This window comes from Rhinoderma darwinii, chromosome 1 (assembly GCF_050947455.1).
Source record: "Rhinoderma darwinii isolate aRhiDar2 chromosome 1, aRhiDar2.hap1, whole genome shotgun sequence".
Lineage (NCBI taxonomy): Eukaryota > Metazoa > Chordata > Amphibia > Anura > Rhinodermatidae > Rhinoderma > Rhinoderma darwinii.
Genome location: NC_134687.1, coordinates 160548485 through 160692663, shown reverse-complemented (window position 1 = coordinate 160692663; position 144179 = coordinate 160548485). Strand labels below are relative to the sequence as shown.

At 39.6% G+C, this 144179-nt stretch overlaps 1 protein-coding gene across 5 annotated transcripts; it reads left to right on the top strand.

Moving 5' to 3' along the window:
* Window positions 1–22760: 22760 nt before the first annotated feature.
* On the top strand, window positions 22761–138197 carry LEF1 (lymphoid enhancer binding factor 1). 5 transcript variants are annotated; one of them, XM_075860513.1, is made up of 11 exons: window positions 22761–23504; window positions 37356–37413; window positions 46947–47080; window positions 75146–75287; window positions 77785–77875; window positions 87411–87539; window positions 88927–89089; window positions 108194–108301; window positions 115710–115758; window positions 119307–119350; window positions 136268–136356. In XM_075860513.1, the coding sequence occupies exons 1-10, from the start codon at window positions 23286–23288 to the stop codon at window positions 119342–119344; spliced, it is 1131 nt and encodes a 376-aa protein (XP_075716628.1). In that variant the 5' UTR covers window positions 22761–23285; the 3' UTR covers window positions 119345–119350; window positions 136268–136356. The 5 variants fall into 5 exon arrangements, with proteins under 5 accessions (XP_075716628.1, XP_075716627.1, XP_075716626.1 ...); XM_075860512.1 differs by lacking the exon at window positions 119307–119350 and having other exon boundaries at window positions 75155–75287; window positions 136268–136448; XM_075860511.1 differs by lacking the exon at window positions 119307–119350 and having other exon boundaries at window positions 136268–136448.
* The last annotated feature ends 5982 nt before the right edge of the window (window positions 138198–144179 follow it).

The window sequence follows — 144179 nt, the reverse complement described above, 5'->3', positions numbered from 1 at the left end:
ATTTTTCGTGCTACACATTCCGTTTAATGATTGTGAGGTGTGTCCCAATACTTTTGTCCATAAAGTGTGCATAGTAAAAGTGAAGCTCCACCTATATTATAGAATTGTATTATCTTTATATCTGGTCTGCAAAGATACTGTCTGGGTGATTGTTCATGCAGCTTTATGTGTCTTCCCCAATTTTGTACAAAAGATGGCTGCACATAACTGTATATCCAAATACTGTAACCTCTTGTATAGGTACGTCTAATGCGCCAAGGGGTTAAAATATACTCTTGTTTTAAAGGGCTCTATTGCATCTTATAGGTATATTTCTGTGCATAAACACTCATTGTACAATCATATGTCAGTAGACAAAGCAAATGCTAAATGTCCCACTAACCACAGGCACCACATCAAGCTCACAGAACAAGAGGCGACACTCATTACCGAGTTCTGACTAGAACTGTTTATCCAGACCATCATGGGGTGGTTTACAACGTGCGGCACACAAGTCTGAGATCACCATGTTCAATGCCAGTTGTCAGTTGGAGTAGTGTAAAGCACACCACCACTAGAAACATATTCTCTGGAATGAGGAATAATTCAGCTTTGTCTGCTAGTCTAACAAATAGACTGTGGTAGAATACGTTCTGTCTATGTGTATCATAAATAGTTAAATGTATTGGAATTTTGTTAGGAGCAAAATTGGTCTTAGGCCCCATGCACACAAACGTGCTTTTGCGGCCACAATTCCCCCGAAAATCCACGGGAGAATTGCGGCCCCTTTCATTCCTATGGGGCCATGCACACGACCGTTGTTTCCACGGTCCGCGCATAGCCCAGGAGCCCGGACCGCAGAAAGAAAGGACATGTCTTATTACGACCATGTTCTGCGGTCCAGGCTCATAGAAAATAATGGACGCGGCCATGTGCACGGCCATCAATTTGCAGGCGGCTCGCAAGTGACACTCCGTGGCCGGCCGACCTGAAAATCATGGCCGTGTACATGTCTACGGTCATGAGTATGAGGCCTTAGGGTGGTTTCACACACAGTGTTTTCCTACATTTTTAGTGGCGTTTTTTGCAGCGTTTATTCGTGCAGTTTTTAGTGCGGCCAGATGTTACATTAAAGTCTATAGTAAAATATCAAATTCACTACACACAACTGCACTTAGGTTTGTGATGTTTTTGATGCAATTTTGTGATCAGTGGCGTTTTATTCTAAACGCAGCATGATTTGGGTATGGCGTATTTTTCAGGTGTTTTTCCCATAGGCTTCTCTATAGGACTTCAAAAATTACAGAAAAAAAGCATTTACAAAATAACACCAAACTAAAAACGGCACCAAAAACACCATTAAAAACGCCTTTTTAGATGCATTTTTTTATTTCTGGTGCAGTTTAATTTCCAGAAAAAATCTGGGTGTGAAGGAGGTCTTAAGGTGTTTTTTTTATTATTTGGTCTGGACACTTAGTTCTGTGAAGTATGCAAGGGCATATGGAATTGTGTGCTTCCAATTTTGTGGGAACAATTTTAGGAAGTCGCTTCAACAGGCTCTTCTTTCAGTAGGACATTGCTCCCCGGCATGTAGCAATGTTCATGTACTTGTAGATGAATGGATGCAAATCTTACAGCCATCTTCCAAATCGAATGCAATGGCTTCCCATAAGGGCATGCCCCCACGTGGCGGTTTTCCTCCGCAACTGTCCGCATCAATGCCGCACAGAATCTGCCTTGCAGATTCTGTTGCTGATCTGCCCAAAATGTGCAGTAAATTGATGCGGACTAGCCGTTGCGTATTGCGGTGAAAGTACTTCCCTTCTCTCTATCAGTGCAGGATAGAGAGAAGGGACAGCACTTTCCCTAGTGAAAGTAAAAGAATTTCATACTTACCGGTCGTTGTCTTGGTGACGCGTCCCTCTTTCGTCATCCAGCCCGACCTCTCTGGATGACGCGGCAGTCCATGTGACCGCTGCAGCCTGTGATTGGCTGCAGCCGTCACTTAGACTGAAACTTCATCCTGGGAAGCCGGACTGGAGAAAGAAGCAGGGAGTTCTCGGTAAGTATGAACTTCTATTTTTTTTACAGGTTGCTGTATATTGGGATCGGTAGTCACTGTCCAGGGTGCTGAAACAGTTACTGCCGATCGCTTAACTCTTTCAGCACCCTGGACAGTGACTATTTATTGACGTCGCCTAGCAACGCTCCCGTAATTACGGGTGCACACACAGTCACCCGTAATTACGGGAACCCCATTGACTTCCTCAGTCTGGCTGTAGAGCTGGAAATACATAGGTCCAGCCAGAATGAAGAAATGTCATGTTAAAAAAGCAATACGCATCCGCAGCACACATAACATGTGCATGACATCTGCGGACTTCATTGCGGAATTTAGAATCTCCATTGAAGTCAATGGAGAACTTCCGCAATGAGTCCGCAACCAGTCCGCCACTGGTCCGCAACATCGATTGTATGCTGCGGACACCAAATTCCGCACCGCAGCCTATGCTCCGCAGCGGAATTTTCAGCCTCGTCTAAACGAAGCCTACTAAAAAGAAGTGGGAGGCAATGGAGAAACGGGTCCGCTGCGGATTAACGCTGCGGAGTGTCCGCAGCGGAAATTCAGAGCAATTCCGCCACGTGGGGCTTTGCCCTAAGAGTGAAGGCGGCACAACTTCATAGTAATATACATTGTTTTAGAATGAGATTAACAAGCACATACGGATCTAATTTTCAGGTATCCACATCATTTTAAACATGATAACATCACATATGGGAATGTCACAGAAAATGCATAGACAGACAATTTTAAACGATTTTAAAGATTTTAAAAGGAAACATTTTTATTACATTGTTGCAGATGTCTTGCAATATATGTCCCTTTAACAATTATTGTTCAATAACAAAAATATTGGAACGCTGGTTGGATTAGGGACAAAGTGACCTTGGTAGTTCCAGGTTTACAAATAGGACATATGCCCCACAGTGTCCAACGCCCTTGTTTCTTTTGTTTTTCTTGTTCTTTTTTATAAAGTCTCTATATAAACAACGGGGCCATACTTGTTATATCTAGTATTTCCAGACATATACTCATAGAAGTCCAGAGAGCCAAGGTATAGCTGGACTTATAAGGCCTTATTCACACTGATTTTCACGCGCGTCTCACGGACCTATGTAAGTGAATGAGGCCGTTCAGACTGTCAGTGATTTTCATGCAGCGTATGTGCGCTGCGTATAACTCACGACATGTCCTATACTTGCCGTGTTTCGCGCAGCACACACCCATTGAAGTCAATGGGTGCGTGCAAATTGCGCTCGGAACACGGAAGCACGTCCGGGTGCCGCGCGTGATTCGCGCAACAGTAGTAAAAAGAATGAATGAAACCAGAAAAGCACCTCGTGTTTTTCTGTTTGTAAACATAAAAACAGAGTGTCATAATGATGCCGGCTGCGCGAAAATCACGCAGCCACGCACCATATGCTGATGTCACACTGAGCTTTTGCGCGCGCAAAACGCAGCTTTTTTTGCGCACACAAAATGGACACGCTTGTGTGAATAAGGCCTAAGTCTTTTTATAACATTGCTATCTAGTATTCCCAGGAAAGCATGAATTAAATGTGTTTCTTTACATACTACAATGACATGCAATGACTTTTGATACATACAGTATTGTCTAGTGTCAGGCTTTTCATATAAAACATTATTATTGTATTGTTTTATATGTTCATTGTGGTCAAGGACGGTCATTTATGAAGAGAGTTTTCAGTAAAATAATGACTTCAACGGTGCCACTCACTAAAATTCCAGAAACATATTGTACCTATCATAAAAGAAAAATCACAATTATTTCTTAGGCTGACATAGACATATATTAGACATAGCACTTAGTGTTTGCTTATTATTTTTTTTCATCCATTTGCATGGCTTCTGTAATTGTATTAGTTTGTCCTGCATGCTTTCTAAATGGGCCCGCTCTTTCTGCTGTAATGCTTGCCCTTACCTTGGCATTGCTGCCTGCTACCCATACATCCCAATGTTCTGTGCAAAGCATTCTGAGCCAATCGGATGTCTTCTCATTTACGGAGAACATTTACAGAGAATCTTCAGGCTGCTGGACGTTGAGAAAATGTTTTCTTGTATTCACCAACAACAGATTTATGCAAAAAAATTGTAAAAATAAAAATGGAAATTGAAGGAGTTGCGCAGGATACTATTTTTCTTAGTTCATTCTTTCATTCATATGACATCGGGATGTCATAATAGGGCATATGGACAGGTCTTAATGAGAAAAACAGAGCTTTTAAATTGACTGTCCCTTCTTCCCCTCCACTGGAGCCTGAGAGTCCATACATGCAGCGGTGCTCAGCTCTGTGAACGCAGTAGAGAGGGAGAGAATTTTTTTATTTTTAAAAAGCCTTCTTATTCTTAAAGAGGTTGCCTCATAAAGACAATCTATATCCATATGTCCATATGCCCAATTATGGTATATGGACGTAACTGAGGGCATCCCCCACTCGGGACCCCTCCGCTCTGAGCCAGAGTGGAGAGTGCTCTGTAAGCGGCCACTGCAGAGGAAATATCTGGCTGGCCATGATATCTTCTGGCAAAATCAGCTGAACAACTCGGCAACTTCAACCTTAATATTTCATTTTGATTTCCGTATTCTTGAAATACCTATTATGGAATATAATGTTATGACCGATTCTATGAGAAAAATTTCACCATGTCTAAACATTGTAACTTGTGTGAAGACCTTTAATGGGTTGTCCAGGATTACAAAAAAAAAGGGTCTTTTTTTTTCATCTACCAAAAACTGTTTTTTCTAATCCTGTAGAGCAAATCGAACCAGTTTCCAGTATTTAAAGATCAGTCTAAGTATGCTTAAATATGTCTACAATAAATAATCCTTTCCATTTATAATCCATATGGCTTGGTTAAGGCCCTATTACACTGGCCAATAATCGGGCAAACAAGCGTTCATATAAATGCTTGCTCCCGATCATTGCCCTGTGTGATCAGGACAACGATCATTCGACGTACGAGCAAACGCTAGTTTTTTGGCTGATCTGCTCTTTTATACAGAATTAAAAATTATCATTGTCGGCAGCACATCTCCCTGTGTAATCATGACGATCGCTCGTCCCTATACATAAGCAATCATTGCGTGTGAAATGAGCAAACGAGCGTCGATCAACGAGCTGTCTCGTTGATCGACGCTCGTTTACACGGCCCACATCGGGCCATGTAATAAGACCCTTCTGTGTATCGAAAAAATAAGACTTAGTCCCAAAAAGATACAGTTTAATGGGTTAGGGCTGCGTTCACATCTGTGTCAGGGCTCCGTTCATTCCGTCTGAGCTTTCTGTAGTCGACTATGGTATCGATTCCGTCAAAACGACGGAACCCTTAAACAATGGTGACAAACTGAAACCATTTGCACCGGATCCATCACCATTGAAATCAATGGTGAAGCAAATGGAAACCTATGGTTTCCGTTTGGCTGGGTTCACACGTGGCGGAATTTCACTTAAATTCCGCTGCGGACACTCCGCAGCGTTAATCCGCAGCAGAGCCGTTTGTCCATTGACTTACACTTTAATTTAGCAGTGTTCGTTTAGACGAGGCGTAAAATTCCGCTGCGGAGCATAGGCTGCGGAGCGGAATTTGGTGTCCGCAGCATGCTCTGTCTGTTGCGGAGCAGTGGCGGACTCATGGCGGAATTTCTCCATTGACTTCAATGGAGATTCTAATTTCCGCAATGAAGTCCGCAGCTGTCATGCACATGTTATGTGTGCTGCGGATGCGTCTTGCTTTTTTAACTTGACATTTCTTCATTCTGGCTGGACCTATGTATTTCTAGGTCTACAGCCAGACTGAGGAAGTCAATGGGGCTCCCGTAATGACGGGAGCGTTGCTAGGAGACGTCAGTAAATAGTCACTGTCCAGGGTGCTGAAAGAGTTAAGCGATCGGCAGTAACTGTTTCTGCACCCGGGACAGTGACTACCGATCCCAATATACATCTATCTGTAAAAAAAAATGAAGTTCATACTTACCGAGAACTCCCTGCTTCTGTCTCCAGTCCGGCCTCCCAGGATGACGTTTCAGTCTAAGTGACGGCTGCAGCCAATCACAGGCTAATAACAGGCTGCAGCGGTCACATGGACTGCCGCGTCATCCAGGGAGGTCGGGCTGGATGCCGAAGGAGGGACGCGTCACCAAGACAACGGGCGGTAAGTATGAATTTCTTTGACTTTCACAAGGGAAAGTGCTGTCCCTTCTCTCTATCCTGCACTGATAGGGAGAAGGGAAGTACTTTTACCGCAGTCCGCAGCAGCTAGTCCGCATCAATGTACTGCACATTTTGTGCAGATCCGCAGCAGAATCTGCAACGCAGATTCTGTGCGGCATTGATGCGGACAGTTGCGGAGGAAATCCGCCACGTGTGGTCATGCTCTTTGTTTCAGTCAGGGCTCCGTTCCTGGGTTCCCCTGACGGAAAGCTCAGATGGAACCCATGAACGGAGCCCTGACACAGATGTGAAGGAAGCCTTAGGGGTGAGGGTTAGTTACAATAAATTATAAACTTGGCCTCGGCTTCGCCCGGACACATGAAACTGTATGCCACAGAGTTGCGTACCCTACAATTCGCATTTTGTAAAAAAAAAAAAAAAATACATATTTCACAGGGTACACATTTTTTGCAAGATTTGCTGGTATTGAAAAGCAAAGTCGATACATCTGGTCCGTAGAAGTCTATGGATATGTTTAGCGTAGAAGTTGGTAGCATTTCTCAGCCAACTTGCACTGTGAACCTAACAGAAAGCTGGAAATTCATGCAGTAATTTTGAAGGCTTCCTGATATCACAGAATGAATGAGCTAAAAAAAAAAAAAAAAAAGTTTTCATATTCAGCAAAAAAAAACATGCTGGAAACATCAGTAAGATGATGATGATGATCACCAACAGCTTCTATTAGGCCATGTGTAAGCTGTATAATTACATGTTCTATAAGGCACAGTAAGGATGCGCCTATGTGAAGCTCTGCTTGAAGGGTGTTGGTACAGGTGGCCACAGATTGCGCCTGCTGGGCAAAGATGGCACACAGTGCTTGTTCTGCTTACTGCTGTCATAAGATAGTGGGTTATGCTTTGATTACTATTAAGGGGACACTAAATGACTGCTCTTGGGGGAACTGATAGACTACTACAAGTCTAAGGGGGAATACTGCTGTGATTGTTAGGGCCTGTTCACATCTGCGTTGGAAGCCCTGTAATGAGCCTCCGTCACAGATCTGGCAGAAAATACCGGAAACAATAGCACGGACACCATGATGGAAACCAGACAGCACCCATTAAAGTCAATGGGTTCTATTGGGAGTCGATGGTGTCTGTCATGAAACTGAAGCAGCACTTCCGGTATATTCATTGTTCTGCTCCTCCGACTGAGCAGAGCAATGGAGACACTGACGCAGGTGTGATCAGGCCCTTAGAGGGAAGAGGAGGCAACACTGCATGAATTGTCTCCCACTGCAAGTTTGTTTTGTTTTTTTAAGGCGCCAAGAATTCTGTGTCTATAGCCTCTTAATATGTAAACCCGGTACTGATTTCAACTGTAAAAAGCTGCCTGTCTTTAATGATCCAGTAAATCAGTCTATATGGTGGAATGGCTAGATCTCATCCATTCTGACATATATGTGATTTCAAATCAGATCTTTACTTTATTGCCTAACCCTAGAATTATGCAACAGAATCTGATCATCTAGAACAGCGTTCTCAAACTCGGCTGGTTAAATGGGCCGCACATAGAAAAAATGTGAAGTTGACGGGCCGCATTACTTTCAAACTTGATACAGTACAAAATGATTGTTAATTAATTAGCTATTTGAACTACTATAACAATACTACATGCTATAATAATACTACATTACTGTAATTATTCTACTATACTATAATATTACATTACTATAACAATACTACATTACTATAATAATACTACAACACTATAACAATACTACATTACTATAATACTACATTACTATAATAATACTGCATTACTATAATAATACTACATTACTATAACAATACTACATTACTATAATAATACTACAACACTATAACAATACTACATTACTATAATACTACATTACTATAATACTACATTACTATAATACTACATTACTATAATAACACTACATTACTATAATAATAATATATTACTATAACAATACCACATTACTATAATAATACTGCATTACTATAATACTACATTACTATAATAATACTACATTACTATAATAATACTGCATTACTATAATACTACATTACTATAATAATACTGCATTACTATAATACTACATTACTATAATAATACTACATTACTATAATAATACTGCATTACTATAATACTACATTACTATAATAATACTGCATTACTATAATACTACATTACTATAATAATACTGCATTACTATAATACTACATTACTATAATAATACTACATTACTATAACAATACTACATTACTATAATAATACTGCATTACTATAACAATATTACATTACAATAATAATACTGCATTACTATAATACTACATTACTATAATAATACTGCATTACTATAATACTACATTACTATAATAATACTACATTACTATAACAATACTACATTACTATAACAATACTACATTACTATAATAATACTGCATTACTATAATACTACATTACTATAATAATACTGCATTACTATAATACTACATTACTATAATAATACTACATTACTATAACAATATTACATTACTATAACAATACTACATTACTATAATAATACTGGATTACTATAATACTACATTACTATAATAATACTGCATTACTATAATACTACATTACTATAATAATACTACATTACTATAACAATACTACATTACTATAATAATACTGCATTACTATAATACTACATTACTATACTATAATACTACATTACTATAACAATACTACATTACTATAACAATACTACATTACTATAATAATACTACATTACTATAACAATACTACATTACTATACTATAATACTACATTACTATAACAATACTACATTACTATAACAATACTACATTACTATAATAATACTACATTACTATAACAATACTACATTACTATAATAATACTACATTACTATAACAATACTACATTACTATACTATAATACTACATTACTATAACAATACTACATTACTATAACAATACTACATTACTATAATAATACTACATTACTATAACAATACTACATTACTATAATAATACTACATTACTATAACAATACTGCATTACTATAATAATACTACATTACTATAACAATACCACATTACTATAATAATACTACATTACTATACTATAATACTACATTACTATACTATAATACTACATTACTATGATAATACTACGTTACTATAACAATACTGCATTACTATTTAACAATACTATATTGCTATAACAATACCACATTACTATAATAATACTACATTACTATAACAATACTGCATTACTATAATAATACTACATTACTATAACAATACCACATTACTATAATAATACTACATTACTATACTATAATACTACATTACTATAATACTACGTTACTATAATAATACTACATTACTATAACAATACTGCATTACTATAATACTACATTACTATAATAATACTACATTACTATAATAATACTGCTAGGTTTAAACTTACCGAAAATTTGCGAGTTTACTCCACGTGCTTATTTTAGCAATCCAGTTTTCAGTTTATGTGTCGCTAAATGCAGTCTGGCGGCTCAGTTGGCAGCGTATGGCAGACACAAGAATGTCAAGATTGAGCAGCCCCTTTTTAGATAGTGCCACAGTGCCCTCTGTGGATAATGCCACAGTGCCCTCTGTAGATAATTCCACAGTCCCCTCTGTAAATAGCGCCACAGTGCCCTTTGTGGATAGTGCTGCACCCCCCCCCCCCTATATAATGCCACAGTTCCCTCTGTTGATAATGCCACAGTGCCCTCTGTAGATAATGCCACAATGCCCTCTGTAGATAGTGCCACACACACGCACATGTAGATAGTGCCCCATACCCCTTTGTAGATAGTACCACACACCCCTTTGTAGATGCTCTGGCCTGGGGATTGCTCTGCTGGAGGAGCTCCTGAAATCACTGTCCATATATGGACAGTGACATCAGGGGATGCTCCTGGTCCAGGTTCCCCGGCCAGAGCATTGCCGATGCTCTGGCTGGGGATTCCTCTGCTGGAGGAGTCCCTGACGTCACTGTCCATATGTGGACAGTGACTTCAGGGGCTCCTCTAGAAGAGGAATCCCCAGGCAGAGTGTTGGCAACGCTATGGCTGGGGATTCCACTCCTAAAATGAGCTCCAATGGAGCTATCTACAGGGAGGGGGTGTAGCGCTGTCAACAGGGTAGGGTGTGTGGGGCGCTATCTAAAGGGGGGTAGTACTGTCTACAGGGGGCTATGTGGCCATTGCTCACGTACCGCTAACGATCCACCAGCGCGAGAAAGGGACTGAGCTCCTTCATGACGTGAGGAACTGCGCTCCTTCAGTGAGTCACACAGTAAGTTGCCCTCTTTTTCTGCAGGTCTGTGGATTATTTTTAATTCTATTGTCACTCAGCTTTTATTAGTCATTTTAAAAGAGATTTTTTTCAATTTTCTATATTTTTGTTTTTGGTAGCATCAATTATTTGTAGGTTGGCTGTAATATACTGTATAAGGCCTCATGCAAATGACAATAATTTTTATCCGCAATTACGAATCTGTAATTGCGGATAAAATACTGACCCATTAATTTCTATCTGCCACGGACACCTTTCCGTATATTTACGGGAGTGTGTCCGGGCTGTAGAAGTGACCCGCAAAAAATAGGACATGTCCTATTTTTTGCATTTACAGTCCGTGCTCCTATACTTATTACTGTGACCACGGTCCGCGAATGCGGATGACACTCCGTGGCCTATCCGTTCAGTATTTACTGACCATAAATACTGCACGGTCATGTGCATGAGGCCTTAGAGAATGGAAATAGCTAAAAAAGTATGTACACTTTAATTGCATCTATTTTATTTTTAGAATATCATCAGGAAATTTTCAAACACTTTCTGGACATTTATTGTCAGCTTTAGTACTCTACCAAATGAATAGTTACTAGATCAAAAAGAGGAGTTGGTGTTTTGATGGGATTCTATAATCCCTTTGAGTTTTGTTTTTATGGTGTTAACACTGTCTACGCCAATAGTTTACAAGATTCATTATAGACTTATTGTAGAGTTAAAAATCTACCAGTCATGTGAATGCATCACCTGCATATACCAGACAGGCTGACACCATGGCTGTGAATTTTTGGGTCAATTCCACCTCAGAATGATTAAAACGTGTGACCTGCCTGACTTTGTTTGGTGTGCAGGTACTAATGCCAATGAAATTGCAGCCTTTCTAGGCTTTTCGTGCACAACAGTTGTACGAGTACCATCAAAAGGGTGTAATAAACTAAACATTATCAAGGAATTGTAGTCCTGTGGGCAAAATTAGCATCTTTAGAAGAGAGCCACAGGAGATCGTCGGGTATCATGCAGACTGTCCAGCAGATCAAAATCCAGTTAATACCATCTGGATATATCAATAATTTCCCAAATGTCATCACAATGCATAGTGTGTTGGTCCTTAGCATGGCTGAACAGTAGCAGCAGGCCACCATATCTTCTTTCAGGAGCCTGACTCCAAAGGACATAACCAAAAACAGGACAGTGGAAATCTGAAAAGCAGAATCCTGGTTCCTCCTACATCACATTGTTGGAAAGATTAGAAGTTTTTCAGAATTTGGCTTAAAGGGAAGGTGTCATGATTTATTTTATTTTTTTTATTATATTGCTTTTAATAAAATATAAACAAAAATTTTATTTATTAGTGTTGTCACTTAATACTTTTTACTGTATTCAAACTTTTACTTCTCTATGGGGGCTGCCATTTTTTTTTCATCTCTGTATGTGTCGATTAACGACACATACAGAGATGCTATACGGCACATACAACCCCATAGAGAATGCGAACGGGATCCATTCCATTCCCAAAAGCGTACGCCATCTGTGTGGGAACAGCACATGCGAAGCTCGTTCGTCCGGCGCCATTTTCGTGTGGACCGGAAGCCACTGCCGGACAGTAAGATGACGATTTCTGGCTGCGGCTTCTGGCCATATGTTCAACGACGCAAAGGCGCAAGGAATAGGAGCGTAGACCAGCAGAGGCGGCGGTGGCGGCAGGAGCAGGTAATTTATGTTCGTGTATGATGTGTGTATTATGTTCGTGTGATACTGTCTGTTGAGCCCTGTATCTAATCCTCCTAGCACAGTGCAGTCGCTCAGAAAATGGCGGCACACAGTGTAGGAGGTTTTAAGACATTCAAACCCCTCCTTCTCCTGGCTCTAGCCAGAAGAAGGGAGGGGGGATTGTGTGAGGACACTAGAGGAGAGTGTGTCCACCCCAAATTTGCAGCATAAATCAATGAGGTTGCTTTACCACAGTGACCATGCTGCAATTTTGGGAACTGCTCCCTCTAGTGGCCAGCACATGGAAATGTTTTAATTAGAATCTAATTTATAATATTTCCTGACTTGTGAATAAAAAAAATGAAAACAATGTGTAATCACTCAAATACTAATTGTTTAACTGTAAAAAAAAAAAAATAATTCTAGCGACACATTCCCTTTAAGAAGTATGACCCATAGAAGCATCCTTAGTAGTGTGTTGTCATTTAAAGATGTGGTGGCAGCTGTGTAATGGTTGGAGGATTATTCTTCTGCCACTTATTTACTAAACTATCTAAGAATCTTGTCACATATCTAGGGGAAATTCCCAGGTTGCTACCCCAGGTGTAGCAACGGCTGACGTAACCAAAGAAACGTCACCAGGATACGAAAGCAAGCGGAACCCCGGGCAGAGAAGTGCAAGGCTGGATAAGCGGAGTGCCGGCGGCTGTAAATGATAAATCTAATGTCAGAGTCTGACAAATACCAAAATTCGGAGTTATACCGGTTAGTTACAATATCAGTTTTTAGCAGAACAATGTTAGCAGGGTGTTGTCATTATAATTCACTGTATTTAAACGATATATATTGTGCTCCCACAAATATGAAAAGTTGTAAATTCACTGAAGTGATAAATAAGTAAAATGTATAATTTTTATTTCATAGCTATCTAAAAACAGGGGTACAATCACCACTGTGAAATGCCCAACCGTGTATTTAAAAACGTATTAAACAAGATACTCCAGGTCCTAATTCGTTTGCGAACCCTCTATGACTGGGTATATATACAAAGATATCAAAATATGGAATCAGCGTTTAAACATTGGTGTAACAGTGGTTATGGCCCTAATGCACACCGGAGCCTGCGTTAACCGCACCCAGATCTCACGATGTATGGATACACAACAATGCCACTGCCCCCTACGAAAGATTCCCTCACTACACCCGACCCTACGCGTTTCAATACTTATCATCAGGGGATGCCAGCGATATTTCTTCAGCAGCAGATATTCTACTGCACAACACGGAAGCATGCTCGCCGCTGACATCTATGCGTGCATGCTTCCGTGTTGTGCAGTAGAATATCTGCTGCTGAAGAAATATCGCTGGCATCCTGGCCAGACTGACAGACCCCTGATGATAAGTATTGAAACGCGTAGGGTCGGGTGTAGTGAGGGAATCTTGCGTAGGGGGCAGTGGCATTGTTGTGTATCCATACATCGTGAGATCTGGGTGCGGTTAACGCAGGCTCCGGTGTGCATTAGGGCCATAACCACTGTTACACCAATGTTTAAACGCTGATTCCATATTTTGATATCTTTGTATATATACCCAGTCATAGAGGGTTCGCAAACGAATTAGGACTTGGAGTATCTTGTTTAATACGTTTTTAAATACACGGTTGGGCTTTTCACAGTGGTGATTGTACCCCTGTTTTTAGATAGCTATGAAATAAAAATTATACATTTTACTCATTTATCACTTCAGTGAATTTACAGGGTGTTGTCATTATCTAGTTATTTTAGGGACATAATAGAGTCTCATAATAGAGTCTTTACTTGTTTTAACCTTATTGGGTATCAATGTAATAGCAGCTCTTCACTTAATCTGAATGTAAATGTACAATACCACTGTGGCAGCATTTCATCTTATGCCCATTACACTGGTGCCTCCACCATCCCCCTATTACATCTCACTAGTTTTATGCTGCCCTAAACTACATTTTTTTTAAGAACACATTGAACACAATACAACCTTAACATCTGAACACAGCCTAAGGGACATATTAGTGGTTTACTATAACTTTTAATATTTTGCTGTCGGTATCCCTGGCTTTGCGCACACAATGGTTCTTCATCTCCCTCTTATAGCTTTCAGCTGTCGTGGTTCTAAACATCCCAGTGTGTCTTTCTTTGACTTGCTGGGACACACACATTTACGCGAAATAATGTGGCATATAACCGTTTATTCCTATTATCCAGCACTCTACTCCTGCTCCTCCTCAAGCGCTGAATTCTGGGAATGACACGTGGAAGGATGAACCAATCAAAGAGAAGTGGCGGAAGACGAAAACATCTTCAGTAGTGGCGGTTGCATATGGCGATCGGAAATATAATTCTGAATGCCATTCATAAGGTTTGGGCACATTTTGATTGCATTCTGGTGCCCTGATAATGTGTTGTGGTAGCTGCTGGCATGGTCCACTATTCAATTACATTTGTGAAACAATAAAAACAGAAGGCGGCTCTCAGCATTATTATTTTTTTGTCCAGTGTTTCTACTAGCCCTAATCTTGTCCTGCTATTGGGGGCATACAGATTGCACCCAATCCCTGCATTAAGACTGAGTTTGCTTGCCCTCATCCCCCTTAGAGGATCAGATACCATGGGAGTGCTGCTATATATTCTACAAGCATTTCTACAACATAGTGATTTGGGCATCTGTATGACGACAAGTGCCTGAAGTTGGTTAATGTACGATCACAACTGCTTTTCCCAATTGTATACAAAAGCGCGAAAAAGTCTGCTCTCATGTTTATATGCTTCTCCACTTGAAGATCCAATAACTGTGCCCAAGTTAAGCTAGGCTGGTATCCCATAGCAAAATCCAAGAGAAAACTGGTACCGGCATGTGTAAAATCCAGTTTTGCTGTAGCCACAAAAAACACTATTCACACAGGGTAAAATCAATGATTTTGTTACAATCTAGCGAGATAAGTGATTTTACTCTGTGTGAACAGTGTTTTACGTGGATACAATAAAACTTCACGTTCAAGCTTCTGTTAGTCTTTTACACTTGGCGGCCTTTAAATCGTCACATTCGTTCATACAACAAACTTACTACAGCCGGACAATTTGTTAAACGCAATAATCTACTGGCGGTTGTAATCTGAAGCTGTTACAAATGGCAGATTTTCATCTAGTTCAATGTCCTATAAGAGCAACCACAGGAGTATTTCATTTGTTCATACAACCATCGTTGTCTGTACAAGGTCATATATATGTTTGCACTATCGGAAGACATACTGGTGGTCCATCAGACAACCGGTTTCCATGCCATGTCTATGGACAGCATAGCTCCTGGGTGGAAGTAGAGCACAACCACTTCACCAGAAATACTTCAGGATCTGGTAGGCCTGGAAAAGTGTCAATTTTGTTATTGGTGCAACTGTAGTCATAGTGACCCCTGTTTTAATGACTGTTCTGCTTGGTATGAAATGACATAAGAATGATATCCTGTGTCTTAAATATTACTAGATATAGATGACACTGTAACTATAAATTATTTCTTACAAAAAGTCCTAACTAACTTTATTAACAAAATTAGGATTTTTTTCTTAATTTTTTATTTTGCTTTCTCCAATCTACGCATAAATAATTCTAAAGGAAACATAAAGTTCCATTTATATACAAGTACTTGTATTAGTATTGCTATTTGTAATCATGCTTGCTGTTTCTGACAAACTTTATTGTAAAAAGTAAGTGGAATCACTCTAAGGGCATGTTCAGACGTGGCGGAAGTTTTCCGCTGCAAATGTTGGTGCAGATTTGGGGCAATTACGCAACGAATCTGCACCAACATTTGCATATTTGACAGGTAATTCAGATGTTGCAGAAAACACAGTGGACTTGCCACAGATTTCAGTTTTTGCATTGCGCTTCTTCTCCGCAACGTCATGAACATGCTGCGGAGGGAAAATTCTGCACCGCAGCCTGATTTCCGCACAGTTATTTTCTGCAACGTCTGACCTAACTTTCCTAAAAATGTATAGAAAGAAATGTAAAAAACGGCTGCTGCAGAATTCCACTGCGGACTGTCCGCAGTGGAATTCAACAGCAATTCCGCCTCGTCTGAATGTGCCCTAAAGATGTTATAACAAAATGAAGGGTTCACACATAAGAGCCCGGCAATAACAGTGTGAGGATATTTAAAATGGGGTTTCTGCTGTATTTATGGGAACCATTACTATTTAAGGGCATGACCACACATGGCGGAATTCCTCCGCAACTGTCCGCATCGATGCCGCACAGAATCTGCGTTGCAGATTCTGCAGCGGATCTGCACAAAATGTGCAGTACATTGATGCGGACTAGCTGCTGCAGACTGCGGGAAAAGTGCTTCCCTTCTCCCTATCAGTGCAGGATAGAGAGAAGGGACAGCACTTTCCCTAGTGAAAGTAAACGATTTTCATACTTACCGGCCGTTGTCTTGGTGACGCGTCCCTCTTTCGGCATCCAGCCCGACCTCCCTGGATGACGCGCCAGTCCATGTGACCGCTGCAGCCTGTGCTTGGCCTGTGATTGGCTGCAGCCGTCACTTACACTGAAACGTCATCCTGGGAGGCCGGACTGGAGACAGACGAAGGGAGTTCTCGGTAAGTATGAACTTATATGTTTTTTTACAGATACATGTATATTGGGATCGGTAGTCACTGTCCCGGGTGCAGAAACAGTTACTGCCGATCGCTTAACTCTTTCAGCACCCTGGACAGTGACTATTTACAGACGTCTCCTAGCAACGCTCCCGTCATTACGGGAGCCCCATTGACTTCCTCAGTCTGGCTGTAGACCTAGAAATACCTAGGTCCAGCCAGAATGAAGAAATGTCAAGTTAAAAAAGCAAGACGCATCCGCAGCACACATGACATGTGCATGACAGCTGCGGACTTCATTGCGGAACTTAGAATCTCCATTGAAGTCAATGGAGAAATTCCGCCATGAGTCCGCCACTGCTCCGCAACAGACAGAGCATGCTGCGGACACCAAATTCCGCTCCGCAGCCTATGCTCCGCAGCGGAATTGTACGCATCGTGTAAACGAACACTGCTAAATTAAAGTGAAAGTCAATGGAGAAACGGCTCCGCTGCGGATTAACGCTGCGGAGTGTCCGCAGCGGAATTTAAGTGGAATTCCGCCATGTGTGAACCCGCCCTAAAGGAGCAGTTCACAAAAATTTTCTTAGAATTGTTTTCAGAGAAAACGGCATCTCCATTGCTGCATGTAAATATTTTTCTGTAGTCAGTGAGAGAAATGCTTGTCTTGGACAAGGATCGAATTGTTGCTGACTGACATTTTACAATGTGTAGCTATATATTAATGCCAATACAGTGTCACATTGCAGTTTAATGCAAAATGTTTTGTATTTTTCTTAGGAAATTATCCCTGGTTTACTTGCTTTTTAATTTAGATTAAAAAAATATTTTTGTTGCAATGGCATAATCAATACAGATACTGATTATTCGTGATGAAAAATATTATTAACATTATTGTTTCTGTATATGTATTAATAAGTGAAAAAATATTAAAAATGTTTTTACCAGGTGGACATTTCCTGCTATCCTTAATCAGATTAGGCCTTGTTAAAACATTCAATCACAGATTAGTTGTTTATTGATGTCCCATTAACATAAAAAGCAAAAAAAAAACAACATAAAATCTCTATTTTTTATTATATGACATTATTATATCTCTTTGATCATGATGGTCACTGTTATATATAATAATCATTAAAATAAATAACAAATAAAATCAATTCTTCACATTGATTATCTGTAGATTTTACTGGGCCTACAACATAATCGTTAGCATTTAATTCAGCCTTATATACAAGATCAAAAGATCTGATTTGTTCTTAAGGGAATGATGTGATATTGCTACTGTTCTCAATAATTTATCTTTTATTGTAATCCTCCAAAGAAATGAATAATAATCAGTATATTGGGGCAACTAGTGCCCATAATAAATTGTTCAATATAATAGAATCTCCCCTTTTATGAAACAGTACATCAATACTAAATGTTGCAATGCATACTGTTTCAACACACAATAAAAAAATAAAAATACAAAACAATCTAGAAATAAAATATTGAAATGTGTGTTGTGATAGATGTAGATGTGTATATAAATGTCAACGATTTTAGCATAACTGGTAGTGTTACAATTATATTATTTTTATTTCTCCTCTCATTTATTACCCACACATTCAATTTCTTACAGATCTGGCTCAAGCGCAGATGTGATTTAAAAGGAAACGGGTTTAAAAAAAAGTATTTTGATGTCTGTTTCCCTCCAGCTTTTTCCTTTCCTGCTCTCATAATAATCAGCATCCTTTCCTACTCCCCCTTATCACTGTAATCTTCTCCTCCCCCAAATATTCCTGCAGGTTTGTGTTGTCTACAGTTAAAGCTCATGTACCGGACATAAATCATTATATTCTTTTTGTATGTTAGAAAATAAAAAATTATAGATGAGGGAAAAAATGGGAGTGGGATAACATTGCTGCCCACATGAAAGACTTAGGAGATAGGGGAGGTTACAGCACATAGCATCTCTTGTAATGAGTCCTCTGCTCAGTATAGAATAAACACCCTGAAGTCTTAAAATCTACAACTTCCTCTGTACAGCAAAAAACACAAACCTGAAATCCATTAGTCCATAGAGATCATTTGGCCATAGACGTAATGATTTTTCACACAATTTGACCAAAAATAATATGGAAAATGCATTATTACAGTTTATTCATGAGTATATACAGCAACATCATCTTCTATAGCACAATGTGATATAAAAGAGGTAAAATTGTCAATGCAAAAACCTGTTTAAAACATAAAAGTAACAAGATAGAATAGGAGAGAGCCCTGCTCATATGAGCTTACAATCTAAGGGAGATAGGTTGAGAGGACATCTTTATTTGTTGTCTCTTTATTTGTTGCCTCCTTCACACAGGGTTTTTGTCTGCCATTTTAAACTGCATGAAAAAACGTACATAAAAACGGCAAAAAAATTTAAATGTGACATGCTTTTTTACATTGGTTTTTGGTGGCGTATTTAATTTGAGTCATTTTGTACATCAATTTTTAAGTCTATAATAAAAAAAAACTGAAAAAATGCCATACTCAAAGCACTGAATGCAGAAAGCGCTACTCAAATACCACCAACCAAAACAACATGTATGTAACTTTTCAATATTACACTATAGAGACTTTAAAGTAACATCTGGCCGCAGTGTTTCGACCTTAAAAGTCTTAGGAACAACAACAACGAATACACAATGAAAAACGCAGCAAAAGTCTCTGTGAATCCAGTAAAGTCTGAAGCGCCATTAATGATACTTCACTCTGAGTCACATACTGGTCATGGACCTTCTGTACATGGTGAAGTGCGTACAAATCTATTGACTTTGTTACGTTTATTTGATTTGTTTATGGGGCACACAGTTGTTTTGAAATTATCCTCGGAAACGATTAGATCATTCTTAATATAATGGTTATGGCAGTGTAGAGGAAGAATTGCCAGATGAGATCTCCCCTAACCAAATCTCCATTTCCTGAAATTTAGGATTAAATGTTTACAACCACTTCAAAATAATCTCAGCCTTTATTCATAATGTTTTTGTTTTTTTAAATGAGTAATATAAACAATTTATTATATGAAAATAAATATTATAACTGAGGCTTCAACATGTATTTCTTCGATCAGGTTACACATTAATGCATGGACAGTATGCATGGAAGTTCTGCATTATTTAAATCATATTAGGATTATGCATTACATCAAATACAAATAAAAAGGTTGCTGCCGCAACCATTCTATTTATCTATCTATCTATCTATCTATCTATCTATCTATCTATCTATCTATCTATCTATCTATCTATCTATCTATCTATCTATCTCATATCTATCTATCTATCTATCTATCTATCTATCTATCTATCTATCTATCTATCTATCTATCTATCTATCTATCTATCTATCTATCTATCTATCTATCATCTATCTATCTCATATCTATCTATCTCTATCATCTATCTATCTATCTATCTAATATATATATATATATATATATACACATACATATTGATTATCTATTTATCATCTATCTATTATCTATCTATCTAAAATATATTCTGTTATCTATCTATATAAAATAAATATAATAGTTATATATCCTATCTATCTATCTATCTATCTATCTATCTATCTATCTATCTCATATCTATCTATCTATCTATCTATCTATCTATCTATCTATCTATCTATCTATCTCATATCTATCTATCTCATATCTATCTATCTATCTATCTATCTATCTATCTATCTATCTATCTATCTATCTATCTATCTATCTATCTATCTATCTCATATCTATCTATCTATCTATCTATCTATCTATCTATCTATCTATCTATCTATCTATCTATCTATCTATCTATCATCTATCTATCTATCTATCTATCTATCTATCTATCTATCTATCTATCTATCTATCTATCTATCTATCTATCATCTATCTATCTATCTATCTATCTATCTATCTATCTATCTCATATCCATCTATCTATCTATCTATCTCATATCTATCTATCTATCTATCTATCTATCTATCTATCTATCTATCTATCTATCTATCTATCTCTCTCTCTCTCTCTCTATCTATCTATCTATCTATCTATCTATCTATCTATCTATCTATCTCATATCTATCTATCTATCTATCTATCTATCTATCTATCTATCTATCTATCTATCTATCTATCTATCTATCTATCCATCATATATTATGTTATCTATCTATGGAAAATAAATCTAGTAGTTATATATCCTATTAACTCTCTCTCTCTCTCTCTCTCTCTCTCTATCATCTATCTATCTATCTATCTATCTATCTATCTATCTATCTATCTATCTATCTATCTATCTATCTATCTATCTATCTATCTATCTATCTGTCTGTCTGTCTGTCTGTCTGTCTATCCTATTATCTACCTGTATATTAACTATCTATCTAATATATATCCATCTTTATAGCCCCACACACTTATTGGTAATAATGTGAAGAAGTACATATGTTTGATATCCATTGTAAAGTGCCGATGATTGTTGTATTTTTGAGGATAATGAAGGTTTAGCATAGTCAGCTTTCTCCCTGTCTAACCATTGTACTGTGCCTCTCTTGCCCTATCTCCCCGCCTGCAGTGGAGTCTAGGCAGGGAAAAGGTGATCTGAACATTAGTATGCAAATCCAAGCAATTAGCATGAGGGGTGGAAATAGGATTTACGCAGGCAAAATGTGTGATTCTGTGTTAATGTGTCACCAACTTCCAAATAAGTGGCTGCCCCCTATCTTGTCACTTACCCTGCATGATAATACCACGGAGGATTAGGTTGGCAAAATCGTGAACACACGATGTGATCGACCCAGGATTGTTGCAACTAAACAGAGCTGCATGAGATTGAAATTGGATCAGATTGGGGACAACAACGATTTGTAGTTGGCGTGAAGTGCACTTTTCTATGTTGTAGCTGAAAGGGTGCCAGTGAGGGCCTGAGAGGGTGCCAGTGAGGGCCTGAGAGGGTGCCAGTGAGGGCATGAGAGGGTGCCATTGAGGGCGTGAGAGGGTGCCAGTGAGGGCATGAGAGGGTGCCAGTGAGGGCATGAGAGGGTGCCAGTGAGGGCCTGAGAGGGTGCCAGTGAGGGCATGGGTGAAGTGCAGTGGCTGCCAGCATGAATTTGCAAGGAATGTGCTCACCTCTAGATCTGAGATGGCCTTCGCCTTATAGGAGTCCACAGATTTAGCAGCAAGCTTCTCTCTGCCTCTCTTCTATATCCTTCATCATTCAAATGGGATCTGTATTTTGTTATTTCTGTTTGATCTCAGCCTCCGAGTATTAGAGAGCTCCCCTGCCGCATGCCCCCGAGATGTTCCAATACTAGACAGACATATAATGATGTATACTTATACAATGTTACAAATCTTTATATATTGTCGATGAATATAGTATATATACTAAATAGAAACAAGTAGGCTGCACATATCATTTCTGATGATGATGATGATGATACCAGTTGGTAGTAGCTGAGGGTCCTGCATGGTCCCAGCTCTTGTACACCTGCCCCACTTATAAGATCTTTCTCCTGTGTTTCCCTTAATTGCAGTTATTAGGAGTATTTCATTTTGGACTGTGTTGTTCTCTTGTCCCCCTCCCTCCTGTGATCTTGTCCCCTCCTGCCCCTTCATTTGCTGAGCTGGTGTGTGTCTGTTTCCCTCCTCTATCAGCGAGCTGTCAATCACTGCGGCGGCTTCTCTTTCATCTCTATCCACCGCCTCCTCCTCCCCTACAGCAGACAGAGAGGGAGCGGGTGAGGGGGGAGGGGGGCACGGGAGGAGGGGGATGTTAAAGTTACATTACACAAACACACAAGGAGAACACAATCCCACCCAGTGCTAGAGCAGGACGTGTACCAGGGACTCCTGGAGAAGAGCAGGACAACGTGATGGAGTAACCTGGGGATTGTAGGGTGACAGCTATTGGAAGTCTATTCTGTCAGGGTCCATGCACTGCTGTCTGACCTCCAGAGCGAGAGATCGCTCCTGCAAGTTACTTCTCAGACATCCTCCTGGTCTACTCAGCCCTGACTCACTGCGATCTTACTCACAGTCACAACAAACTTTTGTCTGCTCTCAGCCGCCTTCCATGTGACGTTCACAAAGGCAGAAGAAAGTTTGGATAGTGACACCAGAAGCCTTGTTCTCAGGATTGCAGAGCACAGGTGAAGCCTGGAGAACCAGGGAGTAAGGAGAAACTTCTCAGGAGTTCACGTCTTGTCTACAGCAGGTCCTCTCTGCAGCTGGGATACAGGATCTGCTGGGTCTCTAGGTTTGGGGAGATTTGGCATTTTCTTGTGTAATTTCTGGTCCTCTGTGCAGAATAGTGGTGTCTTCTGTCACAGCCATGCCTCAGCTCTCTGGAGCAGGGGGAGGCAATGGAGGTGGTGGAGACCCTGAGCTATGTGCCACTGATGAGATGATCCCATTCAAGGATGAAGGGGATCCCCAGAAGGAGAAGAGCTATGCTGAGATCAGCCACTCGGAGGAGGAAGGGGACTTGGCAGATATCAAGTCTTCTCTGGTGAATGAGACTGAGATCACCCCTAGCAGCAACAGCCATGAGGTAACTACAAGTCATAGACCTAGAAGACACCTGAGTGTAAGAGGGGGCACATGGGGAGGGGTGCTCATGTTTACATGGAGTAGGGTTAGCGCATATTTTCCTGGAAAATTCAAAGTCCACAAGTGTGTCAAACTACATGAGCCTGGTAATAATAGTAAAATGGTCAAGCTACAGACCAGGACAATAAGACCTACACTGTGCGTATGGACTTTATATATTACGTTATGTCAGTTTCATATACTGTCGTATAGTTGGTCGATAAATGTGCATGCATTGTATGTATAGTGACTGGATACACTATTTATTTTTAGGAAACATTATGGTCATACAATGGTTTGGTAATGGTTAAGATAAGCATACACTTTACAACGTTATGTCCAGAATCAAGTAGATGAGAATTGTCTTCATAAACATTCTTCAGTAGTAACAATATAATTGTGGTAGGACAATGAAGGCTATCCAGGGCTTTACTCCACCAACTACCCAGAAATAGGGTTTATTGACATAGATGTCAGTGCAGAAATCGGAGCATTTCCCATACATGTACATTTTTCCTTATCTTTGAGGACTGTTATTTCTCATCTATACCTAGATTTCTGTCATGACTTTTGTGGGGCAAAGGAATGGAATACTCCCCATCGAGATGACAATGACAGAGATTTTTTTAAATCTGCATGTGTATGGCCAGCTTTCCCTTAAAGCCAAGCTGTCTTCATAAGGAGTGTAGTCACTAGTCCAAAATCCATTCGGAGTAGAGCAGGGCTTGCAGTAAATCCTTAGAAGTTTCTCATTCATTGATCATCCACAATCCAGGGCATAAGTAACTCTGGAAACCTCATTTACAGGTCTCAGTTTTTTGTTTTTTTCCATTTCAATGACCTTCTCTGAACTAGATGCTTCTTTGGCCTTAGCGTGTGCCACTTCCATTGCCCATATGATGGTACGAGGAAGTTTCATTTTATAATGGCCTTTAAAAATGAATTAACCATCTATATAATATCCCTATATGCAAATTTAGATCTGACTAGATAGCTCATGAGAAATAATTATTGTTGGATGTTAAACTATAGCAGTTTGTTTTCTATAGAACGTATAACATTGTCAATATTGCAGTTTGCCCTGCAAAGTGTTGTGACATGATTGTTACATTTTTGTGATTATTGTTGCCTATCGATGTATACTTTTACATACATACATACATACATACATACATACATACATACATACATGTAATTTCAAAAGATTGCAGAGTGCCGCCAGTGGAATCTAATAGTAAAAAATATGTAGCAGCAGATTTTTGTTTAATAGGTAAAAAGAAAACAGGCAGCGACAGCTTACCACATCTGTCCAAATGACTAGTAGCTGACCACAGGTAACTGTCTCCAATGTGGTTGGCAGACAGGGGAAGGGGTTAATTGGATCTTGAGTAGGACTGTTGGAAATCTAAATATTCCTAAAATACTATAATACTTTTAATCATCATTATCAATTAGATAATTTTACATATAACTATGGTATTCATGCAGTTCTTGAGTCATATTATTTAATCTGTCCATTTTGTATCAAAAAGCGTAAAAATTTGTCTTTTAGCTTTTTTGACATTTTTATTTTAGTAATATTATTAGACTGATAAAAAAAACAAGCCAAGTAGCAGCCTACTTATAGCTTACCCAACCTTCCATCTCATCTTCAGCTGACTGGCCAAAAGGAGGCCATACTTACATATCTGTTTCTTTGTTTTTTATCTATCTGACCAGAGAGTTCCTTTTCAGAACCTTGTATATTTAATGCATTCAGGATCAACTTGATTTTTCATAAAAAACATCATCATCAATATTGTAGATTGAAATAGTGCATGTCCTTCCAACAGTTAAGACTATTTCATTAAAGAAAGTGATATGTAATTCTCAGTAGTTCGATAATAATCAGTAATAAACATGTGTGAGCCATACCACCACCACTACCACCAACACCACCACTACCACCACCACTACCACCACTACCACCACCACCACCATCACCACCACCACCACGTATAGTCATCGTATTGTACATTCGATATATCATGAGGAAACATGAATCTGTGTGCTGGTCCCTATATATAGACAATGGCATTGGACAATGCTATACTGGACAAGATTGTCCATACAGTTTACCAACTCTCCAGACCTAATACTTGTTCAGAGCAAGTCCTGCTTGTAGCCATGTTTTTTTCCAATGCTGTTATAGGATTTTCCAATGAGAATTAGGAAATGAAAGCGGCGGTAGGGTGACACAGCCTTGTGATCGCTGCATTGCATATTCAGGACACTTGTTATTTAAACGAAATGTTTCCCAGCAACTGAAATGGCAACACACAGATGACTGGAGTCTCTCTTATCTTTTCATGTTCTGTGTCTGCTTTCCTTAGTCTGTATGTAAACTTTTCCTAACCTATCTAATCTAAGATTAACCACTGCAATTCTATAGCCCTGCCCCAGCCCTTTGAAATTTGTTTAATTTGACCCATTCCTGGGAACTCCCCTAGAAGATCAGTCAGTATATATATATATATATATATATATATATATATATATGTATATATATATTTATATATATATATACATATACATATGTATATATATATATATATATATATATATATATATATAACATGCTAATTAGAGCAAGCGGTGATTGAATAAACAGCTTTCACTTTTTAAGCGTGACAGAATAGCCCCTCCCTCTTAATGGAACCTTGATAGCACAAAAAGACAACACCAGTCAAGCACCATAAGGGAATGTCCAGACAGGAAAAAGTTCACAGGAGTCTCGTGGCCTCCTGTGAAGTTTCAATGAGCCAAACATATGTCATGAACTCTATTTTTAATTAGTCTTTCATTGTGTTGCTGGCACCATATCTTCTCTAACATAGATTAATTGGCCTATCATTAACTAATTCAATCCCTACAGAAAAATTCACTTTACATGCAAATAAACAACGACCTATTTAAATTTGTTTTGTTCTAGATACCAAGGACCTTTTTATAACGGGTGCACTAGATAGTAAAATACGCAGCTATACTGATAGTGTCATGGAAATCACATGCAAGTGGCTTATCATGCTTTTAATAAAGAACAAATCCAGCTATTTACGATCATATATATTGTTTTATTATTTTTATATAATGTATCTGTGCAAGTGCTATTCAACCGACAGTGGGAAAGTCTCTGTTTTTCCAAAAGACTTTAAAATAGGGACTGAATTGAAGGGTTGGATGACATTGTAAACAGATTAAGACTAGTGATGGACCCCTTTAATAGACTATGTAGGGTCTAGTGATAAAGTCTACAGGTCTTAAAAAATTGTCATTGAAATCATAATACATCCTGTAAATGTATTGTTTCATAAATACGCTTGTAATGGCTGATCTTGTAGTTATATTGGTAGATCCTTTATACCACTTTTATATAGGTATGAATTCTTGAATTTACATATTTTAGCGTATATGCAGCGACTTGTTTTAATGGCTTTTTCTCATGTGAATTTTAACCACTTTGGTGCTAGATACATAATGTAGGTCTCCTGGTGGAGTTGAATGTTGTTGCTGAAAGAAGGCTCTTATGCTCACAATTGGGCTGTCACCACACAAGTTTCCCCACAACCAGCTGTGTCCAACACAACCATAGCAGACTGCAGGTGAAGCTGCATTCAGTGAAGGGTATATTGACATATATTGCACTCAGAAATAAGTGCGCCCTCTCAGAGATGTTGCCACTTTTTTCTTTCACCTAGTGTCTAATATTACACAATTTACTATGCATCCAATGACTTTATAGTAAGAAGATAATCTATAATAGAGGAAAAACTACTTAAACCATTCACACATTATTCTCATGAGATTATTTGTTCAAATATTAAAACTGATTGATTGTAAGCAACTATCATATAGATATAGAGCCCGTAGAAAACCAGTATCCAATTATTAAACATTTATTGCATCAGTATATGCAATCAATGCAATATTTCTTTTATTTATTATTATTTTATTATTAGAATTGAGATTTTCACATTGCAGAAATGATAGAACATAAGTCTTATGACAGACATGCAGGAAACTTGTGATGATGATACCTGCCAAGGGATCCAACATGATCACAGAACATACGTGCTGTAAAATATCAGAAGTCTGATGTTCCTTAAGAATAAGAATAACAAAAAATAATAATAATAATACCACTATTCTAGAAAAATCATCTGATTGCTTCTTGTACATACTGTACGTTCATGTAATGCAGCCAATCCAGACTAGGGGCTCATTTCAAATGGGCTGCTTTCAGAAACCTTAATGTAAGCTTTGTATTTTATTGTTATTTCCTCAGTGCCGTAATTGTAATTATATATTTGTGCTTGTTTTTTGGTTTTATTTAGACCTTGAATAATAAATATAATAAGTATAAAATCTAAAAATAATATTTAATACAACACATATTCTCTCCAACTAATACATTGTTTCAGTGTCTTTATTTGATATATATATACATACACGTGTGTGTGTGTGTGTGTGTGTGTGTGTGTGTGTGTGTGTGTGTGTGTGTGTGTGTGTGTATGTATTGGGTGGATACAACAGTAGCATGTAATAGATATGAGTAGAACAATTATACCCAAAGAAACATATTCCCATTGGTTAGAAACAAGTTGTTTTCTTACCATAAATGCAAAGGGTAATAAAAACACATCGTATTGGCTGAGTTATCTGTGCATCCATGCCGTCTTTTATGAAAACTCCCTTATTTATAGCGATCTGCGAAGATTCTTTTTTGTAATTATGTCTTCAGAAAAGCTATCCCTTGTTTGTTGTAATGCTGGCATTAAATTGGCTGACCTTGTCATTCGTCCCAATGGAAAGTATTAGGATCCGTTTTCTTGTGGTTTTAGACATGGATGTCTAGTATAAATTTTGTCATTTATGTTAAATTACTTGATGATCTCTTAGGCCTCATTCACACGACAGTGAAAAACGGCCATGTGATGGCCGTCCTTTTAACGGCTTTCACATGGCCGTTTTCAGAATAATGATATTCTATGGGTGCATTCACACGGCCGTTTTTTTAACGGCCAGTGAATAATGGCCGTCAAAAAATAGGACATGTCCTATTTTTGGCCGTTTTAACGGCCTGACGGCCCCCATAGAAGTCAATGGATCAGTTTTTAACGGCTGTCAATACATGTAACAACCGTTAAAAACGGATCTGTTACATGGGGACTGGCAAGGGAACTACTAGTTCCCTTGCTGGCTATCGTTGGCATACTCACGTTTGCGGCGCTTCTTCACGTGTGGTCACTCGTCTTCATGGGTTTGAAGGCGCCTCGATGACGTCATCGCCCCGTCGCGCTGCCTTGCCAGATCCCGTGCAGACGAGTGACCACAAGTGAAGAAGAGGAGAGACGGCGCTGCTCTCGTGAGTATGTGGCACAATCTACAGGGAGGCTGGTGTGGCATCGACAGAGAGGCTGGTGTGGCATCTACAGGCAGGCTGGTGTGGCATCTACAGGGAGGCTGGTGTGGCATCTGCAGGGAGGCTGGTGTGGCATCTACAGGGAGGCTGGTGTGGCATCTACAGGGAGGCTGGTGTGGCATCTACAGGGAGGCTGGTGTGGCATCTACAGGGAGGCTGGTGTGGCATCATGTACAGGCAGGCTGGTGTGGCATCATGTACAGGGAGGCTGGTGTGGCATCATGTACAGGGAGGCTGGTGTGGCATCATGTACAGGGAGGCTGGTGTGGCATCATCTACAGGGAGGCAGGTGTGGCATCATCTACAGGGAGGCAGGTGTGGCATGATCTGCAGGGAGGCTGGTGTGGCATGATCTGCAGCGAGGCTGGTGTGGCATCATCTACAGGGAGGCAGGTGTGGCATCATATACAGGGAGGCGTGTGGCATCATCTACAGGGAGGCGTGTGGCATATACAAGAAGGCTGTGTGGCATCATATACAGGGAGGTGTGTGGCATCATATACAGGGAGGTGTGTGGCATCATATACAGGGAGGTGTGTGGCATCATATACAGGGAGGCTGTAAATAGTGTCTAGGTGAACATGTGACCTTCCTTTGGGTGTTTTCAGGGGGCTGGGACAAAAAAAGCCTGACCAATGAAATTCATCAGTTTTTTTAACGGCCATGAAAAACTGATGCAAAATGGATGTCAAACGGCCATTAAAAACGGACAGATGGACTTGAAACTCATGAAAATTTGGAGACACACTGATGCAAAATGGCCATGAAAAACTGACAGTTGATCAGTTTTAAATGGACATTTTTTTTCACTGTCGTGTGAATAAGGCCTTAGGCTTTTTTTTCATACAGGCCAACAGAGGTTAAAAAGACCCTGTCACCATATTATAAATGCCCTATCTCCTACATAATCTGATCGGCGCTGTAATGTAGATAACAACAGTGGTTTTTATTTAGAAAAACTATCATTTTTGAGCAAGTTATGAGTAATTTTAGGTTTATGCTAATTAGTTTCTTAATGACCAACTGGGCGTGTTTTTACTTTTTACCAACTGGGTGTTGTGAAGAGGAGTGTATGAGGCTGACCAATCAGTGACCAATCAACGTCATACACTATGTTCCAGCCCATTGTTACAGCGTGATTGTGCAGTGGAAGAAGCTGGGCTCGAACAATGAGAAGTGTACGACCCTGATTGGTCACTGATCGGTCAGCGTCATCCACTTCTCTTTACAACGCCGAATTGGTAAAAAGTAGAAACACGCCCAGATTGATGCAGCTTGAATCATCTGAAGATCAGGCATTGGGTTAAAATGTGTAACGGGAAAAAGAAACCTAGTGTGAATCGTGCCTTACTGCAGTAAGGCCATAACCAAACACAGAGTCACCTGCAATCTCAATTATCTGGAAAATTCCCAATGTAATGTGATCTCTGTTTTGGACCTTGCATTGTCAGGGGAATGTTTAAGTAGTTTATGAGATATTGCAGTATATTTTGGAAGCTTTAGATTAGTTAATTCACAATGATTTGTGGTCTTATCTTTGTACTCTACTTATTATTCAATTAGCTCATTGCTTTCTTTACCTACTATGTAGTGAATGTTTATTCGCTTTAAACACATTGCAATTATTGTGGGTAAACTGTTTTCTAGTAGCCTGAAATGTGGTTGGGATAAATGCTCACTGTGACGTTTAATCTTTCCTGTCCCCACAGACCCTGGTTGATCGAAAGATATAAATTAGTTGCTCCTAAAATGATAGTGACCTGTCATTGGAAAGCTTTGGTTGTGTGTGACAGCTTTAATTTCCTTGGCAGAATAACATTTTGACATTAGTAAATATATCATAAGTCAACTCTTTGGATTCTGTTGGTTACTACATATGCTAAAGGGGTCTTCCTGATATAACGCTCTATGACCCATTGATAAGATAGGTCATAAAATGTTGATCCTGGGAATAGGCTGGTTTTAGTCCCATTGACATGAGAGCAGGCCGCGCTTGCGTGTTCTCTCTTTGCTGAAATAAATTGGGATTACAAAAACCATCGAGTAAAGGACCAAAAAACATTATGGTGGGGAAACCCCTTTAATATTTGGCCAACTGAAACAACTGGGTGTTCAGGCTGGATCCACATATTCCCCTGTATCAATAAACACAATATATAAATGGGCAAATTATTGTAAAATGGAAATTATTTGACTTGTTACATTTTTTTTTTATCTGGTCATCCAAAATTGTAGCTAGGCTTTCCTTCACTAGGTGCGAGGAATAGAATCAAAGCGAAACTGTCAGCTCTCCTGACAATTACAGAGCATCTTTTCATAGAACCCTGTTCTGTACTGCTCCTCTGTTATTCCTCCTACAACTGTATGAATAAATTGACAGCTGGGTATTGAGGGGGTGACCCTACACAGTTTGACACTGTCCAGTGCTCACAGTTTTAGCCTGTGTAGGGACACGCCCCCTTGACAAGGGGAATGGTAACACCCAGTTATTAATTTATTCATACATTTCTAAGAGGAATAGAAAAGGAACCGCACAACGCATAGTTCTAAAAAAAAAAAATGCTCCAAATTTGGGTTTTTATGGGCAATACAAGTATTCACTAAAACAGACATGTCAAGAGGATTGACAGGTGTTTAAGTTTACCTGCGTCTATCTGGACAATTGGGGCTCCATAGAAGGGAATTGAGAGAGCCTGGAGGCGGTGGCCAGGTTGTAGGACCCCTGTTCTTCAGAAAGGTACAGCTATCAGACATTTATAACATGCCACAAATGTCTGAGATGGCAAAACCCCTTAAAATACACTGCACCAGGCAGTGTGATTTGTTGGTGCCCCCATAGCACCCAGCACCTCGGACACATGCTTGCATCTATTCAATTTGATGGAATAGCACAGTTTCATTTTGCAACAATTGGAAAATGTTTTCTTTCAAATTGTTCACTTTTGTTTCTTTGTTGCAAGGACCATCTTGTCTTGTCCGACTTCCCTTTTAACCAGAGAATGGACATAGTATTTCTATATATAGGAAATAGTAGAAGCATTGGCCAGACACCTTTAGCTCCGATTGGGACTGGTAAAAATCCACTCAGTCCGATCCCTGTTTTTCCCAACCGGAAACATTGGCACATGTGGGGAATCCCCCCCATAAACCGATGATATTGTGGGATCCACTGACAAAAATGTCATGACTGTAGTTATATTAAAATGGTTTTCCAGCCATTAAAAATTGATGGCCTATCCTCAGGATAGACGATCAATAGCTGATGGGTCAGGTCCGACTCCCGAGACCCCCGCTGATTAGCTGTTTTGAATGGGGTGCAGCGCTCGTACTTCTCCCCTTCATTTCTACTTGCATCGTCAACACACATGTAGCGGCGATTCACAGGTATTGCAGCCTTTTTTTCCGATTCACTTCAATGGGAGAAGAAGGCTGCAATACCTGTGAATTGCCGCTACATGTGTCGACGATTCACAGTGAACAAGTAGAAATAAAGGCAAAGCAGCCGACCCATCAGCTATTGAAAGGACATCAATTTTTACTGGCTGGAAAACCCCTTTAAAGTTGACTTTATACTATAAATGTTTGTGGGCCTGCGTATTTCATCAGGATAAACCAAAAATTTAATGTGTATGAGGGCATCCTGATTGTCCCTTGACATCAGACGTCGGGGAAAATGAGTTTGAGGTATGTTGCATTCTCGGCCAAGTTGAATGTGCATATTTATAGCGAGGTCATTGGAGATATTAACTGTTGGCTGTATGAATGTTAAGCCGAAAGATATCTAATGTGAATGTCCAGCTTAAAGCATACCTGAGATTTCAGGTGAATTTTCAGTATAAACTGTCATGTGTGTACATAAGGAATAACACTATTTGACTTGTATTCTGCATTTTTAGCAGTTTTTATCTCTGCAGGCTATATCTCTAATTCTCCGTTGTCTCTGAGCTAGTGGAGGGAGCCAAACTGCTATCATGTCTCCCATTCACAGCAAACAAAGGGAAGAGAACATCCTGCTCTCCTCTATCTATCTATCTATCTATCTATCTATCTATCTATCTATCTATCATCTATCTATCTATCACATATATAGAAGCAGCAGCAACATGGAGGACATTACACAGCAGTAATGAGCAGTGTAGCTGTGAATCCAGCACTGTGGCGAGACATAATACTTACTAGCAGCAGCATCTGTGTGTCTCTTTGTCTCTCTTTCTCTATTACTCAGCTTCTGCTCCCTCCTCCCCCCTCCATAGTCATCTATTGGCAGTTGTAACCTGATCCCTCAGTGAGCTGATAGTACACCTTGCATTGATGAGACAAGATGAGAGTGAGTGAACAGTTAAAAGAGGGGCGAAAAGGAGCCTGATAAATGGAGAAATAGTTTTTTTTCTAATAAGATATATTAAAAAGTTTCTTCTATTCGCTTGTACTGTTGATTTTTTTAAAAGTTTATTGAAACGACAGTGACTATTTAACACTTTTTGAGATAAACCTGTGTCTCCATTTTTCACTTAAAAGGGATGTCCATTTTTGCCAAATCTTAATCTATCATGATTTATCATCTAATCATAGGTTCCCCCTGCCTTGAGCCCCCATAGTCAGCTGTTTTCAAACGGCAAAACTTACTGTGTATGAGTATTTTTCTAACACATTGTCACGTCACTATATCCTTTGCTTACAGAAGCTGGTCTTTCAGTATTGCAGTTTGGGGAACCAATCAGGAGATCATGTCCTACCTGTTCATCTGACAGAAATATACAACCCTTTGATAAGGTCACATAGATACATTGATTACTAGACAAGGTGTTAAGTATGGTCATATGGGAATAGCCACTTGGTTTAGAATCAGGTTCTTGCAGATAATTATGTATGAAATGACCCAGTTCCTTTCAATACAGATATTCTTCCCATTCTAAAATACCACACATATATGATATCCAGTCATGCTTTTGCTTGACTATAACAATACACACTAGGTATCTGGTGGCGAATCCCATTGATCAAAATGCGACCTGCCAACATAGTTATCTGTATGGTGTCCAGGGTTGCCCACCTAATATTTTCTAGACAACTTATTTAACCCCTTAATGACCAGCCTATTTTAGACCTTAATGACCAAGCCATTTTTTAAGTTTTTCCATCGTCGTATTCCAAGAGCTATAACCTTTTTATTTTTGCATCGACATAGCTGTATAAGGTCTTGTTTTTTGCGGGACAAGTTGTATTTTTTAATAGCACCATTTTGGGGGACATATTATTTATTGATTAACTTTTATTAACTTTTATTTGGGGGGAAATAGAAAAAAACCTGAAATTTCGCCACCCTTTTTCGCGTCTTAAATCTATGCCGTTTACCGTGTGATATAAATAACACAATAACTTTATTCAGCGGGTTGTTACGATTGCAACGATACCAAATTTGTATAGTTTTTGTATGTTTTACTACTTTTACACAGTAAAAACGCTTTTTTTTCAAAATTATTTGTCTCCATATTTGAAGAGCCGTAACATTTGTATTTTTTCGCCGGTTGTATGAGGGCTTTTTTTTGCGGGAAGACTTGTAGTTTTTATTGGTACCATTTTGGAGTAGATACGACTTTTTGATCACTTTTTATCAAATTTTTTTACGGCGTTCACCGTGAGGGTTAAATAATGTAATAGATTTATAGTCGGGGTCGTTACGGATGCGGCGATACCAAATATGTGTAACGTTTTAACTTTATTTTGTTTTTTTTAATAGTAAAGCATTTTGTAAGGGGAAAAGCTGGGTTTTTAATTTTTTTCACATTTTTTTTAATTAACTTTATTCAACTTTTTTTTCACTTTTTTACTAGTCCCACTAGGGGACTATAATATGCGATTCTGCGATCGCTATTATAATACACTGCAATACTTTTGTATTGCAGTGTATTACTGCCTGTCCGTTTAAAACGGACAGGCATCTGCTAGGTCATGCCTGCGGCATGATCTAGCAGGCATTCACTCCAGGCAGACCTGGGGGCCTTTATTAGGCCCCCGGCTGCCATTGGAGACACAGACACTCGGCGATCTTATCGCCGGGTGTCGGTGGGATGAGAGGGAGCTCCCTCCCTCTCTCCAAAACCACTCAGATGCGGTGCACGCTATTGTACACCGCATCTGAGGGGTTAAACGGGTGAGATCGATACTAATATCGATCTCACCCGGCAGAGCAGGGACGCCTCTGGCAGCTGAGAGCAGGGAGATTTGACAGCTCCCTGCTCTGTTTACTTATTCCGAAGCCGCGACGTAAAAAGTCTATGGCATCGGAATAAGGCCCGTTAGTGACCGACGTAAAAAGACTATGGGCCGGTCACTAACGGACTAAAGATCACAGGCAGCCAACATTGTTTACGGATAAACTGGAAAATTATAATGAATGATAAAGATGATAAGTAATAAATGTCTATAGGTCAGTTACTAATATGAACATATAAACTGGTGGTATTGTGAAATGTAAAATATTAGTAACTACAATCATACTAAAGACTCTTTTACTCAGGCCAATGATCGAGTGAGTGATTGTCAATACCAACGCTCGTTCCCTATCAATCATTGCCCAGTGTAAACAGGGTAAAGACCAGCCGATAAACAAGCAAACGCTTGTTCATCGGCTGATCGTATTTTTTATGTGGCCAGAAAAATGGTCGCTATTCGGCAGCACATCTCCCTGTGTGAACAATGAGATGTGCTTCTGACATGTTGCAAATGCATGAGGACAAACAATCGTTGTAACGATCATTCGTCCCCATACTAAACAATCGTTGCTGTTTGTGAATAAAGCAAACGAGCACCGATCAACGAGCTAATCGGCGCTCATTAAAGGTGGTTAAACACGGGCGATAGCTACCTGTGTAAAATCACCTTGACCTGTACAATACCTCAAAACAATCACAGGGTTCATAAAAAAAAATTTTACAGACAATTTTTTCTGACTGTCCAGGAATTTACGGACGATTAGCAACCCTTGTGGTGTCCACACATTGTATGAATTCAAATCTTTTATCTGTTTTCAACTGGAATCTCAGAACGTTTTAACATATCTCCAAACAATCAGTCTGCAACTGTAATTTTAGGGCTCATTCAGACGAGAGTCCATGTGATCATCAAACGGACTCATGTATTTCACTGGGGCCGTTAACACGATCGTTGTTTCAATGGAGTGTGTAAAAGGTCAGTGAAAAAATAGGACATGTCCTATTTTCTTGCGTTTTCACGCATCCCTCCATAGACTCTAGTGACAACACGTCCCGCATGGGTGCACCTCGGACACGTAAAACGGCAGTTTTTCACGTCCGAGGTTGGCATGTTTGTGTGAATGTAGCCTTACAAGTGTAGGTTAGGAAATTAAGAAGTGACCAGATTAAATTGGGCACCCGATTGCTATGGGTACACCACAGGACCTTCAGCATGTAAACTAGTTTAGGCAAAAAGTGAAGGACATGCCTGTAGTAACCATTCAGATCACTACTTTAATTTCTAAACTGACAAAAATGATGGCTGAAATCTGATTGGCTGCTACGAGATTTGTCATCACAAGTGTTCATTCATTAAACCCGATATCACTTTTTCAAAATTTTCCCTAATGGGCATTTCTCAGTCAGTACCTAGTGTACCTTTAAGTCATTGAGCACACGCAGCCTTTTTTTCCGATAGTACATTTTTACGTTTCTCTTCATTTAGCCGTTACTCACTGCAAAAAGCACATTCTGTAATAATATTTAGTTAAAGGCCGCAGTTAAAAAACAAAAACACATCCGTACAAAGAATATATATTTTTTTTAAATTGGGACTTCCAACACTCAGGAAGTAGATTAATGAACAGATGCAAACTGGGTAATTGCTGTCAGATGGTAGTCCCTTTAGTTTTGTAAACACATTATCTGTTACCTTGTTCCAACATAGGAAGGAAGTGCAGTGTTAATAGGACAGTTTCATACCGGCAATTATCGGCAACTAGCATTATATTAACGCTCGTCTGCCCGATAATCGTCCTCTGTAAAACCCCCCTTAACCCATGTCATTTTAAATGCGGTTATATTCACTAATCTGTTCATTTCTTCTAAGCCTGAAGTATGACAAAAAAAATCATCTTTTTTGGACCCTTCTTTGGACTAAGTAGATAGCGTGCATGTAAAGTCAAATGCTACTGAAGTTAAAAAAATATTATACATAACAAAACGAATGTTATATGCCTATGTAAATATAAAAATGGGAATATTCAAATATATAATAATGGTGTATTGACCCCAAAAAAGGGTGCATTTTTACTGTATGAATATAGGCTTACAGTCAATTTCTTCTAGATAATAACTTGGTGTATACATTTTTCAGCTTTCGAGAAGAAGACTGGACCCTTACCATGATAAGTCCAGAGATCACCTAGATGATGGTAAGTTCAAAAAATTCATCTTTATGTTACTAGAAGCAACCTAATATACTGAACATTTTAAGGGCTTACTAGGGGTCTTTTCACACTGGCAGATAATCTGCCAGTAAAGCCCGGTGATCGTTGATATAGCTAGTTAATCAGCACTCATTTAGCTCCGTTTACATGGCGCAATCAGTGGTATTATATGTGCCCGAAAAATCATTTGTGCGATCATTCAGGGACATACAGTTCCATTATTGTTGGCAGCACTTCCTTACTTTACACGGGGTGATGTGCTGCTGACAACCGATGGTTTAATGCCCGCATGATAGATTCAATCAGCCGACAAACAAGAATCAGGAACGAGCGTTCGATAGGGCGCTTATTTGCCCAAGCATTGGGTCTTAAGCCTAAAGTCTAATTTACATTTGCTGTGTAAATCAATCTATTGTTCCCTGTGAGCAGCCATTTTAGACTGGAAGTAGCTAGTAGTACTGCTCTTCAATGAGATTATTAACAGGAAGTCTGAAAAAATTTCTTGCCCCATGATTAGTAGGCTATCTCACATACAATGAAGGAAATAAGTATTTGATCCCTTGCTGATTTTGTAAGTTTGCCCACTGTCAAAGACATGAACAGTCTAGAATTTTTAGGCTAGGTTAATTTTACCAGTGAGAGATAGATTATATTAAAAAAAACACAGAAAATCACATTGTCAAAATTATATATATTTATTTGCATTGTGCACAGAGAAATAAGTATTTGATCCCCTACCAACCATTAAGAGTTCAGCCTCCTCCAGACCAGTTACACGCTCCAAATCAACTTGGTGCCTGCATTAAAGACAGCTGTCTTACATGGTCACCTGTATAAGAGACTCCTGTCCACAGACTCAATTAATCAGTCTGACTCTAACCTCTACAACATGGGCAAGACCAAAGAGCTTTCTAAGGATGTCAGGGACAAGATCATAGACCTGCACAAGGCTGGAATGGGCTACAAAACCATAAGTAAGACGCTGGGTGAGAAGGAGACAACTGTTGGTGCAATATTAAGAAAATGGAAGACATACAAAATGACTGTCAATCAACATCGATCTGGGGCTCCATGCAAAATCTCACCTCGTGGGGTATCCTTGATCCTGAGGAAGGTGAGAGCTCAGCCGAAAACTACACGGGGGGAACTTGTTAATGATCTCAAGGCAGCTCAAACCACAGTCACCAAGAAAACCATTGGTAACACATTACGCCGTAATGGATTAAAATCCTGCAGTGCCCGCAAGGTCCCCCTGCTCAAGAAGGCACATGTACAGGCCCGTCTGAAGTTTGCAAATGAACATCTGGATGATTCTGAGAGTGATTGGGAGAAGGTGCTGTGGTCAGATGAGACTAAAATTGAGCTCTTTGGCATTAACTCAACTCGCCGTGTTTGGAGGAAGAGAAATGCTGCCTATGACCCAAAGAACACCGTCCCCACTGTCAAGCATGGAGGTGGAAACATGTTTTGGGGGTGTTTCTCTGCTAAGGGCACAGGACTACTTCACCGCATCAATGGGAGAATGGATGGAGCCATGTACCGTCAAATCCTGAGTGACAACCTCCTTCCCTCCACCAGGACATTAAAAATGGCTCGTGGCTGGGTCTTCCAGCACGACAATGACCCGAAACATACAGCCAAGGCAATAAAAGAGTGGCTCAAAAAGAAGCACATTAAGGTCATGGAGTGGCCTAGCCAGTCTCCAGACCTTAATCCCATCGAAAACTTATGGAGGGAGCTGAAGATCCGAGTTGCCAAGCGACAGCCTCGAAATCTTAATGATTTACAGATGATCTGCAAAAGAGGAGTGGGCCAAAATTCCATCTAACATGTGTGCAAACCTCATCATCAACTACAAAAAACGTCTGACTGCTGTGCTTGCCAACAAGGGTTTTGCCACCAAGTATTAAGTCTTGTTTGCGAAAGGGATCAAATACTTATTTCTCTGTGCACAATGCAAATATATATATATATATATATATAATTTTGACTATGTGATTTTCTGTTTTTTTTTTTTTATATAATCTATCTCTCACTGGTAAAATTAACCTAGCCTAAAAATTCTAGACTGTTCATGTCTTTGACAGTGTGCAAACTTACAAAATCAGCAAGGGATCAAATACTTATTTCCTTCACTGTATCTCTAGTTCTGAAAACTACCAGAAACAGCAACATGTGAATGATACTAGGAACTGTTAGAGAGAGAAATATGAAGGCCTTATAATGCATCCTCCTGTGTTCATTGCCTTGGTCCGCTGAGTAATGCACTTTGCATGAACTGCAAGAAACAGTGGGTGAATAGAACTTACTATTGCTCTAAGCCTATTTATCCCAAATGTAACTGCTACGTTTGAAGTTTTTTAAACCATGTAAATGTCATAGATGAGGGTCCTATACTTGGAAAGAACAGCTCCCAGTGTCAACATGGCATGTATTATATGGTAATCCATTCGATTGGACAGGCGCCATGTAATACGGCATGGAGATTACCCAGGGGAGAACAGCTGATTGCTGGGGTTATAGGAGCTGGACTCCGTTGTGATCATTTGATCGGATGGCTTCAGTCAGGGTTAGTTCTTTAAGGGCCAAGCTAGACATCCTACAAGATATTGCCATTTCTGACAGTGTGAAAAAGCATTGACTTGGCCGTGCCAAGCCTGTGGCCACGTTCCTCAGAGAATAGATGGGGGTCCTAGTTCATTGACACCACCAATGTTATCTTCTAACATGCCCTATTTCTTTAGATCAATTAAGGTTGAACTCCCCTTTATGTAGGTCCTGTGACATTTTTGAGGATACCTAGATGGGCCTACATCCATTTTGAAGTAAATAATTTAGACAGCTGTGCTTCAGAATAAAATATCAACTGAAAAAATGCCTAAACCTCTTCCAGTAAAAACTATAACTTTTAGTATAAAAAGCATTACTTGAGGTAAAACCGGAGGACCCTGATTGAACACGCTTATATATTTTTTACCACATTTTTCCTCATCAGACAGTCTGTTATAGTTTGTATACAAAGGCAAGTGGCCAGACAGAATAAAGTATGAAGCAGTGTTTTACTGAAAAGGATACTTTACTAACTCTGGGAAGCGCTCTATGGCTTTCTAGCTCCTCTTAAACTACAAGTGTCAGGACACTATTAACACAAACTACTAAACAACTCACATTACATTCCAAATCAATAGATTTAAATAAAAAAAGTCCTTCACATCTAAATGGCTGAATGATTACATCAGTGAGAGTTATGTATCTGAGAATATACTTCTAAGTTTCATAAAATCCCCATCCCACTTCCTCAAGGCTTTATTTAGTGTATTTATTTATTTATTTCTTAATTTTATGTCCTCTGGCGTCTGTATATTGTGCCAACATATTCCACAGCGCTCACTCACTCACATCAGTCCCTGTCCCCGATAAGACTCACCATCTAAATTCCCTATCTATAACACACATACACAATGGCCAATTAACATAGTATATTGGGCCTAATTTATCAAAACTGACTAGCATAAAATTTGGCCTTGTTGCTCATACCAACCAATCAGAGATGAGCTTTCATTTCTTAAACGTAAGAAAAAAAACTGCACTGTAATTGGTTGCTGTGGGCAATAAGGCCACGTTTTATATAAGTCATTTTTCATAAATGAGGCCCAATGTTTTTAAAAATCCTCTTCACACATTTCTTAGTTCACACGTCAAGTGACAACCAATATGACTGCCATTATACTTTTTATAAAGGGTTGTCACCAGTGTTCAGAATAGCAAATCTGCCGACTTATGCAGTGATATAAAAGTGATGGATGTATCATTGCATAACTAGGGAGATTTATTTTCTAGAATTACAGGAAAGTTGGGTGATAACCCTTCTAGGAGCTTTAACTAGACAGAGATAACTAAGAAATGGCTGGGAAAAAAACCAACTGATAACCAATTTCAGTAATAACAGTAAATACTATTAGATATTAAACTGGAGCAAAACACATCAAAGCTGTTAGGTATATATATATATATATATATATATATATATACATGTATATATATGCGTGTGCGTGTGTGTGTGTGCGTGTGTGTGCGTGCGTGCGTGCGTGCGTGCGTGTGTGTAAAATATGCTGACAATTTTTTATTTTAACAGCAATTCATGCGTGAGGTAAAATGTTTATTAGTATGGCTCTGGACCTAAACAAATAATGAATCCTCAAGACATTGCCTATTTTCTCTTCAGAACTAGCAAACTCTGTGTCGTGATTTATTTCATTATACAATGGAGCCCTGCTGTGGGTTAAACTATGTTGGGGGGAACCTTATGTTACATTTGTATCACCGTCTGAGTTTAATTGCTGTCAATTGGCCTGAATAGAAGCAATTGTTCATGTGACAAGTATTCATAAGGAAAGCCAGGGTAACATAAGATAATAGTGAGATGCCAGCCTGTCCCGTGTAGTGGTCACATTACACAACACTTAGCACAAAGGCCACTGTTTTCATAAATAAATAGTTGCCTACAATGAACAACTGTCATAATAATACTCTATGAATGGAAAGACGATTGTGGTTTTACTAACAGCTGACACATTCAAAATACAGCAGGCGTACACGGTCAAATATCGCCTCTCACCAAAGAAAAATAAGCAAAGTAATATCATAAACTTTTCCAAGTGCTCACATGACTCTGGAAATTCTTAAAGACGCAACCCAAAATTTTAAAATAATAAGCCTTACATTTTCTCTCTTGTCAATAGGACAAATGATAAATTCTTTCTCTATTGCTGGACTATTTTCTTGTAATATATAGATTTAATTTAATGTATTTGTCATTTTTAAAAACACAGGTTTTTTTTGTATTGGCATTTGAACAGTGTTTTTTTTTTTTTTACCTTAAAGAGGCTCTGTCACCACATTATAAGTGGCCTATATTGTACATGATGTGATCGGCGCTGTAATGTAGATTACAGCAGTGTTTTTTTATTTAGAAAAACAATCATTTTTGACAGAGTTATGACCTATATTAACTTTATGCTAATGAGTTTCTCAATGGACAGCTGGGCGTGTTTTACTTTTTGACCAAGTGGGCGTTGTGGAGAGAAGTGTATGACGCTGACCAATCAGTGACCAATCAGCGTCATACACTTCTCTCCATTCATTTATACAGCACATAGCGATATAGTTATGTGCAGACACATACACAAACACTAACATTACTGCAGTGTCCTGATAATGAATATACAGTACCTCCAGCCAGGACGTGATGTGTATTCAGAATCCTGACCACTTCTCTGCACTTCTCTGTGATTTACAGCATAGCGGGCGTAGTCTCGCGAGATTACGCTGTAAACTGTCATTTACAGCGAGATCTCGCTGTGCTGTGCTGTAAATCACAGAGAAGTGGTCAGGATTCTGAATACACATCACGTCCAGGCTGGTAGTGATGTATATTCATTATCAGGACACTGCAGTAATGTTAGTGTTTGTGTATGTGGCTGCACATAGCGATATAGCTATATCATTATGTGCTGTATAAATGAATGGAGAGAAGTGTATGACGCTGATTGGTCACTGATTGGTCAGCGTCATACACTTCTCTCCACAACGCCCACTTGGTCAAAAAGTAAAACACGGCCAGTTGTCCATTGAGAAACTCATTAGCATAAAGTTAATATAGGTCATAACTCCGTCAAAAATGATTGTTTTTCTAAATAAAAAACACTGCTGTAATGTACATTACAGCGCCGATCACATCATGTACAATATAGGCCACTTATAATGTGGTGACAGAGCCTCTTTAACTTCTCTATACTTTACTTTCCTAATAGTAAAGTGAACGATTCATCATAAGGACTCAGATAGGGACAGGTGTTTATTTTTGCGATAACAGATTATCAACACCTTGCAAACCGTGCAATATGAAATGGGTTGTCTTTATGGGTTGTCCTAACCGGAGGCATAACTTGAAGCCCCTGGGCCCCAAAGAAAAATCTGTTTAAGGGTCCCCACCTACATGTGCTATTTATAATTCTGGTATCTTCTTATGTGACAAAGGGGCCTTCCCCTCAGGTACCAGGGTCTGATTGCGACTGCTACTTCTTCACCCCCTATAAATATGCCCTTGCCCATTTTGCAGGCTGTATGTTGATAGCATACACAACCCCATAAAGGTTGACTCATATATTCTTATAATGGTGAAGAGAAATATAATAATAATAATAATTATAATAATAATAATAAGAAGAACTTAAAGAGGCTCTGTCACCAGATTATAAGTGCCCTATCTCCTACATAATCTGATCGGCGCTGTAATATAGATAACATCAGTGGTTTTTATTTTGAAAAACAATCATTTTTGTGGAAGTTATGAGCAATTTTATATTTATGCTAATTAGTTTCTTAAAGACCAACTGGGCGTGTTAAAGAAGTGTATGACGCTGACCAATCAGTGACCAATCAGCTTCATACACTTCTCATTGTTTCAGCCCAGCTTCTTTCACTGCACAATCACACTGTGCTGTGGATCATGCTGGGCTGGAACAATGAGAAGTGTATGAAGCTGATTGGTCACTGATTGGTCAGGGTCATACACTTCTTTACAATGCCCACTTGGTCAAAAGTAAAAACACGCCCAGTTGGTCTTTAAGAAACTATTTAGCATAAATCTAAAATTGCTCATAACTTCCACAAAAATGATCGTTTTTCAAAATAAAAACCACTGCTGTTATCTACATTACAGCGCCGATCCGACTATGTAGGAGATAGGGCACTTATAATCTGGTGACAGAGCCTCTTTAATAACTAAAGACTTACAGGCTGGCAGCAGAGCAGGGCTAGCGAGATGCAGATTGTGGAGGTTTCTGGTCACCGGACCAGCAGCAGGTTAGCTTTTAGTTCCGGACTCAGCGACGGCGGGCTACAGCTGGGGCAGCTGATCGGGAGGCGGTAGTGCGGCACGTAGTGTCTGGACTACTCTTTAGCCTTTACCCTCACCTTGACTCAGGACTCATGTACAGAGAATGCTGAGGCTAGAGGAGGAGGAAGACTATGTATTCAGTAGGCTTATTGTAGACAGAGAGACATGTGGTGCAGGGGGGCCTCAATTCGGGGTCCGGTTGACCGATGCAATCCCTATAGCTATGCTATTTCTTTCCCCACTGTTCTCTGTGGGTTATCTTGTTTTACACTCAATTCAATGCAGTATATCTATGGCAGCCTAGGAATGAAAAGCTATAAAAATCAGCATTTGTTTTTTTTTTCTTAACAACAAAAGCATAATGTTTCAATACAGTGTTCTGAGAGAAATCTCCACATGAAATTTTATAGCAATGACAATAGATCTGCTGTAATAACATTAAATCATGCATCCAGTTAAATGGACGTAGTTTATAAAATACTGATGAAGCCTAATATTTTCCATCTTCTTCTGTTTCTGAGTATGTTCATCCCATCCCCACAACAACAAAATAGTAGTGAAAAAAAAGGAAAAAGTTAACTGTAAATTTAAAGGGTATTCCCATCTTGGGGATTTCTGATATATCCACAGGATATGCCATAAATGTCCGATAGATGCGGGTCCTAGCTCTGGAACCTGCATCTCTAGAACAGGGCCCCTGACCCCTGTCCTACCTTCGTTCACTGTGCTACACTGTTACCGTAACTCCCATTCACTATTATAGGAGTTACAGGTAGCTCGACTGTTTCAGCATGCTGGACTGTTTCCGTACTCCCGGCCACCTCGTAACTTTCTGGACGGGGACCAGTGATAGCGGGAGTAGGTAGGACGCGGTCAGGGTGCCCTGTTCTAGAGATAGATGCATCCATCGGGTATTTATTGCATATCCTGTGGCTATACCATAAATGTCCGTGATGGGAACACCCCTTTAAGTCTTTGTGTGCCGCACAGAAGGAGATGTGTAACTTAGCACATCTATAAAAGTGGTCACACAAATTAGATAGCCAAACTGACCAACTCTCCCATAAAAATGCACACTTGGATCAGCAAAGCATGCATTTTTATTTCAATATCGTGTTCGGGAATTAGCTTCTTCTCAATGCTTTTGGCAGCGCTTATCTCCCAGGGAAAGAAAGGGTTGGACATGTTGAAATCCAACATTGACTGTCCTTTCCCCTGATGGCCAACATCAGTGGACTTCCACAAACAAAATAGAGACGAGGCAGCACTTCCAAAATACAAAGGGATTTATTCACCCACCAGTGCAACGTTTGAGTCCAGTCGGACCTTTCTCAAGCAATGTCCGACTGGACTGAAGCGACGTACTAGTGGGTGAATAAATCCCTTTGTATTTTGGAAGTGCTGCCTCGTCTCTATTTTGTTTGTGGATATTTGCTGTGGGACTTTGGATTGGGTCCCTCTGAGGCTTGCACCCAGCATTTTTACATCTTTCTCCGGTGCTGTGACAACCACATTTTTGTCAACATCCGTCCGTCTAACCCCATAGACATTAGAATATTAGCTTATCCTGACAAAGTTGGCGGGTTCCCAATGCCAACATTAATAAAATGTGTATAGCCAGCTTTAAAGGTTGAAGGTCACTATGGATAAATTATAGCACTACTAACAAGTGCCACACTGTAACTTTGGCAGTATTAATCCTCACTTTTATGTCAAGCAATTCAGCGTAGGTAAATTAAGTATAGCCATGGAAAAAGCATTGGTATAGAGTTCCCCTTTCTTTTGGACAAGAGCTATTTGATTAAAAAAATTCTTAAAGAGGCTCTGGCACCAGATATAAGTGACCTATCTCCTACATAATCCTATCGGCACTGTAATGTATATAACAACAGTGGTTTTTATTTTAAAAAACGATCATTTTTGACCAAGTTATAAACAATTTTCGATTTATGCTAATTCGTTTCTTAATAGACAACTGGGCGTGTTTTTACTTTTGACCAACTGGATATTGTGAAGAGAAGTGTATGACGCTGACCAATCAGTGACCAATCAGCGTCATACACTTCTCATTGTTCCAGCCCAGTGTGATTGTTACAGTGTGATTGTGCAGTGAAAGAAGCTGGGCTGGAACAATGAGAAGTGTATGACACTGATTGGTCACTGATTGGTCAGCGTCATACACTTCTCTTCACAACGAACAGCTGGTAAAAAGTAAAAACGCTCAGCGGTCTATTAAGAAACAAATTAGCATAAATCTAAAATTGTTTATAACTTGGTAAAAAATTATCGTTTTTCAAAATAAAAACCACTGTTGTTTTCTACATTACAGCGCCGATCAGATTATGTAGGAGATAGGGCACTTATAATGTGGTGACAGAGCCTCTTTAAGACCTTTCAGGATGTCATGTTTTATAGGGCACAGCATTAGGATCCCACCATCTTAATAGTAAACAATACAGAGGATATTTCACCATTCCCTATGTCACTGTTGTGTATTACTATAACAATATTTTACAGTCGCTGTAAATAACTTTTTTCTTGGTGTATTCCCTGGTGTCAAATTTTAAATAGCTTTTTCATAAGACAATTTTTCTTGTTTTTTTGTGGTGGTGAATAGTTGGAAAACATCCGGATAGTTTATACAGCAAAGGCCCTTCGTATCCTGGATACCCAAGCTACATCATGATGCCAAATATGAATAATGACCCATACATGTCAAATGGATCTTTGTCTCCACCCATTCCTAGAACAGTAAGTGCTCTGTGTGTTACTCGAGTTTGTTTCTTCTCAGACTCCGTCCAGGTCAGATTTCTGTGTAATGTTTATGGGCCTTCAAATTCTACTTGGCAGCACAAAGCATAAAATGTGTTCTTTCTGTGTGAACTGTGCTGTTATTGTCTCCAGTAGTTTCTGATGGATTGGAGTATCTTCTCACATCATTTGTTGATACAACTTCCAGTTACCAATGTCTATGCGCTAAGTAGTTTACTGTAAAATGTCTGTTTACTTGGGATCTGGTTTTGTTTTTGTACCCCAGTATGGAACAGAAACGTTTATACTTTAATGGAGAGTCAGTCGAGTGGAAAGTGTTATATGAAATGATAGTTGTTCTTATAGAGAGTAGCAATAGCTACAAAACTCATCTATGTATGATTCCAATAATTACAATTTAAGGGGCACAAATGCAACTTTTTTTTATCATTATTTAAACTTCTAGGCAATTTTTAAAACATACATACAATACCAATACATTGGTAACTCAAAAAGATAGGCTTTTGACCCATTATCTTTTGCACAACTGTCTGTGGTTACAGTTCCACCTAAGCTAAGTAAGGCTTCGTTCACATCTGCGTCGGGCTTCCGTTCATGGGTTCCATTAGTCCTTTCCGTCAGGGGAACCCCATGAACTGAAACCAAACGGAAACCATAGCTTTCTGTTTGCATTATTATTGATTTCAATGGTAATGCTTCCGTTGCAAATGGTTTCTGTTTGTCTCTGTTCTGTAAGGTTTAGTGTTTTCTTTGCAGAATCAATAGCATAGTCGACTGCTCTATTGTTTCCGCCAAAAAAAAACGCAATCCTTACGGAATGGAGACAAACGGAAACCATTTGCAACGCAAGCATTACCATTGAAATCAATAATAATGCAAACGGAAGCTATGGCTTCTGTTCATGGGTCCGCTAATCCAAAGGTCTAAAGGAACCCATGAACGGAAGCCCGACGCAGTTGTGAACGAAGCCTAAGGAGTCAAGAAACTGTAAATGTAGTAGTGTGAATACAATTATACAACTTAGGTTATGAAAGCTATTTTATATTTTATAACAAGCATCCATGATGATAATTGTTGAGTCTGTGATTATAAAAGGGTCATTCCTATGCTATGGAAATCTCTTTCATTGGACATGGCTAATGGTGGCCATAAACATAGGATAATATTTGGACAATTATTAGTCCTTGTAGATTTGGACAAACATGAATAGTATTTCAATGAAGTGGAGGAAGGTAAGCAACTGCCAAAAACAACTGGAGCCCCTTATCTGTAGCAGATATTATATTGTCAGCAGTTCCTATATCCCATCCTGAAATTGCCAACAGGATCCACTGACAAATAATAAGAGCATTTCTAATACAAGGCAATGCAAGTTTTGTGTAGTTATATCTTTATGTAATGTTATGTGGCAATAGATTCAATTCAGCTGGACATAGAACTGTCAATGGGATAAATCACCCTTACAAGTCTGTTGGATGAACAAACATGGTTGACATAGTAGTCTGTTTTGGTGTGGGGAGATTCTGCATGTATTTAATATTTAACTTGGACAATCTGTTTGAAATTTTCAACTGGTGTTTGGCTATAGTCTATCATTTATGGTACAATTCGCTGATCATTAACTGGTTGTCAAAAAAATGGTATTTATTTATTTCTTCTGTATATGACAATAATTTACTGTGCGTTAGGGATGTTACGATACCAGAATTTAGACTTCGATACCAATACTTTGTGTAGTATCGCGATTTCGATACAAAAACAATACTTTGCCAACAGTAATAACAAAAATAAAGTTCTTCCATTTTCTGATGTGTGGCGCGAGGTGTGATGAATTTTGAATGTGCCTCACATTAATAGCGATTAACCCCATCATGTTTCTCAGTCATAATGGGTTAATGTGTAAGGTACATGATGGGGTTAATTACTATTAATGTGAGGCTCATGGAGGTTAAATTCATCACACCTCGTGCCTCAATAAGGGAAAGAAAGCAGTTTTTATTTTATTTTTTTACAGTGTACACATCATAAATGCCGCAAAAAAAATTGTTGTGCCGTTTATTACGGCCGCGCCAATACTGAATATGTGTATTTTATGTATTGAGACTTATTTTAATGTTTATTGTAAAAAAGGTGTATGTGTATTTTTTTTAATTTAACATTACTTACTTTATTTTTAAACTTTAATGTACTGGCAGATATCTATATGCCAGTACATTAGCCTGTGTAATGATAGTACACAGGCAGTTGTTAGGACATACCTAAGTATGCCCTAACAACAGGAAATATGGTCAGACAGCCCTGGGGTCCTTCAATGGACCCTGGGCTGTCTGGCCATATATGGTATGTCCCTCAATCGCATCACAGGGATTCCCTGAGATGCGATCCAAGGGGCATCCCCCCTTCTCATTTTCCCCTGAATGCTGCAGTCAGCTTTGATCGCAGCATTCAGGATAATAACGGCGGAGATAAGAGGTTTCTCTGATCTCCGCTGCGGGGCTGCGGCTGTGTAATACAGCCATGGCCCCATTCCTGACATTAAGTGCGCGCGTAGTCAGCATGAGGTGATGCGGCCGACGCTGCACTAATGAGCAGCGGTTCAGGCACTGAGGACAGAACATGGGGGTGTTTTGTAGTGCGCCCGTCATGTTCGCTTTTCAGTTCCGCTGCTCATTAATGCAGCGCTGGCCACATAACATCATCCTAACGGCGCGCACTTGTCAGGACTCAGGAGCGGGGCAATTGCTGTATCACACAGCCCCAGCCCCGCTCTATTACATTCATGTGTTACTATACTGAGCTGTGCGGCCGCACAGCTTAGTATTCGAAATACATGAAATAACGGTATCGAACCGTTTGGGAATGCACAGTATCGAAACCGTATCGAAGCTTAGAAGCATCGTGCATCCCTACTGTGCGTGGTAGTACATTTTTGTGGTGGTATCAGCCAAAAGAACAGTTGAACAACTGATCAGTCATCCATCTGTGGACTTGTTAAAATCTCACGTCTATGGCCCGCTTTAGAGGTTTGCCGCTGTATTGGCTACTAGATATATGTTAAGCCCAGTATTAAAAACAAAAACATAAAAGAGGACAAACTATGCAGATCAGAGCATTATTATGTGAAAGAAGGTGACCTTTTTAACACCAACACATAAGGCGTTTGTGTTAACACCTCCAAATGCCAATGCTTTGACCAATTGTTTGTCATGCAACAAAAGTGTCATATCATCTAAGTGGTATGTTTAAATACAAAAGCTCCCGACCTCTTCAGACGTGCTAAGGCAGAGCCTTTGTTCTCTGCTTTTCGGCCCTTTAAATGTTCCAGCTGTTTTATGGAAAGTGAACAGTCCACGTGTTCCCGGCTGATTCAGGGCATAAATGGGTCCCTGCTACTTTCATCAGTGTGAAAGTGAAGGCGGCTTCATGGGCAGCCTCTGCTAACAAAACATGTTACTGTCCACAGATGCGGATCTGGAGACTTTTAAGTCTATATTATGTTACACGACACATAAACTGAGCTCTGACTGAAGAAATTAATACCAGCTCCACATAACACATTGCCTTCATATGAGGAGTAAAATCTGGTTCAAATAAGAAGACATCATGTTAGAATTCTTTGTTTCTCAAAAAAGCTTAGGCCTACATAGATTTAATTTAAAGCATTCACACATTTTGCCACATAGAGCCTGTGTAATTTGGCTGGCTCATGTTGAAAGATACTTAATAGAATATTTTTTCTCTAGATGTAGTAAACAGAATTTGTGGCTTGGCAGATGGCAAGAACCAGATTCCTTTACAACGTATATTTATGGCCTTTTTAAAAAAAAAAAAAAAAAAAAGCCTAAAGCGCTGTTCAAAACGTCTTCTTAAGGTGTAAAGTGTTCATTTCCTGTTCACAAACATTTTTCTGTGCCTCCTACATAATGGGGTTAACGCAATAAGCACCTGTATGGCTGTCACTTGGTAATATAAATGCTGTCAAAATTCAGTCTTGGGGCTGAAGGGGGAATATTGTATATATGACTGCACTGTGTATAAAGGTATAAGCTACAAGCATAGCGGTTATTCTATGTAGCTTGTCACAGTTACATACATGGACCTGAATAAACATTGATCCTATATCAACGAAATTGGAAATGAGTTCTGCCTCATAGCACTCAACAAAAAAAGGAACAACATTATTATTGTTCTATTCGGTACATAAGGTTTGGTGATGTCCAAAGCTGGTATTACACGGCCCAACTTGGGCCTTGTAAATGAGAGCTGATCAACCAGACAGATCGTTGATCGGCGCTCGTTTGTTGCTTTCACAAGGAGCTATGTATGGGGACGAGCGCTCCTTATTCCGATCCCTCAGCTCCATACATTATTATCATGTCGGCAGCGCGTCTCTCTGTTTACACAGGGAGATGTGCTGCCGACAATGATAATATTTTGGATACTTAAAACGATACGATCAGCTGATAAACGAGCGTTGGCTCGTTCATCTGCGGATCGCTTCTCTGTTTACACAAGGCAATGATCGGCAACGAGCGTTCTTTGAACACTCGTTTGCCCGATAATTGGCCAGTATAAAAGGGCCTTAACAACTGTCCCCATTTGTTAATGAATTCCATTTATAAAGGCAGCTGCACTGATGCCTCCAATAACCAGGACCATCAAAGATCCAGCCAGCTGATGATGAAATTGGATATTGTTCCGGTTACTTGACTTTGGGACTGACGCACAAGCCATATTGGCAAGCAATGCAACACTAACATGCCTGCTGCATTCTTGTTTATGCAAAAACTTCAACAAGCGGCTTTGATAAATGTTTATTTTCTTAAAGTATCTTGTTCTACCCCATATGTATTACAGAGTATGTGTAGGTCTTCTTTGCTGTTGCTACTAAATTTTAAAGAGGATCTCCACCCAAATATACGGTATATTTCATAAAATCTGATTAGCACTGTAGGCTGGGAATAGAGAATGGGCCTAGCAACCTGTACTCTCTATACACTTAGATCCCCACCTTAAAGGGGTCATCCATGTTCTGAATTTTTTTTGGTAATTACTGCAAGTTAGATAAATAAGCAAAAGAAGCAGTACTTACCTATCCTTTCCCCTGGCAATTGAGCACTCCTGGTAAAAGTTTACATGCACGTAGCATGTGACCGATGCTGCCAATCAGAGGACTCAGCAGTCATGTGTTGTATTTCTGTCATTATGCTAGAAATACTATTTGTCAGAGCTCCTCTGATTGGCTGCAGAGGTTACATGCTAGGTGTATATAAAAATCACAGGAGCGTCAGCCCTGGATCGCCAAGGGAAAGGATAGGTAAGTACTGCTTCTTTTGCTTATTTATCTAATTTTCAGCCATTATTAAAAAATGTGCCAAACCCACATAGCCCCTTAAAGAGGTTGTTTCCTTTAGACCAGGGGTCTCAAACTCGGCCGGGTAAATGGGCCGCACATAGAAAAAATGTGAAGTTGACGGGCCGCATTACTTTCAAATTTGATAAAATACAAAATTATTGTTAATCAATTTGTTATTTGAACTACTATATCACTATATTACTATAATAATACTACATTACTATAGCAATACTATATTACTATACTACTATAACAATACTACATTACTATAATAATACTACAAAACTATAACAATACTACATTACTATAATAATACTACATTACTATAACAATACTACATTACTATAATACTAAATTACTATAATACTACATTACTATACTATAATAATACTACATTACTATAATACTACATTACTATAACAATACTACATTACTATAATACTAAATTACTATAATACTACATTACTATACTATAATAATACTACATTACTATAATACTACATTACTATAACAATACTACATTACTATAATAATACTGCATTACTATAACAATACTACATTACTATAATACTAAATTACTATAATACTACATTACTATAACAATACTACATTACTATAATACTAAATTACTATAATACTACATTACTAAAACAATACTACATTACTATAACAATATTACATTACTATAACAATACAACATTACTATAATACTACATTACTATAATAATACTACATTACTATAACAATACAACATTACTATAATAATACTACATTACTATAACAATACTACATTACTATAATAATACTACATTATTATAACAATACTGCGTTACTATAATAATACTACATTACTATAACAATACTGCATTACTATAACAATACTACATTACTATAACACTACATAACTATAATAATACTACATTACTATAATACTACATTACTATAATAATACTACACTACTATAACACTACATTACTATAATACTACATTACTAAAACAATACTACATTACTATAATAATACTACATTACTATAACAATACTACATTACTATAATACTAAATTACTATAATACTACACTATAATACTACATTACTAAAACAATACTACATTACTAGAACAATACTACATTACTATAATACTACATTACTATAATAATACTACATTACTATAACAATACAACATTACTATAATAATATTACATTACTTTAACAATACTGCATTACTATAATACTACATTACTATAACAATACTGCATTACTTTAATGCGAGCCATGTAATGCTTCATTTCTGCCGCTGCGTCACTGCAGGGAAAATAAGGATTCGCTGGTGGCTTTCCACGGTGATGACAGCCGGTCATGGGGTGCCCAGCTCGTTGACAGAGAACCTGTATTGCTCTAAAGGGTTGTCCAAATAGAACAACGACTTTAAGGCCGAATTGGTGCTGAACTGAAGTTACAAAATGTAACAAGGAGGTGTACCCAAACCGCACTTTTATCTATCTATCTCTAGTATATCTTTCATATTTCATCATTTTGTACAATACATATTTAGGTTAAAAAAAAACTCTTTAATAGGCCACATTTTTTGTAGGTTCCACTTCAGTTTCCATAGACCATGAGTCTAGCCTGATTGTCATAGTTAAATATTTGTATATTTTAAGAGCCTAGTACCGGAAAAGCAAGTCCTGAATCACTGCAATAGTACTGAGTAGCCATTCTTTTCTTGACATATTTGTTGGTATGTTGGTAGTCAAGCTCTGTCTCAAGTGGTAAAATGTCAAAGCAGAAAAAAAACTTTTTTTTTTTTTTTTGGTTGACCCATACTTGACAGTTGACACCGTGTATCATTGTGACAGTTTAACCACAGTTGTAGTAGACCTCTTTTGCAACATAGTATCTGCTGTACTTCCTGTATCTAAAGGTGCTAGTATCATAAATCACTTGGGGATATATTGCGCATGTGTATGTACTTTACAGAATACTCCACAGAGCGTTTATGTACTTCTATATTCTATACAACATCCTATTGAACAAGAATATAAAGATATAACCCTATTGCCTGAGGTTGCAATTATTTTTATTTCAGATCAAGATTTCTTACAGAATAGTTCATCTTTTTAGCATTATAACTAATATGGGTGGCATGATGGCTATAGCCAGTAGAACTGGTGTCATGGGTTCAAATCTGACCAGGACAATATCTTCATGGAGTTTGTGTTGTTTCCTCTTTACTCTTGTGTCTACCCACACTCCAAGACATAATCATAGCATTATGGGCTTCTACTGAAATTCCTATATGTGCGTGCTTGAGTAAGGGAAATTAGATTATGAAAACAATGACTGATAAAATTCCATAACAAATACTTTATGCAAGCACCCAAATGAATTTGGGTAGCTACTTAGCAGAGGGCACTAGGCACTGCCACGTGACCATTCTGGTCTGTAAGACAAAAGTCACCCTCCTCCAGCACTTCTATATTTTGCAGAAAAAGATGGTTGACAGTCCCCTACTCCGGAGGAGGGAGTAATCATTTTTTTTGTTACAGGGCGGTGTAGAAAATGGTAAAGTGGGCAACCAGCCGAAGGGACAATTTCCCTGACGTTTTTCTCAAAAAAGCTTCTCTTAAATATTAATGTATGTTTGCTGAAAGGAAGCTACTGCCAAGAACTATATTGCATTCCCATGGCCTTGAGCAATCATTAAAACACTGTTACTTTATTCTTTAATTGGTTCTTTGGGACTAGGTAAATAAGGTTTATTTAACAGAGCCCAGAACCTGCAGCAAGTCCATGGATAAGGAGAGCATACGTATTTGTCATCTATAGACACTCTGTATTTAAGCAAACATTGCTCGCACCCAATAGCCATTGTGCCCTGTCTTTAAGATGAGTAGAGATCACTGTTAAAGTAGAAAACTTCTATTTAAAACACATGACTTAAATTACATTTAAAAGAAAATAAAGCAAAAACAAGTAATACATGTCTATTAAAGGGAATGTGTCGCTAGAAATTATTTTATTTTTTTCAGTTGAACAGTTAGTATATAAATGATTACACATTGTTTTAATTTTTTCACAAGTCAGGAAATATTATAAATTAGTTTCTAATTTATAACATTTCCATGTGCTGGTCACTAGAGCGAGCAATTCCCCAAATTGCAGCATTGGCAATGTAGTAAAGCAACCTCATTGCTTTATGCTGCAAATTTGGAGTAGACACACTCGCTCTAGTGTCCTCACACAATCCCCCCTCCTTTATCCTGTCTATTGGCCGGAGAAAGGAGAGCGTTGAATGTTCAAACCTTCTACACTGTGTGCCGCCATTTTCTGAGCGAATGCACAGTGTAGGAGGATTAGATACAGTGGTAATCAGACAGTATAACACTAATATACACACACATTACATACACAAACATAACTTACCTGCTCCTGCCGCCTCCGCTCCTAGTCCTTGCGCTTTATATAGACGCTTACTTGGGTTTGGTTGCTCTTTTTGTCCTTTTGGGTTTGCTCCGTGGTTCTGGGTCCTCTGCGGCTGCGGGGGCTTCCGTGGGTCCTTTGCTGGTTTCTGCGGTACCTTTTGTATTCTGCATCATTGATAAGACAGTTAGTCTAAAGTTCATATTGGATTTTCAATTTATATTTATGCAATGTCATTCATTATGTAACTTTTACAGTAACTGCAAATTTGTGCTTTTAATTAGGTATTTTTACATCAATTTGTTAGCGTCTATTATCCTAGCATTCAATTTCTAGTATTTAATATAATTTGTATCTCATATTGTGTTGTTTGCATCCAATTGTATGCCTAATACTCCCCCTTAGTTTGTGTTCAAAGCCTCCGCTAGGGACTCATTCGGATGCTTGAATTGCCGCATTCAAATAACATAACATCCAAATGGATGCTATAGATATTATTAATTTTCCTTTTTCCTTTTTCTTCTTTATATGATCATTCAAATGGATGGTTACTATTATTATAGACATCATAATGGATGTCCTCTGACACCTAGCTGAGCTTCTCCTGTTTTTTGGATGAACGGCAGCTTAGCATCTAAATGGATGTTATATTTATTATTTTTATTTCTTTCCATTGTGTTTACCATCCAATTGGATGTTTAGTATTGTAAACATCGTAATGGTTGTGTAGAAATATGTTTGCACATCCAGATGAATGTTTGGGTTTGGACTCGCGTCTACTCGCCGGTCAACATACAAGTGAAGGTGTTTGAAGGTTTTTAAATGTTACGATTTGATATTTTATGACTTTTCTTTTCCTTTTTTAAGTAATGATGCTAGTTATTATGTACATATGTGTGTTTCTGTGTATTCTTATGTATAATTTCCTCTAGTGATTACGTCATTGGTGCACTCTGACCCTGATCACATTGGCGGTTTTTTTTTCCGCGTGGTGCATTTAAAGCACTGCTGTTTAGACTGCAATTCATATGGCCTGAGGAAGATGCCGGTGCGGCATTGAAACGCGTAGCCTTGATTAATAAACATCATCATTTACAGCAACTGTATCATTATTGAGTAGCAGCGCCGTACCTATTCCCGTTTTTCACGAATTGTACATTACCTCATTACGGTGGCCAACAGGCCTGACCGGCTGGGATTTCGGCAGCAGCACTCACCTATTCACCTGTTCCACGTGTTTGATCTATCTTTCTGTGGTAAGCGTCCACTTGTCATTTACTGACTGCTATTTCTGGGCTTACTCACACTATGTGGCGCCGTGTTTTTTCCTTGCATTTTTTTTTCCTTGCATTTCTTTTTCTTTTTTTTCTTGAACATATGGCCGGAAGCCGCGACCGGAAGACGTAATCTTACTGTCCAGCCGCGGCTTCCGGTCCACGTGAAAATGGCGCCGAATGTCGCTCTACCAAAGATCTTCCTTTTGCGCCGTTCCCACACAGACGGCATACGCTATAGTGAATGGAACGGCTCCCGTTCGCATTCTCTATGGGAATGTATGTGCCGTATTCCATCTCTGTATGTGTCATTAATCGAATTGAATTACTGAAATAAATTAAGTTTTTTATGATATTCTAATTCATTGAGAAGGATTAGTACACACACACACAAACCCAGTAGTGACACACACACACACACACACACACACACACACACGTGTTAAAAAAAAATAGTAGTCCAACATCATTAACTCGATAAATCAATATTTTTGGTAGAATTGATATTTCTACATCGCAAATAATTTTCTTGTAAGTGTAGTAGAAAAAAAACAGACCTAATAATTAGTACATGCATTCTGAGTAATTGAATCATTAATTGAAAGGGACTTGTACAAAATAATAGCAGTGAGGAGTTAGGGCTTGTCCACACGTAAAAATTTCTGCAGCAATTCCGTTGAAAGTAGCAGACTTTCTGCTGCGGCAAAAACGCATTTTGCACTGCAGAAAATGGTGCGTATTTTGCTGTGTTTTTCACACTGGTAGACGCAGCAATTCAGTCCACTTTCTGCAGCAGGAATTGACATGCTGCTGTCTGCAAAATACGCACCGCAGGTCAATTTCTGCTCCGAATTTTTACGCAGCCTATGGATGAGATTTGTTAAATCTCACCCACTTTGCTGCTACTGTATTCTGCTGCGTATTTTCCGCCCGCAATTCCGGACGGAAAACACGCAGCGATTCTGCTACGTGTGGACAAGCACTAAAATTACTGAAGTCATTCATTCTGTGGGAAAAAACTAGTGTCAATTTATTTAACCCCTTCAGGACCAACCTAATTTTGGCCTTCAGGACCAGACCCATTTTATCAAATCTGACATGTGTCACTTTATGTGGTAATAACTTCGGAATGCTTTTACCTATCCAAGCGATTCTGAGATTGTTTTCTCGTGACACATTGTACTTTATGTTAGTGAAAAAATATGGTCGATAAATTCATTGCTTATTTGTGAAAAACACCAAAATTTAGAGAATATTTGAAGAAATTATGATTTTTCGAATTTTAAATGTATCTGCTTGTAAAACAGATAGTAATACCACATTGAAAATTGACATTTTCCACAGATATGCTATTTAAGTGCCCAATGTGTTGTGCTCAGATTGTGCCACTTTAGACACACACCCCATAAATTGTTAAGCGAGTTCTCCAGAGTAGAGTAATACCCCAAATGTGGTCATAAACTGCTGTTTGGGCACACTGCCAGGTCCAGATGGAGCACCATTTGGCTTTTGGAGCGCAGATTTTGCTTGGTAGTAGTTTTGTTTAGTGTTTTACTGGTGTTTCAGTTTATAATGTGGGGGCATATGGAATCTGTGCGGTGTACATCAGGGTATATGTAAGCTGGGCGGAGTACATCAGGGTATATGTAAGCTGGGCGGAGTACATCAGGGTATATGTAAGCTGGGCGGAGTACATCAGGGTATATGTAAGCTGGGCGGAGTACATCAGGGTATATGTAAGCTGGGCGGAGTACATCAGGGTATATGTAAGCTGGGCGGAGTACATCAGGGTATATGTAAGCTGTGCAGAGTACATCAGGGTATATGTAAGCTGGGCGGAGTACATCAGGGTATATGGAATCTGTGCGGTGTACATGAGGGTATATGTAAGCTGTGAGGAGTACATCAGGGTATATGTGAGCTGTGAGGAGTATATCAGGGTATATGTAAGCTGGGCGGAGTACATCAGGGCATATGTAATATGTGCAGAGTACATCAGGGTATATGTAAGCTGTGAGGAGTACATCAGGGTATATGTAAGCTGGGCGGAGTACATCAGGGTATATGTAAGCTGGGCGGAGTACATCAGGGTATATGTAAGCTGGGCGGAGTACATCAGGGTATATGTAAGCTGGGCGGAGTACATCAGGGTATATGGAATCTGTGTGGTGTACATGAGGGTATATGTAAGCTGTGAGGAGTACATCAGGGTATATGTAAGCTGTGAGGAGTATATCAGGGTATATGTAAGCTGGGCGGAGTACATCAGGGCATATGTAATATGTGCAGAGTACAACAGGGTATATGTAAGCTGTGAGGAGTACATCAGGGTATATGTAAGCTGGGCGGAGTACATCAGGGTATATGTAAGCTGGGCGGAGTACATCAGGGTATATGTAAGCTGGGCGGAGTACATCAGGGTATATGTAAGCTGTGAGGAGTATATCAGGGTATATGTAAGCTGGGCAGAGTACATCAGGGTATATGTAAGCTGGGCGGAGTACATCAGGGTATATGTAAACTGTGAGGAGTATATCAGGGTATATATAATCTGGGCGGAGTACATCGGTATATGTTAGTTGAGCGGAGTACATCAGGGTATATGTAAGCTGGGCAGAGTACATCAGGGTATATGTAAACTGTGCGGAGTACATCGGTATATGTTAGTTGAGCGGAGTACATCAGGGTATATGTAAGCTGGGCAGAGTACATCAGGGTATATGTATGCTGGGCGGAGTACATCAGGGTATATGTAAGCTGGGTGGAGTACATCAGGGTATATGTAAAATGGGCGGAGTGCATCAGGGTATATGTAAGCTGGGCGGAGTACATCAGGGTACATGTAATCTGTGAGGAGTATATCAGGGTATATGTATGCCGGGCGGAGTACATTGGGGTATATGTAAGCTGGACGGAGTACATCAGGGTATATGTAAGCTTGGCGGAGTGCATCAGGGTATATGTAAGCTGGGCGGAGTGCATCAGGGTATATGTAAGCTGGGCGGAGTGCATCAGGGTATATGTAAGCTGGGCGGAGAACATCAAGTCATAATAGGATGATGTAATAATGGGGTAAATGAATAATAAAATGATTCATGGATAGTGACGTACACTTTGAACTCCAGTATTACCTAATCTTGACTTTTCACTAGCCCCATATGTAACACAGATCCCAAAATTTCATAGTTTCTGCTGCATTTACAGGGTCTACCAGTAGGGGCTAGCAAATGCTGACGTGGGGTTTTAGATGAAGAACTGCTGCACATATAAATTAGTCTGGAACGTCATTTTGCATTATTGCGTTCCGAGAGTCATAGCTTTTTATTTTTCCATTGACGAGCTATGTGAGTGCTTGATTTTCATGGAACGAGCTGTAAAATATTAGTATCATTTTGGGGTACATGCGTTTTTTTCAAATCAATTTATATTCAATATTATTGGGGAGGTGAGCATACCAAAAAAAAAATTCTCTAACTTTTTTTTAATGGATTTTTAACGGCTTTCTCTGTGCAGTATAAACAACATGTTTACTTTATTCTGCGGTTCGATACGATTATGGCAATACCAAATTTATATAGTTTTTATATGTTTTACTACTTTTACACAGTGAAAACACCCTTTTTTCTAAATAAAATAATGTTTTAGTGTCACCATATCCTGAGAGCCATAACTTTTTTTATTTTTTTGTCGACGGAGCCGTGTGAGGGCTTGTTTTTTGCGTGACAAACTGTAGTTTTTATTGGTACCATTTAGGGGTACTTGCGACTTTTTGATCACTTTTTATTCAATTTTACTGGAAACAACGTGACCAAAAAAGGAAATTCTGCCATTGTTTTTTTTTTTGTTTTTTTTTTACGGTGTTCACCGTGCGGGATAAATAATATGAAATTTTTATAGGTCAGGCCAATACGAACGCAGCGATACCTATTATGTATGTTTTTTTTATTTTTTCATTATTTTGTAATTATAAAAGATTTGATCAGGGAAACGGCGATTATTGTTTTTATTACGTAAAACTTTTATTTATTTAAAACTTTTTTACACTTACTAGGGGACTTGAAGATCTGATCTTCCGATCCCCAGAACAATACACTGCACTACTGATGTAGTGCAGTGTATTGTAACTGTCATTTTACAACTGACAGTTAAACCTATTACGTCCTGCCTTGGGCAGGACCTAATAGGCTTCCGTACATGGCAACCAGGAAGCCATTGCAAGGGTTCCTGATTGCCATAGCAACCATCGGCACCCCGCAAGTTTTCGCAGGGGGCCAACGGGGTACAGAGGGAGCCCCCTCCCTCTGTATCAATCACTTAAATGCCGCTGTCGCTATTGACAGCGGCATTTAAGGGGTTAAACGGCGGCGATCGGTGATAACTGTGATCGCCGCCGTTTCAGTTGGATGTCGGCTGTACATTACAGCCGACACCCGCTGAAGATGAAGCGTGCACAGCTCCTTCATCCTCATGGCATTACTGTACGCCCATTTGCGGGAACGCACCACTAAAAAGGACGTACAGTAACGCCCATTTGTGGGAAAGGGTTAAATGTTGCTGTTTAGGCTATGTACTAAGTTTTCTACAAATAAGCATTGTACTATTAATCTATCGGTATTATATTGCTGAATACAATGTTGCATTACTTGTACTAGTTTAGCATCTAGAATTTAACATATTTCATTAGTGAACCTTGTGTTTGTAAAGTTTCTATTAGCACTTCAATACAAAATATTTATCTCTGATAATCACATCGATGAAGACTTTTCTGGGTCCGTATTTGCTTTGCCAGCCAACCAGTTGTTCTACTGCTCAGAGTAGACTTATTTTATCTTTGACCCGATAGCGTATTTTTTTTTATAAAGTTCTGAATAAGGCCAGAAAAATACTGTCTGGTAAATACTATAGGAGGTTATGTTGGCATCAATAAATTGAATTTGTCTGATGATGGAAAAGCCCTTTTAATATGGACTTAGTCAATAATAGCAGTGAGAGGAGAACAGTCAGGATGTTATAGTAGCTGTTCACATGCTGGGACAGAGCTTGTTCTCTGTTATCACTCCCCTAGCATCATACAGCGGCACATGGAGACTATGCTATTAATGTTAAAAATCGGTGATCCCCAACCACAGGCCCGCGGACCAATACCGGGCTGTAGATCATTTGGTACCGGGCCGCAATATCTGGTATCCTCCCCAGTGGCTGCAGGGAATTCCTGGCGAAAAATCGCACCAAATTGTGGTGCAGTTTTTCGCAAGGAATGTCTGTCGAGCATTCAGCCGGCCTGCTAGCAGGCTGGCCTCCTGGGATGACGTTTTATCCCAGTGGACCTCTGACATCATCCAAGCCGGCCTCCTGGGATGACGTTTTATCCCAGTGGACCTCTGACATCATCCAAGCCGGCCTCCTGGGATGACGTTTTATCCCAGTGGACCTCTGACATCATCCAAGCCGGCCTCCTGGGATGATGTTGTATCCTATGAGACCGCAGCTACAGCCTGTGATTGGCCGCAGCGGTAACATGGGATGAATCGGCATCCCAGGAGGCCAGCCTGGAGGAAGACACAGACTTCTCAGTAAGTATAAGATTTTTTTTCTTCCGAGTTGTGTTTTTTGAGGCAGAATCGCTGTGATTCCGCTGCAATAAATGCAACAACTGCTATTTGTTGTGGGTTTTATATCCCCATTGAATTCAATGGGGAAAACCCGTAACAAATAAGCAGCGTTTACGCAAATACAATTGACATGCTGCAGAATAAAACTCTGCACCGCAGGTCAATTTCTGAGCGTTTTTCCGCTCACTATGTATGCAGAGTGTAATGAGATTTGTTTTATCTCATCCACTTTGCCGCTACTGTATTATGATGCAAATTTTCCGCAACTAATTCAGTTGCGGAGATTCCGCAGTATTTACGCAATGTGTGAACTGACCCTTAAACACCAGGTCAATCAACCAGCATTGACAGGTCATAGGAGCCACTGTAGATCTTTCCCTCACTGGATGTGTGCTGATAGATAATCAATGAATATTGCTTGTCTATGTATGCAGCATGAATATTCTCTTTAGAGTTTTATACCATTGAAAATATAATTGAGCTCCAATGACAGGTACCCGCGCTTGAGATGCAAAAAGATTGGAGACCTCTAGTTTACATTATGAAACTTGACAGAATGGAATTATATATCCACAAAACAACTGAACAAAATTGTGATTATTTATTTCTTGTTGTAACTGAATAAGAGTACATTTTCAATGTCTGGGATGAGCTGACCTAAAAAGAAATGGTCACTGGGACTGTTTACATACTTCCCAACCATCCTGTTTTTTTGCTGGATTGTCCCATGAATAGGTTGCAAATTCACATAAAAGCGGGCGTTCCCGTGTGCTGTTTTGTTTGCTTTCCCGGGGCAGAACGTGGTCAGGGCTAGAAAGTGTCCTGTGCATAGGGATGCAAACGTTAGAAGGTATGTATTTCTAAAAAGATTAGTGCATATAAAGAGGGATAGATAGCTAGATAGATCGATCGATCGATAGATAGATGGATGGATGGATGGATGGATGGATGGATGGATGGATGGATGGATGGATGGATGGATGGATAGATAGATAGATAGATAGATAGATAGATAGATAGATAGATAGATAGATAGATAGATAGATAGATAGGAGATAGATAGATAGATAGATAGATAGATAGATAGATAGATAGATAGATAGATAGATAGATAGATAGATAGATAGATAGATAGATAGATAGATAGATAGATAGATAGATGATAGAGATAGATAGATAGAGATAGATAGATAGATAGATAGATAGATAGATAGATAGATAGATAGATAGATAGATAGATAGATAGATAGATAGATAGATAGATGATAGAGATAGATAGATAGAGATAGATAGATAGTGTAAAGAGCCGAAACATTGCACAGGGGCTAATAAAAAGCCGTTTTTCTATCACAAATTGGAGTGCTGTCTCTTATTGGACGAATAGATAGATAGATAGATAGATAGATAGATAGATAAATAGAGGTGAGTACAATTGCCTTAAAGCACTTGGGTCCAGTATTACCAAGGGCAATCTGCATGTGCCCACCCCCCCCCCCCCCCCATTGTTTTCGTGGGATTCCTCCAGGTACTCTGGTTTCCTCTCACATTGTAGAAATATACTGACTGGTTCATTGGCCCTAGTGTGTATGTGTGTTTGCGATAATAAATTTGTGGGCTCTACTGGGGTCAGAGACTTATGATAGTAATGACAATATCAAGAAAGTTCTCCAGAATATGTTGGCGCGATGTAAGCAACAAGAAAAGAAAGAAAGAAAGAAAAAGAGAAATAAAGAAAGCTATGTCAATGCAGTGTACTACATTTCTTATATGATAATATGTGAAAATAATGACAGAAAAAGAGTTAGCGTTTTCCACATTGGCACATATTTAAGGACCATTAACACTGGTCAGCTGAGAGGCTTGTAACGCTTTTCCAAAGCACTGATCGATTGTCGTGGTTTCAAAACTGGTTGCGTGTAAATAGACCTTCACAAAGATCGTGTGGGAGATTAAGCAAAAGTGGAGCAGTTACCCATAGCAACTAGTCATATTGCAGCTTTTATTAAAAAAAGGCTTCTGAAAAATTTGAGTTGGAATCTCATTGGTCACCATGAGCAACAGCAGGACCTTTGCACCGGTTTTAATACATCTCCCCAAACGTATCTAAGAAACGGTACACAGTGGGGCTTCCTGTGTAGCGTGCACATGCCCGAGAGATGTGTACGTCTATAGGGGAATATAGTCCCACTATTCAACAACACCATTCAGAAGTAACAGGGAGCTGAGGTCACACTATGTATACCTCCAATGGCATACAGTAGTATATACGTTGCCAAAGGACTCCCATGATAAAAAAATAAAAAAAATGACGATCTTACGGTTTACGATATTTTTAATTCACTGGATGCCTCTGTATTGCATAGCATAGTCGAGTATGCTATCCAATACAATATGCTGACCCATACCTCTCCGCAGAGTATTGCCAACACCTACAGTGAACGTACAGGAAAAACATTATGTGAACAGAGCCTTATTGTTTCCCTACCATGTATTCTGTTTAGTTTGTGTCTATTGCCTGTGGATACTGAATATCTGGAGGATGTTTTTTGTATTTTTACTGTTTTTCTCAAAACATCCTCTTCGTCACATTGACATTCTTTCTTACTTTCTTGAGAAAAGGGTGCCATAGCGATCACATTACTGCATCATATTACCATTTGTATGTGGAACCAGACAGTTTGCATACAGATTGTTTTGTTGGCCCGGGGGCATGCAGAGAGGGGTATTTTGGTGTGGCCGGACTCTTTTCATGCAGTAGAGTCAAATAGCTGGGTATGTGTATCCAAAACATGTGAACAGCTTTAGAATGGAAAGCATTTGTGACTTAGAATCTCAATGTTAGAATGAAAGAGCCGAGAAAAGCATTATCTTCAGCTTTTTTTTTTTGTCAATTTCGAGAAAACAGCTATGGGTGATGTCAGATCCAGCACCGAAAACATTGAGAGTCCTGGCAGAATGTAATACAGCTGCAGTCCAACATGATGCTGAAATGGGGTTGTGAGAGCATAAAGGCTTTCCGTATTCCCAGGGCGCACAACTGCTTGCGGCCTTGGCTTTGATCTCTTCAAAGGCTGCTGCCTCCTCCTAGATGGGGGAGACTTGGCTGCCGTTCACTTGCATTGAAAAAAGGCAGAGGTCTCTATTCAGGCAGAAATCAATCACTGTGCAGGAACAATTAAGTGTAATTCAACCATCATGGAACCAGGATGAGATTATGGGTTTGTTACCTGAGTGACTGCGTGGAGATGGGGAGCAGGGGCCTGCTGACACGCCACATTCTGATGACAATAATAGGCACATGAGTGATGTGGCGGGCGGGGGGAGACACAATGACAAATCATGGTCATGCTGTCCAGCCGAGCAGAAAATGAGGTCACAATTGAGAGATAATACTTGCATATGTAACCGTATTTTAGCAAGCTGAGCAACTTAAGGAAATGAATACAATGGAAGCCCAATTCAGTAACATGTAAAAGTGACTGCTATATGAGATAAACATGAGTGTGCTTTTATATATATATATATATATATATATATATATATATATATATATATATATAGACATATATATATATAGCAAAAGAGAAAGCAGCAGCACTCACACAGAAATTATTGACCAGGTGCCCAGCAAAACGTCCGATCCTCGGACGGAATGTAAGGTATAGAAAAAGAAAATTTGCAGCACTCCAATATGAAAAAAATGGTGGTTTATTCACTCCAAATACAGCAGCAACGTTTCAATCCTACAATAGGATCTTTATCAAGCTTGATAAAGATCCTATTGTAGGATTGAAACGTTGCTGCTGTATTTGGAGTGAATAAACCACCATTTTTTCATATTGGAGTGCTGCAAATTTTCTTTTTATATATATATAGTTGTTTAGAATATTAATCTATTAAATAGCTTGGAATGCTGTAAATGATTGTCATCAATGATAATATATCATTAATAATATTATTAATAAATTATTGGTACCTGTAACGTGGCAGCCATTTTTTGGGTACATTGAATATTCGTCAATGTAAAGCTTATAAATTTGATTTGTGCATCATGTCACTTTGGATCTTAGAAGTATCTATCTATCTATCTATCTCTATCTATCTATCTATCTATCTATCTATCTATCTATCTATCTATCTATCTATCTATCTATCTATCTCATATCTATCATCTATCTATCTATCTATCTATCTATCTATCTATCTATCTATCTATCTATCTATCTATCTATCTATCTATCTATCTATCTATCTATCTATCTATCTATCTATCTCATATCTATCTATCTATCTATCTATCTATCTATCTATCTATCTATCTATCTATCTATCTATCTATCTATCTATCTATCTATCTCATATCTATCTATCTCATATCTATCTATCTATCTATCATCTATCACATATCTATCTATCTATCTATCTATCTATCTATCTATCTATCTATCTATCTATCTATCTATCTATCTATCTATCTATCTATCTATCTATCTAGCTCCTTGCAAGTGACAAATAAAATGTTCTTTTTTCGAAGGATTATTTTTTATTGCAATCAAAATTTATTAGGAGAAATGCTACAAAATGTTTCCTCCTGTTTCTCAAAGGTAGAGATATTTAAAATTTCATGTGCTCTCTGACTGAGATGTGATTTCCTTTGCATATAATAAAAATCCACTCATTTTTAGTACTTTTTGGCGCTTCACATTCATTGTCTAAGAATAAGAAAAAACCCTATCCCCTTGATGTATGTTATATTAATGACACATGTCCTGTCACTGAAATCCCGGTCATGCCTGTCATAAGATAATATGCAGCGACTGCGTATCTTGTTCTCGGAACCATAAAAATTACAAGTAGGAAATCCTTGCTAACCAATTGTAGCAAAAAGTGCCAATTTACCCCTTTATCCCTCTAGGGAATGGCCAATTAGGAAAACAGGCTTTAGAAGCTTATTAGGTTGGCAGTGTCTAGTAATACTCGGAACAGCTTTGTTGTGGCATGTTTGTCTCCAATAAGTAGGTGTGCAGGCCAAAGCACAAACAAGTTTAATAAAGGTGGTCATTAAGCTGGAGCCATGAATAATGTTACGCACCATCGTCACATAGAGCAATGACATATGACAGCTATACGTAGGACTTGGTTCTGCGGGATTTTACAGCTGGCCTTACTTAATGAGAAAAATAATTGACTTTCCACCAGTTTTTTGGGTTTCTTTAGTATTTGTCTTTGAAATTGTCTAGAAGTTCTATCCTAGTATGGTCAAAATGTATTACTGTGTGTCTGTGGAATACATAAAAGGAGATGTTTGATGAAGACTGAAGAAAAAATATCATTTTATTCTAGCAGTCCCCTTGGCCATGTCTTGCGGAATCAAGACTTCTACAGAGAGGTCAAAGAGCAATAAATAAATAAAAATAAAATGGCAACAGCTATAGTATGAAGATGCATCGATGAGGAGTTTCGAACACAGGGCTGCGTTTACCTTTTAAGATGTTCAGGCAGAGACATCAGAGGCGTGAGAGCTGCTTTGAGTTACAGATCTTCAAACAATATAAGTCAAAACAAAAAATCAATTCCTCCGGTCCCTGGGAGCAGTTATCTAGAGATAAAAGAGAAAAATAAAGTTATGCTAAAGCAGAGAGGGGAAAGGAACCGATATGCCAAGGGTACACGGAGCATGAGCATTGCTGTAGTGGACCTCATATGAGCCAACATCAATGAATTTTTATCTCATCAAAAAGTTCAGGCTTGCCAACTCGCTTCAGTAAGGCTACAATCTGCTCCGGGGCTGCCCGAAGCTTTGGCTTCAGTAAACTTCTCTTTTCTTCCCCCTATCCCTTTTTCACACTTCTCAAATATAATCACATAGGAGTTGTATTATATACTACTGAAGGCATAAAACGTTACTGCAGTCAGATTTTTTTAAGACAGAATCACAACTGGCCATTAATGTATTTTAATACACTGGATTTTGTTCTATGTGTACTGAAATTATGTTTTTTCGATATCCTTAGTAAAATTTTATTGATCTGCACAAATTGGACTCAAATTTCTATCAATGTGCATGGATTTCCATAGCAAGATGGCATTCTCTTCCGAGGACCGTTTGCAAGATCCAGAGTCTTTAGGACAATAAAGGGCAAGGGCATACAAGCCATAGAGACAGACAATGTAGCTGCTGTGGGGTTCATTAAGGAAGGGGCCTAAACCCATGCAAATATTGTTTATTTATCTAGATAAGGGGCGGACATACCATGTGCGCCACCTGGGCAGCTGGACAGGGGTCCAGTACTTAAAGGGACCCACCAGCTTCTGCTGTCTATTAGATTGCATGTAAGAAACAAACCTGGTATATTTTAATATTTTGACAGTCTTTAACAAAAATTATTATTGCATAGTTTGTTGCTGGATATTCAGCGCTAGCCTTACACTAGTTTGTTGCATTTTACCGTATACAATCATTTTCACACTGTTGCTGCTCACGCAACTTTTAAGACCTAAGTGTCCAGTGGCAGCTGTAAGATGCTTTTTGTGCGATTGGAGATTTTTTTTTTTTCATGTAACAAAAGTATCTCTACAGCAGAAATGCCTGACCTTTCCCAGGCCTTTGATCATACTGGCAAGCTGCGAGATAATGAACAATGTGTGAAAAAAAAAAAGAAGGAAATTTGGAAAAGCTTCATGTCTTCACACTAAGCGACTGATTTCCACATTCAAATGTGTCACATTAAACAATAACTCAGCCATCGTTTGTAGCATAATCTGTGATATGTCAATGTACTTTCTTATGAGGTTACTGATTAGACCAGGACAAGAGTATTAGGGTTGGTGCACACGTAGCGGAAATATCTGCTGTAAATACATAGTGGATACGCAGCAAATTCTGCATGTGTAATATGCAGATTTTGCTGCAGAATTTTCTACAGATTTCACACCTCTCATTGAAAGGGGTAAAATTTGAGGTGAAAAAGCAGAACAAAAAATGTACTTGCTACAGATGTAGAAAACCCAAACCGCAGGTCAATTTTCGTGCAGAAAAATTCTACAGCACTTAGATGAGATTTGTTCACATCTCATCTGTATGGCTTGTACCTTATTCTGCTTCAGATTTTCTGTCCGCAAATCTGGACGGAAAATCTGCAGCATTTCCGGTACGTGTGTACTGACCCTTAGACCATAAAATTCTATGGGGAAAACATAAACCAAAAGAAATAATACATGTGACAGATTTATGTCTGGATATCGATTTTTGATGGTACTGAATAATGTAGCTGGCAACACTATTTGGTACCACAGAAAGGTATATTCATATATATGGTACTTTTTGGTACAGTCAATAAGTAGATGGATATAAATGTATGCAATATATTTGCTTGATATACATTGGGACCTTTATTTCTTCATAAAGGTATATATATACAGTTGCATAGCTCATGGACTACAATGCAAAATCTGTAACAGGTCCCCCAAACATCACACATCTTTAATGCTAGTATCAGCATTGTGAGAAAATAGACATGGACCGCACATCCACAATATATACTTTGATCTGAGCCGCTAGGCATAATTTATAAACATGAATATGAGGTCTTTTGTTAACATTTTGATCAAAATCAGCTGGGTCAAATGTGTGGAGTGCTGGTGCCAAGTAAAACAAAAAAATTGAGGAGGATAGACTATATAATAGGCTTTTGGGTCTTTGGGTTGCTCCCTCTGCAGGAGCGGTGCTGCGGTGGCGGTGGTCGTCATGCGGTGCTGCAACCAATAGAGTAGGGACCAACTTTGAAAGAGGTCGCTGTGAAGTGGCAAGTGGGCTTATACAGTTTGATCAAAATGTTAACCAAGGACCTCATGTTCATGTTTATAAATTATGCCTAGCGGCTCAGATCAATGTATATATTGTGGATTGTGCGGTCCATGTCTAGTTTCTCACAATGCTGATATTATATAGTCTATCCTCCTCAATTTTTTTTGGGCACCAGCACTCCACACATTTGACCAAGCTGATTTTAATTCAGGAATGTCCTCATAAGTGTTTCTGCTCTTGCTTGTGCTCTTAGTTGGCCACTGGGAGCGCATGGTAAGGTGAGCACATTCCATCTGTTCACATGTTGTGGTGCTGTGGGGTGGCCTCTGTTGCTGTAGTGCTGCACTTGTGGGGGGACGTGGCCCAGAGCCAAGGAGGCTTGGCACAGCCTGATAACATGGGTGCTTTTGGGCCTCTGGCTTGCGCCCTCTGCGGGAGCGGTGCTGCGGTGGCGGAGGCCACGATGCGGTGCTGCAACCAATAGAGTAGGGACCCACTTTGAAAGAGGTCGCCGTGAAGTGGCAAGTGGGCTTATACAGTTTGATCAAAATGTTAACAAAGAACCTCATGTTCATGTTGATAAATTATGCCTAGCGGCTCAGATCAACGTATATATTGTGGATGTGCGGTCCATGTCTAGTTTCTCACAATGCTGATTTAATAATTCTAGTCTCTTTATATGGGGCTGAGGAACCTTTGGGTCCCCTCAGATTCTAGGGTCTGGGTGCAACCCCACCCCCATAGTTGGTGGTTTTTAGATTTTTGACATTTTGGTACTGGATTTAAGAGGCACTAATGGAGATCTGTAGACAGCTTGTGAATAACTCAAAGTATTTCTAAAGTGTGGAAAAAACATTGCAATGGTCTTCATGCACCATAACACGTGTTTTATATACCAATATGTAAAGTAAAACTTTTATATATAACTTATATATAAACTAACCCTACAATTCCCTACAAGTGCTTTCCATAAAAAACATTGTCATGGATATAAATCAACTGGCAGTTTCAGTATGAAAGCAACTAAAGAAGTGAGGATTATAGAGGAGAAAGAATGTCCTTGTCTCCCAGCTAAAAGTGGGTATTTTACATTGTGTGTCAAAGGTGAGGAGTCCAGGGCGCTCCCATGGATAAAGAACAATGTCCAGTATTTGTAGCTGTGGTCAGTAACCACGGCTTCTTTTCCCATAAGCATGTCACTGCTGAATTGGCTCCTTTTGTCTGTCCTTCAAGTGAAGAGTAGGTTTGACCTCTTTCTCCAGTAGTTGGACATGCTAAATATAGAGCCATTCATTCCTTTGATGAAATGGAAGCCTCTACATCCTGTGAGGTCATCTATAAAAATAAATAGGACCCTCTGTTACCGTGCTTCAAACAGTACAAACATCTACCACCGCTCTTTATTATATTTTTTGTACAGTAGGATTATATGACGTACTCATCACCTCTGTATGGTCAAGGTAGGCACTTTTTCAAAGAAACTAGGAAGACAATGACAGCACTAAGTTATAACAATACCTAAAGTGGTGATAACCAGCATAGTAAGTAGTTGAATCCCTTGTGTTTCTCTTTTGCCGTGTCCAAGTGAAGCAGAGAGTCCACTATCCTTAAATAGTTGGAGAGTGGCATTTAAAGTTATAGAACACAATGTTCTATTAACTTTGATTTAATTTGATTTATATTGTATATTTCTTTCATTTTTGTTTTTTTTGAGTGTCTCACTTCCACCTTGGGATTTCTTGGAGTTACAAATTCCCATCCAATAACTGTTTGCAAACTGACTCCCTCAGTCAGAAGTATTAACTGTAAGAAGAAGTCCACTGAGGAAAAACCGGATTAATTATGGAGTATGTGGAAGAAGAACAAACATTTTGTTTTGAAGATGCTTATTTCCTTTGTCTTCTTTTTAACCAAAGAGACTTTGCAAATCATGTTGTAAGGCCTCTGCTATGTGCGTTATGCACAAGGGATTGCATATCCAGAGTATTGCCTTGAAAACGGAAGAGACACTTAGGGGAAAACAGATGTGTTAGAAAATCATAAACGGCTTCTACTTAGCTTTGTGCAACACATCAGAGTGTAAAGATGGGAGCTTGCCGCTATTTTGCCAAAGGACAATGAGCTAGTTCCAGTAATTACTTTTGTTTATACATCAGAAACTTGTGTAGCTGACAGTAGGTCATAGGGCAGGTCTTTCTGGATCATGTCACCTAAAGGGCTTTAAGGATTATTTCTTTTCGAGAAGCTCCCAACATTGATCATCAACACCAATATTGTGTGTCCATCACAATGACTTGGATGTTCATCTTTCTAGATTCAGTTCTTTTAAAGACAATTGCAATGAATGATCTAGCCTAATGTGTCAATCATACTTTGCTAAGTATTTTCTTAATATTATTGTTTTTAACCACATTGGCCTCAATATGCATTGTAGGAGACCAGAGATATTTCTGCCTGACAAGTAGGATTATTATGGACGAGGTGTCATTGTATGTGTCATCTTGGTTGATCGGTGACCAAATTTTGATTTTAGAATTATTGTATTATTCTCGAGTATGTCATTTTGAGATGTCAGTTCAGGAATGGGAAAAGCTCTCTTGGTGCCCAAGGCAGTATTGGTAGAATGTGCCCCACCATACTCAGACCACATGACAGCTATCAAATGGACAATCATTCATATAATTGTACTAAAGACCCTTGAAGAGCATCCATAAACTGGGGCCGCCTACCCCTTATCCCGGTTATGTGTCAGTGTCATATGTTTAGTGGAATAAAGCCAACTGTATTGAGTTTGGACATGGTATGACAAATTCTGAAAGTATTGGGTTTTCAATAGTATTTGGTTATACCGAAATGTAGTGGTACCAAGTGAGCCTCTCTAGAAAATAGCTTGATTGTTAAAGCAGGCAAAGTTCAGGAGCTGGCAGTGAAGGTTCAGCGTCAAGTACAAGGTTAGATCATGATCCACAAAGGGGGACAGTGGTGAACAGTACATAAAAAGCTGTTAGCATTATATGTACGTTAACCCAAAGTCTGGTTGAGTACACAGTTATATTAACATTGCCGTTCACATAATTATGAGGAATAAAAAAAATAAAGTGCTGAGTTTATTAAATGTGGACTAAATAATACAATGTAATGCATCAGTGTCGAATTTGACAAGACACAATATAATTAATGTATTATTAGCAAGTAAAAACTCTCTTTGGTGTTCTATATGAAAGTGGAAAAGCATGCACACATCCAACAAACAATATGATTTTTATTTCTTAAACTTAAAGCCTCTTCTATATGACAAAGTATAAAAAGGACAGGTTAGGGTCAGGCAGGATATTCCCCCGATGGAACGCAACTCATGAATAATAGTGAGATATTAAAATTCTTTTGTTATTTAGTGACAAAAAGAGATGTAATTCTTGACACACCTACCGGCACTGTGTTCACTATGCAACCGGCAAGAAATATAAGACAAGGCCAAAGCTTAAATTAAAATCCTTAGGTTCTTATCTTCTTCCCACAGGAAAGCAAATCTGTGTTGAAAACCGTAAAATTAAGAGGAGAGCTAGGATGGCATAATTTAGTGACAATTCATGGTGCTGGATTTTTTGAGCTTTATGACTGGAGGGATAGGCCAGACATTAATAAGATACAGAAATACAACTTCTTGTGGTTTATAAGAAAAAAGCACTGGGAATGAAAACAAAATGAAAGGATATGATTTTAGTTTTTTGCTTTTTACATGTCTATATTTAGATATATGAATATCATTCCTATTATCGTTTGTTCTCTTCCCTGTCACTAGCAACTTATTATTTCTTAAGAAGTTAAAGGTGTAATCTCAGCACAGACATTTATGGCATATTGCTAAAATATTCCGTCAATGTCCGATTATTGGGGTCCAACTTCTGTAACCTTCATCAATGGCAAAATAGCATTGGTGCTAGGAAAGCTCCGTGCCACTTTGTCTCCTGTCCGCCATGTTTAGCTTTTTCCACTGGCCACATAGTCAGCCTGTAATAGTCAATTGCCAACCATGCAGCTTCTTAAAAAAAGTTGTACTGAAACAGCCCCATTAAAGGGATTGTGCTAGGTTAAAAAAAATGATCTGCTTATTTCCAGAATCAGCACCGCTGTTATAAATGGGTTATGTCTCGTACTGCACCTCAGCCCTAACCTCTGCAGGAATTGTATGATACCGGACCACTAATTTTCTGGACTATTGGTTGTTGAATAGGTCGATCTGCTATATTATAGTAGTAATGGTAAAAGAATACTAAGGCTGGTCCACCAGGCGCTGAGCTATTGGATTATTGCTGTAACCATCTTTAATTTTGTGTAATTGCTACTTCTTTGTAAATGGTCGGACCATATATCTGACCAAATTGCTGAATGATCTTACTGACAATAAATACCAGCAATCCCTAAATAACATGCACGTAGGGAGTGACAGCCCCTTCTGTTTCTCTTAGGGGATAGAATTTCTATGCATAATAAAATAGATAAATCTGTTTGGGTATTAAACTTTTTGCTTATTTGGAATGTATATTTACATATTTTTTTTTATTTTTTTTATTGATGTTACAGTCAAACAAGGTCCCAGTTGTGCAGCCATCGCATGCAGTGCATCCCCTCACCCCTCTCATTACATACAGTGATGAACACTTCGCACCAGGAGCTCACCCTTCACATATTCCCTCAGATGTCGGCTCAAAGCAAGGTATGGATTATTGCTCCGGATTGCTAAAAAAAAATAATTCTTTGTTCATGGCTAAATGAAGAGGACGGCTGTAGTACAGAACCTACTTATCACCAAACAGATGAACAGGACCTATACTTCTTATATTGCTTTTTTATTAAGTGAAAGAGGATAGAATAGGTTTCTATAAAATAATGGCTCATTTATTCTTTGGACCCTAATTCTTATTGACTTGTACTTGCAACATGTGACGTGTATAGACCTAAGGGTGGAAGGAATAAGAAAAGTAGAGAAATTAGAATATTAGACAGTATATATGTAAGAACTGCAGATAGCCTGACCCCCCACCCCAAGTCCACTTCAAGACACACACATACAACCACTTCGTAGGGCCTAGTGACTTACACTTGTAAACCGCTCCATAATACACCAGTTTGGAATAGTGTAGGGGGCCATGTGAACAACGTTTTTCCTGACGTAATTTCTGTGACTTTTCTGAAGAGACCCACTGTTTCACATTATAGAAATGTATCTCAGAAGTTATAAAGAAATTTATTTTTAGGGTAAAAAAAGGGTAACATATAGAGATGGTCACGCATGTTTTAGCTTTCCCAACACCACCAAATTTGTAAAAACATTTTTAGGTTTTCATGTACAATTAAAAAAATAGAAAAAAGTTGACGACCATTGATTTTAAAATAAATGTAGACCTTCTAGTCAAATAATATTGCTTTGATGAAATACGTAACAAAAATACACAACCTACTCGTAGTTTTCTATAAACTGTGAATGTTCTGTGTGAACATAGCCTAAGCCTTAAAGCAATACTAAATCAAGAACTGAACAAGAGAAAATAGAACACTTATTTGTCATTCTGCAGATCCTGGCACAAGCATCTCTTCCTAGTTCCCTCCATCTTTGGCCAGGTATGCCTGGCCTCAATTTCAGATGACAAATTGGGGAATATTTCTGCTGCTGCAAGCTGCTACTCTTTTTCCAAATTTTTTTTCCTATGCTCTAGCAATGGAAAGGGACACATCGATGGACACATATAAAAGTTTATTTTTAACCTGTGAATAGCAATATGAACAGGAACAAATAATCATAATACGTGTTGATTTTTTCCAACTGGAAAGCAGTGAGCAGACCCCAGGTTTGCTCTACATGTACTGTATACATAGAAGAGTGATAAAGTATCCAACAAAGCTGTCTTATAGAATTTTTTTTTATAATCTCTGGCCATTGGTCCATTTTTACTTTATATGGAGCCTTTACCAATGATATGTTCTAGAAATGTAGAACACAACCTAAGATTTATTGTACATGATTGTACTTCTCAAGTGACGTTCAGAAACATATGTATATATGCAATGTATAGATTCATTACATTTCCCAACATGGGTTTAGACACATTTGCTAAAGATTTGGAATGAATTCAATAAACAGTAAACCAAAAATCGCATATTATAAAACAATAAAAGGAAGACTATATTCCAAGAGAGCAGTCATCAAATATGTAAATCATAATAGGGGTTAATCATGTTGATAGTACCAATACCCTTCTTATGTGTGCATTGCACTCGAGAACCATGGTGCTGGAAAGCTGGCATCCAATTGGGAATGGGATTAGATGTTTGTGGCAAGGTGTTAGGTCTACTTGTTGTAGGGTTTTCATTCCCAGCACATTGAAAGAAGATATGCAATTTCTTTTGGGATTTTTCTTCATATCATTTTTGTTCAACAAAAAGTACTACCAATGCAAAACAGCTTGACCTTGCCGCCCAAAGGCGTCAGCTTGATGAAGAGCTTAGTAGAAGCTGGAGTGACAATCGGGAGCCAAGTGAATCATATCAAGAGTGAGCATTAGAAGCCTTAAAATGATTCATAATTAGTCACTGATCCTCTGTGGTTGAAACGGAGAGGAAAAAAATGCAATGCAACCTTTAGGGAATGTAAGTTAATGGACAAGCCCTAATGTAATGCACCTAATCTATACCGTATTTAAGCCTATTTAGGGCAGCAGATTTTTGTGAATTTCTTAATTTAAAACTTTCCATTGAAACAACAATAACAGAGAATATCCAAGAGTACAATAAAACTGTTTATTTTCTCTCATATTATGTTTAAACCACTTGGTGCTGGGCCAAAGTATCTTACCGTGTGACTTAAGGGTTAAAATCGAAATCAGAAATTGCCTAAGCACCTTATAAATGTAAATTTCATGGTTATTGCATTATGCATGCTGTTCATGTATATTTTTCCTCATCCATCAAAAAATAGAACAGAACTGGAGGACAGTGACTAATCCATTGAGGGCTGAGAAGGAATTAATGTCCTCCGGGGTAAAATAGCAGCACTTACCACTTCTTTGCACTGGAACCTAAAATTATTCGTCGTACATTACAGTTACAGAAAGAAAAAGAAGCATTGATGTGACTGTCCTGTGACCCTGTCTACCAATATTTACACATACTTATAGTCTTTGGAAAAATTATCTAATATTTTTCTACTTTAACAGGCATGCACAGGCATCCTCAAGCACCGGACCTACCTAACTTCTACCCAATGTCTCCTGGAGGTGTGGGCCAGATGACTCCTCCTCTCGGCTGGTAAGTTTTAGGAATGCACGATGTGTTGAGATGTTCTACTTTTGTTACTATATTAAAATCACTGAACAGGCCATACTTACTCATGAGGGTGGCACGCACACCACCTCCCAACAGGACTCAGAGGGAGATTATATATTGTTACATTTTATATATCTGATATAATAGATATATCGTGAAATTCCTTTAATCCGTCATCTGATAATTCAAAAAGTTTGAAAATCTGACACTTCTTTCAAGGACAGAAATGCAATATGTGCAAAAATGTGGAATTTCACAAGAAGCAGAAGTTGAGAATGGCAAACCTGCACTAATACAGTAGTGGGGGTGTATGCATCACTGCATATCCTGCTATTGTTAACACTACCTTTTTTGTGCAAGCATTAACAAATGGTTGTTACGATTCCCCTTGTCAAAGGGCTGTGTCCCTACATACTGACAATATCACACTGTGCAGGGACACATCCTCCTGAAAAGGGGAATGGTAACACACATTTGTCTATCAGTCCTGGACTGCACAAAGACTTTTTGTGAAATACAAGTTTTCCTATAATAAACATGTCAAGAGAGGTTACAGATTCTCTATAAACCCTGTGACTCACAGGTGACGACTTCTCAGATTCTAGTAGTTTTTTTTGCTCTTTTCTTCTCCATCCCATCCAGACTTCATGACGAATTCTCCCGGGCATGACCCATTTCTGCAGAATTTGCCACTCAGATGTCTTCGGCTCCTCACTTTTCCAACATTTCCACACCTATAAACGAAGATAAAATTACCGTGGTGCCACACACTGTGTCCCTGAATAATTGTGTCAAACACTGTGAAGTAAAGCACCATTGTAATGACAGGGATAGGGAAACAGACAAGTGAGCCCTAATCTACCCGCCACTCAGTCCCTGCCTACTTGCAACGACCCGCCCTAGGCGACAGGGTACAACTGGGTGACGGTCCCTACACTCAGTAAGTGCACGACAGACAACAGATAAGGAAGCACAGAACAAAGGGAAACGGGGCGGTTGCCCACGGAAACACCGTGAGCAACAAGAGTAATAAACGAGCCGAGTCAAACCAGGAGAGTACGAGGTGCCAAACGCAGAGCAGGAGAGTAGTGAACGAGCCGAGTCAAACCAGGAGTGTACGAGGTACCAAACGCAGAGCAGGAGAGTAGTCAGTAAGCCAGGGTCAATACGAAGCAGGGACAAGTAGTTCAAGATGCTGCAGCAGCGCCAGGAAACCAACAGAGAAGAATCACAAGCAAGGAGGAACAGGAAAGGCAGGTATAAATAGACAGAGTGCAGGAGCTAGCTCCGTCTGGCCAGGCTGTGATAGGCTCTCCCACTCCTAAGCCTGCCATCCTGAGTGGTGGAAGATGGAGTCAGTCTCACAGACATAGAAGCAGGTGCAGACTGATTACCTATGGGCGTGGATACAGAAGCTGTGCCTGGCAGATCCTTAAAGAGGCTCTGTCACCAGATTTTGCAACCCCTATCTCGTATTGCAGCAGATCGGCGCTGCAATGTAGATAAGAGTAACGTTTTTTTTTGTTTTTTTTTAAACGAGCATTTTTGGCCAAGTTATGACCATTTTTATATTTATGCAAATGAGGCTTTCTAAAGTACAACTGGGCGTGTTTAAAGTTAAAGTACAACTGGGCGTGTATTGTGTCTGTACAGCTGGGCGTTTTTACTTCTTTTACTAGCTGGGCGTTGTGAATAGAAGTTTATGATGCTGACGAATCAGCATCATCCACTTCTCTTCGTTACCACCCAGCTTCTGGCAGTGCAGACACACAGCGTGTTCTCGAGAGATCACGCTGTGACGTCACTCACTTCCTGCCCCAGGTCCTGCATGGTGTCGGACGAGCGAGGACACATCGGCACCAGAGGCTACATTTGATTCTGCAGCAGCATCAGCGTTTGCAGGTAAGTCGATGTAGCTATTTACCTGCAAACGCTGATGCTGCTGCAGAATCAACTGTAGCCTCTGGTGCCGATGTGTCCTCGCTCATCCGACACGATGCAGGACCTGGGGCAGGAAGTGAGTGACGTCACAGCGTGATCTCTCGAGAACACGCTGTGTCTGTGCACTGCCAGAAGCTGGGTGTTAACGAAGAGAAGTGGATGATGCTGATTCGTCAGCATCATAAACTTCTATTCACAACGCCCAGCTAGTAAAAGAAGTAAAAACGCCCAGATGTACACACACAATACACGCCCAGTTGTACTTTAGAAAGTCTCATTTGCATAAATATAAAAATGGTCATAACTTGGCCAAAAATGCTCGTTTAAAAAAAAAAACGTTACTCTTATCTACATTGCAGCGCCGATCTGCTGCAATAGGAGATAGGGGTTGCAAAATCTGGTGACAGAGCCTCTTTAACAACCACATACACAGTGCCTCCTGTACATAGTGCCACACGTAGCCCGTGTAGATAGCATCACTCACAGTCCCCCTGTAGATAGCATCAGACACAGCCCCTATATATAGTGCCACACAGCCCCCCTTATATATAGTGGCACACAGCCCCCCCTTGCATATAGTGCCACATAGCCCCCCTTGTATATAGTGCCACACAGCCCCCCCTTGTATATAGTACCACACAGCCCCCTCCCTTGCACATTGTGCCACAAAGCTGACCCATTGTATATAGTGCCACACTACTCTCCCCTTGTATATAGTGCCACACAGCCCCCCTCCCTTGTATATAGTGCCACACAGCTCCCCATAATGCTATACAGCCCCCCTCCCTTTTATATAGTACCATACAGCTCCCCCCCTTGTATATAGTGCTACACAGCAATCCCCCCCTGTATATTGCCACATAGCCCCTGAAAAAATAAAATATTGTACTTACCTTTCCCCGTTCCTGAGGACGCAGATACAAGTGAATGTGGCTGTCGCTAGCAAAGCCACCTGGCATGAGGGGGCCCATGCCGCCCAGTGGCACTATCGGGCCGCCCTTATGAGGATCCGCCACTGAATGGGAGATATAATGGTGGTCATTTTAGGTTGGAAATACTGTTTCAATGTAACGTTTGTCCATTCACACAGATTCTTCAATCTAGTTTTTGTAATGGAATGTAGCAAGGACATAGTATGTAATGGCTAAACATACCTGAAGTTATATAAAATAAAAAGATATCTGGTTATTTTTCACAGTTATGTATCAACCATTTTCTCATTAAAACTGCAATTGATGTGCTCTTTCCTCCTTAAAGTGTCATCCCACGGCTTATGACTTGTTGCTAAGTGTCTGATTATTTGGGTGCAGCTTATACCGCATAGTGCCTAGCTTGTGCCAGCCAAGTTAAGGTTCACACGCTGTTGTGCATGGCTGTGTCAGTCTGTACAAAGCATAGACGACTGCTAGTGAATCATTCAGGTCTGGCATTTAAGCCTCTATGCACCATTACTCCGTCTGCTCCTAGATCCTGACTCATGTAAGAAAAGATTTATCACAACTACGTAAGAATAATCCTGGATGTGATAAGAATGGGAGAAGGTAGAGAGCATGGCAGTCATTTTTATTTAAGGAAGGATGTATATAGTTTATTACGACTATTAAGTATCTGTGTGGTCCTACAAGGTCTCTAGCTACACTTGCACTGATGTTGTATATGAGTATATCAGGTATGATTCTCTCAGAGGTGGGGTTGTTCCATTACCAATTGATTAGATGTTGTTTGACCAACATCTATTTCCTCCAACCACATAATAAACATGCAGTAGAGGACAGGGGTACAAGCCAGATACTTTAGAAGAACAGTTATCTTGTGGCAGAACTCGAGCATGTCAAAATCCAATATTCTCAGTCCTTATTTCCTCCAACATCTCCTGTCGGGAGACAGTCAGGAGAAGAATTAGATTGTTGGCAAATCTCGACCAAGTGTATGGGAAGATAACATATATTGACATGCTGTCATGTAGAACCATAATATGAGGTTTTTTTTTACTTCATGATATTCAACGAGTACATAGTATAAAACTTCCTGTTATGTTGCCAAGAGGTTGTCATGTGTTATGTTGTCAGAGTTTGCCCAGTAGGAAACAGACTATTATTGGCTTATTACTAAGGAAATTAACATAATTAAAGGGGTTATCTAGGTTATTAAAATTGATAGCCTATCCTTAGGATAGGCCACCAATATTAGATTGATGGGGTCCGACTGTCGACACCGCCGCCGATTAGCTTTTTGAGGGGACCGCGGTGCTCATACGAGTGTCACAGCCATTGTTCACATGGTTCTACTCCTTTTTCATACTTGCATACTCCTCGTTCATACTTGCATGCGTCGTTAAATTTGAAGGGGCTGTCTGGTTTAGAACATGCATCTTCAAATAACCTTAGGGTATTTTGAGCACGTAATGGGGAGTCTCTCATTGTTAAATTACATCAATTAGCCAGAATTAGCCAGAGTGGACACAGCTACATAAAGCAATTCTCTCTGGAGGACCTTGAATATTTGTATGTTACATGTATAGTCCATTAATTTCAACAGGCATTGTGTAATGCTCTCTTTCCCCTGTGGTGGTGCTGCAGGGGAATTAAACTCTTGCTCCAAGGTCCCCTTTCAGATTACAGCTGACCACTGTAGACGCCAGCAGCAGGGGCACCCTGTGATCGGCATATTTTCTAGAGGGGGGGGATTCCTAACAAAAAGCAATGGCCAAAAGTGGACAACCCCTTTAAATTAAACTATTACCAAATTGGTTTATTCTGCTTCATTACTGAAAAATTGAACTCCCAATCCTGGAGCCATGGTGTATAGTAAGAGTAGAGAAAAGCATCCAAACTTGAAATATATCTTGAAGACCTTCCAGTCTGTATTAAATTTCTACAGAAAGAAAACCAGGTGATTTCCAAGTATTGCAGTCATTTACATTTTACAGGAAAATCATATCACTGCATTGTTGTTGGCTGGTCTTCATTTACAGGACAGACTCAAGTTACAAGATTTTGTCTGGATTTTATTAACTCTTAGGGTGTGTTCACACAACAACGCCAAATACGTCTGAAATTACGGAGCTGTTTTTAGGAGAAAAGAGCTCCTGAGTTTCAGACTTTTTACAAGTGCACGCGTTTTTTGCGGCGTCTTTTACGGACGTAATTGGAGCTGGTTTTCATTGGAGTCAATGAAAAAAGGCTCCAGTTACGTCCCAAGAAGTGTCCTGCACTTCTTTGACGCGGCCGTAATTTTACGTGCCGTCTCTTGACAGCGACGCGTAAAATGACAGCTCGTCTGCACAGAACATCGTAAGGGTATGTGCACACGACCTATTTTCAGTCGTAATGGAGGCGTTTTACGCCTCGAATTACGCCTGAAAATACGGCTCCAATATGTCGGCAAACATCTGCCCATTGCTTACAATGGGTCTTACGATGTTGTGTGCAGCTCCGTAATTTCAGACGTATTTGGCGTTGTCGTGTGAACATACCCTAAGACCCATTGCAAGCAATGGGCAGATGTTTGCCAACGTATTGGAGCCGTCTTTTCAGGCGTAATTCGAGGCGTAAAACGCCTCCATTACGTCTGAAAAAAGGTCGTGTGCACATACCCTTATATTCTTACTTGTTTACATAGAACATCCATGTTTAATATTTTCAGTTAAATAATTGTTTGTATAATAAATGACAAAACAGATAGAGCCTCATGTATAAAAACTAGTGCTGATAAATAGTGCAGCAGTCCTCTACAACAACCAGATTCTGAGTTTTATCTAATCAGTAAAGCTCAAGAATAAGAGACGTGGACTTATTGCTTGCTTTGGCAACTCCTTCACTTTTTGTCTGCACTGAATGGGGTTGAGCTGTAATAACAGGCATAGCCCATGGACAAGTGTGGCGCTGTTTCTGGAAAAAAAAATACTCTGTTTTCTAATCTTATACATCCTGTTTCATTTTAATCTAAAAGTCCAGAGATTCCTGAATTCCTGCTATTTTTTTTACAACCCAGATGTTATTTCTTAGCAAGATGATTTCTATAAATGTATTAAACAAGAAGATCTGTATTGCATGTACCCTATATTCACTTTTATTATAGATGATGACTAATAAGGAACCCCAAAAGGTGATGTATTGAGGATTTTCTTTAAGGGTCTGTATCACCAGAGACAACCCCTTTCAAACAGGAGCCACCACAGCTGATTTTTTCAGGGAAAGTCGCAGCCAGCCAGACATTTTACCTACATAGACCCTTCACGTCCTCCAGAGTGGATCTGACAGGGTTCCTTGAGGACAGGTTTGGGAAATACTGGCTTAAAATATCTATCTTTAAGGCTATATCTAGGATTGTTTATTTAGCATTATATATGATGGGTATATTGGCAACTGTTCATGTGTCTACCCTTGTAGCAATGTAAATTTTTCCAAAATCTTGGCAAAAAAAGGTGCTATTTTTACTTAAAATCAATTTAATATTGATGTAGTAGATGTTGGCACAGATCAAGGTTTCTGGGTGAACTAGTTGGTTCAATACACCATCTTGTCTACATCTAATATATAATATATAAAAGAAGAGTAAGATGCCCTAGGAAAAAGGTGGAATGTTTCTGAAGTGCTCGAATTAATTTGGAGAAGGGCTAACGTTTTCCCGTTAATGTTTGTCATTCCTGTCATTCTCTGCCTTGCAATAAAACTGTGAGTTGCAGTATTTTGTAATATTTTCTTAATGCATCATATCTGAGACTACTTGTTCACTGCCCTCTAAAAGTTGCCAAGTAGTCTTGTGTACACGGATCTACGCAAGGTTTAAATAATGGATTTACTGTAATTGCAGATTTCATTGGTTAGTCATGGCGAATTTGTTACTATGAATTTTAATTTGGATTTGTAACAAAGAAAGTTGTCAAAGTTGAAGTTTCCAAATATTTTTTAGCTACCATAGTAAATTAAAAAATAAAAAGGTGCCAATGTTGTACTTTTAGACGAATTCAAAGTAATTCGATTTCAATTTTATTTTAAATGCAAAGGTATACGTCTTCCTTTATCCATTAACTATAACATGTATTGCTTCCTTATCATAATTTGTGTACTTATGACCACCATGAACAAAAACTGAGTACCTTCCTAGATATTATCTTATCATATAAAATAACCACAGAAAAAGGGTATTTTCTAAATTTTGAGAATCTGTGCCTAATAGATTAAAGGGATTTTCTGATTAGAAAACCAAAAATATCATATTAAACTATGAGTTAACAGAGGAGGGTCTCTCGTTCGAGACCTCCATCAATTACCTGGAGCAGAGAGCAGCTACAAAGAGTGTCTCTTCTCTGGTGGACCCAGCATGTCTTGGCATTACATGGTCAACCTATTGATTTCAAGGGGCACCATGTATTGCTTTATTTCCCCTCCAGTGGAGTTGCAGGATAATTGAACTTTTGCTGCCGGGTTTCTCTGCTGATTACATTTCATCCCTAGGAGTTCCTAGCAGTAGAACAACCTGTGATGAGCATTTTTTTAAGGGGCCTTTCTAACAAAAAGGGATTGTAAAAAAATCATAATGGAATCCTGCATTTTGCACTTAGATCTCTCTGCAGGAGCGTAACTAAGGAGTACAGCGGTTTACAGTTGCACCTGGGCCCTAAAGCCTGAGGACCTGATCTCCTCCTACTGTGCTATAGGAGGAGATCAGTACTACAAATGATGATCATTACGGAAAAATATGGTCCAGGAGCTTCAAGTTACGCCTCTGGCTTTGTAATGGTCCTCACACACGTGCAGATACATTTGGAAATACGAGTGTCGATCGTCAATATAGCGAGTTGTTAACGTTCGAATAACATCCATTTACACGTAACGTAATTGTATGTATTCTCCTAATTTCGATCACTTGTAATATCGCTAGTCTTTCCTACTTTGAGCATTCACTTTTCTTTTAATCAATTTTCACACCTTCTGTCTCATCTGCTAGTGACTAGCAGATCCGGTTTATTATAAGGAGATATAACGCAGATACATGATCATTTTTAGGACATCATAAAAGATTGGATGAACAACAAAAAAGCAAATTCTCACTGAACGTGCAATCGCTGCTCATGTTTACACTAACCAATGATTGCGAACGTTTGCTTCATATTATGATTTCTTCACACAATGTCCGTCCCATGTAAAAGGACCTTAAAGGGGTTTTCCAGTCCTAAGAAACTGATGGCCTATTCTCAGGAATGGGAGAAGACTGTAATACTGTGAACCGCTGCTACAGGTTTGTCGGCGATTCACAGTGCGAGCAGTAAAGGGAATGAAGGGGAAGCAGCTCTCGTACAATTCTGTAGCTTCTTTAAAACAGTGGATCCAGAGTCAGACCGATCAGATATTGATGAACTATCCTGAGGATGGGCCATCAATTTCTTAGGACTGGAAAACCCCTTTAACACCCTTGTACTTCATGGGAATAACTAAGCATAGTTTAGTATTCCAACCCTTGAAGTTAAGTAGTGATTTATTTCATTGGTACTTTGCTAGTTCTCTCGTTATATGCCACAATACAATACTATGCTTCCTATAATACTATAGTACACTTACAGAATTCCTGGGTTTTTAGGTGACCTGTCATTATTTTATTGTACTCAGTGTAGTGTTTGAAAAGCCAAAAAAACTGATAAACCTGTAGGACAAAAGGCAGGTCTAGTGTTGGTATCTTTACTAAATGTGTAGATGCAATGTATTTGGGAGCTGAGCTATGTAGTCCTACATGTTTAGTGCTTCTTTAAGACAATACCCCTAAATTAACATTTTCTTCTATAGATTATCAGTTTTTTAGCTGTATTTATCTTATGTGTTTACAAAAATAAGATGTATCTAATACACATACAATGCTATTATCATAATAATTATTTTTTTTATTTCAATTTCATTCATAATACACAATTGGCCAACATAAATATATAGTTACCCCTTCACTCCATGCTTTGTATCACAATGGACTGCAGTTTATCCCAACAGTATAATAGCTGACAATCAAGAGGTCTAATCTCCTATACTAGAATAATCCCAATCCTCCATTTCATGCCTGCGGCCTATTCTCCCCAATAAAGACAATTTACTAAGTGCTGTGATTGTCAGCCGAGCAGCATTATAGACGCCTGCAGCTTCCAAAGCCATTTTTACATGAAATCTGTCAATCAATAACCCTGTTTGAACTGAATTGATTGAGCCAAGTCAGGTAGGAATGAATCAATTATTCTGTCTGAACTATTCTTTTTAAATATGTTAATCCAGTTGAAAGTGGAATGTAGTTCCAATCGAAAAGAAACACAATGTAATCTAAGCAGTTCAAAGCACACACAAAACAATAATACTTACACTTGATTTCAGAATTCTGCACGATAATTCGTGTCTATATCTGTCCTAATCCTAATCATCGTAAATGTGGGCTTGTTTTACGGATTTATTGACTCTTTAGAGTGATCAATAAAAAATTACATGTTGTTTATTGTTGCTCCTTAATTTACCTATATTTATAAAGAGTGATCAATAAAAAAATTCCATGTTCTTTATTGTTGCTCCTTAATTTACCTATATTTATTTTCTCTTAGGTATTCACATCACATGGTTCCCGGTCCTCCAGGTCCACACGCAACTGGAATCCCACACCCGGCTATTGTCAATCCTCAGGTTAAACAAGAACACCACCACCACCATCATGACAATGACTTAATGCATGTGTAAGTATTGCTTTTATTGTAAGACTATGCAAGGATTACAATACACTAGTGGTTATAATATAATATCGGTAAATGTGGGCCCCAATATAACATCTGTAACAGGGCCCTACTATCACGTGTGAATTATAGTTGTGGTTTCCCTGGCCAGAGGGACCTTTCATGGCCCAGGGTGTGACTGTATCCTCTGCGCCCCCTATAGTTACACCTCTGGTACTAATCACAATTACTACAGAGCCAGTGATAAACCCAGTAGCAAAATAACAGCTACTGCCATGTGTGTGCTTTCTTCCTGGCCGTCAAGAAAGACCCCCATTAAGATTATGCGTGACCTATTCACCAACATATTGGTATCCAACTGATATTCATAAAAACAGTGGAAAATTGCCACTTAAGGCCTTGTTCACGCAGTGTATTTTGCAGGCGGAAAAATCTGCCTCAAAATTCCTTCAGGAATTTTGAGGCAGAGTGGGACCTGCCTGCACTCTCTTTGCAGCGTTTTTTTGCGGTGTATTTTTGTCGTGGTCATTGAGCGCCGCAGAGAAGAAACGCTGCGAAAAATGCTTTCTCGGCCTCCCATTGATGTCAATGGGAAGTCAGAGACGGAAACGCCTCAAGAATGGACATGACGATTCTTTTTCCCCCGTATTTTTCTGCTCATGGAAAAAAAACGCCTCTGCCTTCCATTGAAATCAATGAAAGTCGTTTTCTGACTTTTTTTGGCACGGTTTCCAACGCGTTTTCCGTGTCAAAAACAGCGCCAAAAAACTCTGCGTGAACAGGGCCTAAAGGGGTTTACCCATGAGGGACATTTATGACATATCCACAGGATATGTCATAAATGTCAGATTGATGCGGGTCCCACCTCTGGGACCCGCACCTATCTCTAGAACGTGGCCCCCTAAACCCCGTTCTAGCTTTTTGTGCTCACGCTGACTCTACGCTGTTTTCGTAACTACTATTTAGTTCTATGGGAGTTACGGAAACTCAGCAAGTTACGACCATGTAATCAGTAAGTGGCCGGGAGGCAGCGTGAGCACAAAAAGCTAGAACGAGGTTTAGGGGCCCCGTTCTAGAGATATCCTGTGGATATGTCATAAATGTCTCTGATAGGAAAAACCCTTTAAACTATGTTTATAGAAGTAACATCAGCGGCATCACATTTCAATATGCCATTTAATTTGGAACTACAACACTAAAAAAATGATGTGCACACAAACTCTGAAATGACTGAAGGCCCTACAAAGATAGTTTGGAGGCTGATGAGAATGGCGGAGAAAAGACTATTTAATGTAATTAGCTGCAAATGTATATCAAGCCATTAATTATATTTGTTCGTTTGCTCTTTTGTGTGGTTTTCACCTCAGTGTGTCCTTTTTTTCCCATTTAGGAAACCTCATCATGAACAGAGAAAAGAACAGGAGCCAAAAAGACCTCATATAAAGAAACCGCTGAACGCTTTTATGTTGTATATGAAAGAGATGAGAGCGAACGTTGTAGCTGAGTGTACGCTTAAAGAAAGTGCTGCCATCAATCAGATCCTCGGCAGAAGGGTGAGGATTTTTTTCCCTTTCTGCTAATCTGTACTCTGCCTTACAAAACACTGATTTCTGCGATTTGTGAAATTCTGACACTTACTAATGATTGTGCTGTTGCTTGGCAAGCTGTAAATACACAGTATATGAGGAAGTGAACGGTCAGCGCTTGATTCGCCTCTGCCCTGTTACATGTCCCAGAGGAATAATTTATAGTGTACCAAAAACAAAATTGCTATAGTACTTTGTAGTCTTTCCAACGAGATATCCTGAGTGCTTCCTGTGTTGGTAAAATGTTTGGGGCTTCCATCCACACCAAGCTTGGAGAAATTATGAATTTAACCCGAAAGATTAAGCTCTACTCCAGAAGGAAGAAAACTGTCCCTAGATGGCATTTATATGGTAGCCTGTAACTCATTGTCTCACTCCAGAAGGAAATCATGGAACGTAACTTGGATATTAGCAGAACAGAGATACTGAAAATCATGGAGCTCTGTGTGCGATCTGTTTCGGTTTTCTGACATCTTCATACCTTCTACCTTGATCTCCTAAATGCCTGGTGTTCCTTGGAACCTGGTCATGGTCAAAGCAGCAGGAAGAGACGTTACTTTCACAGTAGGGATAGACTACTTTCATCCTGCTCAAAGTTCCTTAACAAACCAGTCAACAAATCCATGCCAGAGTAGAAGTGTAAAATTACACATAGAGTTTTGATGCAGTTTTTTGGTGCCATTTTTTGAACCAAAGCCAGAAGTGGATCTAAAGAGAAGAAATGGTATATAGAAAAGACTGATGCATCTCCATTCTTTGGTGTCCATTCCGGTGTTTGGCTCAAAAAACTGAGCCAAAAACTGCATCAAAACTGCAACAAAACTCTGTGTGTGGTCCTGGCTTAACGCTGGGCAAGAATTATACAATTCTATACCCCTTCTGCACTAAGCTTCTTTGAGGTAGGAATGGAAGAATTTTTTCCGCAGGAATGCCAACATATAAATACATAAATAAAAAATGGCAGAATTGCTGTTTTTAATCACCTCGCCTCCCCATGAAAAAGTAATAAAAAGTGACTAAAGAGGCATATGTATCCTAAAACTACAGCTTGCGCTGCAAAAAAACTAGCCCTCACACAGCTCTATTGACAGAAAAATAAAAAAAAGTTATGGGTCTCAGAATATGGCAACAAATTGTTTTATTTTATAAAAGTAGTAAATCATTTAAAAAAAAACGATACATAAATTTTGCATTGCCGTAATCCTATTGTCCATAACAAAGTTAACGTGTCATCTTTTAAAGAGGCTCTGTCACCACATTATAAGTGCCCTATCTCCTACATAAGGAGATCGGCGCTATAATGTAGGTGACAGTAATGCTTTTTATTTAATAAAACGATCTATTTTTACCACTTTATTAGCGATTTTAGATTTATGCTAATGAGTTTCTTAATGCCCAAGTGGGCGTATTTTTACTTTAGACCAAGTGGGCGTTATACAGAGGAGTGTATGACGCTGACCAATCAGCCTCATGCACTCCTCTCCATTCATTTACTCAGCGCATAGGGATCCTGCTAGATCCTTTTGTGCTGTCTTTTACTAACACATTAACAATACTGAAGTGTTTAGACAGTGAATAGACATTCCACTGGATGTCTATTCACAATCTCTGCACATCGTTACTGTTTCTATGGTAGTTACAGCAGAGGAAGCGTGATTTCGTTGTAACCTGTCATTTACAGCGAGATCTCGCGAGATCACACTTCCTCTGCTGTAACTACCACAGACAGCCTAACGAAGTGCAGAGATTGTGAATAGACATTCCGTAGAATGTCTATTCACTGTCTAAACACTTTAGTATTGTTAATGTGTAAGTATAAGGCAGCACATAAGGATCTAGCAGGATCCCTATGCGCTGAGTAGATGAAAGGAGAGGAGTGCAGGACGCTGATTTGTCAGTGTCATACACTCCTCTGTACAACGCCCACTTGGTCAATAGTAAAACACGACCAATTGTCCATTGAGAAACTCATTAGCATAAAGCTAAAATCTAATAAAGTGGTGAAAATAGATCGTTTTATTAAATAAAAAGCATTACTGTCACCTACATTATAGCGCCGATCTCCTAATGTAGGAGATAGGGCACTTATAATGTGGTGACAGAGCCTCTTTAACACACGACGAACACCGTAAAATCCCAAAAATTCCACCCTGCAAAAATTTTTTCAACTGTTTTTCATGAACATTATATGGTACATTAAAAAATACAACTCATCCTGCAAAAAGCAGCCACTTATATGGATATATTAAAAGAAAAATATTAACTTTTTGGCTCTTGAAAGGCGGGTGGAAAAAACGAAAATGAAAATAAGTAAAACTGGCCCGGCGCCAAGGGGTTAAGCTTACGGACTGCTACGCATGTAATCTTCCAATATATCTGTATGAGTGGCAGAAGATGTTTTTGTGGGAAGGGGACTAATATTGTGAATAGATCATTCATTTTACACAAACTTCACATTGCTCAACAAACTTATTGTATGGTGTCTAAAATTACGGGGTTTTTACAAATATATGAAGAAACAAAAAAACGGCGTACTTTCATTTTCTTTACGGAATTTAGCACACAACACTTATTCACTTCCCAGAAACAAATGAATCATTTTTGCTGTCAATTTCCTGTGACTCACACACTTCCAGGAAAGCTATGACCCTGTCTACTTGTCATTTTAGAAGCCAATTTCAACATGTTTATCCTCGGATTCATCACTGCTACAAACTATTTGCAACATTTATTGGGATCATTAAAATATATGTCTAGGTTTATTCAATTCATAAGCTGTTTATAAAATAGCATCAAGCAGGACTTATGTTAAATACAGGATACGGCACACGTTGTATGCGCAAGGTCAGTTAAACTTCCAAAATTGAAGCCATTCACATCTCAAGATATTTAGGATATACAATAATATGCCAAGATACTATTATCACAATGAAGGTAGTGTTTAGGTTATTTAAAGTACAACTTGCAGAACACTGGTTTTGCCTAGCCACTAAATCTGTCTACTGGGCACTGCAATTTGAGGCAATTCCTACAAACAAAAGTACTCAATAATGATGATTGGCCAAAAAATACTATATTTTATGTTTAGGGGGCCACTGTGTCGTAATGGCCACATCTCACTCATTTTAGTAATTATCCAGGATTGGTACGTGTGCAGTAGTATATGCTTAAAGAGGCTCTGTCACCAGATTTTGCAACCCCTATCTGCTATTGCAGCAGATCGGCGCTGCAATGGAGATAAGAGTAAAGTTTTTTTTTTTAAAAATGAGCATTTTTGGCCAAGTTATGACCAATTTTATATTTATGTAAATGAAGCTTTCTAAAGTACAACTGGGCGTGTTTACAGTAAAAGTCCAACTGGGCATGTAATGTGTTCGTTACATCGGGGCGTTTTTACTTCTTTTACTAGCTGGGCGTTGTGTATAGAAGTATCATCCACTTCTCTTCACAACGCCCAGCTTCTGGCAGTGCAGATCTGTGACGTCACTCACAGGTCCTGCATCGTGTCGGACACATCGGCACCAGAGGCTTCAGTTGATTCTGCAGCAGCATCAGCGTTTGCAGGTAAGTAGCTACATCGATTTACCTGCAAACGCCGATGCTGCTGCAGAATCATCTGCAGACACAGCGTGTTCTCGAGAGATCACGCAGTGACGTCACTCACTTCCTGCCCCAGGTCCTGCATCGTGTCGGACGAGCGAGGACACATCGGCACCAGAGGCTACAGTTGATTCTGCAGCAGCATCGGCGTTTGCAGGTAAGTCGATGTAGCTACTTACCTGCAAACGCTGATGCTGCTGCAGAATCAACTGTAGCCTCTGGTGCCGATGTGTCCGACACGATGCAGGACCTGGGGCAGGAAGTGAGTGACGTCACAGCGTGATCTCTCGAGAACACGCTGTGTGTCTGCACTGCCAGAAGCTGGGCGTTGTTTAGAGAAGTGGATGATACTTCTATACACAACGCCCAGCTAGTAAAAGAAGTAAAAACGCCCCGATGTACGCACATAATACATGCCCAGTTGTACTTTTACTTTAAACACGCCCAGTTGTACTTTAGAAAGCCTCATTTACATAAATAGAAAAATGGTCATAACTTGGGTTGCAAAATCTGGTGACAGAGCCTCTTTAAGTGGAAGAAAAACCTTCTTATTTCACCCTATAAATATTATTATGTTCTTGACAAAAGCCGACAGAATAGGTGTTGGTAACATCCTGAAAGCCGGTGGCTGACAAGCACATAGTCAATACCTGTTGGGACCAATAAAGCTTATGTTACTTTACCACCTGGATTGTTTAGGTGAAGTTCTCTAATCAGAATTGTTCTCTATGAGCAATTTATTTCAGAGTTGTTTGAAAGTTCCTACTAGAGCTTTGTTTCAGTTACGTGCCTCGTATCTCTAGAAGTCACTAAGGCATCTCAAAATGAACAGAATATAGCATCTCCAATTTTAAGGCCTCATGCACGCGACCGTAGTGGTGAGCGTGGGCCAACCGCAAATCACGGGCCGTGCACATGGTTGTGTACATTCATTTCAATGAGCCTGGACCGCAAAATGCAGCCGTAATAAGACATGTCCTATCTTTTTGCGGTCCTGGCTCCCGGGCAATGCACGGACCGTGGAATCCGCGGTCGTGTGCATGTGCCCATAGAAATGAATGGGACCGCAATTCACCAGCAGATTTGCAGGTGAATTGCGGCCGAAAAAAACACGTTTGTGTGAATGAGGCCTAAGTTTCCACTGATCTAACTGTGACCTCTGACCTACAGTGCTTAGAGTTAGTAAACATTGGTCCGAAAGTTGATTATGTATCATTCACTGGGTCAACTCTTTTTTGTTATTTACCACTACGATATCTATTCTATCATCTATTCAAATATAATGCACATTGCTGCACACATACAGTGGATTTAAGGGCTACAGTGGTTTCAACTATAGACCGTGATCATAGTATGTAGATATCTAACAACTATTTAAAGTGAAGTTTCCACAGAGCTTCTCTGTGTTTTGATAAGACAAGTTGACTTACTAGAGCTCTATCCCCAGAGCTATAGTGCAGGTGTACTGATCCCCTGCAAACATGGGAACCCAAACTGTCTCAGCATACTAGTGATGTGCACTGCATGACCCAGCATATCCTGTACTACTCAGCATTGTGGGTATGCACAGGGTATGGGGAATTAGGGATTGGGCATTTATTATTCACCTGTTTTTCGCAGGGGATGGGTGAACTTTTCAGAAAGCTCCGCAGGGATATCTGATGGCATCCAAGGAGTATAACCACAGTTTTCTTTTGATAGCAGGGCAAAAGGGTCTTATACTAATGAAAATATTACAGAAAATGCAATTTGTTTTTTATGTTTCAAATAAGAGAAATGACTAAAAGTTGTTCACAAACCGTGTCAATTATCAGACTAAACTGCTAGTGATGTCACTCTCGTGAAATATAATTAATACCACATCCATGTAAGAGATGACATCATTTCATAACAGCTACAAGGATGAACTCCGCACAACCCTTCTACGGATATGCAGGTCACATGTCATGTGTAAAACACCATCATGCTCAGAAACATATATCAGAGACGACAGGAACAAGACGGTTACATTAATTGAATAATAAAGAGAGACATATTGTAGAATTGTAGACATGCACTGCAGTTTAACGTTTTATCGGATCCACAGTTGATATTTTCTGCTACTGAAGACTGTGAAGAGTCATTTTTTATCGTTTCTGTTTGTATGTGGTTGGGCTGCACGTTCCTTTCCCTCTTGGAGGATTCAAGAAGGATTCTAGTATCATATATACATTCATACATTGTTACTACTGAGGAAGATGCCACAGACATATGTAGTTTGCTACTACATACCTGTTTATACGAATAACTGCTACGCAGGCGCAGAGATGAGAGGCATCTCAGGGTAGATACGGCGTAGATGCGGAAACACTAGAGGATTGCAAGCAACCACTCCGCAGACGCAGGAGTATCACATAGAGTTATCGGTGTTCTGTCCTGCACAGTCACACCGATGGTGCGCGACAGGTACATCAGGAGGATCTTATTGGATTTTGGCTGTATGGATTTAAAACTTATAAAAGCACAAATTTGGTGACCAAGAGCACGACAGTTTTAAAGTGCGAAAGCTTATGATTGTCTGTCGTATTACCAACCTGTGCTTAATCCAATAGGTGGAGAATTATCTTTTCTAGCATCTCCACTTAGCTCTTTTCAACGACTTTGTCAATAACACCTGGATTGCTACTGCAATTTTATGTGCATAATTTGTATATTTGAATTTTAGGTTTATTTAACTTTGTTTTATGTTCTTTGATATATGTAAGGATGACTGATTTTAGCTTTCATTAAACACATATGGTAAATATAGCATATCTGCTATTCAAATAAAGTATATGTTGTAATTCTTTCCCACCACCGTGGTGTCTTGAGTGCCAGTGTGTATCAATTTATGGATTTTAGTCTCATGAAATTTGTGGCTATTTAGGTTCCTATGACCAAGCCTCCTCCTTCCATATTTTCCTTATATTGGCCCTTTCCCCTTGATCACTGGTTTGGTCTCCTATTCTTCCCTTTGTTTTCCCCTAGCCATTTACCCTGGTATTGGCTTATTGGAATCCTGGTTTTCTCATGGTCAGGGGCGTAGCTAAAGGCTCATGGGCCCTGGTAGAAAATTTCTTCTTGGGCCCCAACGTCTCTTCACGGCTGATGGCTCTGGCTCGCAGCCCACCCATAACTTTCAGCTGCATCTGAGTCTCTTAAAGCGTACCTTACTTTTTTGGTGACTTTCCAGAATAAGCTGTCATATGTGTGTACATGAGGAATAATATTATTCCTCCTGCTTCCCCCTCCCCATAGACTTGTATAGGCAGGCAGTGAAGAGCCATACACCCACATTCTGCAGCCTGTCAATTCTGCTCTGTAACCAGAAAAGAACATTGCTTGATAACAGGGAGTGGACAGCAGATTACAGAATTGAGACACCTAGTGGAGTGGTAGTAACTTCACACAGAATTTGCATGGATAAAACAAATTTGAACAGGAAATCAATTACAAAGTTGATGTATATCAGGTATACTATTAGATTTGCATAAGTTGTTTGAAAATTAAGTGTCCATTTAAGTAACCCATCGACGTAGCCAGGGGCATTTTTAGGGTCTTAAAAGATCAGAGGCACAAGATCCAAGACATATGTATTGTCCTTCCCAAAATAAACATATATATATATATATATATATATATATATATATACATATACATATACATATATATACATACACATATATACATACACATATACATATATATATATATATACAGGGTTGGCCATTTATATGGATACACCTAAATAAAATGGGAATGGTTGGTGATATTAACTTCCTGTTTGTGGCACATTAGTATATGGGAGGGGGGAAACTTTTCAAGCTGGGTGTTGACCATGGCGGCCATTTTGAAGTCGGCCATTTTGTATCCAACTTTAGTTTTTTCAATGGGAAGAGGGTCATGTGACACATCAAACTTATCGAGAATTTCACAAGAAAAACAATTGTGGTGCTTTGTTTTAACGTTACTTTATTCTTTCATGAGTTATTTACAAGTTATGGGTGACATTATGGGTTTCAGGTCCGAGCATTCCTAGATGAACAGTTTCCTGGAAAGTGGATTGGTCGTCGTTGGCCAGTTGAATGGCCCCCTAGGTCTCCCGATCTGACCCCCTTAGACTTTTATCTTTGGCGTCATTTGAAGGCAATTGTCTATGCTGTGAAGATACGAGATGTGCAGCAACTGAAACTACAGATACTAGAAGCCTATGCTAGCATTTCTTCTGCGGTGTTGCTATCAGTGTGTGAAGAGTGGGAGAAGAGGGTTGCATTGACAATCCAACACAATGGGCAGCACTTTGAACACATTTTATAAGTGGTCAGAAACTTGTAAATATCTCATGAAAGAATAAAGTAACGTTAAAACCAAGCACACCATTGTTTTTCTTGTGAAAAAACTAAAGTTGGATACAAAATGGTCAACACCCAGCTTGAAAAGTTTCCCCCCTCCCATATACTAATGTGCCACAAACAGGAAGTTAATATCACCAACCATTCCCATTTTATTTAGGTGTATCCATATAAATGGCCCACCCTGTATATATATATATATATATATATATATATATATATATATATATATATATATCTATATCGGAGACAGCAAATCTATAAGACTACGACCCCAATAGCTATGCCACTAGATAGGATCAGATACATTGGCTCAGCAGACAGTATCACTCATGATAGGCTTAGATACAGGGCCCCAGCAAACAGTATCACAGATTAGATAGACTTAGATACATGGCCCCAGCAGACTATATCACACGTGATAGGCTGAGATACAGGGCCCCAGCAAACAGTATCACTCATGATAGGCTTTATTACAGGGCCCCAGCAGTCAGTATTACACATAGTAGGCTTAGATCCAGAGTCCTAGCAGTCAGAATGACACATGATAGACTTAGATACAGGGCCCCTGCAGTCAATATCATACATGGCCCCAGCAGATAGTATCACACATGAGAGTCTTACAAACAGGGCCCTCGCAGTCAGTATTTATATACTCACATAGTTGCCAACAGTCCCGAATTTGCCGGGACTGTCCCGAATTTACAGAGACAGTCCCGGCAAATTACTGTTTCGAGACTTGTCCCAGCGACTGCTACATTCAATTGTATCTGCTTCCTCAGGACGCAGATACAATTGAATACTATGGCAGAGCAGGAATCTATCCACTTCCTGCTCTGCCAGTCACTCCTCCTGGAGCGGAATATATCTTGACAGTCAGGAGTCAGGCTCCTGATGGAGTGCCGGATCCCTGGCCGAAGCGTTGCCGACGCCCTAGCTGGGGATTTCGCTCATAGAGGGAGCCCCTGACTTCACTGTCCATATAAGAGCAGTGATGTCAGGGACACCTAAAGGAGAGGAATACCAAGCCAGAGCTTTGCCGACGCTCTGGCCGGGGATTCCGCTCATAGAGAGAGCCACTGACGACATCACTGTCCATATATGGACAGTGAAGTTAGGGGCTCCTCCTCGAGTGCCGGAATCCCCGGCCAGAGCATTGCAGACTCTCTGGCCGGGGATTCCGCTTATAGAGGGAGTCCCTGACTTATCCATATAAGGGCAGTGACGTCAGGGGCTCCTCCGGGAGAGGAGTCCCCGACGAGAGCGTCGGCAATGCTCTGGCTGGTAATTCCCCTCCTAGGGGGAACCACAATGACTTTATATACAGGGAGGAGGTGGGAGTGGCGCTATATACAAGGGGGAGGGTGGCACTATCTACACGGTGGAGTGTGTGGCACTATCTACAGGGGGAGTATTTGGCACTGTCTACAGGGAGGTGTGCGTGGCACTATCCATAAGGGGGTGTGTGGCATTATCTACAGGGGGGCTGTGTGGCATCATCTACAGGGGGGGCTGTGTGGCATCATCTACAGGGGGACTGTGTGGCATCATCTACAGGGGGCTGTGTTTCTCTACAGGGGGCTGTGTTGCACTATCTACAGAGATCACTGTGGTATTATCTACAGAGGGCACTGTGGTATTATCTACAGAGGACACTGGTATTATCTAAAAAGCGGCTGTGTGGCACTATCTACAGAGTGTAGACAAAGGAAAGTGAGGCAGCACTACCAAATGAGTGAAAAAAAGGGTGATCCTATTTAATCCCACATGCGACGTTTCAGCTCAATGTGAGCCTTTCTCAAGCATAACAATGCTGCTGATCTATACCTTACTATCTACAGAGTGTGTTGTGGCACAATCTACAGGGGGCCGTGTGGCACTATCTACAGGTGGCACGGTGGCGTTATGTACAGGAAGCAGTGCATGTCAATATCTACAGGGAGCAGTGCGTGGCAATATCTACAGGGAGCAGTGTGTGGCAATATCTACTGGGGGCAGTGTTGAGCACCATCTACAGGGGGGCTGTGGCAATATCTAAAGGGAGCAGTGCGTGGCAATAGCTACAAGGAGCAGTGTGTGGCAATAGCTACAGGGAGCAGTATGGAGCACCATCTACAAGGGGAACTGAGTGTGGCAATATCTACAGGGAGCAGTGTTTAGCATTATCTACAGGGAGCAGTGTGGAGCACCATCTACCAGGGGAACTGAGTGTGGCACTATTTACGCTGGTTTTTACGCTACTAGTAGTGGTCAGCACATATCGCCTAGCCCTAGTGATAAACTGAGACATCACCTGCCTGTAAACAACCAGATAACCAGAGAGATACCATCCACAATAGTAGTTGTCAGCCAAACTAGTGCAGACATTTTTGTTTGTTTATTTGTATGCAGAAATTCTGAAAAGGAAGCCATGCCCCACTAGCCACACCCACAAGATAAGCCACTCCCCCATAAGACACACACACACCAAAGACGCTACACCCTAAGTGTCCCTGGAAAAAATATTAAAATGTTGGCAAGTATGTACTCACCTTCCTCGTACCTGTCAGGTCCTTTTGGGGTGCAGCGCTGGATCCTGATGCTATTCAAAATCATTGACCTTATGTGCGCTGCGCATACAACTTTCTGACGCTGAACGGCATCAGTAACCAGCGCCCAAAACCAAAGGGGACCCTACTCAAGAGCGAGGAGGGTAAGTATATGGAGATATTACTGTAGTAACAGGGGCCTGTGTAGTTTACCATATTGGACCAAGTTATTACAATAACTGTGGACAGACGTGGTGCGGGGGGCCGTGGCCATCCCTGGCTTCAGGGCCAGATCATAACTGCGACCACTACGACTCCTATAGCTACGCCACTGCCCTAACACAAACTGAATTAGGGTTATGTGAAAGGATTGATGGAGTATGATGAGATGAGAAAGGAGCTTTAGATGATGTGAAGATTGTAGTCAGTCCAGCCTTACGTACCGCAACCAGGGCCAGACTAGTAGCCAAGTAATAAATACACAGTGGAGCAGAACAGCAGGGCTCATCTATCCTGCAGCTGATAAAATCCCTACAGGGATCCCTTACAACATACAGTTTCATGTGCAAAACATCTCTCTCCTCCCTTCAGCCCCCTCCAGCAAACAGTAAACCGTAAAAAGTTAATAAATACATAACTACCCCCTTCATCTTCCTCCAACATATAATCCCATGTGCAAAACCTCACTCTCATCCCTTCAGCCCCCTCAAAATACAGTCCTATGTAAAAACATCACTTCCCTCCCTTCAGTAGCCTCCAACATACAGTCCCATGTGCAAAACATCAATTCCCTCCATTCAGCCCCCACCGAGGTACAGACCCATGTAAAAAAAAAAAACACTTCTCTCCCTTCATCCCCTTTCAACATACAGTCCTATGTGCAAAACATCCTTACCCTCCATTAAGCCCCCTCCAATATACAGTCCCATGTAAAAACATCATTCCCCTCCCTTTAGCCCCCTCCAACATACAGTCCCATGTGCAGAACGTCACTCCTCTCAGTTCACTTGTACACACGTGTAGACAAGCACACAGCTCTTGCTTTCTGTTATAAAGGGTGCAGCTAGGGGGGGCAGGCGGGGCATGTTTCCCTGGTCGCAACTATGATGTAGGGAAGGGGAGGCACCGCAGAGCAGCCATTTCAAAACAGCTAATCGCTGCTGACAGTAATGGTCCACTCCAGGGCCAGCAGCGACCGCAGTCAGAACGCTGCTGCAAGACCTCCTGGCTCCTCCTAATGGTGAGTCACGTCAAGCAGAGCGGAGAGTGGTAGCGGTAGGCTACCGCCACCGTTCTCTGCTCTGGTGGCAGTATAGCACTAAGTACAAGGGGGAGGGGGGTTGTGTGGCACTAAGTACAAGGGGTGAAGTGTGGCACTAAGTACAAGCAGAGTGTGTGGCACTAAGTACAAGGGGGGCTGTGTTGCACTAAGTACAAGGGGGCTGTGTGGCACCAAGTACAAGGGAGGGCAGTGTGGCACTAAGTGCAAGGGGGCAGTGTGGCACTAAGTACAAGGGGGGCAGTGTGGCACTATGTACAAGGGGGGTGTGGCACTAAGTACAAGAGTTGTGTGGCACAATATGTACAAGGTGGGCTGTGCGCAATATCTACAATGGGGGCTGTGTGTGGCACTATCTACAAGGGGGGGCTGTGTGTGTGTGGCACTATCTACAAGAGATGCTGTGAGTGGCGCTATCTACAACATGGGGGCTGTGTGGCGTTAACGACAAGAGAGGGGCTGTGTGCGGCACTATCTACAAGGGGGGGCAGTGTGTGGCACTATCTACAAGGGGGGCTGTTTGTTGAGCTATCTACAGGGGGCTGTGTATGGCACTATCTACAAGGGGGGCTGTGTGTGGTGCTATCTATAGGGGGCTGTGTGTAGAGCTATCTACAAGGGGGGCTGTGTGTGGAGCTATCTATAGGGGGCTGTATGGCATTATATACAAGAGAGGGGCTGTGTGTGGCGCTACAAGAGGTCTGTGTTTGGCGCTATCTACAAGGGAATGTGTGGCGCTATCTACAAGGGGGTGTGTGTGGCGCTATCTACAAGGGTGTGTGTGTGTGGCGCTATCTACAAGGGGGCTGTGTGTGGTGCTATCTACAAAGGGGCTGTGTGTGGCCTCTTTAATTTATTTTATTTGAACTTATTGTTATGGTAAACTACCTTATAGAACTATATAGCTTGTAAAATTTAGAAATGATTTTATGCTCGAGTTACATGAATAAATTGTGAAAAAAAATGAGACCTCATTGATTGGTAGAGAAAGCAAACATGGCGAGGGGGAAGGAAATGTCGGGAAAGAAGTTGGAGGAGAGCACAAATCTGAATCTTTGCCCCCAGTGCAGGAGAACCTAGCTATGCCTCTGCATTATAAAAAGTACTGTAATCTAGGAGGCCTCACCTTTTCTCCCAAGAGGTCCCAACCCTCACTATGATATCAAATTTAGCAGGAACACAACCGAGACTGCAGGGGTTGGGTGACAGACTGACTGACCCATGCAGAGACAAGTCAGAGATGAAGTGAAGGAGCTACAGAAGCCATCTGGGGATGAGGAGACTGACCCACTGCAGACAATGGCCAATCTGGCATTTGTCAGATAGTCAGTCTGGCCCTGACTGCAACCCTAAATGAGATGAGCTGAAATTTTCTCTAATGTTTCTCAATTTTCAGATCTTCAGGCAGTAGAATAGTCAGATCCTATTAAAAAAAAAATTAAATAAGCAAAAAACATAGATTTAAAAAAAGACAAAAACACATAATAACACAAATTCATAAATACTCAATAGGGACCAGAATGTGACCCGCACTCAAGGAAGAGTCTTAACCCAACCATGAAAATGTTACATTTATTAACATAGAACTTACCAGATCTTTTTCCTGTTCTCTATACAGAGGCTTCATCTATAGAGGAGTCTTCATGAGAACTTAAAGAGGCTCTGTCACCAGATTTTGCAAGCCCTATCTGCTATTGCAGCAGATAGGCGCTGCAATGTAGATTACAGTAACGTTTTTATTTTTAAAAAATGAGCATTTTTGGCCAAGTTATGACCATTTTTGTATTTATGCAAATGAGGCTTGCAAAAGTACAACTGGGCGTGTTTACAGTAAAAGTCCAACTGGGCGTGTATTATGTGTGTTACATCGGGGCGTTTTTACTACTTTTACTAGCTGGGCGTTCTGACGAGAAGTATCATCCACTTCTCTTCAGAACGCCCAGCTTCTGGCAGTGCAGACACACAGCGTGTTCTCGAGAGATCACGCTGTGCCGTCACTCACTTCCTGCCCCAGGTCCTGCATCGTGTCGGACGAGCGAGGACACATCGGCACCAGAGGCTACAGTTGATTCTGCAGCAGTATCGGCGTTTGCAGGTAAGTCGATGTAGCTACTTACCTGCAAACGCTGATGCTGCTGCAGAATCAACTGTAGCCTCTGGTGCCGATGTGGCCGACACGATGCAGGACCTGGGGCAGGAAGTGAGTGACGTCACAGCGTGATCTCTCGAGAACACGCTGTGTGTCTGCACTGCCAGAAGCTGGGTGTTAACGAACAGAAGTGGATGATGCTGATTCGTTAGCATCATACACTCCCATTCCTAAAGCCCAGCTAGTAAAAGAAGTAAAAACGCCCCGATGTAACACACATAATACACGCCCAGTTGTACTTTTACTGTAAACACGCCCAGTTGTACTTTTGCAAGCCTCATTTGCATAAATACAAAAATGGTCATAACTTAGCCAAAAATGCTCGTTTTTAAAAAATAAAAACGTTACTGTAATCTACATTGCAGCGCCTATCTGCTGCAATAGCAGATAGGGGTTGCAAAATCTGGTGACAGAGCCTCTTTAAGATGCTATGGAAATTCTATTATAGATGTTATTAGAAATGTTATTATAGATGATTATATAAATGATGTTATTATAGATGGTATTAAAGATTATATTATAATAGATGCTATTAATGTTGTTAATAGACATACTTATAGGCCTGATGATGTCATAATATGTTAGAACTATATCATGATATCACAGGAAGCATGTGTAAATTAATCACACCCAGATTCTAGATGATGTAAATACAGGAAGTGTGTACAGATGCTTCATGCCCAGATTGTAGATTATGACATCACAAGAAGTATGTTCTGATTCCATTCCAGACAGTGGTGGAGAGATGGATCCACCATATTTATAGCAGTTTTTTTTATCCCTTTTGTTTATGTTCAGGCACTCTATAATACAATATAATAAACACATCCAGCATATGAAGTATAATGATATTCATTTTACTCAGCACTAAACGTGTTCTACAGCTGTAATATTTCATTTATTATAGTATTTTTTTTATAAATAAAATATATTATTTTGGTTCCTTAAAGGAGAGCAAGATAAGTTGTCCACCCTGATCCTTACGAGAAGACATCAATATTTGATTGGCAGGGATCTGAATCAGGACCCCCGCAAATAAGCAGAATGAAGACGCCACGTACCATTTATTGCGTACATAGACAGAGCGGCTCATCTGTGTGGGTGTCGTTGCCTGGTACTGCAGCTCGGACCCCCACAAATCAATTATTGATAACCTATCCTGAGGATAAGCAACCAAATATAAATCCTGGGAAATCCCTTTAATCCAAACGTGATCATTTTTGATCGGTGGGGGTCTGGATATTAAGACCTTCACTGATCGCTTAAACTATAAGGCAGAAATGCTTAGCCCCAGAGGCATAACTTGAAGTTTGTGTGCCTTGATGCAAAATCTATAACAGGACCACCCAACTAACATTTGCCAATTATAATACTCATGTGACAGATGGGATTTTGGGCCCCCACAGGCACCAGGGCCCAGGTGCAACTGCTACCTCTGAATCCACTATAGCTATGCCTCTGCTCATAGTCTTTATTGATATGAATCTCCTATTATTTTTTTTTTTTAATTTCATTGGGTCCCAGAGACATACTTGGATTTCTTTTTTCTTTATTTGGTCTTAGGCAGAGGCCCCATTACCTTGTGCAAGTTATGTGTATTGTGTATGTATTCTAATTAGATGTGCCCTTGAGGGCTGTCATTGTGTGGGCTTTGCATTGTAAACTTGGTGATATCTAGTTACAATAGAATTAAAAAAAGGTTGATGATATGTCACGCAATAAAACAGTGACATGATTATAAACTGCATTATTTATTATAACCAGGCATATAGCATCAAACATTACAACCTCCTAAGGATCTCTTCAAGGGGGTTCTCTGAAAATATTTAAAATGTGTTCTTATGTCCCAACTCGTTCATGTGCACGTTTGAAACATTTACATATCTGTGAATGATATTAGAAGTAGTCTTGTTTTATATTTTTATCTTTAAAGGGAATCTGTCACCAGCATTTCACATAATAAACCAGCTACACCTGGTGGAAGTGTATGAAAAAATAATTTCTATTTAACCTATAAGTGTTTTCTAAGTAGGCTCTGTACCTTTAGTATTCAATTTTTTAGTGTTCCTGTGCTAAGGAGTATAAAACAGTCATATCTTCATTCCTCAAGCCTTTCCGAGTTAACCCCTCCTCCTTACTTGTGATTGACCGCTCCTCACCTCCCCCCTGCACACACGAAATCCTGCGAATGCGCATCAAAGTCCTGTTCTGGTGCGCGTGCACAACGTGACATCATAGCGACGCATGCGCAGTGACTAGATTTGAGGCCCGAACGAAGCAGGGAAGGGTGTCAGACCATACATGACTGGCACATACGCGCTATCTCAGATGAGATTTTGGCATTCGGGGAGGACCAGTTTTCGGCGGTGGGCAGGCATAAATAGAGGAACGAACATGACTGCCGGATTATTACCATAAAAGGCACAAAATGTTTGCAGACCATTATTTACGGTCGGAGGAGTTTAGGAGAGGGGATAATGGCACTGAACTTTTGACATCAGCGGCCAGCAAGGGGTGAGGAGAGTTCAATAGGTGAAATGCTGGTGACAGGTTCCCTTTAAAAACTTTATACTATAGACTCTTTTACTTTTACTAAAAGGAACACTAAAACTTAAATATAAATCTTAAAATGATTAAGGTGATTCACCCTTCCCTAGTCTTCCAATACTAGTCCTTCAATAATCCCATAGATGAACACTGCAGTGAGTCTCTATCCCAGACTAAAATAGCTGATAACATGGAATAAAAGATTATATTCAATTGTATAGTAAAGAGCAAAGCAAAAGCCATGGCAGAAAATCAGCAAGAAAATAGCTGCTGTTGTCAGAGATAAGGAATATTTTGTTTTTTGTATAGAGTAATAATCAGATTTTTGCTATGACTTTTTAGTTGCTTGTCCGGGCCAGAAAGTCTTTGTATGTATGTATGTATGTATGTATGTATGTATGTATGTATGTATGTATGTATGTATGTATGTATATATAAAAAGCATTGTAAGACCCAGATCACTAGAGAATGAAACAATAATATCAGTATTCTCCCATTTATGCACTTTAATAGTTAAAAAAAACATTGACTAATTCTAGTCATTTCTCATGAAGTACGTTGTTATAGCAGATCAATAGTGAGTTAGATCCGCTCCAGATGTTGAGGAAGTGCTAATACAGGTATTAAACGTCGGTCTATAATTAAAAGTGGTGGAAGCATTGCAAGACCTAATTAGGTGTCTTTTACAAAGTGGGAATAAGACATTAATGACTAGGCGCCACTCGAGATCTTCTAGACCTGGGGCCCTTTTACGTGTTATTCTGTTGTCTACAAACGCGAATAAGCATTTATGGCAAAGGACTCATAGAGCACATTTTACCTTGACCTAATTCTAAACACATTTCATGTCAATTCTTCTCCCCAGTTATTGATTCCCGGCTCCCGATACTTATATTTTTACATATTCAAAATGCATATTGTCTGGCATAAGCAACTATCTAATCTCCATGCCTAAGGCTATCAGGCCCTTCTCTTTTAAAACATGTACAGCCGACATTGCATTTTCCTGGCAACATAACGCCTATTCACATCCAAGGCACATATGTCACTGTGGCAGCTGGAAAGCCGACCATAAAAGTGGATTAGAGTGACACCATTGGAAGGATTTAAATTGATTTAGTGACAAGTAAGACTATGTTAATTCAAAAACAGGTATCTACAACTCTACACATTTTGGTGTCAGCTTCATATTTTACAATTGCTGAAAAAGGTAACCACAGTGTTTTTTACTGCACGTTGTATTTTAATGGACTGTGGGAGCAGAGGCAACATAAAATGTAACATTTCACACTAGCTTAGGCCATATTCTGAATATCCGTCTACAATGCTTAGGTACCTGCCAAGTTGATGTCCTATAAGTTTGAGCTCTGAAATCTAAATATATTTTTAAAGGGGTATTCCCAAATCACACATTTATGGTATATCCACGGGATATGCCATAAATGTGTGATAGGTGCAAGTCCCACCTATGGCACTGGCCACTATGTGGAGAATAGGTGTTGAATGAATGAAGAGGTGGCCGCGCATGTGTGTGGCTCTCTCCATACAGTTCTATGGAAGTTACAGAAATAACCGAGCAAGCGAGCTATGAATGTGTGAGTTGGGAATACACATTTACTACTGCTTCTATCTTTATGGAATCAGTAATTCTATGTTTAATTCTATTTTGACTATATTATACTATTAATATTTTGGATTTCTGGTCAATTAAATATGGGAAATTGTTGAGTTTAAAGGCTATGTACACCTTTGAAAACATGTTTTTTATATAAAAATGTGTATCAGTGTGTTTGGTGCAACTATCTATTTACTTTTTATTAAAAATATTTACTTTTTGAGATACAGCTGCTTTGTATCCTGTATACAGAGCAGCTGTATCTTGCGCTGAGACCTGAATCCGTCAGGTCAGTGGCACTGAACTTAGATGTGATCGGTAACAGCTCGATCCTGGGTGTCAGAGACCTGACGGATACAGGTTTCAGCGCTAGATACAGCTGCTCTGTATACAGAATGCAAAGCAGCTGTATCTTAAAAAGTATAATTAATTTTTAATAAAGAGTATTTAGAAAGTTGCTACAAACACACTGATACAAACTTTTATTAAAAAGTTTTAAAAGGTGTACATTGCCTTTAATGATAGAAGGCTTCAAGAGGTAAGGAGAAGTTTAAATTCATTGACATGCCTCAGACCTTCACAACTATGCTGGCCACCCAATTGTCAGTAGTCGAAGCTCACTGCCATCGATTGTACATAAGTCACGCGGCATACAACTATAAAGCCATGTCCCCTTTGCTGACACTTCACAAGTGTTGGGGAAAAAATGTGGAGCTTAGTAAATACGGCATCTAATCTGAACTTCATGCTTTTTACTGCAATTATGGCAGAAAACTGAAAAATAGGCTCCATTGAGTCAGTGTAATTGGTTTTGAAGAAAAATATTGAATTACATTTATACATGGATGTTTGTTGTGTATAAATATATTTTGTATTTTGGGGTTTAACTTTTGTGAATATTTATTTTCAGAAACGTTCTATGAGTCAACAGTAAAAGACATTTTGCCGCAATTATTAAAGCTATATTCTTTTTTCTTTTGCAGTGGCATGCGTTGTCACGTGAAGAACAGGCCAAATATTATGAGTTAGCCCGAAAAGAAAGGCAGCTACACATGCAGCTTTATCCAGGCTGGTCTGCAAGAGACAACTATGTGAGTAATTTCATTGTGTTTTATTAAAAATGAGTGCCTGAACAACTAATCTACTGCAGCAAAGGCAAGCAATTCACAAAAATGTTAACCATTTCACTGCCGCAACAATTTTCACACTTTTGACATACACAAGTAAAACCTGAATTATATACAAAAAAAGTCATATTATACCCCACTCCCATATATTTTCTGAAAGTAGACACCTGGCAAATTGCAAAAATGCCACCCAGCACTTTACACACACACGGACGCTTTCATACAATTTTGCATCAAATATATACATTGTGCAAAAATACATAAAAAGACTTGTTTGTGGTTAAAAGTGTGACCTAAGCAGAGCCTCGCAGAAATAAAAATTCAAGATGTGCAGCGTTCATACATGCTACTTATCCCTATATCGTCACATAATCATCAGAACCGAACAATAAAAAAATCACTGTGGTCCCGAGGCTGGTAAACATCCGAGTCACGGATTCGGGAAATTAGGCGCAGGAGATCATGTGTAACTGCTCACCTTCTCACCCCTGTCATAAGGGGAAATAAGACCCCCCTCAATATGACAATCAGAGCTCACATATCCTCTCTCATTGGTAAGGGGGTGATAACATGAAGAATAGTTCACGTATCACCCGCTGGGGTCACTAGAGGCTGTACAGGGGGAGAGATAATAGTAACAGGCTGTGGTCTTTCTTCCTGCTGTTACTTGCAGCTTCCCTCCTCCCATCCCCTCACGTACAGAGACACAAAACAGGGAAATTAAACTTTTCATCCTGCTGCCCAACCGTATGTTGGTAACATTAAAAAGCTAAGAATCTGGGCTTTAATATGATACCAGGATCTAAGCTCTAGCCATTATATTCTAGTCGCGGCAAGCGCTTAGAATTAAGATGTATTACATACACCCTTTGCAGTCAAGCGATTTAAAGGGGGTTTCCTGTTTTATAGAAATAAAGTTTAATCAGTGTATAAATGAAAAGTTCTACAACTTTATAATATACTTTGTGTTTCAATTCCTAGCTAGTTACAAGATACTAGCTTGTTTTCAGTGAAGGAAAAGCCTTTATTACATTCACAGGCTGCAAACCTGTCCTGCTCTCAGCTAAGTAGTGGATACAATTGTATCCAGTGTAGACACTCCAGACTGATACATTGTAGCAAACTATCAGTGAGATTTGAACAGCTGCTGCTGATGTATTTAGCTCACAGAGCATTGCCTAGCATTCTCAGCTTAAAACAGGACTAGGTATCTACAGGTTTGAAGCCTGTGAAAGTAAACAAGAATGTTCTCATTCACTTACAGCAAATAACTATCTTAAATATATTAAGTAGAGTACAGCTAACCAATTCAGCATGAATTGAATTCGGTCAAATTTCCCAAAAGTTTTGCATTTGAGGAAAACCCGAAACTTTTGGGCTTCGCAGCAAACAAGTCTACAAAATTGCGTCCACCAGCAAGTGCAGGACGCCATTTTACAGTTTAGAGAAATAAAAGACGGGAGAAGAGGAGATTAAAAAATACCATACTCAAACTCCCCTGGTGTTACAAAGCCACGCGTCTTTGCCGGCCTACGGAGATGACATTGTTTTGTCCCATGTGACTGCTGCAGTCTGTGATTAGTTGCAGCGTTCACATTGATAAAAACTACATCATCTCAGGAGGCTGCCAGGGACACGTCACTACAGTTGACCATGGGAGGGTTAGTATGTTTTTTTTAGGGGTGAAATCGTAAGTGCCCCGATTGTCCTTGTTTGACTGTCTTCTAGGACTGTATCCAACTTGGATACAGTCCTAGAAGAGATCAGAGAGTCAGACAAGGCAATCGCGGCACTTGCAATTCGCAGCAAATTTATTCTGACCAAATCGAATTTCATTGCCGATTGTAATTCGGTAATCCTCAATAGTAAGAAATTGAAACACAAGCTATATTAGTGATTAAGCATTATTAACCTAAAACTGGAAAACCCCTTTAAATCTTGTGTATTTCATCTGTAGTCTGAGCCGGAATGGTGTAACCACAGCCAAAAATGAAGACTTAAAGAGGCTCTGTGGTGACCAGATTATAAGTGCCCTATCTCCTACATAATGTGATCGGAGCTGTAATGTAGATAACAGCAGTGGTTTTTATTTAGAAAAACGATCATTTTTGAGCAAGTTATGAGCAATTTTAGATTTATGCTAATTAATTTCTTAATAGACAACTGGGCGTGTTTTACCTTTTACCAACTGGGCGGTGTAAAGAGAGGTGTATGACGCTGACCAATCAGTGACCAATCAGCGTCATACACTTCTCATTGTTCCAGCCCAGCTTCTTTCCCTGCACAATCACACTGTGGAACAATCAGAAGTGTATGACGCTGATTGGTCACTGATTAGTCACTGATTGGTCAGCGTCATACACTCCTCTGTACAACGCCCAGTTGGTAAAAAGTAAAAACACGCCCAGTTGTCTTTTAAGAAAGTAATTAGCATAAATCTAAAATTGTTCAAAAATGATCGTTTTTCAAAATAAAAACCACTGCTGTTATCTACATTACAGCGCCCATCAGATTATGTAGGAGATATACACTTATAATCTGGTGACAAAGCCTCTTTAACCGTGCTCCTTAAAGGGAATGTATCGCTAGAATTTTTTTTATTTTTTTTTCAGTTAAACAATTAGTTAAACAATTAGTATTTAAGTGATTACACATTGTTTTAATTTTTTTCATAGATTCTAATTTATAACATTTCCACGTGTTGGCCACTAGAGGGAGCAGTTCCCAAAATTGCAGCATGGTCACTGTGGTAAAGCAACCTCATTGATTTATGCTGCAAATTTGTGGTGGACATACTCTCCTCTAGTGTCCTCACACAATCCACCCTTCCTTCTTCTGGCTAGTGCCAGGAGAAGGAAGTGTTTGAATGTCTTCAAACCTCCTACACTGTGTGCCGCCATTTTCTGAGCGACTGCACAGTGCTAGGAGGATTAGATACAGGGCTCAACAGACAGTATCACACGAACATAATACACGCATCACATACACAAACATAACTTACCTGCTCCTGCCGCCGCCTCCGCTTGTCTATGCTCTTCCTTGCGCTTTAGCTTCGTTGAACATATGGCCGGAAGCCACGGCCGGAAGTCGTCATCTTACTGTCCGGCAGCGGCTTCCGGTCCACATTAAAATGGCGCCGGATTTTGCTCTACCAACGAGTTTAGTTTTGGTCTGTGTGGGAGATTAAAAAAAAAAAATGGCAGCCCCCATAGAGAAGTAGAAGTAAGAATACATTAAAAAGTAAAACATGAGAACACAATTAAATAAAATTTTTGAAAATATTATATTAAAAGCAATGTGATAAAAAAATAAATAAAATCATGACACCTTCCCTTTAATCTCTATCTTGTGAAGTATTTCTCTTGTAAACTCAACTGTATGTGCCCCAGGCTTCTCTTTCCTTGAGTTTCTGGGGCAGGAAGTAGCTATCTGATAACTAATATTGTCTGCCATCTTAGCTTTCTTGACGCTGCCTGGCCACCGAGTCACCCAAAGAATCCTCCTACCGCCCTCAGGTATCCCTTGTAGTTATTCACAATCACGGAGCATTTCAGATTTAATCCTCTGACAGTACAGAGACATGCTTGATTGAATTTATCTGTGAAGACTGTAGAACATCATCTGGTATGATGATATAAGGATATGGCGTCCTTCACCTTCACTTATATATAGCCTTTAATGTTACAAAGGTTGGTAAATGTAGTTCAATGGTAACATCAAACTAACACAAGTAGCAGACTGACTATACAACCTGAAAAACATAACTGAAACTGTTTTTGTTCAAATCTCTGGAAAAACGCTTTATACATGCTGTCAATCACCATTGTTCTTCACTGGGTGAGGCAACAACTGATTGACATATGTACCTTGCATTAACCCTTTCAGGACCAAGGGTCATCGATACCCCAATGACCAGACCTAAATTTAAAGTTTTGGCATACATTATTTTAAACTGTCATAACTGTTAAACTACTTTGGATAATTAAACTATTTTTTTTGGTTTTTTTTTAGAACAAATCACTTTCCAAAAATATACAGTTTTACTACATATGCAACACATATTTTATATTACAAACAAACAATTGATCCAAAAAGTGGAAAAAAAAAATATCTTTTTTTTTATTTTGACTATATTTTTTTGCTTTTTAAGTTCACGCTAATAATTGATAAAAACACCTCTTTTTTTTTTATAACGGGTCACGTATAATGAATTGCGATTTACTCGCCAAACCGCACTACAGATCACTCCTCAGAACAAATTAAAATAAATGAATTGTGAAAAAAATTATTAAATGACACTAAATAGTTAATGTATGAATTCATTATTTAATTAACTAACTAATTAATTAACTAACTAATAATTTGTTATCAAGCTAACTAACCTACTATTCCTGCCTGCCTATTCTAAAACTAAGGGGCACAGGGAATACAAAGTATATACTTTCTATATACTTTGTAAATGTATATATATATATATATATATATATATATATACAATTGTATATACAATTGTATGTATGTATGTATGTATGTCTTTTTCACTTTTCTTCTGTCTTCTCCCGATCAGTCTCCTTCTCTCTAAAACGCTGTGTCAGAGTGAAGGAGGCTGACAGGAGATGACAAGTGCGAAAAGTTTGTTTGTAAACAAACTTTTCAGAGATCACCATGGTTGGTTAATCATGGTAATCACATGCTTACCAGCCGAACCAATCGGTTCGGCTGTCAGTGAGCAGGTTGCAGGGGAGCCGGGGACACTGACACAGCCGGCGTCCGAGTGCTTTTCACAGCGCTATGCCGGCTGGAGCAGAGATCTGTAGATTCACGCCCTGGCTACACGGGGTATATGCGAATAGGACGTGAATCTACAGATTGTCGGCATGAAAGGGTTAAATTGCTACCAGCTTCGCCACTCTCTTTTCTATTATTACGATGTGACATTAGCCAGTGAAGTCATTCTAATCCAACCGCTTGTTCTTTAGTTTCTTTCTTTTTATGTTTTATTGTTTAAAGTATGACTGACTACATTGTAATGCTCTTCAAAATTAACATAATGTGGATCATGTATCAATGTAGTTACACCAATCATCTGGTTTAGTTGCACTGGAAAATATGGCATTCAGCGTGAACTCTATGAAAGTCCCCCACAACATTTACTAACACAGACGGCTTTATTTTTGTGTTGGTGAAGAGGGAGGCCTTCCAGACGGGGTTACATAATGTTCTCTGCCTTGGTTCTCTGTCTTCTCTACACAAAGCCCATTTGGTCAAAAAATAAAACACGCCCAGTTGTCCATTAGGAAAGTCATTAGCATAAAGCTAAGATAGCTCATAACCGTCAAAAATGATTGTTTTTCTAAATAGAAAACACTGCTGTAATCTACATTACAGCGTCGATCACATCATGTACAATATATTTTTATAAAAGTGGCATGAGAGGCAAAAATGGCACAAAAGTCAAAAAATGTTCTGCAAATTGTGACTTTTGTGCCATTTACGGCTTTACTATGCCAGAAAAATTAATACATTTCCCCCTATATACACTAGTGAAAATGGTCTAATAATTTTCAATGTATTTGTGTTTAATAAAATACGTTATGCCATGACGGTATGGCTGGTATAACAGTTATCAAGATGGCTTCCGTGACCAGATTATCATGGAAAAAGAAATATTTAACCAATGTTTTTGCTGTAATTTGGTCTAATATTATTTTATACATAGTATAATGAATCTCATATAGAACTGTTTTTCAAGGCATGGACAAGAGAGTTACCGCACATCTTTATTCCAAATACAACCAAAGTATTTACTCTATACAAGTGATGGATAAATGGTAGATGGCAATAAAGGTGTCTATGAATTTGGGCAGGGGTGGAAGGAGCAAATAATATCAGGGTGTCGGGTTGCTTAGACCAGGGTTTGCAGCAGCTGTGGAACTGGGCTAGCCTCCAAGCGATTCATTAACCCCATCAGTAAAGAGGAGCCACCAAGCGAGTGCTAGCTTTTTGTTGAACGGTAGTCTCTCTGCAAGAGAACAATTTGCTTGGTAAACATATCTAAATGTATGGGCATTGGTCTCAAAATGGCCTAAGACTTACAACCAGCAAAGTTTCAAGTACATTCTCAGTGGCTGTAGAGCCTTTGTTCAGGCGAGTAGTTTTATCTTCTCTCAAGGGAGCTTCTTTGGCTGACAAAAGTAACATCATTGGCAAGATCGTCCCTTGTTGGCCGCCTTCCACCCCATCCCTGTGATCCCTCTTAGTACAATTGCAGCTTTTCAGTAGAACTTGGATTATTACGGGCTACATTATAAGGCAGCAGAATGCACACTTCTGTGTACAGAGCTGTATGAGTGGACGTTCTAGTAGCGAGCAAGTGTTCCAGCTGTAATTCCAAGCCAACAGAGCGTCTACAGCATCTCATGTATTATCTTCATTTGAATAGGAAGATTGAGAGGACTAAATGATTATTAATGTGTCTTACAGATCAACTTTATTTTTCTAATGTTATTTCTTACATACACTATGATCAGTTCATGTAGAAATGGAGCTTATCTTGGTTTTTTTTTAAATCTTTTTGAACTAATTGTTATAATATTTTGGCAATATGTGAGATTATTTTTTTCAACCAAAATGGTGCGTTGTGAATATTCTTTAGAGACTCTGCCCCTGCTGAATCTTAAAATCTTTTTAGAATATATGATTCGGTTTTAATGTAATGACAGGTGACTGGCAGAGAGAATGTCCTCAAATTTGTGAGCTCCACCCACAGACTTTTCAGGGAAAGGCATAAGAAACGTCAATTGGATACCACTAAGAGAGTGTATTATAAACTAACATAGATTCTGACGAAGTACAATTTAGGATTTAATGCACCAAAGGACATACACACAAGCATGGGAGGACAGAAGAGTGCAGTCTACCCCAAGGCCACTATGTGCTGCAGAGACTCTGGATAGAACCCAATTTTCAGTGTTTTTGGAAATTGGCTCATATTCTTTTTAGACTATATTTGGCCATTATAACCTAAATTGTGCTGTTTGTGGACTGAGATAACTTTGGGTACAAAACCCCATATCCTTAAGTAAGTGACTATGTAGCTGTGTAGGGAAGAAAGACATTGTAATTTCCAAATGATCTTAGAGCATATTATTGCCAGTGCATTCGATTACGTATTCGATAGGTAACCCAATTGCAGACAAGGTTGTCACTAGTAAACCAATATTGTGCTATATGTTTAGAAATATAAAAGAGGTTAGATATGCTAAATTCAAAGCAATGCCCTACTATTGGTGTATAAATCTTATTTTATTATTTCAGAATATTAGGCCTTATGAATTGTATAGAAGTAACAAATGTTTTTTTGTTACTGCAGGGTAAAAAGAAGAAAAGGAAGAGAGAAAAACTCCAAGAATCTACATCAGGTTAGTTTTATTTTGCTATCCCCTGCTTTTTAGTCTTGAATAGTAGATGATAGATAGATAGAGAGAGAGAGATATAGATAGATAGATAGATAGATAGATAGATAGATAGATAGATAGATAGATAGATAGATAGATAGATAGATAGATAGATAGATAGATAGATAGATAGATAGATAGATAGATAGATAGATAGAGATATAGATAGATAGATAGATAGATAGATAGATAGATAGATAGATAGATAGATAGATAGATAGATAGATAGATAGATAGATAGATAGATAGATAGATAGATAGATAGATAGATAGAGAGATAGATAGACAGAGAGATAGATAGATAGATAGATAGATAGATAGATAGATAGATAGATAGATAGATAGATAGATAGATAGATAGATAGATAGATAGATAGATAGATAGATAGATAGAGCGATAGATAGAGCGATAGATAGAGAGATAGATAGATAGATAGATAGATAGATAGATAGATAGATAGATAGATAGATAGATAGATAGATAGATAGATAGATAGATAGAGATAGATAGATAGATAGATAGATAGATAGATAGATAGATAGATAGATAGATAGATAGATAGATAGATAGATAGATAGATAGATAGATATGAGATAGATAGATAGATAGATAGATAGATAGATAGATAGATAGATAGATAGATAGATAGATAGATAGATAGATAGATAGATAGATAGATAGATAGATAGATAGGAGACAATAGATAGATAGATAGATAGATAGATAGATAGATAGATAGATAGATAGATAGATAGATAGATAGATAGATAGATAGAGATAGATAGATAGATAGATAGATAGATGTTAAACTACTCTTAATATTTACAATTCTCTTGCCAATCATAGTAGAAATGGGGAGCAATAGATTTACAGTGTATGAGATTATTATTATTATTATTATTATTATTATTATTATTAATAATAATAATAAGTGTAGCGTAGTTATAATCAGTTGTATAATTTGTACTTCATATTGAGTCGGTGGAGACAGGTAGCAAAAAGCATTGTGATGTCGACCATAACCTTCACTACTCTTATATGAGGTGAATGCCCTATAAAATAGTGCCCTGCACATCAAAACAACACAACTGTGTACAGTGACAGTTGTATTTATTGACCCTAGTATTTAACTACATTGTATTAAGAGAATTTGTTGGCCAATGCTTTTTTACGGCTTCACTTTTTCAAACTAGAGGATGTCCTGTATTGTTCATTTATGTAGTTAAATGAAGGTGGCACAGCTATGGGTGTTGTAGTTCCTCAAAGATTTTGTATGTATCTTCTGTAGTGATGTTTATAAAGATGTTGTTCTTTATTTGCTGATATTGATTTAATGTCATAATGTTATTTAACTTTTTGAGTCCATTTTAAAAGTGGGACTTTTCCTCCAGGCTGGTTAAATAGGTAAAAGTCAATATATATATAACTAAAAAGTCACATAAACTGACCATTTCTCACTTTTTAAGATGTCATTCCCAGGCAGACAAGCTTAGAATATTTCCTATTACCATTTCAAGTCACCAAGCTAGCTAAAAATATATATTAGCAGAAAGTTAGGCTATGTTCAGATCTGCGTCAATAATACGGTATTCATCAGGTCAAAACGACGGAAGCCTTGCACAACGGAGACAAACTGAAACCATTGGCACCAGATCCGTCACCATTGAAATCAATGGTGATGCAAACGGAAACCTTTGGTTTCAGTTTGTGTCAGTCATGGCTCCGTTCCGACGGAAAGCTCCGTCGGAACGGAGCCCTGACGCAGCTGCCAGATAGTCCACCAACCTTTATCATCAGAGAGAACAAGGATGTTCACAGCAAATAATTATTGCCATTCTCCACACCAAATGAGAAAAATCAATTATCTTCCTTTGATACTTTTAAAATGTTTAAATTTTTTTATTTTTTTTAGAAGACTACGACTTCAGTTTAGGTACCGTATGATTTTTGTTCACTATTAACTTTCTGGCAGTTACTGACAACCCATGGAAAATGACAGATATTTGTAATGAGGATTACTATTAACCTCAAAAACATTTTGGCCGTCACCACACGACAGAAAGTACAAAGAGACTGACATTTACAATTGTGTCCTGCTCTTGACCTCAAATGACCTTCATCTCTGATTTGGCCCGACCATTTGGTTTGCATGTTTTCTATACTGGCTGTTCATTTCTCCCAACAGCTGTTAAAAGATCCCAAACATTATGTAATATTATCGGCTAGGTTGAAAGTCACATTTGTTCTGGGGGAATGAAAAGCATTACTCTGGAAACGGAAAAAAAAACACAACTGTAGCTTTTGTCATATGCAAAATCCATGAGCTGCTTGGCGTATGTGAAGGTGGGTGCAGCTTGATATTCACAACGCACCCTTTTCAGATTTCTCAAGTCACCCTATTTGAGAATCCGTCAGCTCCTTCCTTACAACTAACATGTAGAAACTTTAATTTATGAACTTTTTTATTTTATTCTTTTCAAAAGCTACAGTTGTGATTTTTTTTTTTCCTTTCCAGTGTAATGCTTTTCAGATAAACATTTTATCTCATGTGCTTTATCCCATTATCCTATTACTCTCCTTGGTCTGTCCATATCCAGACTATATAATAATGAGGATCCCCTCAAAACCCTGGTCTGTAGGCCTATTTATATTTTGACTTGGTTTCTATCTAATGTTGCACTTTTTGGATTATTTTTTGTCATAATTACCTGAGATATAGCGTACCAGTCTCTTTTTGCACTATTTGCGCTTTATTCCATTGAGGTTTTAGCATCTGGACACTGTGGGGATCCATCGCTGTGGGTAATGTGTCCATTTATGTATTATTTTAACTGTAGGGTCTTCTAATAAAGAATTATATATTTTGTGTAAAATAGTTTGTGTGTGATTTTCTGTATAGGTGTTCATATGCCGATTATGATAGACATCAATCCAATTCTAGTGTTTTCATAGCAAATACCCCAGTACATAAAAGACACCATGAATAAAATCTGTGTCACCGACTTACATAAAATTCCTGACTATAGGCTGTGTAGGTGTTATGTACGCTTTAAGGGTATGTTCACACGCTTAACAAAAAACGGCTGAAAATAGCCCGTGTGAACATACCCTAAGAAGAATATAAAAAACACTTTCATTTCTCCATAGACCTGTCAGTTCCATAAAAATAGACCTCGGCTTTATTGACTTCACAACTAGCTATTGACCAACAAGCATGACCTTTATGCAGCCACGGAGGAAAAGGTGACCCTTCATACAGTACTAAATTATGCAAGGAGACATGCAGAGTGAGTGCAAGTGTATGTGTCAAAAAGTTTTATTTATTTATATATATATATATATATATATATATATATATATATATACATATACAAAAATAATGGATATAGTAGGCAAAACACTAAAGGCTGGTATAACAACCATTATTCTATAAAAAAAGAAATCTAGACGTTTTCTACATTTTGCTACATTTCAGTTGACAACTTTTATAAAAGTCAAAAATTTTCTATAGGTGCAGGCCCACCGAGAATGACAGCTGCCTACATCTGAAGCATGGTAAGAACATCTCTTTAGCTCTCATATCGTTATTAGATGGGATGAGCTTTGTATTGAATTGCCCATCTATTTTATAGTAATTCATTATCTGCTAAAGAGACCGGCTACTTCCTTGAGATGGAAGAGTTTTTTCAGATCTGTTATAGATGGTGATTTAGCTAAAATATCACCGGTTTAATAAATGATACATTCTCACAATGGTTTTTATACCGGCTTTGTCAGAGCTTGTAGGACTCTACTATGCTGCTTAATGTTTTGAAAAGTATTGGGGAACGCAGACCCCAGAATCCAATATCAATTCCTCCAGGATTTCTCCAGCCTCTGAATCCTGGAGAATATTTTGGCATGCAAATGCTTGGAAATATATTTTTAATGGAAACTTCTGGAAGGGCAACATATCCATTCACTTTCCTACTAGAGGACAACTTTGAGGTCTCAATTTTAATGTGGTTGCAGGTCTCTTTTAAATTCCTGTATACAGAGTTTTAATGGAAAAGCTCCCTGGATCTACCACAGTATTCCTATAATAACATGCAGGACAGTATGAAATGTCAAATTCTATTGGTTGATCTGGAGATCCATCAGCAGTCACTGGCTGTTTTATTGCAGCCTGCAGTACGCCACAGTCCGCTGTAGTCTGGTTCCATGTATATGCTTAGAAAAACAATGGATATAATAAGCAAAACATTGAAGACACTTTAATAGACCACAGGCTCATTTAAAGGCCTGTTGGGTTAAAGGTAACCAGAGACTTTAGGGGCAAGTAAGGCTGGGTTCACACAGAGTTTTTTGCAGGAGGAAAATCTGCCTCAAAATTCTGTTTCGAATTTTGAGGCAGATTTTCCTCTGCCTGCACGCCGATTTTCGCTGCATTTTTTGCCCGCAGGCATAAAACGCTGCGAAATACGCTTTATCTGCCTCCCATTGATGTCAATGGGAGGTCAGAGGCGTAAACGCCTGAAGACAGGGCATGTCCCTTCTTTTTCCCGCGAGCCGGTTTTTCCGGAGGCATTTTTCAGACGTTTTTTGACACGTTTTGCGGCGCGGTTTCCGCGTCAAAAAACTCTGTGTGAACTGGCCCTAAGATTTTTTTTAGTGGCCAGAAAAAAAAGAACTTCCATAGACATTAATAGTAAATTAACCAAAAAGTTAGGCGCCAGTCGCAAATTTCTCGGCACAATCGCTACCTGTCTCCTGGGATTTATCCAGTCCTCAATTAGGTATATAATTATTTATACCAACATGTATTAGAACTGTCACATAGAACTAATATATAATAGTATGGTAGAATATACTATGAATCCAAAATTAACTAAAGTAGTATAAAAATACCAAGTAAGTTCTGATTACAGATGAAATGCAAAAGCCATCAGTCAGACTAAAATGTGTTTTTATTCATTAGTTCCACAAAACAAAGCCCAAAAAAAAGACTCGAGACAGACCCTGTCTCAGCTAATCACATAAAAGAGCCTCCATTTTGGCTACCATTTCATGTTTACATTGCCGAACAGAATTCCAGACCACTGGCTCCTAAAATCTTTAAGGTACAGCCAAAATCATGTTGCTGCGTGTTCCTGCCAGCCAGGACATATTTGTAACTTTATGTACGTAATTTGCGAATTTGTTTTACAGTTGTTTAAGCACTCTCTCTCCTTCTTCACCAAGTCTATAAAATGGAATCTTCTTAGAATGGTAGGCATTTCCTTTCGTCTGGCACAGTTCCATTGTTTACGGTCTGTGTGGTCTGACTCCTTGCAACATGCTACTCTCTAGAAGGGCCCTCTCTTTTTAATAAAGACATCTGTTAGGACCCAGACAAAGACGTTCTGTTGAGAGTGCTCAAACACTGCAGGAAACTACTTCGCAGCGTCCTGGGGATATTTCACACACAGCTAAAAGTTCCGTGGGCATTAAATAGTGAGAAATATTTATTTGGCAGTTTTTTACTTTTTCCCCCCAAAATTTCCAAGAACACGAAGTGCTAATTTTTGTCTGCACACTGCTAACTTTTTATTCTATGCTTAATTGACATATGGAAACCATGTGTCTATTTACATGGGCAGTAATACAGACGTGCGTTGTAAACTTTATATTCCAGTATTGTGTGAATGTTGAGTCCCACACTTTTGTCCCATTTCTTGTGGTATAGCATATTGTATCATTTTGGATATAGACAGAAATCTTTGCAGCACATTTCATGAATATTTAACTTATTGCCGTCAACTGTAGTTTAGTGTTTACTTTCGGCCTTGTCACACCAGTATGTCGTGGGCACATGCAGCCATTTCCATCTTCTTTGCAACCCCAACCAATGAGCTCTGTGAGGCAAGTAAGTAATTCACCCATCCTGTCAGAATTTTAGCTCTCGTTCTAGAAAAGTAGACAAGAAATACTGGAAGAATCTGAATTTCACCATTGTCTCTAGCTCTACCTATTGCTGAAATATCAATGGATAGCAGAACTATCACGAAAAGCTGGGTGAGATTTGATCTTGGAACATTGAGCAGATACATTTTGCAAAAGGGAAGGATTTTTGGAGCTCAATGTAAGAACATTTCACCGTAATTACAGGCCCTGGGTTTTTACAACTTCTGTTTTAGGTCAGTGAGTAATAAATCTGGACCACAGAGGCCTCCAGAAAACCACACAATTGGAATAAATGAGTTGCAATTTTGATTGTCACTGTATCTGACCTTTAAATATTTTTCTAATTTTGTAATAGTCAATAAAATAAGTGTAGATGTTATTCTATCATGTAATTTGTACAGCTAGATAGTAGTTATTTATCTTACTATGGTAAAATAAAGGGGGAAAGGGAAGTATGCCCTGGGCATTATCACCCTGCTCACTGTGATGGATCAGTTAAGGATTCATGGTACAGTAGTTCTGTAGGTGGGCTTGATCGATAGGGGTTCCAGCGGTTGGGCCTCCTGCGATCGGACATTTATCACATGCAGGGAGGACCTATCCCAATATTACAAATATGGGGAAATGGTTATGTAATGGCGAACATCGTCCCTAGGCCAGTTTCACAGTATTCCATTTATCTTTAAAGAGGCTCTGTCACCACATTATAAGTGCCCTATATTGTACATGAAGTGATCGGCGCTGTAATGTAGATTACAGCAGTGTTTTTTATTTAGAAAAACAATCATTTTTGACGGAGTTATGACCTGTATTAGCTTTATGCTAATGAGTTTCTCAATGGACAACTGGGCGTGTTTTACTTTCTGACCAAGTGGGCGTTGTATAGAGGAGTGTATGACGCTGACCAACCAGTGACCAATCAGCGTCATACACTTCTCTCCATTCCTTTACTCTGCACATAGCGATATAGCTATATCGCTATGTGCAGACACAAACACTAACATTACTGCAGTGACCTGACTATGAATATACATTACCTCCAGCCAGGACGTGATCTGTATTCAGAATCCTGACCACTTCTCTGCACTTCTCTGTGATTTCCGTTTCCGTTTGTTTCAGCCAGGGTTTCATTCTGATGGAAAACTCAGACGGAACGCCAGAACAGAGCCCTGACGCAGATGTGAACGAAGCCTAAGATATGACAAGCAGTAATTCAATGTATGTTTGTATTACACAGGAACAGAGTCGTAAATTGAAGCTCCTGGGCCCCAATGCAAAACCTCTAACAGGGCCCCCACCTACCATGTGCCATTTATAATACTGGTGTCTTCCTATGTGGCAGAAGGATCTGTGGTCCCCCATAAGGCAACAAGGCCCAGGGGCAACTGCCACCTCTGGATCCACTATAGTTCCACTCATGCACAGGACAACTAATAGAAAATACAAGGTCCTGTGTTGTATATAAAAAATATGAAAACAGGCAATAATCATTCAGTTGCCATAGTACTATGTCTTGTTGAAAACACTTGCTCCCTTTTCTATGGTTTTGATCAGGTAGCAGTCACACTCGGGTCCTGGTGCTTGAGGGGGCCCAATGGACCCCCTTCCTTTAAAGAAGATATCAGTATTATAAATGGCACATGGTAGTTGGGGGTTCTGGAACAGATTTTGCATTAGGGCACAGGAGCTTCAAATTACGCCTGTGATTTTGATCACTCGTTTCAAATGGACATTTAGTGGATCCAAATCACCATCCAGATCGACATTCAGGTTTTACCTATGTATAACTGTTTGGACGTGGATGTAAATGCTATTTGGTTTCACACAATGTAACTAAGACAAGGCTAAACGAAGCCAGAGCAGTGCACGTGTAGGTTTCACTTCACATTCTAGTCATGGTTTGTTCTTGGAATACAGTGTTGGATTATATAGCAGGGGTCTCAAGTCATGCGGCCCCTGGGGCTGTATCGGCTCTGCTCCGAGACTCTGGAATTCCCTGACATCGCTGTCCACATATGAACAGCGATGTCTGGGGCTTCCCCAGAGCCGGAGTCCCGGGCAGAGCGCTAGTACAGGCTCTGCTCCGGGACTCTGTGTAATTCCCTGACATCGCTGCCCATATATGGACAGTGTGTCAGGGTCTTGCCCAGAGCGGAGCAGAGCGCTGGTGTCGGCTCTGCTCCTTTACTCTGGAATTCCCTGGCATCGCTGTCCACATATGAACAGCGATGTCTGGGGCTTTCCCAGAGCCGGAGTCCCGAGCAGAGCACTGGTGTCGGCTCTGATGCAGGACTCTGTGGAATTCCCTGACATCGCTGTACACATATGAACAGCGATGTCTGGGGCTTCCCCAGATCCGGAGTCCCAGGCAGAGCGCTAGTACAGGCTCTGCTCCGGGACTCTATGGAATTCCCTGACATCGCTGCCCATATATGGACAGTGTGTCAGGGTCTTGCCCAGAGCGGAGCAGAGCGCTGGTGTAGGCTCTGCTCCTGGACTCTGTGGAATTCCCTGACATCGCTGTCCACATATGAACAGCGATGTCTGGGGCTTCCCCAGAGCCGGAGTCCAGAGCAGAGCGCTGGTGTCGGCTCTGCTCCGGGACTCTGTGGAATTCCCTGACATTGCTGTCCACATATGAACAGCGATGTCTGGGGCTTCCCCAGAGCCGGAGTCCCGAGCAGAGCGCTGGTGTCGGCTCTGCTCCGGGACTCTGTGGAATTCCCTGACATCGCTGTCCACATATGAACAGCGATGTCTGTGGCTTCCCCAGAGCCGGAGTCCCGGGCAGAGCGCTAGTACAGGCTCTGCTCCGGGACTCTGTGGAATTCCCTGACATCGCTGCCCATATATGGACAGTGTGTCAGGGTCTTCCCCAGAGCGGAGTCCCGGGCAGAGCGCTATTATCGGCTCTGCTCCGGGACTCTGGGGAAGCCTCTGACATCGCTGTCCATACATCGACAATGATGTCAGGGGCTTCCCCAGAGCAGGAGTCCCAGTGATGTCAGGAGCACAGCTGGAGTCCCAGGAAGAGCCTACTAGGGCTCTGCCTGGGACTCCAGCTCTGGGGTTGCCCCTGACATCTCTGTCCATATATGGACAGTGATGTCAGGAGCAGAGCTGGAATCCCAGGCAGAGTGCCAGAAGCGGCTCTGTTCCGAGACTCCAGCTCTGGGCAAGCCCCTGACATCACTGTGGCAGCATCTACAGAGGGCACTGTGGCAGAATGTACAGAGGGCACTGTGGCAGCATCTACAGAGGGCACTGTGGCAGAATGTACAGAGGGCACTGTGGCAGCCTCTACAGAGGGCACTGTGGCAGCCTCTACAGAGGGCACTGTGGCAGCCTCTACAGAGGGCACTGGGGCAGCCTCTACAGAGGGCACTGTGGCAGCCTCTACAGAGGGCAATGTGGCAGCACTGTGGCAGCCTCTACAGAGGGCACTGTCGAATTATCGACAAGTGGGTGTGTGGCAGTATCTGAAGAGGACACTGGCATTGTCTAGGGGTGTGTTGCATTATCTACAGAGGGCACTGTGGCCTTATCTACAGAGGGCACTGTGGCCTTATCTACAGAGGGCACTGTGGCCTTATCTACAGAGGGCACTGTGGCCTTATCTACAGAGGGCACTGTGGCCTTATCTACAGAGGGCACTGCGGCAGCATCCACAGAGGGCACTGCGGCAGCATCCACAGAGGGCACTGCGGCAGCATCCACAGAGGGCACTGCGGCACTATCTAAAAAGGGGCTGCCCAATCTTGACAAGTGGGCTAACTGAGCCGCCGGACTGCATTTAGCGACACTTAAACTGGAAAGCTGGATTGTTGAAATAAGCACGTGGAGAAATATCTCAAATTTTAAACCTAGCGCTATTATTATAGTAATGTAGTATTATTATTCTAGTAATATAGTGTTATAGTAGTTCAAATAACTAATTGATTAACAATAATTTTGTATTGTATCAAATTTGAAAGTAATGCGGCCCGTCAACTTCCCACTTTTTCTATATGCGGCCCACTTACCCGGCCGAGTTTGAGACCCCTAATATAGAGCATATCTTAAAGGCTATGTAAACCTTAAGACTTTTTTTTCTTAACTTTTTCAGATGCCGCTTCTCTGTATGCCATATACATATGCCATACAGAGAAGCTGCATAGCACCGCTGTAGGCGAAATCCGTCACTCTACTAGATGGATGGCAGTTGTGACAGTGTCTCCTGTGTGCTTCTAACACACATACCCTAATACCGATCACATCTAAGTTCGTGAACTTAGATGTGATCGGTATTAGGGTATGTTCACACGGCCTATTTTCGGCTGTTTTTCAGGCCGTAAACGGATGAAAAATCGGATGCAGAACGACTCCAAACATCTGCCCATTGATTTCAATGGGAAAAACGGGGTTCTGTTCCTTTTGAAAAACGGCCGCGTAAAAAAACGACCGCGAAAAAGAAGTGCAGGTCACTTCTTGGGACGTTTTTGGAGCCGTTTTTCATAGACTCTATTGAAAACAGCTCCAAAAGCGGCCGTAAAAAACACCGCAAAAATCGCGAGTGGCTTAAAAAACGTCTGAAAATCAGGAGCTGTTTTCCCTTGAAAGCAGCTCTGTATTTTCAGACGTTTTTGAGTTTGCGTGTGAACATACCCTTAGGGATATCTTATGTTCTAGATGCACACAGGAGCCGATCTCAGCCAAGCCGTCAGTCCAGCAGACTATCGTATCTGGCTTACTGCGGCACTATGCAACTTTGATGTATAGGGCATACAAAGAAGCTGTGTCGAAAAAGTAAAACATTTTTTTAATTAAATGTCAGGTTGAAACATGTTTTAAAAAACATACATTTCCTAAAAATAAAATTGCTACAAACTTTACATAGCCTTTAAAGTATTTATTGATAAAGGTTTAGGGACAATATAAGTTAGCATTTGCCTTATCAGTGCTTTTGTGTGAAGTATTGCCTATTTTGTATCATTAATAGTAATATTAACAGTATCTAGTGCCTTTTAAAGTTCATCTGTCCTGTTCTTAATCCAGTCTAGAGCAGTGGTTTTCAACCTGTGGCTCTCCAGCTATTGCAGAACTACATCTGCCAGCATGCCCGACAGTCAGCGGCTGAAAAGCAACAGGTTGGAGACCACTGCTGTAGCGGAATATTCTCAGTTCATTTTGCTTTCACTTATGGCTTGAAAAAAGATCTATCCCGTAGTGGTTGGACTTTTTTTAATCCTATTTGATTCCATCATGCAGTGTGCGATACAGCGGATTTTATTAGGCCGGTCCGTCATTGCTTTTGTACGTTTATTTTGACTGTAGCCGACCTTTAAGGTATTTTTGGAATTTTGAGAAGTTTGATAACATAAGTGTAACCATATAGCTGATACTTTATTGTGCTGTCCGACCACCTACTTGACTGGTTCACCTACAGTTTTGGCTGTATGAACATTTCATGCTGTTTCTTTAATAATGCGGTGCAGTCTATCCTCTCAATTGTAGCATGCGGCTCTTTTGTTGAAGTGAGAGCCACTTGTGAGGACCTTGGGAAATATCATGTTGCCCACCCCTGAGTGGCAGAATGAGACATCTGTGAGGGCTTGGAGAATGAGGTTCATGACATGATATGCTGAATTCTCACATAGCGGCTGTGTCAACTTTATCATTTGTCTTTTCTTATGAATGTAAGAAAAGAATGTTTCTGTATTTGAGATTCTTCAAGATTGTTTTTATACTACTACTACCCGGAGTCAGATCTTTCAAGGGTGAATTATTTCAGATGATATTATCTGTTATATGTCTGCCTAAACTCTTGACCTTCCAGAAATCTACATGTAATCTCATGACTTGACCGGTCACAATATTTGTGTGTGACATCCCTGCCAAGAGGAATGAAGAGACTTCCATCATTTGCGGTCTAGTTCACGTCACGGACACCCTGAACTCTTCATATTAAGTTGAGGTTTTGGTCCGGAAGCCCCAGACCTCACTCACTCGGGTTCCTGGACATGAACAGCTGCCGCACTGTGCGATCAGGTTGTAACATGTAATCTCTGCCGTGTTTTCTGCTGTTTAGTGGAAAAGAGTTTCGAGAATATTGCCAGACATTTATGACTTATCTAAAAAAATGGGAAATTAGAATGTATCACACCAGGTTTGATGGGTACGCTCTATAGCTTATATATTTCATGTGTGTTCAGAGCTTTTTGTTAGTAAATTGTGAGATTTTTTTTAGATTATATTTAAACATTTCAGATTAAAATGGTGTTCATAAAATATAATGCCTTTTTAGTATATAAAGTAGATATGTTTTGACAAATCTCAGTTTCCTAACATTGCTGCCACACGACTTCACAGCGCCCCATGGAGAAAGAAAGGGAGGTCAACCTGAGCTGAGGCTCTCCGTCTCTTTGGGCCCAACAGCAGCCACATATGCCACAAATGTCTACCACTTTAGGAATCATTTTATCTGGACTATTGTGTTTGTATTACTTGAATAGGTCTGCCTTTAGATATTAGCGGCGCTGGTTCTGCAAAAAAAAAAAAAAAGAAAGAGTTAAAAATCTGATACAACCCCTACTGTACAAGTTGTTCAGCAATATATCAATACCTGTATGTAATGACTGATTTTAGAAATGTGCTACAGACGTGCTTGACATTGACATGTTAACCTACATTGGCATACAAGGCATGCTGTTAATATTAGCTGGGGATTTTAAAATAGCTTTTATTAACCATTTCATGTACTGACTCGAAGCAGGGCTTGATCAAACAGAGCCACAGTCATTACAACTTAGTTGAAGGGTATAATATTACGGTGTGATTCCACATTCATTCTCTGTGTGCCTGAATGAGTGAAATAGTTCTGTTGCTTCTTGAAAAGCAATTCTGCTCTGGGAATGGTTTCTTCTGGCTTTATCAGTAAACTCACAGCAGTGGCATTAAATATGAAGGACAAATAATAAGCACACAGTGGCTTTTATTCAGCACTGATCCTAGGACTTCACATATGTAAAATGTGACTTGCAGCACTCTCTTTGAAGCCTAACCACAGCCAGAGTGCTGTAATTGCAGCCTTTGATTGTGCCGACTTTCCTTGTGGATTGGGCCGTGCAGCGGCATGCCTGGCTTGGCAAGACTTCAGCAAAAGCCCCCCAGTGAAGTCTCAGATGTGGGCAGTCCTTAGTCTGCGAGCTGCATGCCTGTGGTTTCTTGAAAAGAATCCTGATTTGACCTGTTTTTCTGTCCACACAATAATGTCAGAGTTTCTTTCAAAGGTGTTTCTCGGATTAACTGGGGGACTTGGGCTATATTCACACGGTGCGGTCACATCACGGTTTATCGCCGTGATTACCACGAAACCATCAAATTTTGCAGTATTCGCTTCAATAAACCACGATTTGACCGCACCGTCTGAATATACGCTTGACCTCACAGCCTGCGAGTAAGCTACAGGTTACTGAAGTAGTAGTCGTATTTGTTAATGGGTTTTCTTCAACCAAATCAACATAAAGCCAATTATTGTTAATGAGGACATATTAAAAAATGTCCCAGGGCTTGTTGTAGGCAGGCTTTACTGACTCCTCTCTGGAAATGTTTATGTCTTAAAATGTCCCTATTTTTTATTATTAACCAACTACATAGAATATGTCATATATTGCATCATTAGTTTGTCATTCTTACCATTGCTTATTGTATTGTGGGTCTGTGGCGGAGCTCTGTCTCCTTGTCGCTAAAGCAGTTCTTCAATGAGCTATACTCTGGCTCTACAGCAAGTGTCCGACCACATTTTCAGCTTCCCAATATCGTATTTACACTCTCAATATGAGAAATATGAGATCAGTATAACATGACATGCTGATACTACCTCTTTATGTCAATCACAGTGCTTGTAATGGGGTTAGAGATGCAGATTTAAGACAGCATATCCTGACCGTCTCCTTTTCGAAGTGAACACCTCTGCAAAAGCACCTATTCTATGACATACTGTAGGTTCTTCTGCACATAGAGGAGCAGGTCCTGACTTAGAGAAGTCGGTGTCCAAATGGAACATCCCCTTTAAACTACTGAAGCCCTCTAAGTTCAGATAACTTAGTGGTCAACTGCGAGCAAGTAACTGAATTGGCTTATAGTTGATCGCAATGTATTGCTTCCTCTTCTATGGACGCACTACATATAAGCAAACACTGCGGCCCCTGCAACCATGGTCCTTGAAATCAGAGCTTGTAGACCAAAAAGCATCACATACCATACTATAAATACTGATAAATAAACTGTACCTTCCGGGTCCGTGAGACCCCCTTTCAAATATACGAGTCAAATAATTTTACACAAATGCACATACACACACTTATTAATATATACAGTAAGGTGAATAAAATATTCTGGGAGCCAAGGATACGCTTCTCTGAGAACTGGAAACAAAAATCACACAGAAAAAAATGAAATGTTCTCAGTACAGATTCTGAGGTTACAACTCCATCCTTGACATTGTAAAGGTCCAAACCAAAGAGGTCAGTAAGTCCAATCCCACAGAAAGTGACACTCTCCTTGACAACTGGTAATCCTCTGTTCCCATGGCCGGGCAGATTCCTACGTCTCTCGTAACCCCACTGCTTCTTTCACCTCTCAATATATTGTGGCTTTATCCACAGATACTTCGCTTGTGTACATTCTTTCTTAAAGACTCAACTTGCTGAAAACTTTTTTTTTTAACACCGTAGGCGATGAATCCTTTCCCGTTTTACTGAATGATATATTTTTAACACGTCTAGTACATCTTCCTAACCATTCTCCCGTGATTCAGATACGATTATTATTGTGCCACAGACACAATACTTACCTATATGAAGTTTCACTACTATTTGTTACATCTATGACCAGCTAAAGCTGTCCTCATACAATAAGGTTTTAGCTGTGCCAACCAAATTTACCAACTCTTACACCATTAAGAGGCATAATTTAAAGCTCCTAGTGGACCCAGGCAGGGCAAAATTTGTAACTGAGCACCCCACATATTATGTCATAAGGGTGTCTTCTTACATGACCAAGGGGCTTTTGGGCTCCCTCAGGCACCAGGGCCGGATACGACTCCTACCTCTGCACCCCTATAGCTACACCCCTGATACCATTTAACAAACCGACTAATGCCCCGAATGATACTAGTGGTCCTAGTGACTAATTAAAACTAAACCAGAATAAGAAACAAGTCACGACCAGGTGTTTGCTTCGTCAGGGGTTGACGACAACCCCTGACGAAGCACCAGCGAAACGCGCGTTGGGTTAAGCAGAGGTCCCCCTCCTGGTCTTGATCTCCTATTTATCCTCTTATACGCAGGTGTAGGTATACTACTTTACATGTCGTTTTTACTTAGATTGTACCTTATATATATTCTCTATACTTATTTGTGTGTTCATCTGTGCAAAGCGTACCATGCCTAGTACCTGCTTATCAATATGTATGTATGCACTTTAGCTATATATAGGTTTTGTCAGACCATTTTTACTTCTGGGGGGCTACTCTGCTTTTACGTTCGGATTCCGTTTGTGTTCGAGGGTCCATGGCATTTTATTATGTCTAAGTGTTATATGTTGTCTCCATGTGTCTAATTGACTTTAATAAAGATTATTTGTATTTTTTCAAACACCTGGTCGTGACTTGTTTCTTATTCTGGTTTACCCCTGATACCATCTGTATGCGAAAATCAGTGGCCCACATCAATATATGACTGTGGATGTGAAAAAACGCAGAGCATCAGTCTGTAGCCATTAAATCTCCTCTCAAGGACTGAGTTTTGACATTCACGTAAATAGTGAACCTTTATAGAAACCGAATACACCTGCACCTTAGTGCTAGAAATTAAAGCTCCATTTTAATGTTTCTACCCTCAGAAAACGACAAAATGTTGTTAGGTTTTTTTTTTTTTTAAATATAAGTAAACAAAGAACAAGTTCTAGATCTAATCAACAGCAAATCATATATGCATCGCTGTAAGTAATAAAAGGGATGAAAACCCGCTAAAAATGATGGTTAAAACATATACATAAAACATAACCTCAATGAATGGTAAATGATGTGGTTACTAAATCCGCCATGGGAATAGGCTTCCAACAATCACCAAGTAGCAGCTATGACATAAGTATAGGCTCTATATTGTGATTGGTGGAAGCCTAGTAACATGTAGATGGACAAACCACATCTTTGACTATATTGTGGACTACCATTTTTATTATTAATGTTATGTTTTATATATGCATTTTACCATCATTTTTAGATTCCTATTTTTAGAGCTCATTTTTCCTCTCTATTATTTTGATTAATATTTGGGATATTTTAACAGTGCAATATTGCTTTTCATTATTAAAAATGCTGCCAATATCATTGTAGTGCTTTTCAGTTTAGAGCCAATACTTGTCTTTTATTGAGTTCCTTATTAAATTATGAACGTGCGGTACATTTAGTGCAATGGGGTTGTCTGGGATTTAAAAAAAAAAAGTCTTGAAGCTGTAAAAAACAGAAGCTTTGAACTAAATTACCAGCTGAATTATGTCCCCTTTTCCGTTGCTCCCATGCGTTTACTATGCTGCAGTAACCTAACATCACATGACCACAAAATCCAATCTCTATAGGCTCCAGCGACATTTTGCCAAAGTTATGTAACGTAATATCCCTCAAAATCCGTTGAATTATGGATTCAATATCACTGTGGCCTAGTAAACACACAGGATCCATGAGGAGCAATGGAGACCAGTGGTGGGGGGACAGTAGAGGATTTCAGATGGAAAGTTTATTACAGGTTTTATTTTGTTTTTCTATTTTTTACACGTTACAGGGTTTATGTAAAATAGCCAGAGCACTTTAACTGAGCGTTACTTGATAAAACGGTAAAAACCCCTTTAATTCAGGTAATTATGAATTATAATTAAGTGAACGTCAGAGGAGCAGATAGAGACTAATGGCCGCTTGTAGATACGGTAGTCATAGAGTAAACAGTCATTTTTTAGTCAATCAGGGACGTAAACTTTAAAGCTTATCGTACAATTATTCCCGTCCAGGCCACATTTGTGACCGGAAATTATGCTGATCATCTACTCTAAATTGTACATTCTTTACACTTTAATTCCCAAGTCAAAAAGCAATGCTATCACTAGGTCTTTTAATTCCATCGGATTTCACGGCCCCTCTCTCATTGCAGAGGTCTGGAGCAGATCTGCCATAGTTATTATAACCTCCTGACTTCAAAGGCAGCATAGGGAAGAAATGGTCTAAACACAGCAGAACTGTATTTCTCTCGGTGTAGCAGACATTCCTGGCTCATAATCTGCTGCAGCTCTGAATCACAGTTCTTGCATCAGGCTGCTGTGAACCTACAGCCCTGGCGCCTCCGGGACATTGCTCAACAGGAAGCCCAATGTTTTAATGTTAGGCTAAGAGGAAAACCTTCCCAGGAAGAGCAACCTGGACCAAACCCTTTGAACGTCTGGGATGAAAAGACTAAAAGTAAATAAAATCTGTGGGGTGCTCCTGTGTTTCTGCGCCGTACTCTTGAATAGAGTTAACTTTTCTTGAAGATCAGAATGTAGACTGCTTTCAACTGCAGGAAAATTGGGCTGTGTCACTATTCTGTCAAGAAGATAGATAGATAGATAGATAGATAGATAGATAGATAGATAGATAGATAGATAGATAGATAGATAGATAGATAGATAGATAGATAGATAGATAGATAGATAGATAGACAGACAGACAGACAGACAGACAGACAGACAGACAGACAGATAGACAGATAGATAGATAGATAGATAGATAGATAGATAGATAGATAGATAGATAGATAGATAGATAGATAGATAGATAGATAGATAGATAGATATGAGAGAGATAGATAGATATGAGATAGATAGATAGATAGATAGATATGAGATAGATAGATAGATAGATAGATAGATAGATAGATAGATAGATAGATAGATAGATAGATAGATAGATAGATAGATAGATAGATAGATAGATAGATATGAGATAGATAGATAGATAGATAGATAGATAGATAGATAGATAGATAGATAGATAGATAGAATTTTTTTTTAAATAAAGGGGTTAGACCAGACATGGGCAAACTACGGCCCGCGGGCCACATACGGCCCGTTAGGCTTTTTAATCCGGCCCGCCGAACTTGTCCAAGATATATCCGTCCTCAGCAGCTGCTAGTTCGCGCAGGAGGACGGATATATCCGTCCTGTGATCGCGCGGGTACTGACAGTTTACCCACGCGATCAGCGGCAGGAGCACGGCTGTTATACACAGCCTGGCTCCTGCTGCAACTGCCGGAATCGAAGCACGCGCCGATTCCGGCAGTTTAACCCATTAAATGCCGCTGTCAATAGTGACAGCGGCATTTAATGTGTTTGACAGAGGGGGGAACTCCCTCTGTCTCCCGATCGGCGCCCCCGCAAACAAATCGCGGGTCGCCGTCGGGTTTCCATGACAGCCGGGGGTCTAACAAAGACCCCCAGGTCTGTCTTCAGCATCTGCCTGTTAGGCGATGCCAGAGGCATGACCTAACAGGTTACCTGTCAGTTTTACACTGACAGGCAATAATGCTTTGGTATACGAAGTATACCAAAGCATTATATATGCGATCGGCACATCGCATAGTGAAGTCCCCTGGTGGGACTAAAAAAAAAAAAGTAAAACCGTTAAATAAAGTTTGTGAAAAAAAAAATAAAAAAAATTACAGTCAAAGTCAAATAAAACTACTTTTTTGCCCCAAAAAGTGGTTTTATTTAATAAAACGGTCAAAACAAATCACACATACACATATATGGTATCCCCGCGATCGTAACAACTTGACCAATAAAATGAACACATTAATTAAACCGCCGGATGAATGGCATCCAAAGAAAACGCAAAAAACAACGGCAAAATTCTCTCTTTTCTCCCATTCCCCCCATAAAAAATAAAATAAAAGTTCATCTATAAGTCCTATGTACCCCAAAATAGTACTAATGAAAACTACACATTGTCCCGCAAAAATCAATCCCACGTACAGCCACATCGACGGAAAAATAAAAAAATTACGCCTCTTGGAACGCGGCGATGCAAAAACAAGTAATTTTTTTCTAAAAAGGTTTTTATTGTGCAAACGTAGAAAAAACATATAAAACCTTTACACATTTGGTATCCCTGTAATCGTGCCGACCCATAGAATAAAGTTAACATGTTATTTACGCTGCATAGTAAACGGTGTAAATTTATAACGTGAAAATTAATGCTGGAATAGCTGCTTATTTTCAATTCTCTCCTAAAATAAAGTTAATAAAAGTTAATCAATATGTTATAAGCATCTAAAAATGGTACAATTACAAAATACAACTCGTCCCGCAAAAAACAAGCCCTTATACGGCTATGTCGACGGAATAAAAAAAGAGTTACGACTCTTGGAATGCGACCGTGGAAAAACAAAAAATAATCCTTGGTCATTAACGTGCAAAATGGCCCGGTCATTAAGGGGTTAATGTGGCGCGTATTTCTCTTTATTTCACTTTAATTTTCACTTCGTTTCACGTCACCATTAAGCCCTTCGGTTTTCAAAGAGTACAATATCAGCCGTCACTTTGCCACGAAGCATGCAAACTATGCTAGCAAGCAGTCAACACAAGAACGGGCGGCTACTGCTCAGAGGTTGGCAGCTAATTTACAGAGTCAACAGAACTTTTTTCTTGATAAATCACAGTGCGTATGTTATTTTAATCTATTTACATTTCCTCCTCCCAGTATCTGCGAAATAGTATGTAAATGCCATATCTTGCATATTCCTTGAGACAAATTTATTAACTGATAAGGGCTATTTTTCACATTTGAAAGACAGTTAATAAATTGGGTTGTAGCGTTCTTACTGTGCTATGAGGTTTGCACACACTACATTTAATGCTTTAGTATATCCGGCCCAAACACTCCCTCCAAATGCTCCTGGCCCGGCCCCTCTGTCAAATTTTAGAACCCATTGTGGCCCGCGAGTCAAAAAGTTTGCCCACCCCTGGGTTAGACAGTAACATTTTTGGAATATTGTCATTCAGACATTGTCATTGGCAGTTTTGGAAGCTTTATTCAGGCAGATCCACAGATATTCGTGCAGTAAGAGCTCCCTCATGTGTCTGTTCATCGTTTTAAATGTAGTACGTGTAGTCCTGTTATCCTGTGTTTTCCCATGACTAAATCTAGAATGAGTCTATTATTCATTGCGTTACACTCCTACGTTAAAAGCACTAGAGCCAGTGACTAAATATATACTGTGGTTAACCACATAAGTTGATGGTTCTCTATTATTGCCCCAGAATTGTGTGATCAAGCAAAAAAAATGATAGTATAATAAATAGAACTGATATTTCTCCCTAGATCCAATGTAATGTCTTAATATGTGCCAAACAATGAAAAGCATCAGTTCATTATATATCGTGCTTAGCATGGATCAGGATATGAGATTATAACTGATAAATGATATTTGCTCATCATTAAATATCATGCACTTACTTAACTATATTTTCTATACATTGCAGGGGGGAAAAAGAATTCTTTCTCAGCGTGTAAAGCAAAGGCAGCAACGGCAGGAGGACTCCTGGAGATGGAAGCTTGTTAAACTCCCCAACTTCTCCATTAACAGCAATACAATCCCCATGGAGTCTGCTAATGACATTGCCATGCCACTGCCAGAGACACTGTACCGTATAGACAATCACTGCCTGTAGTTTGGCACCACTCGTACCGGGTGGGGCCTTCATGTACCGGGGGCCTTCATGTACCCCAAGGATGGAAGACATTGCAAGAATCATCAGGATCCATTATTATCCATCATATTCATACTTCCTACCTGCAGCGTTCACTGCGTACATGAAGTCCCTGAAGGGACCCAGCCGCAGACCAAACAGAGTGCTGACATTAGACATAAAAAACATGGACAAGACAAACCTCTTTTATTTAAGAATGGAGCAAACGGATCAATTTAGTTTTTTTGTTTCTTTTTTATCATTGTATTGTTTATCTCCATAAAACTTGAATGCTTTTATATATCAGATTTAGGAATGATTGATGTATATTTTATTAGTCAGGGTATAAAACTAAGTCCCCCATCCTGCCCCGGTTTTTGCAAAAACAAAAAAAAAAGTTTTTTGTGATTTTTTTTCTGCACGAAAAGTCTTTTTTTATATTCTTTATTTACTTAGGGATGGATAGGTCTTTTGATGCTTCCATTATGAAAAGGGTCGTACAGAAATATAATGTATTAAGAATATATAGAGAGGAGCTGTCTTTGCTAAAAACGATATATAACATTGATGTCGAAGTTATAGATTGTAAAACAAAAGCAAATGTTCTGAAATTTCATGTCTGAATACATGGAAATTAGCAGAGTTCTTACATGGTGATTTGTGGAAAATTAATGTGTAACTAAGGAAGAAGATTAGTAGCCCCAACTTATAATTAGTGCAGTATACAATATACAGTAAGTAATACCAACCTGTTTTCAATGACAGTTGTAGAAAAATAAGGCTCTGTTCACACTAGTGTCAGAGCTTCCATTTATAAGAGAGCCAAGACAGCTAGGCTGGATCAGTTTTCAAATGGATCCCAATAAATCTTGACGAAGACCATTTACTTATAATGTAGTCTGTCGGGTTTCGGTATTTTTGATGGCAAAAATAGTGCTGCATATAGTGCTATTCTTGCGGTCAGAAATACCAGAAAACCCTGATGGAAAGCCATACCTCAAGTGTGACCAGTCTAAGCCACTGACATTGTGTAGCCGATGTTTGGCTAAGGGACATTGACGATATAATTCAGCCCAGATGGCATGCCAAAGGTTGCCCTTTCCTCCTATCAGCTCATGGCTGGCACTCAATATTGTAATTGTACATTGCCATTGTGCTATCTTTCTTATGTGTTGTTCCGAAAGTGACAATAAGAAGGTCCATTCCACATCAATGGTCATAGATAGTGTCATCCTTATGCTGGCAAAGCTCTGTGACGCCCCCATTTTTGCTTTTTTTCAATTAACTATTTTTCACAAATAACCATGACCTCGGTCTTTTATCTGTTTGTATTATGTCAAACACATATGTTTAATATATAATTCATCTTGTAGGAGGACTTGCAGAGTCTTATATTTGGCCCATAAGTAACAAGGAAAGGGTGATGCAGTTTTGTGTATTGCTTCTCTATACTTTATGGGGACAAAAAAAAAAGGAGCCCAGCACTTGGATTCATTGTTACAATGTAAATTGTTCTGTATTGTATTTGTATTTTTTTCTTTTGCTAACCTATAGTGGGATTTGATGCCAGTTGTAAAAAAAAAAAGTAATAATAATAATAATAATTTTGTGTCCCCTTTATTGATAGCAAAGTACAGGCTTTGCAGAAAGAAAATTGTCAATTCAACTTTTTTTTTGGTCATTCCAATTTGAGTTAATGTGCTGAGCATATGTTTTTAAAAAAAATAAAAGCTTTGTAATAAAACAGAAAAAAAAATACTATATTATTTGTTGCTAAGGAAATACATGGTGTGGTCTTTTTTTTTAAACTTTTGTTCATAGGGCTTTATTTATCACATACATACCCTTTTATTTAGCTTGTGAAGTGGTTAAATAGCAATACTATCATACTGATACTAAGAAAATATAATGTAAGTTTATAGGGAGGTAATCTGGCTATATGGTGATATGAAAGCTTATGTGTAGGTATATTTCCTATACAGTCATGTGTAACGTGAGGTTATGTGGAGGTATAGGCGGATATGTTATCAGAATATTCTGCACTATTAATGGGAAACATATTACAATGACAGGTCAGCTGAGCTATTATCCTAAATGGCACAAAATAACATTGTGCCATTTGTATAATTGCCATTAAGAAAGAAAACAGCGGACTCATAGGTATAGTAATGAGCCCGACACTCCCCAACTCCCTCACATTGATTGACGGCCACTGTGTATACATCAAAAATTATCATTTGTCGACAGCACAACTCCCTGTAAAAATAGGGGATGTGTTGCCGACAATAGGCAAACTGCATGGGGACAAACGATCGTAGTAACGATAAAACGTAAATGGAGCAAAAAATGGCTGATAAACATGTTATTATCGTATATTGGCGCTTGTTACCGGCCAGGAAATCTGGTCATGTAAAAGGACCTCAATGCAGGCTTTTCTGATAGCTCTGTTCTGATTGTGTGGTTACTGGCACCCACGAAAAGAGCCTTAGTCCAGAAAGCAGAAGGTTCTTTACAAGAAGGTATAGAAAACTCATGACCACTTTTTCCAAAACAGTCAACTGATATCCTGAGTAGACAGAATAACACCTAATAATACAGACCAGGCCTGAGACACTGGGAAGACTAAACATTACAAATGAATTTCATCCTTTACCGGACATCCATACAATGTACAAAGAGATGAAACCAGGTCTTTGGCTGCAGAGTGCTGAATATAATTGCCCTGTGGTCAGGAGAACTGGCAGTGGTTGCCTGTGCCAACTCATTGACTGTCAAATGATATCCGCAGTTTTCTCAAAGAATGATGAATAAGACCTGGGAAGTGGGACAGAAAACTGCAAGCTACGCAAGATCCAAAACAAGCACAGAGCACTGACTGGAAATAGTGTTTTACTTATATCCTTGGCTGGAAAATGGCTGACCAAGTTAAAAAAATATGCCCCTCCTAAAACAAACAGCTACTTCAGGGATAAATATAGACTCTCACCATAAATATACGATACAGTCACATGTGCCACTTAGTGGCTGCCAGTATATATATATATATATATATATATATATATATATATATATATATATATATATATATATATATATATATATACATGATACTCTTATCAAAGTATCAAAGGTCCTTTTCAGACGGATGCCAGGCAGAGTATACAGCTCTGGTTCCGGGATCTGTACAGTAGGAGCTTTTAGTCTCCACTACTTAAACCCTTTATGGGCCCTTGTTTATGTTGCCTCTGTCCCATGATAAAGACTCTGGACCAGTTCTTGGAGAGGTTAGTCATTGTATATCTTTGTATACTCGAGGAATACCACAGAAACATAGGGAGAAAATACAAGCCACTAGTAGATGGAAACAAGCTAGATTGAAACCCATGTCCATAGTGCTGCAGTCAAGGAAACAAGTCTAAAGAAGCAACCATGCTGTGCAATTGCTTCTTTACATCTTTGTTTAGCTTTACAATAAATTTGCCTTGGTAACTTTGTAAAGCAACAGGCAATATATATGTGTTTCTACGTGTGCATGTAATGATTGAGGACCATCAAACAGTTGTGGCTTCTGAAGGGATTACTGCAGTGTAAGTTATTTGATACCTCACAGCCTCTTTTCAAAGGCATTGAGATATTTTATTGTTTAATCTGTTTTTAATTTTGACACATATCCGTTTCCCATTTGGCCTCCTCCTGAGTAAAACAGAACCATCTGTTGCCTCAAACATAGGGTGGTGTATGCAGGATTTACAGGCTCATCTCCTCCTGCCCTCTGCAGACAGTTATGCTTATAGTAATGCTTCTGCTAATGGCCTTCATACTGTTATCGTTACAACCACGGAAAGAGGGCGGCCTAATTCAAACAAGCAGTATGTCTGCAGGGAGGCGCAGGTCAGGCTCCTGCTACAATCCAAAAACGATTTTACATTGGAAGGTTTAGGCTCGGTTAACATCTGCGTTAGGGTTTTCTGATGTTCTGCTCAGTCATAGGAGCAAACCAACAAAAAAAAGAGATCGCATGACGTTAACAAACGGCACCCAACGTAACCCATTGACTGTAATCGGATTCGTGCAGCATGCTTTGGGTATGGTGTTTTCTCTGGAGTTTATCCCATAGGCTGCTATTAAGTCCCTGTTCACACGGAGTATTTTGACGAGCTTTTTGGAGCGGAAACTGCTCCGCAAAACTTGTCAAAAACTGTCCGAAAATGCCTCCCATTGATTTCAATGGGAGGCGGCGGCGGTTTCCTCCCGCGAGCGGCAAAACCGCCTCGCGGGAGTAAGAAGGGACATGCCCTATCTTCGCGCATTTACGCCTCTGACCTCCCATTGACATCAATGGGAGGCAGAGGAAGCGTATTTTGCGGAGTTTTTTGCCCGTAGCACTCAATTGGCACGATTGAAAAACGCAGGGAAAATCGCGGCAAACGACGTGCAGGAAGGACAAAATCTGCCTCAAAATCCCAAACGCAATTTTAAGGCAGAATATTCCTCCTGCAAAAAACTGTGTGAACAAGGCCTAGGATTTGAAAAACGCCACCAAAAACACATGGAAAAATGCCATAAAAATGCTGGTTATGCGAATTTTTTTTGCATGCGCTTTTTTCACGCAGCGTAACACACTAGACAAAAACCCTGTGAAGGTGGTCTAAATCGCTTAGGCCAGGATCACACAAACAGTTTTGATGTAGTTTTTTGCTCAGTTTTTTGAGCCAAAGCCAGAAGTGAATCCAAAGGAAGGGTATAAAGAAAAGACTGATGCATCTCTTTTCTTTTGTGTCCACTCCTGTATTTGGCTAAAAAAAACGGAGCCAAAAACTGCCACAAAAACAGCATAAAAAAATGTGTGTATGTGATCCTGACCTTAGCCTGGGTTCCCACGTAGCGTAAACGCTGCAGAATTTCCACAACGGAATTCTGTGTGGAAAATCCACAGCATTTACATGACTACGGTATGATAGAGTGCAGATCTACTTACCACTTACCCCTCTGTAACCTCCAATTCTCTCCCAGGCTGTCAGGGCAATTAACCCTAATCCCATATTCAATATCCAACAATTTTATTCTCCCCCTTATTCTAAACATCCCATGTTTCCCCCCAAATGACAACTCAGACACAGTTTTGGATAAAATTGGCCACAGATGCCAGGTTATTAACAAACATAACATCAAGAAAAAATACCAAACATTTATTAAATATCAAAATAGAAAACATTTCACTCACTCAGCCAATCATTTGAAGAAAAAAAGTGTTTGGAGCTAAGAAGAGGATCTGGCCCCCAGCCAATGTGCATAATTTATTAGTACTTTATCCTCAGCCGATTACCCACAGGCTCAGGGGCAGCGTGGCTAACTGCAGATGGCCACTACTTCACACCTGCTCCCACCACCCAGCAGGAGCCCAAACAAAAACCAGACCCTCCATATTGTACAATTTGGGAGGGACCATACCCATGTTGAATCCCTCTCTCGCCAATTTTAACACCAACTCCATGTACCCCTAACCCGCCAAAACTGCCATGACAACAAACCTTCACACAACCACAACACCAGCCAAAAACAGCAGCGTATCCTACAACGAGTGCTACCACAAGACAGAAAACAGGGAGGGAGGGCGGGACACTTCTCCTATCTCCCCAGTCATGTGGTCTTCCCCCATGGCCTCTGTCCTGGGTCCGGCCTGTTTGTAGCAGCAAAGTGCAATAGATTAAGAAAATTTAATGTACACACTGTGTAAAAAAAACGCAGCAAAAACTTAAATAAATTGACCTGCGGTGTGGAATTTAAATCTGCAGCATGTCAATTTATGCTGCGTTTTCGTTGCTTTTCTGTTGTGGATTTTCCCCATTGAATTCAATGGAGATGCAAAACCTGCAACAGAAAGCAATGTGTTGCGACTTTTGCGGCGGGGTCGCAGCGATTTCACCGCAAAAATCCCAACTCAGGAAAAAAAATAAAATCATACTTACCTAGAACTCTCTCCTTCTTCCTGCAGTCCAGCCTCCTGGGATGACGTTGCATCCCATGTGACCACTGCAGCCAATCACAAGCTGCAGCATCACATGGCCTGCATTGTCATTGTTGGAGGCCGGACTACGCACAGAAAAGATGGAGGGTTGAGAGGGGAAAATTTTTTTTCTCCCCAGCGCTGTTTTCCGTAGCGGAAATTCTATTCTAAAAAGGGGGGGAAGGTGCTGTGGGTTCCAGGTCTGATACGCTACGCAGGTTTTACTCAGCGAATCCGACCCATGGGAACCCAGCCTTAGAGAGGACCTATCACCAGGAGCAGTATATGTATTTTACCTGAAAAATCATTAGTCCCCTAAAGAGTCAAATATTGATAACCTATCCTGAGGATAAGCAACTAAATTTAAAGAGGCTCTGTCACCACATTATAAGTGCCCTATGTTCTACATAAAGAGATGGGCGCTGTAATGTAGGTGACAGCAGTGTTTTTTATTTAGAAAAAGTGTCATACTCTCCATTCAGTTACTCTGCACATAGTGATCTCACTAGATTACTATGTGCAGCCACACACACACACACACACACACACACACACACACACACACACACACACACACTAACGTTACTGAAGTGTCTTGAGAGTTAATAGACATCACCTCCAGCGAGGACGTGCTGTCTATTCACATTCCTGACACTTCGGTAACGTTTGTGTGGGATTTACAGCACAGCAAGCGTAATCTCGCGAGATTACGCTGTAAATGACAGTTTACAGCGAGAGTACGCTTGCTGTGCTTTAAGTCACACACAAACGTTACCGAAGTGTCGGGATTGTGAATAGACATCACGTCCTGGCTGGAGGTGATGTCTATTAACTCTCAAGACACTTCAGTAACGTTAGTATGTGTGTATGTGGCTGCACATAGTGATCTAGTAAGATCACTATGTGCAGTGTAAATAAATGGAGGGAAGTGTATGACGCTGATTGGTCAGCGTCATACACTTCTCTCCACAACTCCCACTTGGTCAAAAAGTAAAACACGCCCAGTTGTCTATTAAGAAAGTTATTAACATAAAGCTAAAATAGGTCATAACTCCGTAAAAAATATTATTGTTTTTCTAAATAAAAAAAATACTGCTGTTATCTACATTACAGCGCCGATCATATTATGTAGAAGATAGGCCACTTATAATGTGGTGACAGAGCCTCTTTAAATCCTGGGAAATCCCTTTAATCCAAATGTGATAATTTTTCTTATTGGATTTTATAGGTATGCACGAACAGCACTTATTAGCATTGAAGTCAATTGGAAGATTTAAAGAGTAACTGTACTTTAGGAAAACTTTTGATATGTCATAGAGACACAGAAGTCCTGATTCAAATCCCTGCCAATTAAATATTGATGTCTTCTCCTAAGGATCAGGGTAGACAACCTGTTTTACTCTCCTTTAAGAAACCACAATAAAATATTCTACTATAAATCAATACTATAATAAATAATATATTGTCGCCGTAGAACACATTTAGTACTGAGTGATACTTCATATGCTGGATGTGTGTATTATATTATATCATAGTGTTGGCACTGAACATAAACAAGAATGAAAAACTGCTATAAATATGGTGGATCCATCTCTCCACCACTGTCTGGAATGGAATCAGAACATACTTCTTGTGATGTCATAAACTACAATCTGGGCATAAAGCATCTGTACACACTTCCTGTATTTACATCATCTA

Coding starts and splice junctions, on each gene's coding strand:
- LEF1 (XM_075860509.1), top strand. CDS start 23,286: ATGCCTCAGCTCTCTGGAGCAGGGGGAGGCAATGGAGGTGGTGGAGAC. Junction 23,505..37,355: donor CTAGCAGCAACAGCCATGAG/GTAACTACAAGT, acceptor TACATTTTTCAG/CTTTCGAGAAGAAGACTGGA. Junction 89,090..108,193: donor ATCAGATCCTCGGCAGAAGG/GTGAGGATTTTT, acceptor TTTCTTTTGCAG/TGGCATGCGTTGTCACGTGA.